Here is a 144179-nt window from a genome sequence, read left to right as displayed (position 1 = left end):
CATGTATCTTTGACTAATATTAGAAAGAAAAATTGTGACATAATCTCTATCGCCGTTTAAAATTGCATTTCGAAAGCGAAACGTTAAAATCTCGAATATTCATAACGCAGCTTCAGTAAAATTTTAAAATATTAACAAATGATTTAATTTTTTTGAACAGTATAAAGATTACTTTCACTGTTGCCAATTTAGCTATTTTCTCGTCAAATCTAGCGATTTTTAATCCCATTTTGCGGGGGAAAATATGATTTAGCTATTAGCGGGAAATCTAGCGATTTTTCTTTAGATTTTAAGGCATTTTTTATTCATTTATATGTTGATAATATCGCTTAAAAGTTGCTACGAATGACGATTTACATATATGTATGTATAAGTATAAAAATATGCATTCAATGTAAATTATTTGAGTTTTAGCTGTGTGTATTATACTTATTTTGAATGTTCTGAAGAACATAATTAGGAGCAAATATTTGTGCGTACAGGTAAAGTTATACGAAAAATTTTAAAAGGGGTATATTTTGTTGTACTCAAAAAACGAATATTTAATTATTCTAGTCTTTTAGTAAATGAGTGATATGATAATAAAATTTACCATAATTCTAAAAATTAGTGAACATTGGAAATAAGTGACGAAAGGATCGATCCATAAAGTCCTAAAAATTTACAACATTTCTAAGGCGTATAGGGCCGCATATCGATATTGCAGATAAACTTCCCACAAAAGGAGTGTATAATAATAATCTTGGGTGCCCCGGTAGGCTAGTTGGTAGTGTGCTAGCCTGTTCGTCTGAGGGTTGTGGGTTCGATTCCCAGCAGAGATCCTGGTCTGCTACACTACAACGGTCGTATGGTTATCGTCACCCTGCTCGGTAAATTAGGTAAGAATATAATTTGTAATTGTATTGTAATGGAAAAATAAATAATACTCTTATGCTGAAAATAAAGGATCGATCCATAAAGGCCAGCATTTCGAAATTCAATTTATCTTTACAACATTTCTAAAGCAATCTGTATAGGGTCGCATATCGAAATTAACCTCAACTTGACATTTTTCCTAACCCAAAGTGAAAATATTTAACATAAAAAAAGATTATCTTATGTGTTTGTTATAAGATGTGTTTGTATCACTATCCCATTCCTACGTATGTATATAGATTTTAGCGATAAATCGCTGACTTTTTAGAATAATATAAAAAATCTGAAAAATTTTGCTATTTGTTTTCAGAATCATATAATAAATATTATTTTGACGATTTATCGCTAAATTTTTCAAAATGTCTTGAATTTAGCTATTTTCTAGCTATTTTTCAGTCGACTTTAGCGATATTTTTGGGAAAAAAGTTGGCAACAGTGATTACTTTGTATAGAAGCGTTTTTGTCCGCTCTTATATAGTATAAAAATGTATGTTCATATGTACTATACCAAATATGTATATTTAATATAGGTATCAAGCTTTTATTTGTCATTAACATTTCTACATTTGTCTCCCACCTTTTTATACAAAACGCGCAAAAAGTGCATGCAATTTCTCATGCGTTCACTTATGACAAATTTATTAGAGTATAAGAATGTATTTAAAACGATTTAAATGGAATACGTACTAAATACATCATGAAATTGTCCCTTCTTCTTGAATAATTTAAAATGTTTTTTGCTAGAAAGAGTACATATCGCAAATAAATTAAAAAATAATGCTTTTATTCGGAAACTGCGAACATTTCGGAATGATCATGATTTTTATTCAATGGTCCTTCGCAGGAGCTTTTATATTATACCCCTAGCAACAAAAAATGCTTCGAAAGTTTGAATACATTTTCGGCATACTTTCAATTTGCGAAGTAATTTTTCACCGCCATAATAGTGTAGTATACATAGAGTTATTCACAATTAAATTAATATTATTACTATTATTATTATTATTATTGTTATTATTATTATTATTATTATTATTATTATTATTATTATTATTATTATTATTATTATTATTATTATTAAATTATAATAATTAATAGTTATTTGCTTTATTTTAAGAAAGCTTTCTACTGCTATAGTTAAACGGGGAACTTTACGCAAAGGATCAGTCTTAGTTAGTGGACTTGCGCATGCTAAAGTTAGAGGCCTATTTGATCATAATGGTAAGCCATTGGATAAAGCAGAACCGGGCACACCTGTAGAAATATTAGGATGGCGAGAATTACCACTTGCTGGAGATTTAATTCTGGAAGTTGACACAGAGGTTTTTTATATAATGTTGTTTTTAGAGTTAATGTGTTTATAATTTTTTTCTTCACTTTCAGAAAAAGGCTCATTCTGTCCTTAGATATCGGACCCACGAAGCTCAAAAAGAAAAAGCTGAACAGAGTCTTGAAGAAATACGTAAAAAAGAAGAAGAACATTTGGAAAAATATCGAGCAGAAAGAGACGCCCGTCGTTTAGCGGGTAGATTCCGTTTGAGACATGGTCCCAGGTCCAAAGAGACTTTACCAGATGACGGTACACCTCGCGTCAGTGTAATAATCAAAGGTGACGTACATGGTTCGGTCGAAGCCATACTTGATGTGTTAGAAACATATAGTGGAAACGATAAATGTCGTTTGGATGTAGTTCATTACGGCGTTGGAAATGTGTCAGAGTCTGATATTGAATTGGCAAAATCTTTCGATGCAATCATTTATGCCTTTTCGGTTGAACCGCCTGCTAAAGTTACTGGTGACGTTTCCATACGAGTTTGTGATATCATATATCGCTTAATTGACGACTTAAAAGAAGAAATCAGCAATAAACTGCCTCCATTAGAAGTAGAAGATATATCGGGAGAAGCAAATGTTTTACAACAGTTTTCTATCACGGAGGGACGAAAAGAAGTACCAGTTGCAGGTTGTCGATGCACAAAAGGTGTATTGAAAAGGGCATACCAATTTCGTTTAATGCGAAATGGAGAAACCATTTATGATGGTAAGAATACAACACATTTTCCAAACAAACATAATATGAATGTCTTTTTTCCATTACAGGACCTCTTGAATCTATGAGACATTTAAAGAATGAAGTAGATTCAATTAAAAAAGACGTTGAATGCGGTATACGCTTAAAAGACACCAACATCATACCTCAGCCTGGTGATATTATAGTTTGTTATTCAACACATACGGAGCCACAAAAGACTGATTGGGATCCAGGCTTTTAATGTTCCTCAAGAATAATACAAATCATTTACATGTAAATAAATACGCAAATAATTCAAAGATTTGTTTTTTGCAAATGAGTTCCAAATTGCAAATACATATAAAAATTATGCTAAAACATGAGTTATGTATTATTGCATTTTACGGGAAGCGAGATAAATATGTGCATACATACATAGTATCTATTCATCTTAAGTGTGACGTTGTGCTAAGCTATTTTACTTTAACCATACAATAAAATCAAAAAAGAATTGATTAATGATTTCTGCTTTACATAGGTCTGCACAGAAATCCTCCTTAAAAAAAAATTTTATAGAACAAACTGAATCTGCGTCGTCGACTGCTTCCTATCACGTCACAATTTCGAGTAATTCACTATTTGGCGAACTTTAATCTCAAACGATATTTTTTTAATAAACTTTAATAGTATTGTACTTACAATATTCAAAAGTATAGGATTACAAATTTTAAAATCCATAGGCAGCTCCATCTGATAGTTATAAGCGTGTAAAGTTCAAAAACTTTGAAAAAATTAAGAAATTTTCGACTTTTTATATAACATTTGTATAATATTTTTGAAGCTTATGAAATATTTGTTCAATACTGTCAATGAGGGTTGGATACACTAGCGAAAATATATGTATGTATAGTTATATGATGAAAAAATTGTATTGCTAATTTTACAAAATTAAACTTTTTTTAAATTTTTTTGCAAAAACATTTATTGGTTTATAAATATAGAAAATTCAAAAATATGATTTAATAATAAGCCTCGTAAATACGCATCTTTTGATGTATGTATGTATGTATGTATGTATGTATGTATGTATGTATGTATGTATGTATGTATGTATGTATGTATGTTATGTATGTATGTATGTATGTATGTATGTATGTATGTATGTATGTCTGTCTGTCTGTATGTCTGTATGTCTGTCTGTCTGTCTGTATGTCTGTATGTCTGTCTGTCTGTGTCTGTATTCTGTCTGTATTTGTCTGTTTGTATGTCTGTCTGTCTGTCTGTCTGTCTGTCTGTCTGTCTGTCTGTCTTCTGTCTGTCTGTCTGTCTGTCTGTCTGTCTGTCTGTCTGTCTGTCTGTCTGTCTGTCTGTCTGTCTGTCTCTGTCTGTCTGTCTGTCTGTCTGTCTGTCTGTCTGTCTGTCTGTCTGTCTGTCTGTCTGTCTGTCTGTCTGTCTGTCTCTGTCTGTCTGTCTGTCGTCTGTCTGTCTGTCTGTCTGTCTGTCTGTCTGTCTGTCTGTCTGTCTGTCTGCTGTCTGTCTGTCTGTCTGTCTGTCTTCTGTCTGTCTGTCTGTCTGTCTGTCTGTCTGTCCGCCGTCTTAACCAGAGGCCTACGGTAGGGCCACACTGCGGGAACTTTTTGAGGATGAAATTAAAGGACTGCTCTCGGCATATCGACATTTTAAATTAAATATCACTCACTAAAACTTAATTTTTAGACTCACACTTCTTCCTGAAATTGGTCAGGCATGCTTGCGAATTTTTGTTGATCTATTTGCCGTAATACATCATGATGTATTACGGCATCATTGATGCATCATTGAATAGAAAAACAAATACAACTTATATACATCCAGACATCCTTATAGTAAATATTACTTGTGTTAGTTGTTGTTGTTTTTGTCAATTTGTCCACATTATAAAATTTTACTTTAAAATTCTAACCAAAAATTGGATTTTTTAAAACACGTTTGCGAAAAAGTAGACATGATCTACTTTGTTACCACACCTGGATTCAGGAGCAATACGTCTATCCCATTCAGCCATTAAAATTTAAAGGAGCGCAAAAAACTTTTTTGCAGACCAGTGTTATTGGTAATACGATCTGTACGTTGTTTTTAAAAGTAAACATACATACATACATATGTATTTTAATTGCTAATTTGTCCACAGAACACAACGTACTTATACTTATACATAATTTTTTTATCTTAAAATTATAGCCCTAAAAAGAAAATAATATTTCCGGTTAAAACATGTAATTTGTTAGTTTTGTCGCTGTCCATTCCTACAGTCTCATAGAGCTGCGACAATTAGAAAGAAATTTATTAAACAAGCATTTAATAAAAATATTAGGATTTATAAATTTGTTAAAAATTATATTATATACATATGTATATTATATTATATACATATGTATATTAAACCATACTGAGACCTTTGTAATTATAAAAAATAGTTTGTACGACGACAAGTATACTGTTACATTCACATATTCGTACTAATACTAGTCACCCTTCACCCACATGCTTGGGATAAAATAAACAAAAACGAGATCATTGTGAGCGGAACTAAGTGTTGATAAGCAGCAGTAACGTATCAAAATCCATTTATTGTTTTGTAGAAAATGAATGAAAAATTTAAATACTTCATTGAAAGTAAAGAATAATTTTATCGTAAAAAATATATTGCAAAAAATGGGTCATTTTTAAATCATAGAAAAAAAAACAAGCAAAATTAATGTTATGTATGTATAAAATTATATAAATGAAATAATGTATTTTCATTTATGGAACTAAATATTTACAGTGCGTTGATAATGCTTTTGGTTAAATACTTCCTTTGGCAAAAAAAATAAAACAAAAATTTATGTCATTAACTAAAACTACGCACATTCATTCAGTATTTCTCTATTAAATAATCTTCAAAACATACATACATAATATGTATGTAATATATACATACTATACATGTACATATATAAATAATTTTTGAGTTATTTTTATTTTTAGAAAATTGTTATCGTCCTAATATGAAAACAAAAACAACTTATTAATTAGGGGTATATATTTTTTGTCGGTATATACAATTTAATTATCTAAATTTTTGTAATAGATTATTTTGACAACTTTTATATAATTTACTTTTTTAAATTTTGCAACAAATTTCTTCTGATAAAAAAGAGGAAATAGTAAACATCGTGTCGATATTCAGCATTTTTTAATAGTTTTTTGATACATTAGGACCTTTGTATATTAGCACATTGAATTAATAAGAACCATTAATGTTATTTTCATAGTTTTTTATGATCAGAGATTATTTTAATAGTTTAAATTATTTTCCAACATTTTTTTGGTATTTCGAACAAAAGTTCGAATGGTTTTAATCCATAGATTATTTTAAAATCTTTGGAACTTAATTTCGAATATTCGAACTTAATATTGTAATGCCTTCGTCAGTCCCTTTAGACTACAGGAACTAGTTTTAATAGACTTAAATCATTAACGAACATAAGTTCAATTTTTCGAAGTTTTTTTATTTTTTTATTATTCAAAGATTATTTTAAAACCATTAAACATGTTTCGAACTTAATTTCGAATTTTCGAACACAATACTATATTGCCACCATTGCAATCATAATTATCAAATTTTAGTCAATTTGAACTACAGGAACAGGTTTAAGTAGACTCAAAACATTTTCGAACATATGTTCGAATTTTCAGATTTTCTTTTTTAGGTTTTCTATTTTTCTAACTTTATTTCGAATTTTCGAACTTAACCCAAATATGTCCAATGACCTATATATAGTACACATAGTTTTTGTTTATAGGATCCGTCACGTTTGTTTAAGTTTCGTTTTTTTTTTGTTCACATACATATTGTGTGATCGCATTTTTTTTATACTAATTTTGAGTTATAGAATTTTTAAATTTGTCATATTGTCATAATGACTAAAATTGGGTAAGTCCGATAAGTGAATATGTGCTGAAAGTAAAATTTTGTACATTTACAAGTAAATTAATACAGATTTTTGCTCAAATTATATTTATAAAGTTATATGCGTCAAAGTTTCATTATTGTGTTTTAGTTTTCTTGTTGTGGCCCCTTTGTCCTATATATAGGACGACTTTAAAAACCACTTTTTTCAATAAATTTTTAAAAATGTATAATTGCATTGTTTTTTATTTCTCATTTGCTTCCAAAATAATATAAAAGTAGCTTTAAAATGATCATGCTCTAGCAATGGGCATATCTGGGTTAACTTCGAACATTCGAACATTATATTATGTATGTGTTCCTCTGGTGTACATACTCATAACTTCCAAATTTCAGCTACGGGAACTGATGCCAATAGCTTTTAAAGTTTTTGTCAGACACTTTTTCTGTCTAATTTTCCATTAAAATACGACATATGTACATAATACCATTTTTAGTGATAGATTTTCAACTTAGTCATATTACTGAAGAAAATCGACATACATATGTAATACCGTTTTGAAAATTCGAGAGAAAATCGACGTGACTTCGACATACATAATAAGGGTGAATATAAAATACATCACGTATGCTGGACAGTTTGCTGCATATTTTGCCATCAAAATCTAATTTTTATGAAATTGAGAGATAGCGACTATTGAATGTAGTCCCTCGATATGAATATACATTTATTTTTCAATTCATTAATATTGTGAATCAAATCGAAATTTTACATTTTTAATTTTCATGTAAACCCTAGGAAAATTATATATTTGGAAAAAATGCAAATAGTAATGTCCCTAATGTAGGTACTCCATATTTACATATGTATGTATGTCGTCTGTGTGTATTTAACCATTCTAAGCGGAAGTTTTATATGTATGTATTTGTTTTTTAGTGGTTAACAAAAAATAATCAAATTGTTTTTTGTGCATAAAAAATTAAATGTTAAACTTACATAGAAGAACGATGGTTAATAAAACTTTATTTTAAATTTTCTCCATTTCATATTAATATTTGTTTGTGTACAAATGTAGAAAAACTAACATTTTCAACAACAAAATCAGAATTATTTCCTTTATAAAGATGATTAGATGCTAATATGTCAGAAATTTTAAATATTGAATTTTAATTTAGAACTGAAATTTACGCAATATTTCAGTTCTATATTAAAATATATGGGCAGTTCCAAAATGTCGCACGCGACAATCGAACACATTTAAAGCGATAAAAATTTAAATATAAATCTTATTTTTATATAATCGCTACAAAAATAGAAGTTGTTTTTTTTTTGGCCAATTGAATCACCGATTTCAGCGAAACCTGAGGTCGTATTTCAATGAGAATAATTTTAAAATGTTGTTAACTAATGTTGCCTTAAAATGGTTATAATTTTACCCAAAAATTATTTATACTTTTTTAACTTAATTTTAATCATGTCCGAACGCTACATTTTCTTCCTTCATATGTATGTTGTTCCTGTTGCTCCTTTGAAAATATATACATACATATGTACATACATATATACAATCGCTTATACAAATACAAAAGATGTAAAAAATTCAGTCGGGCATGGTCGACTGATTAACATAAGCAATTTATTGATTAAAATAACAAGTTGTATTATATGGGAACTAGGATTAAATATGGACCGATCCTCATGTGGTGAGGATTTACATTTATATTAAACTTACGTATACCTAATATGAACAAAATACTAGTGTTTATAAGTGAGTTATGAACTTTTAAGTTATTTGCTGAAAAATTATAGATCTGCCGATTTTTGGACCAATTTTAAATACATATTTTCAACACACTTCGTCTTTAGAACACCATGTATCAAATTTTGTTAAATTATCTTAAAAAATGCGAAAGTTTTTATTTGTTCAGCCTTAGTAGACCTCATGAAAATGCCCATATCCCTACAAACATTAGGAAGATATCTTCCGTAGAAGATATAATAGCAATATTTTTTTTGTTTTTGTAAGATATTTTTTGTTACCAAATTGTTATAATTTTTTTCTGCAAGGGGTTTTCCTTCTAAGCAATAAGTTTCTGATATCCTTATAATATCTTGGGGAAGATCTCTAAGCAATACAAAATTTTTTCAAACTTCAAAATATTTTATAAAATAATTAAAATATAGGAAAAAAACATTAAATCGTTAATATACGCTATAAATAAGGACATAAGTGGACATTTTTCTGTGAAAAAGTAAGTATACATTTTAGCATTATATTTCTTCCAATAATTAACAATTATATAATCATATTTTCCTGTCTTTATTCGAGAAACAAAAACATATCCTGTGAGGAATATCTTTTGGGAGGATGAAAATTTTCAACGGAAATGCATTGCAGCATTAATAATGTAATTGTAATTTTGCAATTAAGTAATTAATAATAAAATGCAATTTTAAAATTGTAAATTAAAAGATATTTTAGTATTTCTCCAAAAAGCGATATCTTATATTTATCGTACAGAAGAATATCAGAAGATATCTTAATTTTCTCTCCTATGTGATTATCTAGCATATCTTTTTTTGACTTCTAGGAGTATTGCATTCGTATTGCTTGGAAGTATCGCCCTGGCCGCACAATCTCTCCCGAAGGGGGTATCTTCCGCAATACGAATATGATTGTTGCCGCAATAAATTTTTTTCCAATCAATACGACTTCGTATCGTTTTCGTATCTTCTTGCTTGTAGGGATGTATATAAAAATATATACATTAGGGTGGTTTTAAAAAATCGATGTTGGATCGATTTTTATTCTGTTAGATTTTAAGATTGCCAAAGTTTGAGCACGATTGAAAGATGTTAATACGTGCCACTGGGGCCTCAAAGTTTTGACAATCTCGATTTTTGGCAGTTTGACGACTTTCCGACCCATATCTCTAGAACGGTTTGACATATTTGCCTGTATAATACTCCAAATTGAAGCAAAAATATGCAAAAAAAAATATGTTAGTAGTACTAAATTTGAGATAATGAAGGCAATGTCCCTAAATCCGTGACTAGAGCGAATTAGAGCGAAGATGGAACCTATTGTGAAAAAACCCATTTTCCTTTCTATATTATCATTTTGGAATGAAAACAATTATGTATTTTATGTATTTAAAAAATCAAGTATAATAAATGTCTCTCATTTTATTCTTATTTAAATTTATTCAAGTGACTGACATAATGTGGTTTTTGCTGCTCGTCCTTCATAAGTAATTGATTGTATTCTGTTATGAGTTAGCTTGACTCCTCGCTCTGCCATGTCGTTCTTTCGAGTTGTTTACCATCCTTTGCTCCTCCTGGTGAAATTTCGGAATGTTAAATAGAAATTCGATGTAATGTTAAATCTCTTGAACAACAGGTAAGTCTTAGTTGTAAATAGGGCTGGGAGACCTTTTTCTAGGAATTTCGGCAGTTGTTTTTTAGTTCGGGTCGCATATTTTTGGAGCACTTCTCATTTTCTTCTGCTTGATTTGTTAAGATTTTTTTAGTCATTTGGATCTTTACGGTGTTTTGCACTGTTTGGTCAAGCAATGCCAGGGCAACAATTTTAGGACTATGATACGTCAGGTGATTTCACATTTTGTTAATTCCTTTTTCTGATATTTTGTAAATGTTTTCGTATTTTAATAGATTTTCAATGAGGTCTAGGTCTTGTTTTGATTTTTCAGTTTCAGTACTATTTGCGTATTTATTGCGTAGAATATAAAATATTATAAACAGTATAGTCTTTAATGTATGATGTATGACACGGGCAAATAGTTTTAGCTGTTCCAGAGATATGGGTTACCAAAATCTCCAAACTTCCCAAAAATCGAAATTTTCAAAACTTTGAGGTCCCAGTGGCACGGCTTAATATCTTCCAAAAACTTTGGCAATCCCAAAATCTGACTGAAAGAAACATTTAAGGGGGGTGCCCCCAAAAAATTAACACATTTTTTTACCATATGAGATAAAACCACCCTAATGTACATACATGGATCAAGGGATAAAAATCCTTTTTGAGATTTTAATGACTTTTACATGTGAATAGAAAATACATATATGGACGTAAATTTGAAAGGGGATTTCAATGTCATATCAAACATTTATGTGCGATTCGAAAAATGTTCTTATATTTCCCCCCATCTAGTTTGTATCTTAAAAAACCCTTATTATTGTTATATTAATGTATTTTACTTATGCATGTATGTATGTATGTGGGCAATTTCGTGTCAAGTGGCCCAACTCAAAAAATCGATTTGGATGAAATTTGCACCAAGTTAGTACAATTCAGCTTTATCGGTCAAGAACTACCGGACTTATAGGGGTCAAAGTTGGACATTTTGATCATATAAGGTTTTATTGAAATGTTCAGCTAATCGCTGTTCACACTGTATGGATCTCGTTAGATCAAACTACTTCTTTCCGCTTTGCGGCTTCTTTCTGCTATCATTAGCAATGTGTTCACCATGTCTACGAATCTTTTCACTGATTCCCAGCAGGTTTTCGATCGAAGCATAACTCCTATTATATTTTCGGGAGTCAGGTTTTCTCCAACACATAACTCCAGTTGTTGTCTCTGTACTATAAAGCGCGGACATTTGAAATAGACGTGCTCCGCAGTTTCATTTTCGTGTGTACACTCAGGACATCTAGGTGAACTATCGTGACCAAATCTGTAGAGGTAACTCCTGTAAGCTCCGTGGCCCGACAAAAACTGTGTCAGGTTATAGTTAATTTCCCCATGATTTCTGTTTATCCAGACGTTGATGTTCTGGATAAGTTTATACGTCCATCTTCCATGTTATGTATTGTCCCACCTTTGTTGCCAACTACGAATAGATCTTTTCCTTTCGGCACTTTTTAAAGTTTTTCTTGGCAGGTTCGGATTGTTTTTGAGCGCATGATATATAACAGAATAGCACCAGAGATGACGCTAGCTGCTTCTAGGGATAGTGTGCGATATCCACTGCATACTCTTAGGCAGCTTCTTCTAAAGAGGGAGATTATGCCTTTCTTTGCAGACATTTTTGTCATATTCTCCCAAACCGGTGCTCCATAAAGGATTATAGAATTCGAGACTCGTGAGAACAATAGTCTTCGACTTTGACGTGGACCTCCAATATTTGGCATTATCCTTGCCAGTGCATTAACTGCCCCGGTTGCCTTTTTGCATGCATATCCCATGTGAGTTTTAAAGTTCAACCGATCATCGATCATCACCCCTAGGTACTTGATAGCTCGAGATGATATTATTGTACTGCTTCCTACTCGAATCGTTAGTGTTTCGACCTTTCTTTTTCTGCTGACAAGAACAGCTTCTGTCTTGTGGTCTGCAAGATTAAGGTTTACTGACTGTAACCAGGATTTTATTATAGTTATAGCCTCGTTTGCGTACAGCTGTACGTCATCAATATGTCTGTCCTGTACTAGTACGGCAACATCGTCTGCAAAACCTACAATGGTTGCCTCATCAGGTAGTTGTAGTCTGAATACACCGTCATACATGATGTTCCACAGTAAAGGACCGAGGACCGATCCATGTGGAACTCCTCCCGTAACATTATATGATTCAAGGCCACGATCGGTTTCATACCATAGTGTTCTATTAGAAAAGTAGTCCATAATAATCTTAATCAGGTAGATAGGAGTATTTATCCTGTGCAGTGCTGCCAAAATAAATTTCCACCCGGCGGAATTAAAAGCATTTTTAATGTCTAAGGTGATAAGAGTGCAATATTTTCTTGCACTACCGTTGCCTTGAATAGCCCTTTTTGCAGTGTTTACTACAAGATTTATAGCATCAAGTGTTGATTTCTCCTTGCGAAAGCCGAACTGTATAGTAGATATGCCACCATTCTCTTCTGCAGCTGTTTCTAATCGTCTGTATATGATTCTCTCTAAACATTTGCCTACTGTATCTAGGAGGCATATTGGCCTATAGGACTGAGGTTCCCATATAGGTTTGCCAGGCTTTGGTATCAGTATTAATTTTTGCATTTTCCACTCGTTGTAAAAAGTTCCATCTATTAGGCATTTCGTGAATATTCTAGCGAATATTTGTGGTCTAGATTGAAGTGCAAGCTTTAGTGCTTTGTTTGGAATAGCGTCTAACCCTGGGGCTTTATTATCACTTATTCTTGAACACAGGTCTAGGATTTCCCTTTCCGATACTTGTACACTGTTTATTGACGTTTCTCCAGGGACAGAATTGTTTTCGACGTAGGTTTCTCCTTCTGGAAATAAGGTTTTAACTATTTTATTAATCAGATCTGGACAGGTGATTTGTGCTGATTTTCTCCCTTTTAGGGCGTGCCATCACTATTTGGTAGGCGCTACCCCATGGGTTTATGTCGTCTTCCATACAAAGCTTTTTAAAACTGTCAGATTTACTCTGGTTTACGGCTTTCTGGAGCTTTTTCCTAGACTGTTGGTATAATTCTGTTTGAAACAGGTGGTCAGGTCTTAATCTACTTCTTTGGTATTTCCTTAAGACATTCTTTTCTAAGAGCAGCAATGTTTTCATTCCACCAGTAGTTTTCTTGTGATCACTGTGTGTGTAGTGTTCACTTACATACCACTCAATGTCCCTAGACAGGCTTGCACTAACAAAGGTTAGGTCAATTATTGAACCATGTATGTATGTATGTATGTATGTATGTATGTATGTATGTATGTATTATGTATGTATGTATGTATGTATGTATGTATGTATTGTATGTATGTATGTATGTATGTATGTATGTATGTATGTATGTATGTCTGTATGTATGTATGTATGTGTATGTAGTTGTATGTATGTATGTATGTATGTATGTATGTCTGTCTGTATGTATGTATGTATGTATGTATGTATGTATGTATGTATGTATGTATGTATGTATGTATGTCTGTCTGTATGTATGTATGTATGTGTATGTATGTATGTTTATGTCTGTGTCTGTATGTTGTCTGTCTGTCTGTCTGTCTGTCTTGTCTGTCTGTCTGTCTGTCTGTCTGTCTGTCTGTCTGTCTGTCTGTCTGTCTGTCTGTCTGTCTGTCTGTCTGTCTGTCTGTTTCCTGTGTCTGTCTGTCTGTATGTCTGTCTGTCTGTCGTCGTCTGTCTGTCTGTCTGTATGTCTGTCTGTCTGTCTGTCTGTCTGTCTGTCTTCTGTCTGTCTGTCTGTCTGTCTGTCTGTCTGTCTGTCTGTCTGTCTGTCTTTTCTGTCTGTCTGTCTGTCTGTCTGTCTGTCTGTCTGTCTGTCTGTCTCTGTCTGTCGTCTGTATGTCTGTCTGTCTGTCTGTCTGTCTGTCTGTCTGTCTGTCTGTCTGTCTGTCTGTCTGTCTGTCTGTTGCTGTCTGTCTGTCTGTCTGTCTGTCTGTCTGTCTGTCTGTCTGTCTGTCTGTCTGTCTGTCTGTCTGTCTGTCTGTCTGTCTGTCTGTCTGTCTGTCTGTCTGTCTGTCTGTCTGTCTGTCGTTGTCTGTCTGTCTGTCTGTCTGTCTGTCTGTCTGTCTGTCTGTCTGTCTGTCGTCTGTCTGTCTGTCTGTCGCTGTCTGTCTGTCTGTCTGTCTGTCTTCTGTCTGTCTGTCTGTCTGTCTGTCTGTCTGTCTGTCTGTCTGTCTGTCTGTCTGTCTGTTGTCTGTCTGTCTGTCTGTCTGTCTGTCTGTCGTCTGTCTGTCTGTCTGTCTGTCTGTCTGTCTGTCTTCTGTCTGTCTGTCTGTCTGTCTGTCTGTCTGTCTGTCTGTGTCTGTCTGTCTGTCTGTCTGTCTGTCTGTCCTGTCTGTCTGTCTGTCTGTCTGTCTGTCTGTCTGTCTGTCTGTCTGTCTGTCTGTCGTTGTCTGTGTCTGTCTGTCTGTCTGTCTGTCTGTCTGTCTGTCTGTCTGTCTGTCTGTCTGTCTGTCTGTCTTCTGTCTGTCTGTGTCTGTCTGTCTGTCTGTCTTTCGTCTGTCTGTCTGTCTGTCTCTCTGCTGTCTGTCTGTCTGTCTGTCTGTCTGTCTGTCTGTCTGTCTGTCTGTCTGTCTGTCTGTCTGTATGTCTGTCTGTTGTCTGTCTGTCTGTTGTCTGTCGGTCTGTCTTCTGTCTGTCTGTCTGTCTGTCTGTCGTCTGTCTGTCTGTCTGTCTGTCTGTCTGTCTGTCTGTTCTGTCTGTCTGTCTGTCTGTTGTCTGTCTGTTGTCTTCTGTATGTCTGGTCGTAGTTGTAGGTATGTCTGTCTGTTGTCTGTATGATGTCTGTCGTTGCTGCTGTATGTCTGTCTGTATGTATGTATGGATGTCTGTATGTATGTAGTCTGTGTGTATGTATGTCGTCTGTATGTATGTCTGTATGTCTGTCTGTATGTCTGTGGTATGTATGTCTGTATGTATGTCTGTATGTATGTCTGTATGTCTGTATGTCTGGTATGTATGTCTGTATGTATGTATGTCTGTATGTATGTATGTCTGTCTGTCTTCTGTCTGTATGTATGTTGTCTGTATGTATGTATGTCTGTATGTATGTATGTCTGTATGTAGGTGTATGTATGTAGGTATGTGTATGTCTGTATGTATGTCTGTATGTATGTCTGTCTGTATGTATGTATGGATGTATGTATGTATGTGTGTGTGTGTGTGTATGTATGTATGTTGTATGTATGTATGTATGTCATGTATGTATGTATGTCTGTATGTATGTATGTATGTATGTATGCATGTATGTATGTGTGTATGTATGTATGTATGAGTATGTATGTATGTATATAGTATGTATGATGTATGTATGTATGTATGTATGTATGTAGTATGTATGTATGTATGTATGCATGTATGTATGTAAAAAATATTTGAATTCATATAATTGTTAAAAAGCAGGTCACATTGACTCTTATACAACTACGGGGTATTTACACATACGCAGACTGCAATATTATCTTCACCTTCCTGTTAATGAATGATAATTAGAAATGTCCAAAGTTTATTTGGTAATTGTGACGCTCAAACAGATTGTCACCGAGTTTTAAAAAATATTCAGTTCATTGTCAAACACTTATTACTACAAGTCCAAGCAATGTCCCCTACTTTGATATATCCCAGCAAAGAAAAAAACAAAGTACTTTCAAAAGAATTACATTTATCACCACTTTAAAAGTAGCACTTCGTGAATTTGTTTACCTTCTGTAGAAGTGGCGTTTAATAACTTCCAAAGAAGCGATAATTATAATTGTTCAGAATCGAAGATATATTTTTCTTCTAAAATTTTTTATGGGTTAGAAAATTTTATTTTTGGGATTATATATATGTGTAACTCCTTTGTTAATGGTAATATTATTTAAGTCGAATTAGTTGTATTTTATATTACTGCAATTTCACTTTCAAATAACATTCAAAAAAGTATGTACATAAAAATTACTTCCCGAGAATGCCATCAGTAGTTGTGAATTTGCAATCAGTAAATTCACTTTTTTCCGATCTTTTGAATGTTCTTTCTTTGCTGGGTATGGTTTATTATTATTTTGAAATTAACTCTTGACGTTGAATGAACCGTAACATTTAATTCACCAATAACTTGGAAACCCATAAATATATTATGTGTAAAAGTGTGTATATGGTTTCATCTTACAGAGAATCCCTACTTAAAGAGCCTTTTAATTTTTTAAATATGTATGTAAGTTTGTGTAATACACATGTTTATAATATAAATACATATGTATTAATGTATGTTTATGTATCCATTACAATAAAAACACTCTGGATCTTCACACCATTTAAAATAATCATCCTTTTTATTGTTATTCTTACAAGTGATGACTCATTATTGTTATTCTTACAAGTGATATTTCACTGACACTGCTTCAGTTAGTTAGTTATTGCAGCATGTTGCATAAACCATATTTTTTGTTTGTTTAATTCTTCCCGAGAAGAAAAGTTTAAACCCATCCTTTAGTATTCCTTTTTGTGCTCGTTTCGTTTTTTATTTGTTTTTTTATATAATTTTTATACAAGTATGAATTTATTATTAATTTTTGAGGCGGGTTTTCCTTTCATTACTCAAGGGTTCAAAATATCAACACATGTGCACGCAATTAGTGAATTTATGTTGCACACTTTTTATTCACTCTCATCAAAGAAGTATTTGCTCTTTCATAATTGTTTTGACAAATCCGACGACTTAATTAGTTATCTACAATTAAGTAAAATGTCCTTTTATGTATTAATAATTCGCATTTCATTATTAAGATTTTCATATATAAATGACTGTCAATGATTCACTATTAATTTGTCAGAATAATATCAAAGTAATATTTTTTGGAATCTAATATGACAAAGAAAAGAAAGATCATTTTTTAGGTCTTTTAAAACCAATGCTAAAAATTTACAGTGCCTTTAGAGTATGTATTTTAAATCACTGTAATAAAATGTACGGGATAAAACAGGCAACTTGGATGATCGAAACTAACCAAACAAGTCAAAACAAAAGAACAAGTGATCGTGTGAATTTTTTGTCTCAACGTGCCGCCAGACTATGTAGATGTTGTTCAGTTAAATACTTGATACTTAGTTGGCAGAATGGATGATCAATGTATGTACATCAGAGATGGTACTTTTAAATTGTTTTTTTTTTATACAACTTAATTCTTTGGATTTTAAAATTAAACAATCACATTTATTTAAATTGTTCTCTGAAAAGTTTCGTAGCTTTTTAAAGCCTTAAATCCTGTAACTTCATAAGAAATATAATTTTGCACATTTTCCGATTTGTTACTTTTTTAAGCATAAATTTTCATTGAATTAACTATTTTCAGAAATGTCTGTTCTCGTACAAAAACCAATTTTGTTATTCCTACAAATCCTTCATTATTAGACAAATTAAGATGCAATTTGGCATAACATTGCTGAAGAATGTAACCAATGTAATTAATTCTGTGCATAAATGAATTAAAAAGTACAACCTTAAAAAATTAATACCCTAAAAACAATTTCTTTGTACAATATTTTAAAACTCTCACTATTTTAGTTTCTAAGATATACAATACACAATTTTTATTTCGTATAAAAGGTACCATGTCCGCTAATGATAATTCGCCCATTTTTCCAAATGTTAATATTTATGTAAAAGTTTCACATGTAAACTTTTCACATGTAAACTTTTAATTTATATGGGAGCCCCAAGCCCCCTATCCGCCAAATTATTACCCAAAATGTTTACATGGATTTTTTCCCCAAATTAGCTATAATTGTTTCCCAGATATACGATTTCTTGTATTTAATTTTATCACACCCCCATAATCCGCCAATTTATTGGACAAATATTTACATGAATGTTGAAAGTTGTTTGTACAAAATAAGAGCATTCTAACTCCAATAATTTCCCCGATATACAATTTTTTGTATTTAATTCATACGGTAGGTACATAGTTTTCCAGATATACTAATTTGGTATTAACTTTATATGAGAGAAAGAAAATTATTAAAATAATTTTATTAAGTTTTTTAACCAAATTGACCTAAAAAATTGATTTTTATTATCAGAACAGTGTTGGCAATAAGGTAGTTCTGTATTATTTTACCACCCAAAAATAGTTATAAATCTAATGTACAAACTAAAAAAAAATACAAACACACATTAATTTATATATGTATGTACGCATATAGATGTAGGCTGGTACAATTTCTATACTGAATTTGCCGTCTCTGAGAGTGTGTATGTATTTATATCTTTAGATAGAAGATTATTGTGTTGTGGCTACATATGCATCGTTTTCTTCAGATGCGGAGCTCTTAAACATTGACATAAACTGGGGAAATTTTATAATTCCATTAAAGCATTTGTTTATTTAACCTTTTCGACCCCGCATTATAATGGCGATATCTAGAAAGAATATAAGCGCATACAGATATAGCCCTAGTCATAGATATTAACTGATACTAACATCAAACTCCTGCTGTCCTGGTTTGTCAGTTATAAGGACATTAGTTTGCAAGCTCCCCAAAAAGGTTTTGTAGCAAATTACACTATGCGACAAAAAAAGTGATACCATTTTTCTGATAGATGGTTCTGAGTTGAACAAGAATCTGTTTTTTAAATTTGCCAAACAGTTCCAAACGGGTAAACCCCGGTTTTCGTACCTTTTAGCATTTATACGTCGGTAATTTAGTTGAATCTTAAACGATTTGAAATTTCTGAACGTATCACAACGGATTAATAAAGAAGAAATTGAGGCCTTTATAATGACATATGTATATTATGTTTAGGAACCTCGAGAATTATGTTTGATCTTAGTTTAGCACCGTTTTGCACATTATTTTTCATACAGGAACCGTACTTATAACACTTGTTTACAACGATTTTGCTCATGATAGATTTATATATGGATTTCTTTGTTTAGGCCGTCGAAGTCCAGAAAAAAATTTTAAAAAATACAAAAAGTTTTTGTAGTAATATGTAAACTTGTCTTATTAATGTATTAGAAAACAATATCTAATAGTGAGTAAAACGCAGCTTTGTTTTTAAAATCCACTAACAATTGAATATGTTATTAATCTTTTTTTTAATATAAAATTATTCAAAAATTCAATTATAAACACTAATATCATAATTAAATTCGCCATAAATAACTTTTATATAAATATAAATTTTCCCCATAAAATATTGTTAGGATCGGTTCATATTTAAACCTTTCTAAACATATTTTTTTAACAATAGATCAATAAACTAGTTTATTGAATAAACATAGTTTTTAATATTTTAATAAAGAGAACGGTTCCTATTTTAAAAATAGCTTCAAACTTGGAAAACGGTGCAAAACTAAAAGTGTTATATTCGGCTGTGCCGAATCTTGTATACCCACCATCAAAACATTGCCGAAAAGGAATGCTTTCTTATAAATAAACTTTGACATTTAAGAATCGATGCTTTTGTTATTATCAAAATAATTTTCTCATTTATTACATCTATGTATAATTTTACCATCAAACATATGTATGTACATATATCGATAGGATCAATTATGGACTGATCCTCCTAAAATTTGGTAGAGAAATTTTTATCAAATTTTGTCGCTGTACTTGTATTTTTAAGGTAGTAAAAAGCGTTAAAGTCCTTTTCTGAGAGGGACCTTATTTGGGGTGAGGTTTGGTCAATTATGGATCGATCCTCGTCAAATTTTCTAGAACGATTTTAGTTTAGGCTAGTAATGAACTTTAAAACCATTTCTGAAGGGGACCTTATATGGGGGGTAGGGTCAATTATGAACCGATCATTTTAAAATTTTACAAAGCAATTTAGGTTCCTATAAAATATGTTCATGTCGAATTTCATCGCTATGCTTCTTTAAGACAGTTATGAGCGTTAAAGTCATTTTCTGAATGGGACCTTATATGGCGGAAGGGTCAATTATGAACCGATCCTTATAAAATTTTACAAAGCGATTTAGGTTTCTATAGAGTATGTTCATGTCGAATTTTATCGCTATATATGCTTCTTTTAGACAGTTATGAGCGTTAAAGTCAGGTATATGCTTCAACTAAAAGTATTTATGCAAAATTTCAGCTCTATAGCTACTTCCGTTTGGACTCTATCGTGTTTTCAACAGACAGGCAGACGGGCATGGCTAGATCATCTTAGAATCTAATAAGGACCCACAATATATATACTTTTATGGGTCTTAAACGAATATATAATATTCGGAATGAAAAAAAACACTATACCCCCATCTTTTCTGATGGTGGGTATAAAAATATGTTTGCTGATAAATGCACACACATTTCTCCAGGTTACTTAAACATTATACATACATATGTACATACATTTCGTAATTCGTTAGGAAATTTTAAATCGGTTAAGATTCAACTATGTTACTGATTTACAAGTGCTTAAAGGTACACAAATCCGGGTTTTTACCCGTATCTCAAAAATAAATTCTTATTTTACTCAATAATACCTATAAGAAAAATAGCAAGTATATTTTTTAATTTAATATAGTGATTCAATTTTATATGTGATTTAGTTTAAGTCCAGATCGTAATAAGTAGACAAATTGATTATTTTTTATAAACAATTATTTTTAGTCAGGATGCATTTTTAAACATCATCAACACATGATATAGCTTAAATTCGAAATCTATTTGCAAACAAACTTAACGAACAATCTTATGAAACATTATTAAAAGTTCATTTTCGGCACCGAAATCAACATTTATGTTGCCAATTGCTATTTAAGCAATTCATGGAATAAAAAGGGATATAGAAATCATAGTAAAATCCATACATGTATATACATTTCTTTTACATACTGAAAATCTTGTATTAGAAAATGATAAGCTTTTGTATTTGTAGCATTTCCGTTTGCTGAAATTTCATACCGATTTCAATGCGACAATTCCTCCGTTTAACGAAAACATGCCTTTTTGTAGAATGTTTCGATAGTGAAGGCTTAGGATCCAAATCTACATTTAACACAACCAAATAAACGAACAAATATAGCGGAAGCGATCATAACTCACATACGATTTTATAGTTACATACATACATATGTACGTATGTACGTACACATCGTGTACAACAAACAAACAAATCCAGTAGCCAGACGATTAAACATTTTCAGTAATTCTAACACACAAACCAACACACTTGTAGATATCAACAGACACACACATAAAATCACAAGCAATTTTGTGTGGTTTTCGTTCTACATTACTGCTGTGATCGTGTTGCATGATGCCTTTTAGGAACGATCGCGAGCTTCTTTTACAGTGCGCATTGGCATATAGGGTCAGTTGCTGACTGGCGCTCTTTCCCAACGGTTGTGTTCGCTCCACGTTCTAAAAAAAAACGATTAATAAACTAAAAATTTACCACAAACCAATTCTAACAAGAATATAACTCGCGATCCTGTGAATTTAATCAAGGATATTAAGCAATAAAACTATTACACTAACAAATACTCAATTTAATAGTATGTCGAATCAAGTGCTATTAGTAAAATAATTAAAAATATATTCATACTCAAAATCATAGCAAAACATATTCAGAATTTAAACATTTAAAAATCCCTAAAAGGGAATTTATAGTGCCATTTGATACTAAATCAAATAAAAAATAATATCTAAAAACAAAATGGATTTATCAAGGCGGTCTCGGTAAGGCTACATTTTAATCAAAATTTTCCCAAAAACAATATTTATGTGATAGTGTGAAAAAGTGTTTTTTTGCATATTTTTATGAAATATTGAATATAAAATTTATCTAGCTGATTGGATATCATACGCATATAAATAATTTAGTTTGATTATTATAAGGATATAAAGCAGAATTAGTTAGACTTCTTATTTTAATACAAATGTTTTTCAAATGTCTATGTTTTACAGTCAAACTAATTGAAATTATATTCCTAATACAAATTTCGAATTGTTTAACCACTTGAGTGTCTCAGATTTAATGTAATGCATTATTGCATAATTACATCTACATTATATATGGATCTTTAACGTATTGTCTTCAACACTTTAAATGTACATAGTATGTGTATGTATGTATATGCATTTGTTTAACTGACTAATTGATTTAAAAATATTTGCTGAACTTTTGTTAACTGAAAATATGAATATATGTATATACTTAGATAGATGTAGATAGATTCATGTGTTGTTATAGAGGTGCCAGTAAAAGAGCGGAAATAAGGAAGATTCATTTGAAACTTGATTTTAATTAAATTAACAAAAATAATATTCAGAAATAACAGTATTACTATTTTTGAAACAATTGTGAGTTACATAAATAAAAACGCAATTTTTAATACAATTACATAGAGTTTTGAAAGTTCAAAGAACGATTTTATTTCTATTGAAGTGGTTATAAATTGTAATAAGCAATTTTAATACGAGTAATTAAGTCAAAAAACTAAAGCATACTACAATAAGTACTTATTTAAAATTTTGTCTTAGGTTATTAAACACTGTTTAATTGTTAAGTAACCTTAGCTTTACGCGTTCACATTGGCAAAATATTCACGTAAAAACTCCACACTATTATTTGTAACTCTTGTTATTTAAATTTAAGTTATATTTTTATAATCAAATTACATATCGCTCATTTACTGCGAGACCGGCATAATTTCGTTTGAATAATATTGTCGGAAAACGTTGGTACTTTTAGGGAACTGAGAACACTTTAAAAAACAATATTTTTCATGTTTCTCCTATTTAGTACATTAACACTACTCACTCAATAAACATTCATGAAGATATCATTTTTAGTTCTGACGTTTAGGTAAAAATTTCTTATCTACACCGAAAATAAGAGACATCAATGAAAACCATATGAAAAACTTTCGAACGACAAAAATTTTGTTCAAAAACCCTAAATTTTGAGTTATGTCAGTTTTGTAGCAATTTAGAAATGTTAAATCTGTGATATTTTCTAAATTTAAACGAGTTTAATTAATTAAAATGATATTTTTGTATCAACAAGAAAAAAGTACTTAAGTTGGAAATAATAATTAATAATTTTATACCTAGTTATGTACCGATTTCTTAAAAAAATTAAACTTCCAGATAAAAGTTTAAAAAAATTACAAACTTAAGGTCTATAGTCTTTTTGGTGATTACAACTTTTTGTCAAATATTTCAACAATGTGGACAAACCAAAAGAAAATAAATAAAAAGAAATAAAATAAAACAAAATGTTTGTGAATTAAAAAAGACTTGAATGTTTGAGTTGTGCGAAAAAAGTGTAAAAAACTGGTGTAATAAAATTTATTCTACTCACTTGTACTTATTATAACTTCTTTCATGCTTTGTAATCAACCCATACACATGTTAATTAATTGTTATTTTTTACTTTTTTATTTTAAAAAATCCGCAATTACTTGACCTAAGTTAACGAACTGAAAGAACATGACAGCAATTTCACGTATAGAGTAAATACTCGTTCATACACATGTATTTTTGAGCAAAAACAAAAATCGGAAAAAGAAAAATAAAATAAAAAGAATTAAAAAAGGTGGAATGGCTAAAAAAGTGTTCTATTATATAATTTTGTTCGTTCGTTCTTTCTCTTGTTTCCATTATTTTGCCGGTGGTTTTTATGGCCACCATAAGTCATGTGTCGACCACATTTATCAAGTTGATCATACAATACAAATAAATGGATTTATGAAGACTCGTACGTAATTGAAAATGTTCTACGTAAAATTTTCTTTAGTTCCACAGTCTTCGAGTGTTTTTCTTTCCAAATATTTTAACAATTGGCAGTGTGAAATAAATAAAAGTCAAGTGAGAATAATTATATGCAAAAAGTTAATACGATCGATTCGGTATTAGTTTCTTGAAAGATAAATAAATACATTGTACATATAAATGAGCAAATCAATAAATCGAATTCATATTTTTTTTCTTCTTCTATATACACCATGCAAATTTAATAATATCGCAAGTTTCTGTTATGGAAAATAATTTGTATTATTAATAATTATTAAAGTTGAACCTTAATCGGGCAATTTAAAAGTATACATACATACACATAAAGTTAAAAAGAATGTTTTCATTCTTAAAACAGTACTCAGTGCATCCTCGTTTTAGTTGACATTAGTTGACATCGAATACATTTTGAATTTAATTTGGCTAAGTAAAAGCAACAAAAATTTAAAAAATCTAATTTTATCAAGAATGCCTTATTAGTGCATTACTATTATAAAAAATGCACAACTTAAGATCCCCATTTTGGTAAATTAAGCGCAAATTGAATCAATAGTTTTGAAGTTCTGTTTTCAGTATTATTAAGTTGAACACTATGAATTAATATATACGTTTTCTACATAAAATAATTACATATGTGAATTAAAGTGCTGCAAAAAAAAACGAATTTTGCCCGTCACCCCTCTAGAATTGTCCTTTGGGTTTACATGCAAAAAATTAGGCTAATAGGATAACGTTAAAAGTTGCCGCCATTTAACATGTCTCACAGCACATGAATTCGAAATGTGACAAAAAAATTACTGCTTTTGGGATATATTAAAAAAATATATATATATTTTATTACTTAAAATATACATAATTACTCGAATGCTAGTTTTTGTCCTTATAAGGTAACAAAACTTGTTCTCAGCTATGGTCAAAAAAGTTAGATTTTTTTCGACGGCCATTTGAAATCTCCAAATTCAAATCTACATTTTTTGTAATATTTTAGAGAATACACAGAGAAAACAGATTCGTTGTTACGACCGAATTTGTTGCCAATCGAATTTGGTCGGTTATGAGAACTGTTATGAAATTCGATAGGCATAACCGTTATTATCGGTTGACACAACTTCAATTATGAGTGAAGACAATTTGTTTTTTGGTTCAAATAAAATTCAAATTAATTTTTTTGTTTAAAATTTATTTTATTGGACGCCAAAAAGTATACTAGAAAAAGGGTACATGAAAAATACAAACGTAATTTTAGGAAATATATTTCCTAAATTCAGAATAAAAATAAAAATACATACATATGTATCTCCTAATGTAGACATATGTAAGTATATGGCGTATGATGTACTGGAGGACAAATCATCGAAGATTTGAAATTGGTAATCATTTTGATGCGTACAGGTTCAAAGAAACTTGATATATAAAAACTGACTGTAAGTAATGCATTTGCAAATCCTCGTAATGGCATTGAATTGCGGTCCTTTTTCTAAAGAAACAATTGTCAAAAGTTAAGTTAAGATGTTGTTTCGGAATGGAACATAGTATTTTTCTTACCTTCGCGGCTTTTAAAATGTTTATTTGCAGAAGCGTGTGAACGTTAGACCTTTTCAAAATATTTGGCAATTAGGGATGCAAAAATAAGTGCGGGCGGCCTCTTATTTTCCGCATTATATTATAATTCGTGCAATATCTTGTTTTATTTTGATTGTTTTAATATTTTGCTTTGAAACTATTTAAATATTATTAAAAATGTCAAATAAAATCAACAAAAATTTCGCTTGTGAGCTCCGAATATAATTTTATAATATCTCTACCAAAATGTTCCATTGTATTTACCAAATTTAGGATTGTAAACATCAAATCATAGTTTTAAAATTCGGTTGTCTCTGCCAATATTTTCAAATAAAATTTTTCAACAACACATTGATTATGTTAACTAAATAAACTTTGGTTCGAATAGTAATTCAATCACATTTATAATTTAATTGTTATAAATACAGAAAAACTATTGTATTCAGCAAATTTTTTTAATTGCAACAAAATAACACTTAGGATTACAAATAAATAATTGCTGTAACTGATTTCCAACCAAACTGTTTTCTGTGTGTACGTATTAATTCATTACTGAGAATTCATTACACTGAGAGTTCCCAAATATTACAAAGTTTGACCTTTGATCTCCACAGTTTATCGATTAAGATTATCCGATTTTAATAAAACTTCGGATATATGTACATATATTTGATTATGTACCTCAGTAAAGAACTAAAACGTATTCTCTAAAATATAACAAAAAAAATCGATTTTTTTTCATTCATACAAGCTTGGATCACTCTAATGTACTCACTATACATATATAACTTACTACTATGTTCACATTTGAAATAACAATTATTAATACTTGAAATAATAAGTACATATTTAAATAAGTCAATTGGACTGACTGATGGCACATACATACATGCTTATGTAAGTACTTTGGTAAAAAGAAAACAATTAAAATGTGGTACTTTTGTTTTAACCATATATTATATACATACATATGTACATATTTATGTATGAATATACAGGAATTTAAATACCAATGATTGTAATGTAAACAAAATAAATATTTTCGGTTTCTTGCTTCATTAATTAAAACATTTCTTTCACTGAAGCACCCATTTTTAGTTTATTACCTAAAAACTATAGTCACTTCAAAGCAAAAAAGTGGTTTTAAGAACTGAAATGAGTCAGTCGTGCGTGTACTCGACGTACTATATAATGTACATACAAATAATATCTTTTTTTAGCTTATTTTGTTATTGCCGTTGTTCATTTTGGAAGATAATCTAAATATTTATATTAAGTTTGTATGGCTAAGCGTTAAAAAGTTAAACAATTTAATTACTTTGATTTGTGAATATGTATGTATGTTTCATTTAAATCTTGAATTTCCTAAGTTTTTGATAAATACTATTTATTCCTAAAAACTAAATACACAATTTTAACAAAATACACTTATTTAAGTTGGATTGTTGACAAATACAGCGGCTGACCAAATTAATATGGAAATATTTTTATTTAAAAAATATTACAATTTTAAAATGATTCCTACACTCTTTCAATGGGCGTTGTTGTCAACGTTTTCATACCTAGTAAATGAATGAAAGAAAAATCTAGTAAAATAAAAGTGCTACATAAAAATATGCTAACATTTTTAATTTTTTTGAATATAATATATATGAAGGGCTTATTCTTGTAACTCGACATGCCACAAAATACAAATATTGAGAAAGACGATTATATATACGGCGTTTCTCAATCATGAACTAGACCATTTGAGAAATTTGGAAGTTGCAACTTACAAAAATGCACATATTTATTATGTTACGAAGAGGCAGACAAGTGCTTTTTAAGTGTCCCCTGTCTCGCTTACAAAGGGGACACTAAAGTGACGATTATCTTCAACCTCGTTTACAAAGAGTACATCCGTGACGAAAGACGAATTAGAGCCAAGCAGTTGGTTAGACATTAGTGGAAATCACTGTCTTTTTCGGATGCATTGACTCTTTGTCGAACTGCAGGGTGGTGTATGTATGTATGTATGTAGGTGCTGCCGCATAACGATGTACATTAGAGCGTCCGGTGAAACAGTTTTTTTGACAATCTGTTGTCGGAGCACCTTTCAAAGACACTGAATGTGCAAAAAAAGTTCTTCAGTTTATCAAGATTCTTTTTAATTTGTATTTACATTTGGATATTCGTATATTTTTCTTTTATTTTTCTGTAATAATGTAAAAATATTATCCTAATGGATACTCTTAAATACACACATACATATGTATGTATATGCATAAGTATGTAAAGGTGTACAGATGGATTTGTGTGTATGTTTATTCCGATCACTTATTATTATTTACATTTTATCTTTTGTGGGAAGTATGTACTTAAATATTTATAAACAAAAACTCTTGGTAGGTTATTAAACACAAATTATGAAATATCTGTTTCTATTAATTTCTACACTTTGTTGTACATCATTTTGATCTTGCAACAGTTCCCGAAAATATTTTTAGATCTTTATTAATTTTATTCATTGACCTCGAACAGCCAATTCACATTGATGGGTATACATACATATAACAATATTTTTTTGTTTGTGTTTCATTTAAAAGATTCACCTGAATTTATCAATCAATTAGTAAGAGGAACTCAATTGATGTGGTTAAAGAGAAATATTTGTATTTTTCTATCTTTAGAAAAAAGTTCTTGATTTAGATATTTTTTTTAATTAATTAATATATTTAAATTTACCTTGAATTTACTTATGTATATGTATACATATATGTACATACAGTGAGGAGCAAAAGTGTAACATGAGGTACAGGCGCAGTTAATCGTCACTCGATAGATTGCGAAGAGACACACAAAAAGTTTAAGTTTGTTTTTTAAGTGTCCATTCTCTCGCTTACAAAGGGGACACTAAAGTGACAATTATCTTCACCCTTCACGAAAGACAAATTAGAGCAAACATGTGGTTTTAATTTTTCAAAATTATTTTAAACCTGTTCCAAGAGGTTATTTCGAATGTAATATAAGTATGTACCCGTACAATTGATGTAGTGGTAACATTATTAGTCCCAAGAATTGTTTTTCAATAAACTGAACTGTATCTGTTTCTACCGGTTCTAAAATCTCCTTAATTTAGAAAATTCTAATTTTTTTCGAAAAATATTAATTTTTTAATTAATTACTCGTAAAAAGCAAAATGCATTCGCAATGTATGTACTATATGTATGTTTCTTAGTGTCTTTTACGAAAAATATGCGTTTTTTTGAAATTGAAAGTTGACAACGCTGCATGCAACGCAACACATTTTAATAGGGCTGTATACATATGAATGTATGAGTGTTGATTCGAAAAAGCTCTTCATGGATACAAGCAATTCAAGAAGTTTGATAAAAACTAAACATACATAAATAAAAACAAAAGGTTTCAAAAACGGGCTAAGGTTAACGACCCAACACGACTTTCAGACACACACATGTCTGATATAAGCGAACCAAAAATCAGGATCGAGAGAATTTTATAATTTGAAACTTTTGTGGTAAATTACTTTTTATAGTTGTTCCCGTTTTTTCATATACTATGTAGATTAGGGTAGTACCTAATTTTTTCCGAAAAAATAAAAACATATAACATTGAAAGCGCCTTTAAAAGATCTTTCAAGATTATACCAAATTGAAGTATATTTCCTTTGTAAGAAAAGTATAAATTCCTCAAAGGTCTTTTCATTTGGATTCAGCTCAGTACTTATTCACGTCAGAATAAACTTTTAAGAAATGGAATCTTAAAGTTAACCAAATTTTAATTTTTGACGGCAATATCAGAAACTTTAATTTTGGGGCTTCCCTAAGTGCATATGCATGTATGACGGACAAGCAGTTTCATAACAAAGACATGTCACATTGTGATCTTATATATTACAATTGGACATTTGACGAACATCATACATACTCACATACAGGTAATACCTACCTTATTTGTTGTATCCTAATTGTTACCAATGAATATTTCGTTGTCAATAAAAATATCCTTATTAGGAAATTTTAGAATAATTTAGATTTTATTAATTTTAAGGTTCAACATTGTAGTAGTTTGGTTGTAGAATAAATATGAAGAAACATCATGTTTCCGTCTTTTTCAGAAGAGTAACCACCTATATAAATTTGTCCAACAAGTAACATTATCGAAACAAATATTCAATGAGGGGCACAAATATTTGATGAAATAAAAATCTACTTTATTTCAATAATAAAAATCTGTTTTTAAAATATATTCCAGCAAAATATGGTGCTTCCTTGGAAGCAAGTTTGGAAAGCAGGGAGCAGTTGTTACTGCTTGCACTTGTTATGAAAGATTACATGCATTTTAAACGCCATTTCTCGCGTAGAGACTCGACTTAAAGAATACAAAATGTGAATATTTCACACTGTTGAAATTATGCTGGTTTTACTGAATTGTCATCAACTCAATTTATTTTTTTCAAAATACATTAGAGGTGCCCAAAAAATATTGATTTTGTGTGGATTGGACTTATTTTGATCATTAGTGTCTAAAACTAACTGGTGTTAAATTTTAGCCCAACCGGATAAGGAGAGCTCGCGCGGGAAATCGATTGAAAAGTGTAAAATTGTAAAAGCTGAAACGTGAGTGAGCCTGTAATGAAAGTAAACAATTTGTGGAAACAAACTGTTTGCAACATATTTAATTGTCATCAACTCAATTTATTTATTTGCTAGCATTTCTAAAACACACGAAGAAATACAAAGAAATTCCCAAATAAGTAAGAGTGTTATATTCGGCTATGTCGAGTCTTATACACCCACCATCAAACCGTATACCGTAAAAGAAATGTTCCCCTATAAACATCAGGGTGATATTTGGAATGGACCTTATATGTATGGGGTAGGGTCAATTATGGACCGATCCTCAAAAAATTCGTTTTTTGCTAGATTTTTGCTCGTAAGAAACGTTCTTATAACGAATTTCACCGCTATGCTCGTATTTTTTATTCAGCGTTAAAGTCATTTTCTGATGGAGTGTAGGGTCCATTATGGACCGATCCTCATAAAATGTGGTACAGAGATTTTAGCTCATAGGAAATTTACTTATGTCGAATTTCATCGGTATACTCATGTTTATCCAGTAATAAGCGTTAAAGTCATTTTCTGAAAGGGACCTAATTTGGGGGGTAGGGTCATAAAATTTGGTAGAGAGATCATATGGTTGATATGAAACTTATTTGTGCCGAATTTCATTGTTATACATTTATTTTTAAAACAGTTATGACTGTTAAATTTATTTTTCGATGGGCCACTTGTATGGGGGCTATGCGAAAACGTGGAGCAATATTGCCCATTTTTAATACCAAACAAACCTTACCTATAGGGAATATTTGTTTAAAATTTTTAATCCTCTAGCTCTTCTGATCGGACTGTATCGTGTTTTCAACAGACAGACGGCCGGACAGACAGTGGGTGTAAAAACTAAATAAAGCTAATTGGAGAGATTTTGAAGAAAAAGAACATACTTATGTATGTGAATGCAAAAAAAGAATGGGAATACAGATATGTTTAGTCATTATACCCTACACCACTTTAGTGGGGAGGGCATATAGGGTTTGTGCTGATGTTTGTAACATACAAAAATATTCATCCTATACCCACCTTAAAGTATACCAATCGGCTTAGAATCGTTTTCTGAGTCGATTTAGCTATGTCTGTCCGTCTGTCTGGCCGGCTGGCTGGCTGGCTGGCAGTCCATGTAAACCTTGTGCGCAAGGTACAGGTTGCAATTTTCAAGATAATTGGATGAAATTTGGCACACACGCTTTTTTTGACCCAAGGACGATGCCTATTGAAAATGAATAAAATCGATCCATTATTTCACCTAGCCCCCATACAACAGAACCCCCAGAAAAGGGCTTCTGAGCTCATAATTATGTTAAATATACCTATATATCGATAAAAAGCGGCACAACTAAGTTTTATACAAACCTTGATGACCTTGCCAAATTTCATAAAGATCGGGCCTCATTTGACCCGAGCTCCCATACAAAGTCCCCTTCATAAAATTACTTGAATATCCAAAATTAACTTATAAACACAAATATCGCGATGAAATTCAGCATAAAAAAATATTATATAAATATATTCACAAAACTTTATCGGGCTTGGTCCATATTTGCCCCTAGCCCCCATATAAAGCCTCTTTCAGAAAATGAGTTTTTCATTCATAAATTGCTTAAATGTATCGAAACAATGAATTATTAAGAAAAATAAATCACATTTAATATTCATAACTGGTTTAGGGTATCATATGGTCGGTCACGCCCGACTATACTTTCTTACTTGTTTTTTAATTCTAAAATACTTTCATGTGTCCATCCAAAAATTCGAATTGTGTTAGAAAAATTTAATTTGTATTTATTTTTGATGTAGAAGACCTATAGTTATTAGAATTTGCACCCGCAAACAACAACAAATGTTCCTCGCATACACAATAAATCCCATTCGATTGTAGCTTAATGTACATATACATAACTTTAATAAAGATCTAAAAAGAGCACTTTACACTCAGTTAATTAGAACCTCAAACTCTTCTTTAACTTTTTTGTCTTCTCATTCACTCCCCTCCATTCTTGTTGCACAAGTAAATGCCTTTGTATGCGATCATTTACATACAAAGGTGGTAAATGAAGCAAATGGAAAAGACACCTTGATCATGGCCTAAACCAAAAAAACTGCCGGTATGTACTGGTCTGCTATACTTACATGTTTGTATATTTATGTGCTTATCCTAATGCTTATGTACATTAAATAAGTACTACATATGTATTTAATAAATTGTACTTTCATACCGAACACAGTATGAAAACCACACGTGCCCTCGTAAAGTGGTGAAATAATAATTTTTTTTTGGATGCTGCTACAATGATGATGGTGCTTGGGTTTTCTTCGTTTTTCTTTTTTTAGTTTCCTATTTATTTTAAACAATTTTAGTTTTTTCTAGGAATTTTATTTAGCGAATTTTTTCATGAAAAACTTGTATAAATTACGTATACTAAACATACTGTGAGTTTTTAGTTTTTGTTTAGCTTAAAATTTCAATATAACATCACATAGGATTGTTATAGTTAATGATTATGATGATAATTATGTTGTTAGTAAGTATTAAATTGTTTTATACATGAAAAACAATCAAACACCCACCCATACAATTTACTTTTGTATCATATTTGTTAGAACTCTAATCTGCAAATTTATTGCATTTAGGAAAATATATTTTTTTAGTTTCTACTTACTAGCTACAATAGTGAGATACATACATACATACATACAAACATACTTTTACTCGAGTATACAAAATTTGTATACATTTTCCGGAGAATAATAAAGACATTTTATATTTCAACACATTGTAGTTTTTCTTACTCAAAAAATTTATCAAATAATAATTTGGATAATACATAAATTGGAATATTTTTGTCTGTTTGTTTGGAAAAGGTTTGGTTCTTATTATTTGTTTCTGGGCAGTTTATAAAAAAAAGAATCGAAACTATTTAAAATGTGTTGCGTCCATAAAAACATTAAATAAATAATAAATAAACTGAAAATCTTTTATGTTAATTTTTATGCTTTTTTCACTGCTTTGTTCTGTTTTGCATTCAAAAGAATTAAAATAAATTTTCCATTAAATAATGGAACATTTTTAAATAATGTTTGCATTAAAAAGTATTGAATGACGTTAAAGTTGAATAAAAGGTATGTATGTATGTATGTATGTATGTATGTATGTATGTATGTATGTATGTATGTATGTATGTATGTATGTATGTATGTATGTATGTATGTATGTATGTATGTATGTAGTATGTATGTATGTATGTATGTATGTATGTATGTATGTATGTATGTAATGTATGTATGTATGTATGTATGTATGTATGTATGTATGTATGTATGTATGTATTCTGTATGTATGTATGTATGTATGTATGTATGTATGTATGTATGTATGTATGTATGTATGTATGTATGTAGTATGTATGTATGTATGTGATATGTATGTATGTATGTATGTATGTATGTATGTATGTATGTATGTATGTATGTATGTATGTATGTATGTATGTATGTATGTATGTATTGTATGTATGTATGTATGTATGTATGTATGTATGTATGTATGTATGTATGTATGTATGTATGTATGTATGTATGTATGTATGTATGTATGTATGTATGTATTTAGTATGTATGTATGTAGTGTATGTATGTAGTATGTATGTATGTATGTTATGTATGTATGTAGTATGTATGTATGTATGTATGTATGTATGTTATGTATGTATGTATGTATGTATGTATGTATGTATGTATGTATGTATGTATGTAGATGTATGTATGTATGTATGTATGTATGTATGTATGTAGTATGTAGTATGTATGTATGTATGTATGTATGTAGTATGTATGTATGTATGTATGTATGTATGTATGTATGTATGTATGTATGTATGTATGTATGTATGTATGATGTATGTATGTATGTATGTATGTATGTATGTAGTATGTATGTATGTATGTATGTATGTATGTATGTATGTATGTATGTATGGTATGTATAGGTATGTATGTATGTATGTATGTATGTATGTATGTATGTAGGATGTATGTATGTATGTATGTATGTATGTATGTATGTAGTATGTATGTATGTGTATGTATGTATGTATGTATGTGTGTATGTATGTATGTATGTATGTATGTATGGTGTATGTATGTATGTATGTATGTATGTATGTATGTATGTATGTATGTATGTATGTATGTATGAGGATATGTCTCCCTTAGAAAATTACTTTAACGCCCTAAAATGTTTTATACCAGTAGAGCACTTAAAGGCGACATTTCTAATTTTATAAAATCTCTTTGTCAAATTTTATGAGTATATAACATTCTAAGAATCACCCTGATGTTTCATATAATAATCAATGTAAGGCCACCTTCCGAAATTCACTCTATCTTACGGAATATGATTTGATGGTAGGTGTACAAGATTAGGTATAGCCGAATATAACACCCTCACTTGTTATAAATCAAAGCAACATTTTAAAGAGGATGGACATTCAATATTCTTAACTTCTGCAAATACAATTGAATATTTGAGAAATAAGCATACAGTGACGAAAGCTAAAATATCAAAATGTGGAAAATTGGTGATGATACATTTTTTTATTGTGATTTTTAGAAGCAGTGAACCAATAATGTCATAGATAATTATTATCATTATTTTATTTGACATTTACACCATTCTTAAATATAATACTAGTATGTACTACTATATAATACTAGTATGTACTACTATACAGGGTTTTATTGAAATGAGTGCAACTTTTCACCTATTGGTACTATCAAAAATTGTCCAAAGGAGTTCAGATAGCTATTTCTTTATTCTTTCAAAAAAAAAAAAAAAAAATTAAAATTTTTTTATTTTTTAATTTTTTTTTTTTTAAATGGACCCTTTTATTTTTTTCAGTTTTTTTTTTGCTTAAAAAAACCTGTATGAACAAAATGTCCAACTTTGACTCCCTCTGACTCCGGCAGTTCTTGACCGATAGAGCTGAAAATGGTACAAATTTCATCCAAATCGGGAGGCATAGTTTTTTAAAGTTGGGTCACTTGACACGAAATTCCCCATATGTATTTTTCACGCTTGGATTTCTCTATCTTTTGGGAAATGATTTTATAAATATTTCCTTGTCTCTGGCCAAAAATATTTTTCCTCTTTCTGTTTTTGGTTCCAAACCCTTTCATGTTATAATCTATAAATAAATGTATGTATATGAGTGTTTATTCTATTGCATCTCCGTATGTGTGTAAGAGCAAGAACTATTAAAATCTAGACATTTTTAGTTATGGGAGGCCCAGAAGTATTTTGTAGTAGTAACAGCAACATTATTTGTTGCATTTGCATGTATGTATGTTTAAGAATGATGGAATGCAAAAGTATTATTGGACTCTTCATTGACCGCAACATACATATACATATATATGTATGTATGTACATATGTACATAGCTTGGAAAGAAGGAATTCTATTTAGAATTAATTCCCTTAAATTTTTAATTCGGTTTAAAATATTTGAATGCTCTATTTTTTAAAAACATTCTCTAAATTTTAATTCTAAAAGCTTTATTCTTTAGCTTTACATTGCATTGAATTCATTCCTAAGAGAATTCATTCTTTAAATGAATGATCTTTCGTATTTGTTTAATTCCTTCTGTTACAAATTAAATGAAAAAAAAAATTAAAGTATTCCACAAAATAAAAAATTTTTAATTGATTTTAATGTTTTTAAAAGTTCTAAATTTATATTAAGTTTATCAATAGACTTTATATTTTTCGCTATATAAAGTAATTATATTAAAACTTAATGTACTGAACACGAGAAAAATAGAAAATATGTTCTTTTAAAGTGTTCTCAGTTCCCTACCGGCGATGGAAAATTTTGATCTCAGGACAATATCTCCACAAAAAATTTTCTGCAATCTTTTAGAAATTGATCTCAAAAATTCCGTAATTTGGAGCTTATCGAGAGAAAAATAATAATGTGTTTGTTAGAGTATTTCTGCTCCGCATAACGATTTTTAGTGCATTATTAGAGGCATATAAATTCCAAAATAATCTAAAAAATTCTTAAATGGATTAAACTAAATGCTAAAATATTTCAATAATTTTGACACCTATTTCGGTAAAAAGCAATATTAATATGCCTCTCAAACCAGCTTAATTATTTAGTGGACCAAAATACTCTAAAACAATTTTACAATTATTTTTGCCTTAATCAGCTCAAAATTACCGAGTTTTTGATATTAATTTTGAAAAGATCGTAGAAATTCTTTTTAATATATTGTACTAAGATCAAAATTTTCAATCGCTGCTGTTGGTTCAAATCATTTAATTTTTTTAAAATCATTAATGATTTTAATAAAATAGTCTGATTTTAATAAAATTTGTTGGGAATATTAGTTTGAATATATGGATTATGACCACCAATTTTTTCCGAATTCTAATCTATCTAAAATTATGGATAGACAGATATGAGCCAGAGAGTGATGCTGTGATAAGGAATGTAACAGAAATTAAATTTGTATCTTTAGCTAATAAATTTGTTATTTGTCGCCATTTTAGAAAAATAATTTTCTGTTCTGAGAGGGTTAACAAAATAATTTGTCTGTGGCGGTATACTGTGTATATTGTTAATTAAAGTTATTTACTTTGTTGTTACCATAAACATCTGATTAATACAATAATAATAAATTAAGAAAGAAATGTTTGTTTTGTGCGTACATTTCTTCAATTGTTGCAACTTTCTGTTGGCACTTGATGTAGGTATGTACATATGCATAGATATTTATGTACAATGTACATATGATGCTTTTTCATCATATCAACTCTTTTTATTATGGCTTCATAAATAAATGCAAGTGCTTCGAATATGAAGCATCATCATCATCACCCGTTCATCGCTTTTTGTTTGTGCGAATTATTGGGCTTCTTTAGACTTTATTGTTGCATCAAGAGCAATGCTGTAGGTCAAGTGTTGTTGATTAAATATTATGCATCAAGTAATTTGTTTATTATGATGGTAGCAATGCCAAGACAGCGTAGATAATTAAAAACAACTAAGTGTAACAATGATAAATAAAAAAAAAAACGAAGCGGAAAAAATAAACCCAGAAAGAAACACATATAAATCCCTTAATAATGATGAGAACTAACGATCCATATTTTAGGCATAGAATAGCAAACGACAAACTGTCGTCAGTTTTACTGAGAATAATAAATACATGTATGTATGTATATGTATATAAAACAGTAATAACAAATAGTAAACAAAATATGAACATATTTACATACAAACCTCTAAATATATGTACATATGAACTACAAATATGTATGTATGTATATATGTTTGTGTGAATGTACGTACACATAATAATATGGCTATAATAGTAGACAAAAAGTCGCCTGACTAGCATATATAAACATCTAAACTGAAAGAATCAACCAAGTACTACCATGTTTTGCCATCATCACCGTCATCATACAGTCTTGCAAATTAATTTGCAGTCAATTTAATGTTTTTGATTCGTGTGAAAAATGGTTGTAAACATACGTCAATGAGTGTAGCAGATATTGGGTGTTGGGTAGCGATTTGGTAATGTGCCAATTTAATTTTGTCACTGCAAGTGACACGCGAGCATAAACGCCAATAGAATAACCTGGTATAACTATGAAATAGTATTGCTGACACATAACATTACGCTTTGACGCCTTGCCCTCAGCAGGCAGTCTACTACAGTCTATATTATTTTACATTCATAAGTATGTACATATATATGTATGTATTTCTTAGTTACTAATCCAAAAACGAATCTTTCGAGAAAAACATCTTTGAATGTTTTATGGTATATTAAAATGATTATTCAGTGAAAATACCAATTTTTGCAACAAATTATTACAAATTTTAAGGAAAATTTATGATTTAAATATTAAGTTTTGAAATAACTCCATCTGTTGGCCGCTGCTGACATTATGATTTGAAATTTGTTTAGCCTCGATTAAAACCTTTTGCCTTATCCTGGCGTACAGTGCCAGAACTAAAATTTGGATTTAATAAATCCAATAGTTTAAAAAATGCTGCTAATAATTTGTTTTTAATGAACAAAAAGCTAATTGAATTTTGATTTGATTTTAATTAATTCTATAAAGATCCAATTTGGGATGATTTAAGTGCAAAATTCTGATATCTTTTAGCTTCAGTGAAAACACAAAATTTAAAAAAATAAAAAATAATATCAATGGCTTCATAGGATTTTTAAACAAAGTTGCATAAAAACAATTTTCTATATTTATTTCAAAATGTATTTTTTTTTTCGTTTCCAAACTCTAAATAAGCGTTATAATTGCCAATAAATAAAATTAATAATAATATTAATATAATACTATATTCCAGGCATATATTACTAATATTACTATATTCTAAAAAAATACTACTTCTCTGGACACTCTAGTGTTCAGAATTTTTAATATTTTCTGTAGAAAAAAGAATATTTTAAAACTAAAAATAAAGTTCTAATAAATGCATTTACACTGAAAAAATCCATGCCTAATATATACGAAAAATATCGTACATTGTACGAATCGTTTGTTGTTTCGCAACAAGAAATTCTTTCGTAATATATACGAAATTGTACGAAATATTTTAGTATAATGCAAAATAATCTTGGAAAAATTAATTTGCATAAATTGAAAAAAGTGAATTTTGAATAAATATGGTCAAATTTACGAAATATTAATTTATGCAAACATTTTTGTTCATTTAAAAAAAAATTTCTAATTTTAGTTCAAAATTATTCTCCACACGAATTTTTATTTATTTTTTATGAAAATAGTTCGTCAATTATATTATACTTTTTCTTAAATTTTATAAAAATGTTGTAGTTTTATTTAATATATATATATAATATATGTACTTAATATCATTATGTTTAATTTCGCTAAAATTTAAGAAAAAAATATTACGAAAGGTTTACGTATTATACACGAAATTTTTGTAAATATGTATTACGAAAATATAAATTACGAAATTTTTTTCGTAAAGTTGAGCATGGATTATTTTCAGTGTAAAAACATATATTTGTAATGTGTACCGTAACAGGTCAGCACTTGAGGAGTATTTTTGTAATTTTATTTTTTAGTTTAAAACTCAAAATTAAAAAAAACATTAAAAAAATAGTTTTTCCTTTTTCGAAAAATGTGTTAATTTTAAAAAATAAAGAAGTCTTTTTATTCAAATAAACATTATTCGATAATAATAATTTTAATTGTTATTTGGAATTGTGTTAGTAATATACATTCAATTAGTATTATACTGTTAAAGTTAAATTGTAAATTTTTTATCTTTTAAATTACGACTTATATATTTACTATAAATTGTCACTTACAGATTACCGCCCTTGATAGGATTCATTCTATTACTTTGTATTCAAACGTCACAGTCAAGATTTGTAAGTATAGAACAATTTAACAAATTAAACTTTAAATTTAAATATATAATGTGTGATCTTTGTTTAAGTTTGGTGAGCGGTTAAAAAGACAAAATGGGGCACATATGTATCTTCCCGCGAGTTCGATAATACCTGGGGGTGAGGGTGATGATTCCACAGAATGGAGTGATTGGAGTTCGCCATCTGAATGTTCGAGATCATGTGGAGGCGGTGTTTCGTTTCAGACAAGAGAATGCTTAAGAACAGCGTAAGATTTTGAGATATATTTAAGGAATAGTAAGTGTTGGAGTTTAATAAATACTTGTTATTTTGTTTAGGCCAAATGGTGCTCCTATATGTAGGGGAGGAAATCGTAAATATTTCTCTTGCAATACGCAAGATTGTCCTGAAGGGGAACCAGATTTTAGAAGTCAACAGTGTTCCCGTTTTAATCATCAGCCATTTGATGGAATTTACTACGAGTGGGTTCCTTACAAAAATGCTCCCAATCCTTGTGAGTTAAATTGCATGCCTAATGGCGAGCGTTTTTACTACAGACACAAGGCTAAAGTTATTGATGGAACACGATGCAATGATAAAGATCTAGACGTATGTGTTGATGGTCAATGTCAACCTGTGGGTTGTGATATGATGCTCGGATCTGATGCGAAAGAGGACATTTGCCGTAAATGTGGAGGTGACGGCACAACATGCCGTACAATTGCAGATAGATTTACTACAAATAATCTAGCTGCAGGCTATAATGATTTGCTGTTGATACCAAGTGGTGCCACGAACATTCGAATACAAGAGACATCACCATCAAACAACTATTTAGCTTGTCGGAACTTAAGTAGTCATTATTATTTGAATGGAAATTTCCGAATAGATTTTCCTAGATCAATGGAATTTGCTGGTTCATGGTGGAACTACCAAAGGAAACCTATGGGCTTTGCCGCACCAGATCAGTTAACTTGTCTTGGCCCCATTAATGAACCAGTTTTTATTGTGATGTTGGTTCAAGACAAAAATGTTAGTATCGAATATGAATACAGCATTCCGCAATCAGTTAGTTCTAATACACCTGATGTTTACACCTGGACCCACATGGAATATGGACCCTGTAGTGCATCCTGCGGTGGTGGAACCCAGACACGTGCAGTCACTTGTAATAACCGACTAAATTTGGAAGAGGTTGACGTAAGCTTTTGTGATGAAAAGGCGAAGCCAGCAGAAAGTCAAGAATGTGGAACGGAACCGTGTGCTCCTCATTGGGTTACTAGTGAATGGGGAAAATGTTCTAAGGGTTGTGGCTCAGACGGCATGCAAAATCGAACTGTTACTTGTGAGCGTACTTCTCCAACAGGAGAAAATACTATTGAAGAAGACTCAGTTTGTTTGGAAGAAGTTGGAAATAAGCCTGCAAATCAGCAAGAGTGCAACCGGGATATTGAGAACTGTCCCAAATACCATTTAGGTCCATGGACACCAGTAAGTACTTACTATAGTTGTCGATTCGTGTTTTATTTTTTATTTTTTTGAACAAAAGTTCATTATAAATTTATTATTCTTCGAGTAATCAAATAATTTAAATCATTTTCTTGAATGATTCCATTCGAACGTCTAATATATTAACATTTCTATTCGAATAATTCGAAAAATTAATATTTTTCATTTTTAGCGAAATATGAGGTCGTATTTCAATGAGACGAATTTTATACTGTTAGTAATTGGTGGTTCTTTAAAGTGGATTTAATTTTACCAAAAAAAACATATTTTTTTTTTAATTTTATTTTAACCACTTTCTCATGCTGCACGGAACATTTTTCATAATCATATGTTTCCAACACTTGAAAGAACTTAAAATGAGTTTTTTTATTTTTATCTGCAAATAAAAATAAAAGAGATTTTTGTAGAAATACTTGAATATATAACTAAATTATAAACTCTAAATCGATATTTGGGTGTCCCGTTGTTAGGTGAATTATTATGCAGATTTGAATCTTTGGAAAGTTTTATATAATTTATAAAAAAAAAAAATTAAAAAAAAAAAAATAATAGAACAAATTATTTAATATAAACTTGTATGACCGCCTCTCAAAAGAATGCGTATTGATTTCGACAATTCAAAAAACTACTTATTTTGTCGTAATATTCCAAACGTAGTATGTGACTGTATTCAACGACCCACAATTAACAAAAAATAACAATTGTTCATTAACCATCGGACATAGCTCTTTCAAAAAATATATGTTTCATTTTATGAATAAGCAAAAAGTATTATGTTATAAACTAGTGTTATTTGTCTTCGATTATTCGAATGAGATCCCTTTTATATTATTTATTTTTTCAGTGTGATAAATTATGTGGCGAAGGCAAGCAAAGGCGAAAAGTTACTTGCTATATTGAAGAAAATGGTCGAAAAAAAGTTTTAAATGATGACGATTGCATTGAAGAAAAGCCAGAAACCGAAAAAATGTGCATGTTGACTCCATGCGAAGGTGTGGATTGGATAATATCGCCTTGGAGTGGTGTAAGTTTAACGTAGATATTTATTTACATACATACATATATATTAAAAAAATATAAAATAAATTTTCAGTGCGATGCTTGTGGACAAACAACAGAAACTCGTACTGCAATTTGCGCTTCCAAATCCGGAAAGGTTTATGATGATGAATTTTGCGCACCTGAAACACCATCTTTGTCCAGGCCTTGTGAATCCAAGAAATGTAAAACTCAATGGTTTACATCCGAATGGAGTAAGTGTTCATCGCCGTGCGGCAAAGGCATTCAGTCACGTGTTGTTTTGTGTGGAGAATTCGATGGTAAAACCATTACCAAAGTAACGGACGATTCTCAATGCGATGAAACTACTAAACCTGAAGCTGAGCAGGAATGTGAAGGTGAAGATAAGGAGTGTCCTGGTCAGTGGTTCACTGGGCCATGGGAATCATGTACTAAGCCTTGTGGGGGAGGCGAGAGGCAGCGCGAGGTCTTATGTTTGTCAAACGGTACAAAATCCAATAACTGTGACGAATCGAAAATAGAGTCGCTATCTGAGAAATGTAATACTCAGGCCTGCACGGAAGATGAGGTCATGCCTGTAGAAAGTACAGATAAGCCGGTTACTGATGAAGAATATGAAGAAGACTGTGAAGAAGAAGAGGACGATGATAACATAAAATATGTAACAGATAAAATGAGTGAAGATTTGAAGATTTCCGATGGTATTGATTTCGATGAAGAATCAACAATGTCATCATTGATAACTGATGATCTAATGTTGAGTGACAGTACTCCTGCAGTTGACACTACAGATGAGGAAATCTCTACCGATACCCCTCTCACTACTGTCGATGGTTCAGGTGACGAGACAGAGGGTACTCAGCTCTCTAGTATTGTTACTGAAGGTAGCGGTGATGGTACAGAAACAACTTCTGAAACTACAGATCGGTCCCAATCAACTGATTCTTCAGAATCAACAGGATCTGATTCTACTGAATCAACAATTTTATCAACGGAAGACTCTACATCCACTGAATTATCTTCATCAACGGAATCTTCATTATCAACTGATTCTTCTCTATCGTCTGAAGCTTCTTCACCATCCGAATCTTCTTCATCAACAATTTCATCAACGGAAGACTCTACATCCACTGAATTTTCTTCATCAACGGAATCTTCATTATCAACAGATTCTTCTCTATCGTCTGAAGCGTCTTTACCAACCGAATCTTCTTCATCAACGGAATCTTCATTATCAACAGATTCTTCTCTATCGTCCGAAGCTTCATCACCAACCGAATCATCTTCATCTACGGAATCCTCCCTTTCAACTGAAACTTCATCATCATCTGATATCGATACGACATCTTCCGATATTTATAGTTCTACTGACGTGTCAGAAAGTACTGATGTAACTGAGATCTCAACAGACTTATCTAAGATAACAGATAGTTCTGATACAACATCGTCAGATTCTACAGATAAATCCACTGTCTCGTTTGCTACTGATAGTTCTGAAACTACAGATATTTCTGAGTCTACAAATATATCTACAGATACATCTGAAACATATTCATCGACAGAACTATCTACCGAATCATCTGGTTCAACCGGTAGTTCTGAATCTTCAAGTTTCAAAGACATATCTGAAACAACTGTTTCTGAAAACATATCATCTTCAGATGCCTCTACGGACTCATCTTCTGCAACAGATACTTCTACTGAATCTTCATCAGCAACAGATGTAACTGATTCCACAGAGACATCTGTATTTACAGATACATCTACAGATGTAACTGATTCCACAGAGACATCTGTATTTACAGATACATCTACAGATACAACTGAATCTACCAAAACAACGGATTCGACATCCTCAGATTCAACGGAATCGTCACTTTCAACCGAAACTATAACATCTACAGATGTAACTGATTCCACAGAGACATCTACATTTACAGATACATCTACAGATACAACTGAATCTACCAAAACAACGGATTTGACATCCTCAGATTCAACGGAATCGTCACTTTCAACCGAAACTATAACAGAAACAACTGAATCTACCGAAACAACGGATTCGATATCCTCAGATTCAACGGAATCGTCACTTTCAACCGAAACTACAACGAAATCATCAGTTTCGACAACAAATATATCTACAGATTCAACAGTTACTGATTCTACAGAGTCTTCTGTAACTATCGAATCTACAGATTCTACAGAGTCTTCACTTTCAACCGAACCCACTACAGAAACATCTGTTTCCACGACAGTCCAATCTACTGGCTCAACAGCATCTGATTCTACTGAATCCTCTGAAACTTCTGAATCTACTGACACCTCTGAAGCTTCTGAATCTACCAATTTCACAGATTCTTCAACCTCAGATATAAGGGATTCTACACTTCAAACGGATACTACAACAGAATCATCTGTTTCTACAACAGATCTATCTACAGATTCAACAGTATTTGCTTCTACTGATTCCTCGGCAGCTACTGAATCTTCGGAAACAACTGATCTTACTTCTTCTACAGACAGCTTTACATCGACAGAACTTTTAGCTTCAACTGAATCTTCTATATCGACATCAATTTCCACTAAGTTATATGAAACCACTGTATCGTCTGAAACATCTTCAACAGATATGTCTACATCCACTGATGTTAACTTATCCTCAGATTCTACAACAGTTTCATCATCCACTGATAGTATAACGGAATTGGAGTCAAGTACAGATGTTTCTGAATCTACAGATACTTCGGAATCAACAGAAGCGTCAAGTACTTTGGGTATATCAGACACAACAGATTTTTCAACAGAAACAATTGGTCAGGAATCGTCCGGAGACACCACTTTGGAAACTGAATCTACAGTTATTTTCGACTCAACTACTGACAGTTCTGGTGATTCTTCACTTTCAACAAATGAATTTACCACAGTCGATATATGGACAACTGAGGAAGATTATGAGAAGAGTACTCCTAACACATTGGAAGCCGCTATTACAAAAGAATCTAAAGCGAAGAAATGTAAAGCCAAAAAGCTTAAGGATTGCAAAAAAACAGAGCATGGGTGCTGTCCAGATGGTAAACATATTGCAAAAGGTCCATTTGATAAAGGTTGTCCTATTGCTAAGACTTGTGCTGAAACCGAATTTGGTTGTTGTCATGATGGTGTGTCTGCTGCTGGTGGTAAAAACTTTGAGGGCTGTCCTCAATCACAATGTGCAGAAACATTATTCGGTTGTTGCCCAGATAAATTTACAGCTGCTGAAGGAGAAGATTTCGAAGGATGTCCAGTACCAACAACATTGCCACCAACCACCACTACTGAAATACCCGAAGAAACTACAGAGCTTATGGAAACTGAAAGTGCTGAAACAGACAGTACTGATGTACCAGAAACAACTGATGTATTTGATACAACAGATATATCTGAAACAACCGATGCAACACTATCTGAAGTTACAGTACAATCTTGTTCATTTAGTGAGTTCGGTTGCTGTCCAGATGGTAAAACTGTTGCTTCTGGCAAAAACTTTGCTGGATGCGAAGATGTTTTTGACCCAAAGAATTGCAGGAATTCACTGTTTGGCTGCTGCAATGACGGACGAACATCAGCTACTGGTCCTGATAATGAAGGATGCCCGGCATGTACATACGAACCATACGGCTGTTGTCCAGACAACGAAACTCCAGCACATGGTCCTCTGGGAGAAGGTTGTTGTTTAAATTCACCGTTTGGTTGCTGCCCTGATAATATTAACAGTGCTCGTGGTCCCAACTTTGAAGATTGTGACTGTCAGTACGCACCGTATGGTTGTTGTCCAGATAAGAAAACTGCTGCCCGTGGTCCTAACAATGAAGGATGTGGATGTGAATCTTCAGAGTTTGGTTGCTGCCCTGATAAGCTCACTCCCGCTCTGGGTCCTAAATTTGAAGGATGTTCCTGCCATACATTACAATTTGGTTGCTGTCCCGATGGTATTACTGTGGCTCAAGGTCCTCATCACTACGGCTGTCATTGTTCTCAAACAGAATTCAAATGTTGTCCAGATGAAAAAACTCCAGCAAAGGGGCCTAATAATGAAGGTTGTACTTGTTTAGAGAGCAAATATGGCTGTTGTCCTGATGGTATTGCCTCTGCTCAAGGTGATAAATTTGAAGGCTGCGAAAATGTTAAAGAACCACCACAGTTGTCCTGCAAATTACCAAAAGAAACTGGTACCTGCGGTAATTTTTCCATTAAATTCTTCTTTGACACTTCATATGGCGCATGTGCTAAATTTTGGTATGGCGGATGTGGAGGCAACGGTAATAGATTCGATTCAGAAAGTGAATGCAAGGAAACCTGTCAAGAATTTAAGGGAAAAGATGCATGTCTCTTACCCAAGAGTCAAGGACCCTGCACAGGATATATTACCAAATGGTACTTTGACTCTGAACGTGGACGATGTGAAGAGTTTAAATATGGTGGATGCTATGGCACAAATAACCGTTTCGACAGTCTGGAAGAGTGTCAATCATTATGTACAGTTAGTGAAAGTATTCGTAAGTATATAAAAGTGTAAAATTTTGTCAAAATATTAAATATTAGTCTCATAACAGCCACTTGTGAACAGCCAATGGATGAAGGACCATGCGAGGGTAGCTTTGAACGGTGGTACTACGATAATGCGACCGATGTATGTCGTCCGTTTAGATATGGCGGCTGCAAGGGTAACAAAAACAATTACCCAACAGAACATGCTTGTAATTACCACTGTCGCCAACCAGGAGTACATAAAGGTTTGATAATTAGTTTTACATTTAGATAATAGATAAGCTTAGTCTAGCATTGGTTATGCCTAATATGGTAATGGTATTAAATAATACAGCTTATTACTATTTATTTCCTTTGGTGGTGGTATGCAATATAATCATAAATATTATCTTTATTATATTTTCCCTCTCCTTATGCACCTTGCTTGCTATTATGCCTGCTATTTTTGTGTACACCTTTCATATTCGTAAAAAAACATGCACGTGTTCCTTGCGCATTCTCCTCATGACTCACAGATTATTGTTCATTACCTAAGAAAACCGGTGATTGCGGCGAAAAACATGCACGTTGGCATTATTCCGAGGCAGATAAGAAATGCATGCCCTTCTATTACACTGGTTGTGGAGGAAATAAAAACAATTTCCCATCTTTGGAATCATGCGAGGATCATTGCCCCAAACAAGTTGGTAAGGTTTTAATATTCCTCTGGAATACACACATTCATTCATACATCATATGAATCAATGCGATCAATGTTGTCGCTTGAAATTCGATGTCCGCACATGTGATGCACTTTTAATTTAGGTATTTAATTTGGTATTTAATATTTTTTTGTATATGTACATATTATTTAGCTAAGGATATATGCGAAATTCCCGCAGAAGTGGGAGAATGCACCAATTATGAACCTATGTGGTACTACGATACTAAAGATCAACGCTGCCGTCAATTTTATTATGGTGGTTGTGGTGGAAACGAAAATAAGTTCACTACAGAGGACGCTTGTAATCAAAGATGTGAAAAGAAACCAGAACCAGAACCTGAACCAGAACATGTACCAGAACCTGAATATAAACCAGAACCAGAAGCTATCCAACCACCAACTGACATCAATGTGTGCGATGAGAAACCAGCTCAAGGAGAGTGTGACAACTACACTATGGTATGGCACTTTGACAAGGAACATTCTGTTTGTCGTCAATTTTATTATGGAGGATGTGGAGGTAATGGAAATAGATTCGAAAGCCAGGCAGATTGCGAAAGACAATGTATTGGTGAGGCACAAGCCGTCCCCGAACCCATTCCAGTCCAGCCTGAAGAGCCGACAGACGACAATGTTTGCTTATTACCACATGATACAGGCGATTGTGATGATTACATGCCATACTGGTACTTCGATTCTACAATTTCTCAATGTTCTTCATTTTACTATGGTGGCTGTGGAGGCAATGGAAATCGTTTTACTTCAGAAGAGGAATGTCTCAAACACTGCAGTGCAGAACCAGGTTTCCAGACCAGATTTGAGCCTGATCTGGAAGCAAGTCCAGAAATTGATGACGCTCGTAAATGTTTCTTGCCAGTTGCAACTGGAAATTGCTTAGACAACCAGGTTCGTTGGTACTATAACAGTGTTGATGGCGTTTGCGATGAATTCGTATACACAGGATGTGGTGGCAATGCTAACAGCTATGCTTCAGAAGATGATTGTGAAAATGAATGCTTCCCCGCTCAGGAGACATGTGTTTTACCACCATTGAGAGGCAATGGTAATGAAAGTATGATCAGATGGCATTTCAATCAAGAAACCGGTAGATGTAGTGAATTCGAGTTTACTGGTCGTCGAGGTAATAGAAACAATTTTGTAACTGAACAGGAATGTATGTCACGTTGTGCAAGTGGCGAACCACCCGCTCCAGTAAGTTATTTTATTATTACTCTTTTGAATTGGAAAAATATATTTATCTGCAATTTTTTAAAATTTAGACTTATTCCGTGTGTGACCAACCTCTGGAGGCTGGTGAATGCGATAACAGTACCACGGCATGGTACTACGATAACGAAAACATGATTTGTGTGGCCTTTACTTATACCGGTTGTGGTGGAAATGGTAATCGCTTCCAATCTCGGGAACAATGTGAACGGCAGTGCGGTGAATTCAAGGGTGTGGGTAAGTTAGATTTCCATTTTTTGTATAATTTCTAAAAGCGGTAAGTAATGTAATTGGGCCTCGCTTAGACGTCTGCAATGAGGAAGTGGCAACCGGACCCTGTCGTCAGTGGCAAACGCGCTATTACTTCAATAAGACTTCCCGAATTTGTGAGCCATTTACTTATGGCGGTTGCCAAGGTACCGGCAATAGGTTTGAAAATCGTGGCGAATGTGAATCAGTGTGTTTAATTGGTCAAGAGCCTACCTTCCCTCATAATAAAGGTACTAGAACAAATTAAAATAATCTACTTTTCCCTACAAGTTAAACCTAATCATTCTATTATGAGTCCAGATATATGTAAACAGGAAGTGGATGTGGGACGTTGTAGAGGTCGTTCGGAGACTCAACGTCGTTGGTATTATGATGATGCTCGTGGCAATTGTATTTCGTTTATCTATTCGGGTTGTGCGGGCAATCAAAATAATTTCCGCTCCTATGAATCTTGTTATGATTTCTGTTCAAGTAAGCCCAGTTGCCTGTATGGGTTTATTTTATTCAGTATAAGCACATTTCGCACATTTTGCACTATACCATTCAAAGCACATGTACAACACACAATATTTTTGCACATTATAGCTTTTGCACTTTATTGAAACCCCTTTATGCCTTTTCTAATTAGATTAAGACCATTTGCACGTTCATAATGTAAATCTGTAAGATGCACGGGTATGGGTATTATAAGTCTGGAAACGGGTTAATTTCTTTACATATCAACTAACATAACTTTATTACACACTCTTAATTTTGAGAATTCTAACCAGTAAATAATTCCTTCTTTAGAACCGGATATTACAAATGAAGTTTTGCCAAATCGCTGCGAATCGTATGAAAATGAATGTAACTCAATGTCTTGTCCTTATGGAGTGCGGCGTATACCAGTTGACGATGATGAATGTCAACGCTGCGAATGTAACAACCCTTGTGCCGATCACGAATGCAATGATGGACAACAGTGTGCGATCGAAGTATCTCCGAACGTACCTGGACAGTTTGTTCCCGTTTGCCGTCTCAACAATAAACCTGGGCTTTGTCCACTACTGAGCGCTGATGACGGTATTTGCGGCCGAGAATGCTATACTGATGCTGATTGTAGGGATGATAACAAATGCTGTAGCAATGGTTGTGGTTTCGTTTGTGTTCGCCCTACTCCACCTACCGTGCGTACAACAGCGCCTACAACAGCAGCTCCTGTGGTTGTATATCCAGGAGAAGTTCGAGCCTCATTAGTTCCAAAGGAAAAACCAGAATTAGACGTTCAAACTCCAATGGGTGGCATTGCTGTCCTTAGATGTTTTGCCACTGGGAATCCAGCCCCTAACGTAACCTGGTCACGTAACAATGTAGTGGTAAGTAGGGTTTTTATTCTTAAACATTTGATTTTAGACATTTGATTTTATATAAATTACATTTAGGTTGACACCAATCAAGGCCGTTACGTCTTGACCTCAAGCGGTGACTTAACAATCGTACAAGTTAGACAGACCGACAGTGGGTCTTATGTTTGTGTAGCGAGTAATGGATTGGGTGAACCTGTCAGACGTGAAGTTGAATTACAAGTTACGGGTTGGTATTATAGTTGTTTAATTATTTAACTTGGTGTTGGTATTTTAATATTAACAAATTTAATTGTGATTTTGTGCATGTTTTTGCTTGATGTTGATGTTATATTAAAACTAACTACTATAGAGCCTGTTAATTTGCCTGCTTATGTATATGGTGATAGAAATGTTACGCAAGTAGTGACATTAAATAGACCTGCTGTAGTTCGTTGTCCTGCCGGAGGTCATCCAGCACCTATGGTACACTGGTGGCGCAATCGTAGTCGTTTACCATTGGTCAGTCAGCGTTATGAATTAGCTCGTGATTATTCATTAACATTCCGTTCGGTCCAACTTTCTGATTTGGGTCCTTATACTTGTGATGCCTGGAATCGTTTAAGTAGACGTCCAGCATCTATTAAAGTGACATTAGTTGCCGTTGGCCCTGCCCGTGCGGTAACCAATGAGGATGCACAATATCTACAATATATTGTGGAACCTCCAAAAGCACCCGTAACTCAGCGGCCATCTTTCCCATATCGTCCCACAAGACCTCCAGCAATTCCACCACCTTATGTACCAGCAAGTAAGTATATATATATTGCACTATTTTTAAGGGCATGATCATAATTATGGGTAGTAGGTTTACATTGTATATTTGTCAATACATACTTCCATAAGGGTAAAATCGAACTTGTTAATAATTAATTATCATTTTCTTTGTGTTTTTGTGATATAGTTCCTGTAAGTGCAGTCGTAGGAATGGATCCCAATAATAATTATACACCCGGGTCCACAATCGCTATGGGATGTTCTGTTCAAGGCTACCCTAAACCGAATGTAACATGGATTAAAGATGGCCTACCACTGTTGCCAAGCGAACGAATCCAAATATCAGTTGGTATGTATATATTTCTTACAAAAAATCTCTTTATTGTTAATAAATCGTTTAAAAATAGTGGTATTAAGATAAATTCGACAAAAACTGAGTTTTATTTTAGTATGTTGATAGAGTGCGTATAAAATATTGGGATTAGTATAATAGGAAATATAATATGGGTTTTAATTACATCTAAATCTCCATATTTTAATTAATTACTTTTTTTTTAAGGTGAACCTTATCGTCTAGTAATTAACAATATCAATATGGCCGACTCTGGTAAATATGGCTGCAAAGCAGCAAATGCCGTTAGTTATTCGATCAGTGAAGAAAGTGTCAATGTTGAATGTAAGTGTTAAGTTATTAAGTATAATTCGATTCAGTATTAAAAATTTTTACTTTTTCCGAATTTAGCAACAATTCCATTAAATCCTGAGTGCATAGACAATGAACATTTCGCCAATTGTAAACTTATCGTAAAGGGACGTTACTGCAAGAATAAATACTATGCCAGATTCTGTTGTAGATCATGTGCTCTGGCTGGTCAGCTTTAACTCAGTATCAACAAAAACGATGATAATAACAATACTGCACATTATTAAACTCCAAGAGTCTAATAGAGGTCTTTCTTAAGAGAAAAGCACAAATTTTGTATTAATTTAAGATTATTTTCCATAAATATTTTAAAAACGTAATAGCATGTATACAAAAACCTCAGGCCATTGTAAGTGTTTAAAAATTTAAATTTTAGTGTATATTTAACAAATTAATTAGAACGAAATTCAAAAAAAAAAAAAAATAAAAGATATTATAGTAAAGCCATGCCAGTTCAATATAACGATTTATATAGAGAAGCTTATAATAAAGAAACGACTTTTTTAATTAACTGTAAGAAATTTTAGTAAATAATTTGTTCCTATTTATTGCCCGAGTCAATAAAGTAAATGGTAACGCCGCTACGACAAAGTATTAATATTTATCCCCTACAAAAACAAAACAATAAATAAAAAAAACAGATTATGATATTAATAAAATAATAATTATAATATGATAATAAGCGAAATTTGTGCATTTAAATATTTTTGTAAATAAAAACAAAATAATAATTGAATTTAACGGTGTATTAATTGTGACTGGCAATATTGTATGTATTTAGTATGTATATGTATATCGATTTTTTTCACATCGTTTTCGGCAATCAGCTGAGATGACATGAACATGCGCTTTGGAAATAACTGGTTTTTATTGTTATTTCCATTTATTTTTTATAAAGTACACAAAATTAATAAAAAAATAAATTACACTGCATACCAATTAATAATTAATTCGAATAAAATATAACTATTTTTTAAATGCAACAATGCCATTCTTAGAAGATAGCGGCATAGAAAGTGAAGATAAGTCATCATTATTGGCAGAAGACCATGATTCGGTAATATATTATTTTTTTAGAATTTAATTTATCTGACTAAACATGTACATACAGAATTACCTTATGAGAAATGATACAGCAGAACATATGGCGGACTTAGAAGTCACATTTAGGGGACCAACTTCAATAATAACTGAGTCACAGGCTTCATCCTATAAAGCAACAAGTTCGTCGCCAACAAAGATAAGCAGTGATCCAGAAGACTCATTGAAACCTCCAAATACTTGTCGGATACTTCAAAGAAAACTAGAACTAAAAGTAGAGAGGGCGAAACGGAACTACAGCCACTATCAGGAAACAAATGTTGGTACTTTCAAATTTAGCAAGTAATTAAATTATTAAGACTTTATTCTCATTCTGACATGCACTGGCAGAAACGGAAATCTCAATCTGCCACCCTGATACCAATTTCTAGACTTTCTATACCGGGAGATTTGGAACAAAAACCTTTAGTCGATTATAAATCTGAAAGGTAAAATTCAAGATTATTAGATCGAATTTATAAAGAAATATTTTTAATTGTTTTATTAAAGTGATGATTGCGAGGAGGTCTCATTCTTCCCAAATGAACATCATAAAGTGCGATCCAAACGACAGGCAGAGCTTTCAGATACATTCAGCATTCAAGAGATGACTATTGATTCGGATTTGGAGTCAAATGACTCCCAGAATTTAGAATTATTAACACCACATTTGAAAAGAAGCTTTCTAGATTACTTAGCGACATGCTTATGCTTTCAGCCGTCAAGTTAATAACTGTTACAATTGTACATGTACATACATATGTCGGTATAAAATTTAAAATATGTAAATATTTAGATAAAATGCAACTCTAAGTAACTTACAAAAAAAAATAATCCGATATGTGATGAAATTCGATCAATTTGAAAGCGTGCGATGAATTTCGATCGAGGAATGTTTTTTATTTTCTTACAAAATACTACACGCATAATAAAATATTTTTTATTTAAAACCCCATTCACAATTGACACAGTCATTTCTAAAAGGGCACGAGTCACAATTTTTTCGAATTTCACTTTTTGGTGCCATTTCATTTATTGGAGGGTTTTATATATTCCCTGTATTCAAATTTTGTTAGCCATGTACAAATGTATGTTTGTATGAAGAAATTCAATTATTTCCCAATATTCAATTCTGTATTTTTGCAAAAGTTGCGAATATTCACCTACCCTTACATATCTGCTATTGTACTTTGGGTTATAAAACTACATTGGGAAAAAATAAAAATACATTTAAAAAGAATTTGGAAACAATGAAGAAATAGCTATCTGAACTTCTTTGAACAATTTTTGCTAGGACCAATAGGTGAAAAGTTACACTCATTTGAATAAAACCATGTATGACGAAAATGTCCAACTTTGATCCCTTCTAAGTCCTTGACTAATAGAGCTGAAAATTTATATCTGGCCTACTATCCAATAGTACTCACCTTTGTGCAAATTTCATCCAAATCGGAAGACATCGATTTTAAAAATTGGTCACTTGATACAAAAATGCCCTTATACTTATGCAATTATCTTTCCAATGATATTTAAAATACAGAAATCGGTTGAAAATTGTAAAAGTTATTACAAATTCTGTTTCAAAAGGGCATAAGTCCAAAAACTTTATCTTGAAATATTTGAACAATATATTTTTATTCAATAAAAACAACTATTACAAAAATTAATTGTGCTTGTATCTAGTACCAACTGTTATGTTTAAATTTTTATGGCCCATAGAATTGTTTACATCAAACATATCGTCATATGAAATCCAAAAAGCGCTAAGTTACAAAAAAATCAAAAAGTTCTAAACCATTTTCAATTGGATTTTTTAAATAATAATAAAAACATCGAACTTTTTTTGATCCTAGTCCCCATATAAGATCCCCTTCAGAAAGCTTTCTTTTTAACTCTCATAAATGCATTAAACCTATTCAGTGTAGCTTTGAAATTCTATATAGACAAAACTTTAATGAACTTAAATTGCTCCACTAATTTTAATGAGTATCGGTCCATATTTGACCATAGCTCCCATATAAAGTACCATTGAAAAAATTACTCTAACGCTTATAACTGTTTTTAAAATACCAATATAGTGATGAAATCCGACATAAACAAGTTTTATGGGACCAAACACTATTTACAACATTTTATGAGGATAGGGCAATGTTTGACCCTACCCCAACGACTTTAAAGCGCACAAGTGGCTTAAAATAGCAGTATAGCGATGCAATTCAACGTTAACAAGTTTTATAGGAACCAAAATTTCTTTAATAACTATTATGACATTCGGTCCATAACTTATGCTATTCTCTATAAAATCCCTCTTAAAGAAAATCATTTTATTGGCAATATTTATTTGTTTTACTTTATTTTAAAAAAGTATTCCATGATTTCTTACTCAATTGAATATTTTACAAACTACCCACTAGGGTGGGTCGGAAAACAAAAGTTGAGTCAGTCACCCCCTACGATTAAAGATATGTTAACAACATTTCCACAAATATAAAAATATTTTTTGCCACGCCTAGAAATACCGCCATTTTTGTTTTTTATATATAACGTCGCCATTTTAAGTCCGATCGTAACATATAATATATCAATATTTATGGCTTGACTGTAGCTATATTTTACTCTTAGACAATTTTTTAATTCGACGTCATAATCTATGCGCGACTTCTGATATCTCGGATCCTTCCGCAAAATTTAAAATTGTGGCAATACTATAACAATGTATATTTATTTATATGAGCTATTAGCTTCTAAAATGCCACTTTTATGCATAAACAGCTATTTTACAGGTATTTAAAAATACCTGTATAGTTCTAACTACTAACAATTAATTTGCTAGGACGAAAACAATTTTTTCAAATTAATTTACAATACAAAAATTTCAGTCTGCCCCCTATCTTAACACAAGAAAGATAATTTCATTCAACATTTAATTTTAATAATTAATAACGAAATCGCGTAGGTATATAAAAACTAAACATTTTATTTTATAAAAATCTATGAAAAATTAAAGAGTTATGCTTTATAAAAATATTTCATGTTTTTACCATACAATTACTTGCATATTTCTTGGTTTTTTTTTTAAACAATTTTCAAAAATGTTTATACAAATTTTTATAAAATGTAATAAATTTATTTAATGATAGATTAACTTTTCTTAAATAGTTATATATTTTAAAAGAAGTTCTTGAAATAAAAACTAATAAAAAAATATTAGTCGGGAATGGCCACCATATGAAACCAGTTATGAGTATATCTAAAATGTGATTTCTTTTTTAATAAGGCATTTGTATTGAAATTTGTCCATTACTTTTTAAGCAATTTATTGATGAAAACTGATGTTCTGAAAGAGCCTATATATGGGAGCTAGGATCAATTATAGACCGATGGTGGATGGATTTCTGTTCATATAGGAGTTAGATATGCAGAATTTCATCATAATGGTAGTGTTTAAGAGGGAAATAACGACAAGCCACAATTAAGAGCTCCGATTTAATCCATTTTCAAACACATTCGTCCTTTGGTAAAATGAAATATTTGAGCCTATTTTCATCAAATTATCTGGAAAATTGCGAGTTGTAGTTTGATTACAAGGTTTACATGGACGGACAGTCGAACGGACATAGCTAAACCACTATATTACTGTAGGTTATATGTATTGATATATGACGTGTTACGATCGGACGTAAAATGGCGGCGTAATATAAATATAAAAAACAAAAAGGGCGGTATTTCTAGGCGTGGCAAAAAAATATTTTTTATATTTTTAGAAATGTTGATGTACAAAATGTTTGATATTTCTTTTTACATGACTAATTAATGCGTTTATAATAGCAAATTTTAAGGACTTTTTAAGCACTTTTTCTTTGTATATTTTTATTGTTTTGAGGACTTAGCACGTTTGCATACCGGAGCAAAAGTACATGTTTAAAGTAAAAATAAGGTAATTTTTTGATTATATATAATATATGGGAAATTCTTTTTTTGTTTTAGATTTTAAGAAATCAGTTTTATGCATTTTCGTTTGTTATGCATTTCGTTCGTATAATAGTTTGAAAATTAAGTAATGACGATTTTTTATTCATAAGACGAAAGAATACGTCCATTAAATTTTGTGGTCGAGAGTATTTCCATGTTGGAGAAATAAACACTTAAAGTCAAAATTTCTCAAAAAACTGATTGAAACCAACTAGTTTTTTCACAATTTTTGCATATTATGAGGGCGGCTTACAAATGAGAAAGTCAATTTTGCTAATGAAGGCGGTATACACTTGACGAATGACTATACTCTATATTTAATTGTTGTGCGAATTATAAGTAAAGAATTACGTGGTCCCAAAGTTTTGAAACCAAATTTATACAATTTTACAACATTTGCAGTTTTTTGGATATAATATTTGCGGCTCTTCGGTTATGTAAAATTTAGAAATGAAAAAAGTAGACACTGTAATTAAGCGTCGTTTGATGTATATCTCCAAAATGTGCTCTAGAAGATATCACTGTGGGAGAAACTTAAATATTGGAAAAATAAACGTGAAAGTTTCATAATACAACCATTTTGAATTTAATGCAATTTAAGAAAAATGCGTTCGTATATATGCGTAAATAAATTAAATAAAACCTTATAATTTTTAATCTACCAAATATAAATGCATAATTTTTTTTAGTTAATGATTGTAAATGAATGTATTAATTCATCATGTTAATTAGTTTATAAAAAATGTGTACTTAGTTTTATAAAAAATATTTTTTGAATAGGTTGAAAAATTAAAAAACGAATTTATCCACGAATATTTAAAATATTTGGGTTAAATTAATTTGAATTTTGGATCCTTCGTTGTGGGTTACATCCACGCTTATGTTTTCAAGTTTTAGGTAAAAATGTAATTTTGTGAATTTTTTAAACTGTTAACTTTAAACCGCAATAACTTTGGTGGCTTTTGCTAAGAGTTATTCACAAGAAGATAATTGTACTTTTAAAATGTTAGAAAATGTCCACACAAAATATCGTTGATGTGCTATTAAAAAAATTTCATAATTTTTTGAACCCCAAAATCTAAATTAAAAAGAGAATTTCCCATATATGTAAACTTTTTCAGAACAAGCAAAAAACCTTCTAAAATGATAAATAAAACAACTATTTTTCCATAGTTAACGTTATTTTTTATTAGCAAATTACTATTTGAAGAAAAAATTTCAGTTTTTTTTTTTTGCTTACGAAGATATGAAACTTACTCCCTTGAGAAATAGTTTCTTCTGAAATCCAAAAGGGCGTAAGTTACATTAAAAAATAGTAAGATTCAACTAAACATTTTTAACTAAATTCAAAACAGTTTTTGTTGCTCAAATAGCCCGAAACTTGACAGGAATAAGGCTTCTCCTTTTTCATAAAGATTTTTAATATTTCTTTGATAAAAATTCGCTAGAAAAGTAAGTTTTGTTTTATTTGATGTCAACTTACAACATTTTACAATTTAGAACACGATCTTTTAGGAATTTGTTGATTGGAAAGTTTAGCAGGAACATGTATTTTGATAGGGTACATCACAATCAATCAAAACGGCGATTTAGATTTTTTTGTAACTTAGAGCTTTTTGAATTTCATATGACTATATGTATAGCAAATATGAGCATATTTCAGCTACAGAAGTGGTTTAAAAATTCAAATTTTCAACAATTAAAATTTTCAATTTAATTTATTTTAAAATAATTATCCAATAAACATCGATTCAAACCTGTGAACATTTTTAAAAATATTCTTAACTAAATAATGTATTTTTCAAATTAAAAAGTTTAGCCTTTGAAATAAAAACGTTTAATAAAAGATAATGTGCGATATTTATTAAATTTTCAAAGTTTTGTTTTAATTGAACTTAGAAAATTTTCTTTAAAAAAATTAATTTTTTCTAAAGCAAGGGAGCGAAAAAAAGCTAAATATAGGAGAAATAATCGGAGATATAAAAGAAAAATGTGTTAAAATGAATATATGAATGTTTTATTTTCAGGTGATGTAAAAAAATATATAAATTTTGCCATAGTTAGCATTGTAATTAGGGCTTGAAAGTGTATGAAAATAATAATAAAGAATACTTTAAATACGCTTGCAAATTTTCAAGCTTACCTCTAGCCATTTTTAAAATTTGAAAAATACGTTTAATTTCAAATGGCCTTTTTGTTTGAAAAGGCCATTTGAAAACAAGAATTTTCAAATTTGTTCTCACAGGCTTTGTATGAAATTTAAATATGTTTTCAAATATATATTTATATCATTTCAATGGTTTTTGCTTATTGGGAAATATTCAATTTCCCAAAAATATTAGAATAAAATACGATAAAAACAGTAAAAAAGTTTATCAAATAATTTAAGAAATGTTTAGCTGCTGGATATCCGCCAATTCCTGAATAAAATTGTTCTTCACATTGTATTAATTGAAGAATTATTAAAAATTTTATGAAAAACTGTAGAAGTTGAATGTTAAATAATACAAATTGAAATATTTCAAAAACTACACAGAAAAAATTAATTTTAAAAAATTTTCAATTAAACGATTAACCGAAATTTTTAAAAGGGTTAAATTCATTTTGTATTTGAATCATAAAAATGTATAATCAAATACGTATTTAACAACAACAAAAATATAAAAAAATAAATTTTTTTTTATACGAAATCAATTATAAGTAGTAATTGAATATACAATTTTTGTTATAGGTTGAACTTCAATAAATAAAATAATTGAAAACGAGGTTTTGGTAATTGAAATAGTTTTTCAGTTTTTTCTGTGTACACTATTTTAAATTATTTACAAGAAAATAAAACAATATTAAATAATTTATAAATTGAAATTAACAAAATAATTTATTTATAATTTAAATTTAATTAATTTGTATTTTTTTAAATATATCCTCAGATATAATTCATAGCTATCCCTCTGAAAATTTTCAGTAAAAAACTCAAAGCACAACTTGCAAAAATCGACACTTGAAATTTTGGCTAAAATGGAACAAGGGCATATATCTATATATTTTTTTGTTGAAAGAAGAAAGAAATAATTTTTCATGTACTTATTATTAACTAAATTGGATAAAACTTGGACAACATCAACATTAGAGACCAGAGTATAATTTGCTAAAGTTTCAAGGACGTCCATAATTATTCTTTTGGATTATTAAAGGATAAAAAATGAAAACACCTTTTTGTTATTTTTATACTTAAAATTTCCTATATTTTTGAGTTATAGTGCTGGACAAATGTCAATCACAGTTATTAGTATTACATTAATGCTTTATAAGGACGAAAAACTTCTTAACTTAAAACTATTAAAAAACTCAAAAATTTTCTTGTTAATATATTTCTATAATTACGGAAATACGCCCATTTTGGTATCCATGTTGAAATTAATATTAAAACAATATTTTTTTACAATCTGTAAATTTGAAGATCTGACATTTTTTACCTTCAACAAATAATAAAATTACAAAAATCGTGCTCTTAAAGCTAAATATAATAATATATAATATAAATTGGATTTTTCAATTTATCTCTTCAGGAATAGATGTAAGTAGATCAATTGAACACTATAATGTAATAAACCGCGATTTGGGCAAAGTGGTCTTTATGCCCTTATTCGCATCAATATGTTGGGAAATATTTGTCATCAATCAATATTAATATGTTTTGCCCGTTTAGTTAAAAATTTACATTATTTAAAAATAATAAGATCTGAATTTGTTTATTGACCTTAATTAAGAATAAAACAAAAATGGTTAAAGTGTTGAGAAAAATATAAAAAATCAAAATTAGACCAATATATTGGGAAATATTTGCCATCAGTTAATTTTGATATATCTTGCCCGATTAGTTAAAAATCGACATTATTAAAAAAATATGATCTGAATTTGTTTAAAGACTTTAATTAAGAATAAAACAAAACTGATTATAGTGTTGAGAAAAATAAAGATAATCGATATTACTATTTGCCATTAATTAATTAACAAAGGGCCAAATATTTCAAAAATACTTCCCAAAATTTTAATTGGTCACAAAAGGGTTAAAACGCGAAAATTTATATAAACCATCACAAATTTATTCATAATAAATTTTCAATGTAAAAAAATATTTTTATAGTTTTGGCCAAACAACATGATAAGCCAGACTACATGTTTTGCTACACTCCAACATTGTGAGTACTATCAAGTGACTGTGCAACTACATTCAAATCGAGTGAGTAAACAATTTGATTATGTTAAAGCAATACAAAATAGATTGTTTGAATCGAATACATACGCAGAAAAATGTTCAGCTTAAATATCATGTTTATACATTTTATGAACTTTTAATATTCTGAATGATAATGGTTTGGGAAAAAAGTCATGTTCGATTCATACAATTTATTACAAATTTCATTCCAGTTATGTAAATATTCTTAAAATATTCTTTGGGTCCAAAACGGGCTTTAGGTCCGTATTCAGAAAGAAGAATGTAAAACAATATTTAAAATTTTGTATGAAAAACACTAGGAAAAACTGAGCAGTTTTCATACAAAATTTTTCTTCTTTCTGAATTCGGGCATAAATCCCGTATAAGGTCCACTTCTGAAAATCACTTAAACGCATATATTTCACTGAATTCAGAAGCTATAGGGATAAAATTCGTCACAAATATGTTTTGTGTACGTACAAATCATTCCACCAAATTTTTTTACGGATCGGTCCATTATTGGTTATAGCTCCCATATAAGGCCCACTTCCGAAAATCACTTAAAGGCACATATTTCATTGTAAAATAAAGTTATCTTGATAAAATTCGACACAAATATGTTTTGTCTAAATATGAATCACACTACGAAATTTTTTCCGTATAGGCCCATAATTGGTCCATAGCTCCCATATAAGGTCCACTTCCGAAAATCACTTAAACGCATATATTTCATAAATTTCTAAAGCTATAAGGAAACGCAAACGGCCCTATCTAATATTTTTTAAATTTTACAGGAGAAGCACAAAACTATTTAAATTGAAAATTTTATTTCTATCAAGGCGATTTATGTATTTGTAGTAAATAAACAAATTGTTTAATAGTGAAATCTATCATTTGTTATGATAGTTTACAATGGCGTATATAAAAATTCATAAATTGGACTTTTTACCTTTGATATTAAAATGTTTTTGTAGATAGGGCCTTTTGTTTTTCGTCAATAAAATCGATAATCATGGTCGGAGGAGTCCAATTTTTGATGTGGACATTTGTTTTGATGCAAGATATTTGAATTAACAATATTGGTTAGTTAGGGCCGTTTGGGTTTCAGGTGTCGATATGTTTTGTGTACATATAAATCATTCTACCACTTTTTTCCCGGATCGGTAAATTATTGGTCATAGCTCCCATATAAGGCCCATTTCCGAAAATCACTTAAATTCACATATTTCATTGTTAAATAAAGTTGTCATGATAAAATTCGACACAAATATGTTTTGTCTTTATATAAATCACTCTACGAAATTTTTTTCCGGATAGGCTCCCATATAAGGTCCACTTACGAAAATCACTTAAACGCATATATTTCTTTGAATAATAAAGATATCGGGATAAAGTACGACTTAAATTTGTTTTTTAAGAATATAAATCATTCTACGGAATTTTTTTCCGTATCGATCCATAAGTTGTCTTAGCTCCCATATAAGGTTTACTGAAAATCACTTAATACAACTTAATTCGTTATTAAATGATTATATCCGGATAAAATTCGACATGAATATGTTCTGTGTATAGATAAATCATTAGGGTAGAAGGGGGACCATATGCCACTTTTTTTGAGGCGGCCTCAAATTAAAACCACAATACATATTCTTAATTTTTTTCTTGGTTCGGAGACTTAGATATGTTGGCTTTAGTTTTATCCCTTTCAATCTTTCCTAAGTCATCCTCATACACATATTTTTTTAACTTTTCCGCACTGACCAAAAACGGCGATACCGCCCAATCCATGGGGTAAATACGCCAAGGGGATGGGGCAGATTTGTCATTAGTAAAATAAGCCAAAAAAATTAAAAAGTAAAAACTTATTTTGCTGTTTTATATTTTAATTCACTAAACAAAGTACATATAATAAACTAGATATTTATTGTTTATTTCACATAACTAAACAAAAAAAATTAAAACAAATTATTAATGATTTTTTCCATATTTTAACAAAATTTTGTTCTACATCACAAGCATTACATATAGTTAGCACAAAAAATTCACACAGTGAAATATTTTCAGCACTTTGAAAAACAATTAATCACGTCTGCCTCCCATCATATCTAAAGTTAATCTTTCAAACTTTCAGGGATGATAGATAATCGATAAACAAAAATAAAATTTGATAATGCGATAAAATCGATTACTCGGTTTTCAAGTTATTCGCTTTGGCAGATGTGCCCCTATAGCGAATGATCCCCCTTCTACCCTATATTAAAATGTTTTCGAACTGACCTATTAATATAAATTTTTCTGGACTTAATTAAAATTAGATTGACATATGCATATCATTACGGAAACAACAAGTTTGCCAAGTTATCTAAAAATTAGATAGTTAAATAGGTTTTAATTAAAAATAGCTTGCTGGTAGAGGGTATTTAAGATTCTGCATAGCCGAATATAGCACTCTAACTTGTTTAATGTAACTGTAAGTAAAACAAAAACTAAAAATAATAATAAAATAATAAAGAACATTTTTAATATTTTAAGTCAAGGCTTCTAGATTATGTTTAAAAATATAAAAATAAAAAAAATCATACAATTTAGGAACTTCTTCTTAAAAAATATTAACTTAAGTCAATGAAAGCAGTTCATAATATTTATGCTAAAACTTTTTTCTGTGCGTTTGGCAACTTTGGTATTCTGCATTTCGATTCGACTCTCCGCCACATAAACAACAACTTACAAAAACATAGGTACGATCGTAACTCAGAATACACACATTCGTAAAGTATTGAAACGAAAAGGTATTTCTTCTTCTTTTTTTACGATTTAGTTTTTTGTTGGAATACCTCTCTTCGATCGTTGCTCAAACGTAATCGGTGAATAACTCCAAAAAAATCGCGATTTAAATTTTAAAATATATATTAATATTTAGTAAAAAAAATCCTACATAGTAATTTTTGATTTCATTTTAAAGCTAAAGATATTCTGCCTTATTTATAACAAATTATATGATTTTAATGTAGTTTAAGCTGCTGAAACCGAATATGATATCTGTTTTTTTCTATCATCCACCATTTTCTCGCAAAATGAGATCGAATATTTTGTTCATATATTACGGACATTTTATATACATAATTATAAAAATATACATATCGGAGGGACTATATTCAATAGTCTCTATCTGTCATTTCCATGAAAATAAGATTTTGATGGCAAAATATTTAGCAAACTATCCCGCATCAGTGACATAAATTTCAAAAGAAAAAAATATTTTTTGGCAATTTTATAGCAAATTTTAAATTTCTCTATCTTAACAAAGGAAAAATTCTGAATGCAAAACTCTCTATCTTATCCAAAAATTGAAATAGAGTTTGAACTATTATTTTGGATAATTTTTTGTTGCAAAACAAGTGTTTTTACTAATTTGGACATGCTGAATACAAATCCGCAAAAATGTTTGAAATCGGTTTAATAGTTATCAAGATATCGCTCATTATGGTACTAATTAGATTAATTTTATTGCCGTGTTTAACCATATAACATTGATTTTGGACCAAAACCTTATAATCTGTTGCTTTTTAAACAATTTGGTTTATATTACTTCATTAAATTGAATAAAATATATTTATTGATATTAAGCTCTATATGATATAAATTTGTGAATAATTTTGCAAATAATGCAAAATTTTAAATTCTTTTTATATAAAGATTTAGAATATGGTCGTAAAAATATATTGTAGAAGAAAAAATTCAAAAATCTTCACGAACTAGCGAAATAAACAGTTTTTTTGCTCTCCTGAAAACTTCTGTTATTTTAGATAGAGACTATTGAATATAGTCCCTCGATATGTATTTACTGTCGTCTGTACAGCAATTCAGTAACTTTTTAACTACAAAATTTTGTCGTTAAATAGTATAATTTCGTAAGTTAACAATAATTGTCGTTATGTGGTATTCTGAATTTTATTTCACCGATTCTTTTTGTTAAACAAAATCATTAGTTAACGAAAAGTATCGGCAATGTAACGACAAATAAAAAGTTCACGTTAATAATTTTATATTTTAAAAATATTTCAATACAAAACTTTTGACATTCTCATATTTTTCCGATATTTGTCGTTAAAATATTCTATGTTCGTTAAAAAGTTACAGAATTGAAAATTCGTTAATGCAACCGATGTTTGTCGTTACTTTACGATATCGGTAGTTAAAATTATAAAATTACAGAATTGCGGTACTGAAGGGTTTTCATTTATGACTGTACCCTAAATAGGGTTTACGCTATCTAAATGAGGATAAAAGCTCACATTTAAGTTAAAACGAATATATTTAATGTAATGACATGGTTTTATTAGAATATTATCCAAATTTTTTAATTTTTTTTAATATTTCTCAGATAAATGTTTTTTGACACAAAAGGATCTGAGGAATTTCTAATAACTTTTAAAATTTTTAACCGATTTTTATGTTTTATATCTTATTGGAACGATATTCGAAAATATATTTCAATTATTTTCTGTTAAAATGCAAAAATATAAATTAGTGGTAAAATTTTTGCAAAAAATACTTTCCTGTCAGTAATCTTATCACCCGAAATTCTTCCAGAATGCATTTAAGTATAAGTTTTACAGAATTATTTTCCTAGTGTATAGTTCAATGTCAAATAGATCAGACAGCCCGTGTTAAAATTATAAAAGGACATGGTATGAGGACACACACCTAATTTCTCTTCTATATTCTAGTAAAATTATTTGATAGAGACTCATTTACTACACACAGAAAACAGATCGATTGGAAATCGGTTACCATGCTAAATATTTAGTTAAATTAATTAAAATTGTATCGCTGTTATTGAAAAACTGTATAATTAACTGATTTTCTATATTCAGTATTAAAAAACAATAATACTAATCGAATTGTGGTTTTAACAATTTCTAAATCAATAATTTGAACTGAAATGTATCGGTTATTAAATTCATTTGTCAATTCAGTAAATGCAGCAGACTTTTATTTTGGATTAAAATGTAAGAACATCAAATATTAGTCGCTACAACCGAAAAACAGTAGAAAGTAAAAAATATTAAGCACTGCAACCAATTATCAATTGAAAAAATTATTTAAAATTTAATTACGGTTAAAGGAACCAAATTCGATGTTCAAAACCGATTAATTGGTAATTATAGTTGACGTTTGCAAAAATAAATAAAATAAAACGAATTTATAATTACAGTGGACGTCCAATAGTACGTACACTCTTTATTACGAATATCCAATAATACGAATGGCAAAATTGTTGCATTGTCTACTCTATAGTACGAATAAAGTCACAATTTTTCTGTTCGATAGTACGAATAACGCATTTTTTATGGGAATTTTGGTTTTATTTACGTATGAATGAAGTTTTTATTATGTTTTTATTTTATTATTTCTGTATCATTCACCTTAAGCTCAGTAATTTTGAAGTTTTTTTTGTATTTATTACAAGTGTTTTGTATTTTTAAAAATCCTATACACACAATTTACTGCATGTATATTTACAAATCAACAATTATTTAGTGTTATTAATTTATTTTATTGGAATTTTGATGACCCAAGAGAAGAAATTAAATTGGATGATAACGCCAATGAGGAAAGTATTTTATTAGTTCCCGACAATAACTCTGCTGAGAACAATATTGAAGCCTCAAAAGCGCTGTTATTGAAAAAGCCGTAAGAATCATTTTACAATGTAATAAACATCGATGTTAAATGATGGATTTTTTAATAAGTAAAATGATATTTATATACATATGTATGTATGTATGAACTGTTAATTTTGAAAGTAGTGTGACTCCACATTCCAAACAATGGGTTTAAGGATAACTATTCTAATTTTTAAGAGAAAATTATAAATTAGAGAATTGTGGTATATTCCATTCAAGTTTCTAATAAATGTTTTATGTAATCTGAACATTTTAATACATTTTAGAACACATATGTAAATTGCAAATTGTCTTTGGCACACATCTTTTTAAAAACATTAAAATTTAATACCTTCTACATATATCTCATTTCAACCATTGGACTCACGATACTTTCAAAATTAACAATTCATATACGTAAATATGTCCCTTTTATGCCTGTTTATGTACAAGAAATTTATTTAAAATAATACACATTTATTATATTTTGTTCCGTTATGTAATTTTTCATGAAAAATAAAACAAAAATAAATAAAATCCAATATTTTATGTGTATTATTTGAATTTAAACATACAAAATGTGTTGTTCAATAATACGAATTTTTCGGTATTACGAAAGGGCCTGACACTATATAATTCGTACTAGTGGACGTCCACTGTAAATAAAAAATATCTAATTACATTTGAGGATAAATTAATGCAGAAATTTCGATAAAAAAAAGGTAATGTTTGGTATATTTTATATCTTATAATCTATTTTGTGTTATTTTTCTATAATTTTTAATAATTTTACAGCAGCGGAAAGGCGTGGAAAGATAGCGTCCCTTTGGAAATGTTGGACAGAATGAAGAGCAAAATCCCTGGTACATAAACGCTATGTTTATTAACATCAAAATCTTAAAACTAAAGGGGAGAAGTTGTTATTTTATATTTAAAAGTTTTGTAAGTTTAAACATATTCATATTTTTGTAAATATTTTAAACAAAATAAAATTTATTTTAAAATACACATAATCCACAAATTGGTTTTCAATAAATAATATTTCAGTTGCAAATACCAATAATTTCAATCCAGATTACCGAATAATAAATAAAAATAGTTGTGTACACCATATATTCAGTAATACTAACCGAATTATACAATAATTACAATCGAATTTTGGGATAGTTGTTAGAACCGACTGAATTCGATTGGAAACAAATTCGGTTATCACAATGAATCTGTTTTCTCTGTGTACAGGAGTTATTAACCAAAACGTAATTTAAAGCGATTTTTGTAATTAAAATCTTATGAAAGGATATCTTCGCCTAAATCTTGAAAAGTCATGGTTTTCGACGTATTCACCCTACACTACTATAGTTTGGAGTGTGTTATGCTTTGTAAAAATTGTTTATAACTACACACAGAAAAAAGATCGATTGAAAATCGATCACAGTTATAATTATTTGTTTACTATAAGAGAAAAATAGTTGTAGTTATTAAAAAACAATACATTCAACATATTTTATATAATTACAACTGAAAAAACATAACTGTGATGGAACTAGGGTTCGCCTAACTAGTAATTCAGTTAATCTAACCAACTTGAGCTTTATAAACGGTTATTTTAATTATATTATTTAGCAAGATCGAATTAAATATATAATTATTTGCTTTAACTGTAAATATCAGTACTTGTAATCAAAATTTTGATTATTAATGCCAAACATTTGTTTTTAGTTATGGTACCAAAATAATTCAATTAAATCTATATAAAGTTCGGTTATCTTGATAAAATAAAGAATAATTCGGTATTTCCAACCGAATTCAATATACATGTGATTAAGTTTACTTGACATTTAAAAAAAATTTAGTACTAAAATAATAAGGAAATAAAAAAGAGCAAAATTTTATAAATAAAATGAAAAATTACAAATAATTGGAAGTTTTGCAGATTTTTACGAACAATTGTAAGTTAATAAAACTATTTCCTTTTAAAATATAGAGAATGAACATTATACGTTTATTTTCAGAACGCTGTGTGCCCATAACTACAATTGATCATCTTAAATTTGAAAACTCCTAATATCAAGATCAGCTCAACTACAAATGTGTGTAAGCTGTGTAGTTTTTAGTGTTATATCATTACTACAATTCTTTTTTTTCATAGAAAAGCCAACGGAAACCTCCTTCCTAGAGAAGGAGGTTTCGGCTGGTGGAAAAAGGCAATCTGCAGCAAAACCCGCCTTTGATACTAAGCTCCTAGCAAGAAGAAGCTTGCTGCTGACAAGAAGCTCCATGGCTCGTGCTGCTGCTAAGTACAATAAAGTTGCTACCAAACCTGGCTCTAAGGTACAAAACGGTTCCACGAAGGCTAAGGCTGTAGCTTTGTTGAAGGCTAAAAAGACTTAGACCGATATTATCAAGAGCGCTTTCATTACCTGTGTACGTAAGACATTAAAATTGGCCCGCAACCCCAATTACCCAAGGAAATATGTATATACCAACCATAAATTGCATCAAATACATCGATGGTTAAAGAAGGCTTATTTTCACCTGCCTGTGATTATGATCTGGTGGACATCGCGAATAAGATTGGCATCATATATGTAAATTGTCAATTCCAAATATTTTATTATGTTTCTTTTCAGTAGAAATGTAGACGTAAACTAAAAACTGTAAGTACGTTCATAAATACATTAGGTTTTGTGAATTAGTAAGATCTGTAACAATATGTAAATATGAAACAAGAAATACTGCAAAGTACGTTTTATTTAAAATATTGCAGTTTCGCGCTATCAATGGATTTATGAACGTACAGTAAGGATTGAATTTAAAATCTAAAAACAAATTATATGTACATGCATATCTACTAGGAAATAAAAAAAATCAAATAAATATAAAACAATACGAGTATTTTTATTGGTTACTAATATTGATAGTTTCGGTCACCGTAACCGAATTGTATTTTAAAATAAGTAATTATGACAACTACTTAATCAATGACTTCAATCGATAATTCGGTGCTAACAACTTACTTGTGTTCTAAAAACATAATTTTAACAAATGAAATATTCGGTAATTGCAACCAATTTATGTGGTAGTTGTTGTAACCGACCAAATTCGATTGGAAACAAATTCTGTTGTGGCAACGAATCTGTTTTCTCTGTGTAACAAAAATGTTAATTCCTCACCTATCTGAGGATGTTCAATCGTCTCAAAAACACTTTCAGATTCGACTTAACGATGTCTGTGTGTTCACTCTATCCCGACTCCACCGTATACAAATAATATAATATGCTGTTTTTATTCATCTCATTCCCACGAACAAATGTAATTTCTCATCTCTTTATGCTAAAAACACATAGACAACAGCTGGCAACACAGCAACATGTCAAAAACTGCTGTTAGCAGTAAATGTCGCCATGAAATCAGCAAAGTGTATATAATAGGATGATCAATTCAGTTTTTCAACCGGTTTTTTCTGCTTTACCAATGTCGGTTTTTTTAATGTTTATTTTTCGAATATCGAATAACCTGTTTTTTTTTAATTTTTAAAAACCGGTTTCAAATATTTTTATTTGCTTTGTATTCAAAGATTATTAAATTTAATAATACAGCCCAGGTTCAGGCACTAAAGAATATTTTTCTAACGCACCTTAGGTTATAATTTTTTTATTTTCCTAATTAATTAAGAAATTTTATTTGTAAAATTTATTGGAATAACTGTTTGATAAAATTTTATCAAATTAAGATTAGGTTCCAATTACAATAATTAATTTGCAGATAAACTATTATGGAAGTGTTGGAATGCCTATGAAAATTGTTTAACCTGGATTTTAGAATAAGCTAGGATTACACAGTTCCTAATGTTTAACAAAGTGTCATACTTTTCTCCAATTTCTTTACATTGAAGAAATATAAATCAGACGACTAGATCTAAAGTTATAATCTTTTAAACTGTTAAAAATCAGTTCGGGTCATGTTTTATTAATCAAATTTAAGCATAAACGTTGATTTTTCAAATTAAACAAGTAGGAAAGTATAGTCGGGCATGGCCGACCATATAATACCCTACACCATGAGTATATTTTAAAAATTTTAATTTTTCACAAAGAAACTTTTATGTTGAATTTTACCTTAATTCCAAAGTATTTAAGCAATTTATTGATAAAAAACAAATTTTCTAAATGAGGCTTTATATAGGAGTATAGGTCAAAGATGGGCCGATCCTCATTAAATTTGGGAAAAGGATATATTGTTAAATAATAGTTAATTATGTTGAGTTTCATTGCGATACAAATGGTTACAAGTCAATTTTAGACGTTCTAAATTTGAAAAATGTCAACCGGTTTTTTTCAAATGTCAACTGTTCGAACCATGGTAAAAATAAAGAAGGTAGTGTCAATCAAATTTTTTTTTTATCAAATAAGGATTTTTGAAGTTTAGTTTTTTTGTAAGCATTATATAAAGCGTTGCCACATTCTTAAAAATGATTTTGATTTTCGAGAAATTTTTACAAAAATGTGTAATTTAAAATTTACAATTTAAATAATAATGTACTATTACGTTATTTTGGAAGTTATTTTTTCAACTCCTAACTATCGCTTTCTTATATGTAATTAAAACACGTGACTATTTTTATTGGTATATTAAGTAATAATTTTTTTCATTTTTTTATTACTATTCAAATATTTTGTATCATTTAAATGGCGGTTTAAAAACCGAATTCGAAAATATGTTCTCCCAATATAAAACCTTTTAACAATTTTTTGTCCAAATTTACATTAGTTTTGTGCAACAAATTTAGCATATAATTTGGGCTACTTGAAGAAGAATTTTCATTAAATGTTAAAAATATTGAATTTAAACGTTCCAAAAGGCTTAAAAAACTTGTGTTTGGTTTGTATAATCCACCCTCTGACAATAAATTTATATACGAATAATTTTCATCTTTTTCTTCCGATGTTCTAAATCCAAATTCGGTAAGACCCATTTTTTAAATTATATAGCCAGCAAAATTTTCCAAACCAACAAATTCTATATCATTTAATTTATAAATATTTTCCAAAAACTGCTCAGTTTCTTGATCTCCTGTAATCTATAAAAATAATTAGATTTATATGTATGTATAAAGTAGGATCAATTAGTATTTTAAAGTTACCTTGTGGTCATTGGCACAGCATTTCTATCCAATCTTACACGTTTTGCATTAACTGAAATATTACTTTTAAGGAAATGGTCGGAGCATACCATTGGCTCTTTTGGCAAATCTTCTTCGGAAATTTTACATATATCTAGCCATTGTTGTCGTTTGTTGGGTAATGTAGGGACTTTAAAAAAATGTATGCTTAAATTTTTGCAAAAATATTTGGCATTTTCGCAGTTGGGGAAAATGCAACTCATTCTTGGTTATTCTTAAAATAATGTTCACAAATTAGCTTTTTAATATTTGAAAATTAAGATCTTCCCTTTAATTCCAATTTAAAAGTAAACGTTTTTATATTTTTCAATATTTTCCAAATGAATGAAAATTATATATTAAATTTTTTCATAAACTTCAAATATATGGGAAAATTTTAAATTAATATGGTATTACTATTTTTTTGAAAACGTCAAAATCCTTAAGCATGTCAGATATAGAATTTTAAAAAATATAGAGAGAATGACACTACCTTCTTTATTTTTACCATGGTTCAAACTATTCGAAAACCGGTTTTTAAAAAATGTCGAATAATCGATCACCCTAGTATATAATGAAGACAGCGACAACACCTGTATACTGCCTGCTGTTGCATATGTATTTATTTATAGCTTTATTCAACTGCTCACTCGCATTACTAAAAACAAAAAAATACATATTTTCGCATTACAGTGGACGTCCAATAGTACGTACACTCTTTATTACGAATATCCAATAATACGAATGGCAAAATTGTTGCATTGTCTACTCTATAGTACGAATAAAGTCACAATTTTTCTGTTCGATAGTACGAATAACGCATTTTTTATGGGAATTTTGGTTTTATTTACGTATGAATGAAGTTTTTATTATGTTTTTATTTTATTATTTCTGTATCATTCACCTTAAGCTCAGTAATTTTGAAGTTTTTTTTGTATTTATTACAAGTGTTTTGTATTTTTAAAAATCCTATACACACAATTTACTGCATGTATATTTACAAATCAACAATTATTTAGTGTTATTAATTTATTTTATTGGAATTTTGATGACCCAAGAGAAGAAATTAAATTGGATGATAACGCCAATGAGGAAAGTATTTTATTAGTTCCCGACAATAACTCTGCTGAGAACAATATTGAAGCCTCAAAAGCGCTGTTATTGAAAAAGCCGTAAGAATCATTTTACAATGTAATAAACATCGATGTTAAATGATGGATTTTTTAATAAGTAAAATGATATTTATATACATATGTATGTATGTATGAACTGTTAATTTTGAAAGTAGTGTGACTCCACATTCCAAACAATGGGTTTAAGGATAACTATTCTAATTTTTAAGAGAAAATTATAAATTAGAGAATTGTGGTATATTCCATTCAAGTTTCTAATAAATGTTTTATGTAATCTGAACATTTTAATACATTTTAGAACACATATGTAAATTGCAAATTGTCTTTGGCACACATCTTTTTAAAAACATTAAAATTTAATACCTTCTACATATATCTCATTTCAACCATTGGACTCACGATACTTTCAAAATTAACAATTCATATACGTAAATATGTCCCTTTTATGCCTGTTTATGTACAAGAAATTTATTTAAAATAATACACATTTATTATATTTTGTTCCGTTATGTAATTTTTCATGAAAAATAAAACAAAAATAAATAAAATCCAATATTTTATGTGTATTATTTGAATTTAAACATACAAAATGTGTTGTTCAATAATACGAATTTTTCGGTATTACGAAAGGGCCTGACACTATATAATTCGTACTAGTGGACGTCCACTGTACTTCACTAAACGCTCCCTTTCCATTTCTCGATTTTAGTGAAATTTTTTAACAATACGTTAATCTTCCGATAGTCACTTAACAAAAAGTTAAATAAGAAAGAAAATTTTTAATTAATATAAAAAGCTAATGAAAATAAAAAGCTTTATGAAAAGTTTTATTCGTGTATTCATATGTACATATTTTTTAATTCTTCGAATTAAATTTATTTTAATTTAAACTATGAAATAAATTAATCAAAGACATTTATTAAGGGACTAAGATAAAATGTCTACCTTTTATGTGAAACCATAATTGCAATAAAGTTTGATTTGGAAAACAATGGAATCAGTCTTTATTTAGCGTCAAGCAAACACCTTGTAAAACCCAATGGCTCAAGTCCTCCGAAGTCACAAGATCAGCTTCAAATACAAGGCCAACTCCCATGGCATTACGTCTGAGAGATGTCGTGTAAACTGGCGCACGGAATGTATTCTAAAAATTTAAATAATGATTTTATGATGTCAATTAAATATTTAAAAATTAAGTATATAATATACATATTTAGACATACTTGTAGTTTAAGTCTGTGAGACTCTATAGGAACTACAGACAATATTGGTAATTCTTCAACTAGAATTTTAGGATGCGAACGATATAGTTGCATTCGCTCTAAATCCCATCGAGCGCCTTCTATATAAAGACCAGTTATGTAGCAGCCCTAAAAATAATCAGAAACCAGTAGTTTTCTTAATTGAATTTTGTAGTACAAAAGCTGTTAAGAAATTTTAAAATGGACAATTTTGAACATGACCCTCTCCAATTTCGATGAAATTCAGTACATACATAATTTGCACAAATAAAAAAAATAATGTTCTCCAATTCAGTTTAAAGTTTAATATCATATGTATTTTTTCTAAACTAGATATCCGATTTCTTAATCTTGATCTCAAATTAATGACTATGACATGGCGTATAGTTTGATGAAGATCTCAAGAAAATTTACTTTTAGTCAAATAATCCATATTTCTATAAAATTAAAAAAAAACTTTAATTTACTTTTTATGAACAATTTATTTTTAAATTTTTTTTTGTTAATCAAAAAAATATTTTATTAATTTTTAGATTTTGTTTAAAAATAAAGATTTTTTTACTTAAAGTCAATTGCCTTCATATTCCTTCATGGTTCCATTCTGATCTAGCCATGTCCGTCCGTTTGTTGAATGGACTATAACACTATAGCTGGAGATGGGAAAAGGGGTAAATACTAGGGTTGTCAATTATTCGCGTTTAAAATTATTCGACATTTTTTAATTTCAGTAGTCGATTAAATATTAAAAATTATTCGATTATCGAACGAATAACGAATAGAAGTTTTTTATCGAATAATTTAATAAAATATAAATAAAACTGCGAGAAAAATATATACCTGGAAAAAGACACTGTTTTTCTGAAAGGTTATTGAAACTTGCCTTGCCGGGTTTCCATACATTAACACACTTATATGTCAGTAACTTAGTTGAATCTCAGCCGATTTTAAATTTCTCAACGTATATAAAAGTGGAAGCTGAGGCCTCTATAATGATATATACGATTTTTAACTAACCTAGAGAAATATGTGTGTGTGTAGTTATCAGCTAACATATTTTTGATTTTAGTCCTGCACCCTTTTCCAAGTTTGCGCATATTTTTACAAACTATTTTATATAAGAACTGTACTTATTTATCAATGTATTTCAAAACTATGCCTATTCTGTGTAAAACGCAATGTTATCGATAGTTTTCTTAATACAAAGTTGATCGAAATCTGATTTTATTAAAGCAATAAAATCGAACCTAAATCTAAGACTTAAAGAACCGATTTAATTTTGAACCATTTTACTTGCAAATATTTTAAAAACAAATGCAGACAATCACTTTTAAAACTGAAAGCATTATATTTTTAACATGAACATTGTAAAATAAAATTTTTTATAAATTGAAAATAATATACGTTTTCTTTTATTAAAACAGATCTTTAGATTTAGTATTTGTTTTACAAAATATTAACGTAATTTTTTGTTTAATACTAATAAAATATTCGTAAAAAGTAACATTAAAATATTATTCGAATATTCGATTAATCGAATTATTCTTTATTCTATATTGGAAATTTTTTATTCTTTCGAAGAAAAGCTAATTTTTTTCCTCGATTAATTGAATAATTTTTAGGGTATATATTAGGGTGACTCCAAAATTGAAGTTGCTGATGTTCCCACCGAAAATGAAAATTTAGTTCATTCTAAGATACCAATTATCAAAATTGTTGTCCTGGCCTCAACATTTGGTGAGCTGGATCAAAGGATAAAAAGGTCCTTTTTAAGGTTTTTCTGATTTATTCATATTTTTGGCAAATAAACCAAATTTAGTCTTTGAAAGACGATTTCAATGACATAACACAATTTTGTATACGACTCCTAAATTATTACGAATGTTGTAATTTTTCGGAAAATTTTTAGAATTTAAAAATTTTTAATTTTTACATTATTTTGCAATGTTTTGGTAGCTTACGTAGGTTTCGATAAATTCAAATAAAATTCGATCTGGTTTGAATTTTGACAAACGGAAAAAACCGTTTCGGTAAATTTTATTGAGGATTATTATGTATTAATTTCAACGAATTGTATTAAATTCAATTGTGTTAAAATATAAAAAATCTGAAATTTTTCTGAAAAATTTTAAAATTTCGATGATTTTGATATGCTATTGAAGCGTTGTCATTCCGTTTGTAATTTCTGCAATTAGATTTCCGACCCTATAAAGTATAACAAGTATATCCTGGGTCCTTAAAGATTGCGGAGTCGATTAACCCATATCCGTCTGTGTGTCTGTTGAAATAAATTTTCTCAAGACCCCATGTATCTTTGGGGTCCAAATCTTAAATAATCCAATCTTCAATTGTTCACCACATACCACCATAAGTGGTATGTCAAGTGGTTAGTTCGGCACTGTACCGTCGAACTGCTGGGCATTGCTTATTGGAAAAAACCGTATGTGTTGGTTTTAATGATTTGTGTATTTTGTTTTTGTTTCGTTTGGCGTTAATTGTTGTTGTTATACCCTTCACCTTCGTGAGAAGGGTATATATAAGTTTGTCATTCCGTTTGTAATTTCTATAATATAATTTTCCGACCCTATAAAGTATATATATTCTGGATCCTTATAGATAGCAGAGTCTCGATTAAGCCATGTCCGTCTGTCTGTCTGTATGTTTGTTGAAATCAGTTTTTAGAGGATATCGGCGAGATCCGAATCTTCAATAATTCTGTGAGACATGCTTTCGGGAAGATCGCTATTTAAAATCAGCAAAATCGGTCCATAAATACCGGAGATGTGAGCAAAAATCCGAAACAACCTCTGAAAATTTCATAAAAAAGACAATTTTGTTCATGCTTTGATATAAGCAACAACAACAACACTGCTTATTCATTGAGTATTTTGTTTCATATGTTTGTGTTTCATTGCCTTTTGTATACATATTGTTTTTGTTTCTTGGTGCATTCAGTTTCGTATGTTTGGATGTCTGTTGGTTTGACTTCCATGTGTATTTGTTTTTTTGTGTGTTTATTTCGTTTAGCGTTGTTGTTCGTTTTGCTACTGCTATAATAATGATATAAACGGAAAAATGAAATAAATTAAAATTTTATAGAATTGATATTTTTTAAATACACTGTGGTGAAGGGTATATAAGATTCAGCACAATATAGCACTCTTACTTGTTTTTTGTTTTGTTATTGCTAAAGTAATGGTAAAGTCAGAAAATGAAATAAATTGAAATTTTATAAAATAATCTTTTTTAACACACTATGGTGAAGGTTATATAAGATTCGACAAAGGCGAATATGGACTACTTTCTTACTTGTTTTTCGAAATCAATCCAATAATGTTTTCTTATTTAAATTAACATAAAATAATATTGTTTTCAATACAATTTCTGTAAATTTGGAAAACATGTAAAATATTTATGTTTTTCTTTTTGACATTTTCTTTTATAAAAGCTCATTCAGAGCTGGAAGTTGTGGTTTTAGTTATTTTATTGGGTTGTGATTAGTTTTTATCAAAAACTAGTTGAAAGTAGTTTTAAATTTGTATGTAAAAATCAAAGTAATTTTGTTAAAGCTTATTTTGAACCATATTTTAAATATGCTCTTAAAATATTCTTTGTGTTCAAAACAATTAAAAAAATTATGTTCGAAAAAATTTTAAAGCTGATAAAACTAGTTCCCTTTGTCCGAACTGGTTGAAATTTGGCAGTGTTATATGAAGTTCATAACAATACCATGTTGTCTATTAATTTCTAAAATTCAAAGATAAATTTGAACAATTTGTTAATTTCTCGAACTTAAAAATTTTTTTGTTTTCACTCGATATTTAACAGAAAAACAAAAGATAATAATAATTCATTAAAGAAATTTAAAAGATATGTTTATACAATAAAAAGTATTAAAAGGTACCAACTGACATGCCCCAATTTCTTTATATTCTTTGGTTATAGATAAAAAAAACAGATTAATTGATTGACTTTTAAACCTGGAGGTATCATATTTTAAACACAAATATTTTAAAATATCTCAAATTTTTACAAATGAAGCATGGAGCAGAATAAGGGCGTATAAACAAACCATTTGGGAAATTTTACAGGATAGCATAAAAACAGCATACAACTTTAAAAATAAATATTTTTGATAAACTTTTAAAATATATCATTAGATATCATTCATAGTTATCCCGTTGAAAATTTTCAGAAAAAATTTCAAATCACAACTTGCAAAAATTGACACTTGAAATTTTGTTAAAATGGAATAAGGGTATATATTAGGGTGGGTTGAAAAAAAAGTTGAGTCAGTCAACTCCTACGATTAAAGATATGTTAATAACATTTCCAAAATTATAAAAAATACTTTTTTGCCACGCCTAGAAATTAGTATGGCTTGACTGTGGCTATTTTCACTTTTTCACGCAATTTTTTAAAACGATGTCATATTCTATGCGCAACTTCTGATATCTCGAATCCTTCCCCAAAATCTAAAATTGTAGCTATACTGGAATAAAGTGCATTTGATTATATGAAATATTAGCTTTTAAAATGCTCACTTTTATATATATAATTAAATGTTCATAATTCTTGTATAATCACAATTTCAGATTTTGGGGAATGATCCGAGATATCAGAAGTCGGGCATAGAACATTACGACTAATTAAAAGCGTTCTTTTGAAGCTAAATATTTTGGCGAAAACTTTGGATTTCTCAATTTATCTCATTAGAAATACATAAATGTAAATAGACCAGATGAACACTATACTGTCGAAAAACGCCCTTATTCGCATCAATGCTTCAAATTATGTGTTACGGAATTTTAACGTAATTTTTATTCAATAATATAATAAAATATTCGCAAAAATAACTTTTTAAATATTATTTGACAAAAATTGTTCGAATTATCCTTTAAATAAAAATTTCTGTCGGACATGACGGACCCACATATGTACATGTTTAAGCCCTTTGTAGATAAATATAAAAAACTGGTACATATTATATAGTGACTAAGTTCAAATCTGCAGAGATGCGGGGTGGGATTTATATTCATATAAAAGTTATTTATGCCATATTTTATGACTCACTTAGGATTTATAAGTGAGTTATGGACGTTTATGTGTTTGTCTGAAATTAAACTTTGTATGGGATCTAGAGGTCCAATCGTTATGAAAATCGATAGTATGGTTTAGGCTTATATTAATTTTAAATCTGCCCATTTTTATGGGACGGTATTATAATTAACAGAATTATGAGCTAAAAAGCAATACTTGTGGGTTCAGTTATAATATGTTGGCTTTTTGTTGAATTTTCTTCAAAAATGCAAAAGTTTTACGGGTCTATGTAACAGCTTTTTCTTTAATTAAATATTATACAAGAAAGCGTTTAATATCCGTCTTTGCCTAATCTTATATATCATTCACCATAGTGAGTTTGAAAAAAGCTGCCCCGAAGTTTTGCTCATAAGTTTATCCATTATTTACGAACACATATTGCTGATTTTAAATAGGAAACTTCTCGAAAGCATGTAAGTATTATATAATTATTGAAGATGTTGATCCCAGAAATATCTGGGGTCTTCAGAAAATGTATTTCAACAGACAGATAGAGAGACAGACGGACATGGCTTAATGGACTCCGCATCTATAAGGATCCAGAATATACCTTATAGGGTCTGAAAATTATAATGTGGGAATTATAAAAGGAATGACAAATATATATGTATGTATATTAGTGCTGATCCAAAAACTTTCAATAAAGGTATGATATCACAATTTCAAAAATATCGAGTGATGCCTAATAATAAAATTGTTAAAAACGTACATACATACGTATGTATATAAGATAATAGGTTCTACCATATTAATACATAAATATGATAATTACCGTAGTTGGTCTTTCTTCAATATCGTCAGGATCGACAAATTTTGTAACGCAGGTATACATCTGGGATTTGTCCAATGGCCATCCATTTTTGCGACAGGCAACCTGTAAAATTGCTATTATGTATTATTATTATTCTCATGTTATATTATTTAAATTTATTCATAGAAAAAAGTATTTATTTTATTCATCTTGTTTTATTTTATAAAAATCTTTTGAATGAGTCGTTAAAAGTAAATTTTGTTTTCATCATATTGGGATATATCTCTAATAATTTTAATTAATTTCCTTAATAAATTACGCAGTCCAACAAATTTAAACTTTCCTAAAGGATAGAAAATATCCCTCAAGATATCTTCAGCTTAAGTCAGGTGAGGATTTTTAATCGCTGGTAAGGAACTGAGGACCGTTCCAAAAAAAAAAAAAAAAACAAAACAAAACAAATTATTTTTGTCGTGTTTAGTAAATTAATATCTATCGATTGAGAGGTATTCCTACATGAGATTCCTAAAAAGGCTGTTCATCGGGAAACTCTAACTTACACACATGATTTCTTTAATTAATTTGTGAAATAAACGAGTATACATACTTGAATCAAAGCTGTTAAATAACTTTGTGGAATGTGTAAACCAGAGAGCCACATTACCAACGGTTCGCCCGACATTGACCAATACTTGAATTGAGTTGCACGCCTCTAACCATAATAATGTGAAGGCAGAAGAAAGTAAAAAATAAAAACGAATTGATGAAAATCTAAGATATATAAAGTTATTGTAATATTTCTTTATATAACTCATGTATATACGATTTTTAGGTTATAAAAAGTTATTCCTCTGTATTCTATGAATAATTCACTGAGAAATTATGAAATTGATAATAAGTTTTCTAAAATCCAAAGAAATAAAATAAGTCCGGAACACTTGTCGGACCTACCTGTAAGTGTTCTAGCCAAGCGCCCAACTGTTTACAAGTGTCCGGAGCTAATTTACGCCAGTCAGCGGGTAGCAAACCATTGAATAATGAGTTAGCAATATTATCCAAAATATTATCCATTCCAATCTCGCCAGCAATAGCCTAAAATAAAACAATGGATGGAGGTTATTAATATATAAATTATATTTAATGAGGTTCCTAATGGGTTATTCCAATGGGTTTTTGTTTTGATCGGTTAATAATTAAATAACTTATAATTAACTGATTTATTGATCTGTGAAAAGGGTACCAAATGAAATAACTTCCCATGAAGAATATGAAATAACTCCCAGTTCCTCTAAAAATTATGTTTAAAAATGAAAGTGTAAAATGAAATTGTTGGAATTCTACAAATTTAAGTACCAAAAAATGCGAAATAGGTCCATGGAACAAATCCCAAAAAATAATTCTCTAATGATTAATTCCTATAGAATGCTCAAATCCTTCTGAATGAATTAATTTTGTTTGCATTCAATCTGTTACAAATTGAATTCAAATAAATTTCAATTCATCTTGATTTTTTCATTCCCTCTGAATGATAAAGATTTAGTTTGAATTCAATCTATGTATTACAAATTGAATTAAAACATTTTTCAACCATTCAATTTGAAATAGATTGAATGAAAGTTTAGTTTTATAATTTAAAAACATTCTGTATATTAAAAATTTAATTACAAATTGTTTCTTTCATTCAATTTGTAATAAAAGGAATTAAACAAATAAGAATGATCATACAATTGAATTCGTTGATCTTAGGAATTAATTCAATGGCAATGAAAACCCAATGAATTAGAATTTAAATTGAACGAATGATATGAAAGAATGGTATTCCAAATAGAATTCATTCTTTCCAGGCTATGAACTTAAGTCACTATGCTCATGGGCATCAAGACATTTTTTAACGTGGAATTATGAACTTAAAAGTATCACAATGTTCATTTATGCACATTTTGTAAAAATTGGAACTTATTTCAATCTCGTTGGGAGTTATTTAATTTTGTGGTAATAATTTTTCAAACTTAGCTAGATAATGCATTTTGAATTTCCTTAAGTGCCTTGGACAGCCGCCCTTCGGCCGGGCGCAAGAATTTTAAACTCTGGGGTATCTCGAACATTTTATTAAGGATTTGGGGGTTATTTCACTTGGAAATTTTTCATTGGAAGTTATTTTATAAAAAAAATAATTCGTCATGGTAAATATTTCATATATTTTGGTAATTGTTTCATTAGGAGCTATTTTTTGGGACTTACATTTTTAGAATTCCAAATTTCCCAATTGTTGGGAATTATTTCATTTTATACTTTAGACGTTATTTCATTTTTAAGGCTAATTTTTAGAGGAATTGGAAGTTGTTTCATTTTCTTCATGGGAGTTATTTCATTTAGGAGCTATTTCGCTGTACCTGTTCATAAGCATAATGACCAAAAGGCGTCCCCAAAACAAAAGTGAAATAACTACCTAAAAATTTGTTCATAAAGCAACAACAACGAAATTTGGGGATTTATTTCACTTTTTGGGGCATTATTTCACATTTAAAATGAGGAGTTATTTCATTACGAATAATTCTTCAAAATTCAAAAATGAAATAAAACCCTAAAAATATTTTTGGGGAGTTAATTCATTATATTACTTTTATCAAACGAAATAAAAATATATATGCGTGATAGCCATAGGGTTTCTCCTCTGGGGTACATTGGACACCGGCTTCGCTAAGAAAACACTCTCCGTGTATCAAGAGCTTTCGGCTTTAGGCGGGCTATTTAGGAAATCTTTACTAAGCGAATCCTTGTGGTCGGCCAAAGACCGGCTATTTAGAAAATGTTTATTAAGCGAAGCCGTTGTTGGATATACCATAGAGTAGTAAGTTCTTGAAGGAAATCTTTATTAAGCGATTAAACTGAAATGTATTAAACTTTGAAGCCCAACTCTATTTTTTTAATATTACTAAAACCGACTTGTTCTCCAGATGTCGAATTTTTAAATGGGAACTTATGTCATTTTAAAATTGGGAATTTGTTTCAAATGAAATTAATCTCCAAAAATAGGCCAGCTTTTTTGGAAATCTTAGGAAAGCGAAGCTGGTATTGGACATATTATAAAGTGGTAAATCCTTGCCCCGGCCGTAGGCCGTCTATTTAGAAAATATTTATTAAGCGAAGCCGTTGTTGGACATACCATAGAAAAGAAAATGGCTACGCCAGGCCGTAGACCGGCTATTTAGGAAATCATTATTAAGCGATTAAACTGAAATGTATTAAACATTGGAGCTCCATTCAAATGTATGCGCGACCTATTTTTTATAATATACTTTTTATTTTTTTAATCTCCAGATGGGAACTTATTTCATTTTAAAATTAGGAATTTGTTTCATATGAAATTTGGCATAGGTTAGTTTTATGTACCTATGTACCTCTCATATTACTCCTCATACAGAAAAATAAGTTTATTGTCAAAAGATTTAACAATGATGGCAATAAGTTAAAATTCGTCAAAAATAATTTCATTTAAGAAAATAATCGACCTAACCCGAAAATTAGCTTATGCTTACTATATATGAATAGAGATAGTGAAAATTATAGTAATGCGAATGCTAAATTTCAAGTTGAATTTGAATTTGTTTTAAAATTAAAAAATTAATAAAAGTGAAAAATAAATATTTTAAAATAATTGAATATTTTTCCCTATTGGACCTAATTGGGTTATTAAGAAGTGGGCGTGCCTGTAGGCGAATTTGTCTAATTTTTAGTACATTTCTTCTTTAATATGTAAGAAATCACTATGCCGAAAATCGGTCTTATAGTTTTTGAATAATTAATTTTGGCCACCTTAATTTAAAAATCGCTTAGCGCAGACGATATTTTCGGTAACTTGTATTCCATAACTAATTATGCTAAGAAGCTATACGCCAATTTTCACTTAGCTGTCTAAAATTTCCCAGATTGTTCATTTTCCTGGGATAAGATAAGAGATATTAGTGCAGACATATAGTTAAACTAGTTCAATAAAATTAACAAACACATATACTAAGAGCACAACATTTATATCAGACGTGGAGAAAATGCATTGAGGAATCATTTGCCATCAAAAATTTACTTTGGCCCAAGATTGAGTGCACAAATGATCAAAAATTTAGATTTTGGCTCAAATTTATTCGCTATTTCCGCCACCTATGGACAAATGCTTAAAATCGTTACTGCGACACTTTTAAGTGTTTTTTTTTTCTTCTTTATCACAATGTGAGTCTTTGGCTATTAATACGTATATATTTATGTATGTATAGTATATATATATACACACATATACATACATACATATATGTATACATACATAATATTATGCATATCTATTAAATATGTTCGAATGACATCAATGTTTATTAGTGCGCCAAAGAATTCAAGTCATATTTTATTGCAAGAATTTGTTTGTATAAACACAAGAAAAATGAAAAACTACAGATATTACAATTTCAAACTGCTAAATATTTACAATATTATATTCAAATTTAACTGACAATTTGCCAACATAATAATTCATGTTACTCATACGCCCTAAAAGCAGTCAGGCAAAGTTTCTTTAATTTGCAAAATACGAAGTTTTTTGTTGCTTAGTTAAAAATAACTAAAAATAAATACATTATCTACATCTACATCTATATATATAAAATTCTAACGTTACTGACTGACTGACTGACTGACTGACTGACTGACTGATTCACTGACTGATTCATCATCGCACAGCCTAAACGGTTGAAGCTAAAGAGCTGAAATTTGGACAGGAGGTTGTTCTCCCGCCAAATAGATCCACTAAGACGGGATTTTTGGAAATTCGAATGTTTAGGGGGTAAAAAAGGGTAAAAACGGGTAAATTCGGTAACCTTATATCTCCTAAACTAGAAAAGATACAAAAACAGTTTAAAGCTTATCGCCGTTCATTTAAAAAATAAACGGACAGGTGTCTGGTACTTTTTTAAAATTCGGCCCCTTTAGGGAATAAACGGGTAAAAACTGTATTTTGGTACTTTTTTCGCACCCCATGTATCTTTTAAACCAGTGCACATTCAAAAAATATTTTTGACTTTAGTACTTTTTGGATATTCGGACGTTTAAGGGGTTAAAATTGTACCTATTTTTGGTACTTTTTTCATAAAACATTGTTTTTGGTTTATTAACTTATACATATGAATACATAATAACAGGCTCCCACTACGATGTTGCAACTTTTTGGAATAGAATTTTTATTTCGTTAATGGGGAGGAAAAAAGTACCAAAAGGGGTAAAAACGGGAAATTTGATTTTATTCAACCACAATGATCCAATTTAGATAAAATTTTTAAATTTAGAAACACTAAATATCCTAATGGGGTGTTATTTGGAACCCCGGTATCAAGTGATATTTTTTGGTACTTTTCATTCTCCAACTGGTCCTTTTTGAGTTTTCTATGATATTGAAATAGAAACATAAAATTAATAATAAAGGGACTTTTCGCTACTTTTTCGTTCTACACAGGTACTTCTTTAAATTAAACCTAGAAACATGAAATTAAGCATGTAGAGCTCGGAGTAAATGAGAATCTATAAAATGGGACTTTTTGGTACTTTTTCGTTCTTCAAAAGGTACTTTTTGAATTTTCTATAAAATTTAACCTAGAAACATGAAATTAAGCATGTAGAGCCCTTAGTAAATGAGAATCTATAAAAGGGGACTTTTTGGTACTTTTTCGTCGTTCGACTGATACTTTTTGAGTTTTCTATAAAATTTAACCTAGAAACATGAAATTAAGCATGTAGAGCCCGGAGTAAATGAGAATCTATAAAAGGGGACTTTTTGGAACTTTTTCGTCTTTCGACTGGTACTTTTTGAGTTTTCTATAAAATTTAACCTAGAAACATGAATTTAAGCATGTAGAGCCCAGAGTAAATGAGAATCTATAATAGGGGACTTTTTGGTACTTTTTCGTCCTTCGACTGGTACTTTTTGAATTTTCTATAAAATTTAACCTAGAAACATGGAATTAAGCATGCGGAGGCCTTAGTTAATGAGAATCTATAAAAGGGGACTTTTTGGTACTTTTTCGTCCTTCGACTGGTACTTTTTGAGTTTTCTATAAAATTTAACCTAGAAATATAAAATTAAGAATGTAGAGCCCTTAGTAAATGAGAATCTATAAAAGGGGACTTTTTGGTACTTTTTCGTCCTTCGACTGGTACTTTTTGAGTTTTCTATAAAATTTAACCTAGAAACATGAATTTAAGCATGTAGAGCCCAGAGTAAATGAGAATCTATAAAAGGGGACTTTTTGGTACTTTTTCGTCCTTCGACTGGTACTTTTTGAGTTTTCTATAAAATTTAACATAGAAACATAAAATTAAGCATGTAGAGCCCTTATTAAATGAGAATCTATAAAAGGGGTCTATTTGGTACTTTTTCGTCTTTTTGAATTTTCTATAATATTGATCCTAGAAGCATGAAATTAAGCATGTAGAGCCTGGAGTAAATGAGAATCTATAAAAGGGGACTTTTTGGTACTTTTTCGTCTTTCGACTGGTACTTTTTGAATTTTCTATAATATTGATCCTAGAAGCATGAAATTAAGCATGTAGAGCCTGAAGTAAATGAGAATCTATAAAAGGGGACTTTTTGGTCCTTCGACTGGTACTTTTTGAGTTTTCTATTAAATTGAACCTAGAAACATGAAAATAAGCATTTAGAGCCCGTAGTAAATGAGAATCTATAAAAGGGGACTTATTGGTACTTTTTCGTTCTTCAAAAGGTACTTTATGAATTTTCTATAATATTGAAAATAGAAACATGAAAGTATGCATGTAGAGCCTGGATTAAGTGAGAATCTATAAAAGGGGACTTTTTGGTACTTTTTTGTTCTTCAAAAGGTACTTTTTGAATTTTCTGTAATATTGAACCTAGAAACATGAAATTAAACATGTAGAGCCCGAATTAAGTGAGGACCTATAAAAGTGGACTTTTTGGTACTTTTTTCGTTCTTCAAAAGGTACTTTTTGAATTTTCTATAATATTGATCCTAGAAGCATGAAATTAAGCATGTAGAGCCTGGAGTAAATGAGAATCTATAAAAGGGGACTTTTTGGTACTTTTTCGTTCTTCAAAAGGTACTTTTTGAATTTTCTATAATATTGATCCTAGAAGCATGAAATTAAGCATATAGAGCCTGGAGTAAATGAGAATCTATAAGAGGGGACTTTTTGGTACTTTTTCGTTCTTCAAAAGGTACTTTTTGAATTTTCTATAATATTGAACCTAGAAACATGAAATTAAGCAAGTACAGCCAAGATTAAGTGATAACCTATAAAAGGGGACTTTTCGGCACTTTTTCGTTCTTCAAAAGGTACTTTTTGAATTTTCTATAATATTGAACCTAGAAACATGAAATTAAGTACGTAGAGCCCGGAGTAAGTGAGAACATATAAAAGAGGACTTTTTGGTAATTTTTCGTTCTTCAAAAGGTACTTTTTGTGTTTTTTATAACATGAAATTAACCATGTGGAGCCCGGAGTTAATGAGAATCTATAAAAGGGGACCCTTTGGTAATTTTTCGTTCTTCAACTGGTACTTTTTTAATTTTCTATAATATTGAACTTAGGAACATGAAATTAAATAAAAGAGGTCTTTTGTTACTTTTTCGTACTTCATTGGTACTTTTTGAGTTTTCTAAAATATTGAATATATAAACATAAATTTAAATAGGGGACTTTTTGATATTGCAGATATATATACATTTACAATAATATTTATTTTATTTCATTACGATGAGGGTAGCGAAGAACACTGGGTATAGCTAGTCCTACCATATATATGGTATAAAAATGGAATGTCTGAAAGAAACTATAGTCTGCTTTTTATTTTAAAATTTCTAGTAAGCAAAGTGCCACGCCCACATACAAGATAAAATCTTATAAAGAAAATCTCTTTCTTAAAACAAATGTTTTATCTTAATATAGCGGTATTGAAACAATTTTTTAAAATAAACTAGTTTTTATACCCTTCACCTTCGTGAGAAGGGTATATACAGTGAATCAACTAAGTTTTTTGCCTACCTTTTTTTAAGAGAATTTTGTTTTTTGTTCATAAATAAAATTCAAAAAAACAGGTAAAAAGTAAATTTATGTTTTCCAATTGAAAATAGAGATTGTGAAGAATGGGAAAACCAAGAAAAAATATTAAAATAAAAATTTTGGTGCATTTGTTGTTGCATTTTATTATTTTTCATCAGAATTTGCACGTCAATAAAGTAATTTGCATATTGAAATTTCCAGTTAATTTCGTTGGGTTTTTCAAATTATTTTTTAATTGCTTTTTGGAATTTATTGTTTAATTGTTAAAAGGACACGTGTTAAGTATTTTTCAATTGTAATTTTCAAAAATCATATCCTTATTGTGTGAAACTGTGTAGTTATTTGTGTTAAAAATGTTTAAAGGGAAATAATGAGGCAATTCCAATATAAAAAATTAGTTTAGATTTTTAGAACAAGTATAAATAAATGAAATTCAATTATGAGATGTTTAATCAATCATTAAAAAATATAAAATATAGAAATTGATGAAATAACACAAAGAATTATTAAAAAAAGCCCTCATTTATCATCTCCAAAGTCCATATACGAACTTAAAAGAACACTATGTTTAAATTTAGACCTATAGAGACTATGTTTAAATTTAGACCTAAAATTTTACATAGGCAAATTACTTAATTGATTCACTGTATAAGTTTGTCATTCCGTTTGTAATTTCTATAATATAAATTTCCGACCCCATAAAGTATATATATTCTGGATCCTTATAGGTAGCGGAGTTGATTAAGCTATGTCCGTCTGTCTGTCTGTCCGTCTGTGTGTTTGTTGAAATCAGTTTTTAGAGGACCCCAGATATCGGCGAGATCCGAATCTTCAATAATTCTGTTAGACATGCTTTCGAGAAGATCGCTATTTAAAATCAGCAAAATCGGTCCGTAAATACCGGAAATATGAGCAAAAATCCGAGACAACCTCTGAAAATTTCATAAAAAGACAATTTTTTTCATGCTTTGATATAAGCAACAACAACAACACTGCTTATTCATTGAGTATTTCGTTTCATATGTTTGGATGGCTGTGTGTTTCATTGCCTTGTGTATTGTTTTTGTTTCTTGGTGCATTCAGTTTCGTATGTTTGGATGTCTGTTGTCTTCTTTGCGTTGTGTATTTTGTTTTTGCTTTTTTGTGAGTATTACGTTTCGTATGTTTCATTGCCTTGTGTATATTGTTTTTGTTTTTTGGTCTATTCAGTTTCGTATGTTTGGATCTCTGTTGGTTTCATTGCGTTGTGTATTTTGTTTTTGTTTTTTTGTGTATTTCGTTTCGTATGTTTGGATGTCTGTTGGTTTTACTGTCTTGTGTATTTTGTTTTTGTGTGTGTTTATTTCGTTTAGCGTTGTTGTTGTTCGTTTTGCTATTGCTATAATAATGATATAAACTAGGGATGCCAATCCCGAAATCCCGATCCCGAAAATCCCGGGATTTTTCGGGATTAGAAAATCCCGAATCCCGGGATTTGCAAAATAAATCCCGGGATTTTTTCGGGATTAGGATATCCCGAATCCCGGGATTTTTCAAAATGAATCCCGGGATTTATTACTAAAAAATTTTTTTAAATTCTTTTTTGAGCCATAATTTCATTCAATTCGCTTCAAAATTACGATCTTTGTTTATTTTTGACTTATTCAGCACAGCTATTCTTGTACATTTTGAACCTTTTATTTTTTAAAGTGGTATGATACCAAATATAGTACATACAAATTTATTTTTTCATTTCGTCGTAGACCCAAAAAGTATACACATTCTTTGTCTATAGTAGATATAAATTTGGACCAAAATTAACACAAAAAATCCTAAAAGCACCTCCTCTGAAAACCAATTTGATGCTAATATTAATGTATTGACCAATCAGCAATTTAATGAGATTCATTTTTAAAATAGAATCGATTTGAATCTACAAAAATAATACAAAAATTGTGTAATATTCAATTTCTGCGGCTTTTCATACAAATTATCATATTTTTTAAATTGATTCTCTTAAATGGAAAGTATTTTGTTGTCTGCGTAGTATTTTGAAATAATAAACCATTCCTCGATTGAAATTAATCATACCTTTTCAAATCTATTGATTTCAAATTGTTCGAATTCCATCACATACCGGAATATTTGTTTATTTTATTTCGGCACAGTCAAATATAAAATAAATTTTTAAATGATATCTAGAATGTTTTGCTTTACAACCCAGCAAAAAAAGAACTTCCAAAGAAGCGAAAAAGAAGTAGAATTTACTCCATGGAAGTACTGAAAAATAACTGAAGAAGTGATGATTTTAACACAGGCTTGTCATAGGAGGGATGTCCTTTTTATTTGATTCCAAATTTACTACTTCTGAAGTCATTCTCAAGAAGTAATTTTTATGATCCTTTTTTGCAAGTTATTCGAAAGTGAAATTGTATTATTATAGAATGCAACTAATTTGCCTTAAATAATTTTAAAACTATAAAGGGTAATAGATACATGTAATAAAACAGAAGCCGAAAAGTAAAATGTTTTATCTCCCAAGAATGTAAGAACAAAAAAATATCTTCAGCTTTGAAAAAATATAATTATTTTCCAATCTTCGGAAGTCTTTAAACATCACTTCCTCAGAAGGTTAAAAAATTCACTTAGTGCTACTTTTAAAGTGGTGATAAATGGTATTCTTTTGGAAGTACTTCGTTTTAATTTTGCTGGAATGCTTTCTATAAATCTGAGTGATAACAGTAAAGGTAAATTAAATTGTTCTGAATGTAGATAACATGTTTCAAAGAAAAGGTTCATTTATGATCTAACCTGATATTCGAAGGATTGAACGTTATATTTATTATAACCTATTGGTCCTACACCCACCTTAAAGTATACCGATCGAATCAGAATCGCTTTCTGAGTCGTCGTTTGACATTAGCCCCCATTAAAAAATATCTTAAACGTCCAAAAATTTACTTATAACCATTAGTATCGCGATGACATTCAGCATAACTAACCTTTATATAAAATTACATGCCTCTTCCCAAATGTTTGAGGATCGGCCCATATTTGACCCTAGCTCCCATATAAAGCCTCTTTTAGAAATTTAGTTTTTCATCAATAAATTGCTTAAATACATCGGAATTAAGGTAAAATTCAACAAATTTTTTATGAAAAATAAATAATTTATCTTCTGTCGATTAATTTTCACAAGATTAAACAATTTTCTTCACAAACATGAAGATTTCAGATTTTCATGTATAAAATAATTAAATTTATGTAATCCCAAAATCCCGTAAAATCCCGAAATCCCGAAAAATCCCGGGATCCCGAAAAATCCCGGGATCCCGAAAAATCCCGGGATCCCGAAATATCCCGGGATCCCGGGATTGCAATTTTCAAAATCCCGAATCCCGGGATTTGTAAAAGCCAGTCCCGTTTGGCATCCCTAATATAAACGGCAAAATTAAATAAATTAAAATTTTATAGAATTTTTATTTTTTAAATACACTGTGGTGAAGGGTATATATGATTCGGCACAGCCGTTATTCATATAATTTGAGTTCTCGATTATTTGTAAGTCAATTATAAATGTAAAATGTGATATGGGCTGAGGTCAAATGTGGTCTGATCCACATTGAATTTGATAGGGGTTATATAATAAACAATACTTTTTCAGGCTTATACTAGTTTAGTTCATTTATCGCTTAAATATAATTTTTAAGAATGTTTTGTGTATTATAGTCATTTTCTGACAGAGATTGTTATATGAAAACTAGAGTCAAAATTGGACTAAACTTAACAAAACATTACAGTATGATTCTTGGTCACTTAAAGCAGACTTTTGTTAAATATGTTCACTATTATTTCATAGTAAACGTACTTTCTAGCAATCAAACATTTTCCGGATTTTCCAGGAGATTAGATGTAATTATGAACCGATATTAGCCCTTTCCAATAAGGTTTGTATTTATGACAAATAGAACATATGTTATATGTATACCAAATTCAGTATAATTATATTATTAAAGCCCCCTTCACACGAGCACACAAGTAATATGATCTGTCAAAATTTTGTGTAGAAGAGAACGGATGGGATCGTCTAAACGCAATATGTAATGAAACCATCACACATTGAGAGAAAATACGGATGGAAAATTTGACAGTCGTATGGCTCTCTTCATTTTTTGAAATGATTCAAAAAACAAGCAAGTCGCATTAGATCAGGGATGTATTTTTATGTAAAAACATACAAAAAAAGTGAAACAGCTGTTCCATCTTACTTTGTTATTGTTTTATACCAATCGTGTAAACACAAAAAATATAAATCATAAGACTTTTATTCTCTTTTTTGTCATACGGATGAAATTTCATTTTACTTTTTCATTAGACTTGTCGTACGTAAAGTGTGACCGTGTGAATGGCCCTTAATTGCTTTCAAGCTATACACACTAAACCATTGTTAGGCCTTTTTGGTTTTAGAAAATTCGTATTTAAAAAGACGTATCCCACACAACTTACAGAAACAGCTGAAAAAATATTTATTCGTCCAAAAATAAATGTATCATTTTTTTAGATGCTACTATGAAAAAATCATATTTATAATCACTATAGTTTTCGTTTTATTCAGTTTTTTATCTCTCCTGTTAAGTTTTGAAAAGTGTTGTTACGCCCTTTTGCATTTCAGGTGACGATATGTATGTACATAGTTTAATCGAATTAATTTCATAGTATTTTCTTCTGTTATGTTTTTGAACCAAAGAAAATTATCAGACTATTGCAATAATAATCGGGTTTTCTTTTTGGAGGAAAGTATCCTAATTTTCAAAGTACCACTCTAGGGGGTTTTTCCTTTTTTGAATTTCGGGTAGTGCGTATCAGATTAAAGACATTTGTTACAAAGCTCTAGTATAAGAATATATAAGATAGATCGGATAATGTTTAGCCGTGCTACACCAGCTCAGATGTTTTAAATATGGGCAATTTTGTGTCAAGTGAGCCAACTCAAAAAACCGATTTGGATGAAATTCAACTTTAAGAATACGTACCATCATACTAACCTCAGACTTCTTCATTTTGAGGAGGCTTCTCGTCCTGCTCTCGTTAGGGTCACACCATAGGATCTTTGTGGTTCTTGTGGTTCTACCCACGGTTTCATTATTCCAAGAGGCCTTATGGGTTTTTCTCACCCATAATTTTAATTCTGCCCTCGTTGAGTCAAATGTTTGCCGACTACTCCCTGGTACCCATATGATGTGAACCTTACCTCTGGGAGAGTATTCGGTTAGTGCTTCTTTACAAATACGGTTTTACATTTAACTTTATCATCTGATATCGACCTACTTGCCTTCTGGCTGTCGGTAAATAAGTTAAGCCCTGTAGGCGCCATATTAATTCTAATCCAATTCACGCATTCCGTTATTGCTCGGACTTCTGCCTGGCTAGTATTGTGATCAGGTAAGGTGGTATATTTCTGTTTCTGGGTCTTCAATATAAAAACCCAGGCCCACTTTGTCCCCCAATTTAGAGCCATCCGTGTAGCAACGGATTCCTACTGGTATTTGCTCTAAAGTTCCGCTTGACCAAGACATTCTATCTGGGATCAGCGTTTCAAAGTTTTTGCCTCTGGTATGCGATCGCGCACGTCCGATGATTGTGTATATCCTTCTAATGTGTCCAGTATACATTGATGATGTGTCCTATAACCGCTTTTGGTCAGTTCGCCTAAAGTTATGAGCCGTTCGGCTGTAAGTGCCGCCTCATATCTTATATATGTTTCAATGGGTGGAATATCTAGCATTGTTCCTAGAGCCTTGGTTGACGTAGTGCTCATGGCTACACTTATACCCAAGCAGCATGTACGCTGAACTACCTGTGGTAGTTTGATATTACACATTTTTTCCAAAGTTTTGAAGCATAACTTAGGATTGGTCTAATTACACTTTTATAGAGCCAATGTGTCATAGTTGGACTAAGACCCCATTTCATGCCTATGGTTCTTCTACATAGCGCTCAGCACCGATGTGCCTTGTTAATCCTTTCCTCTCCTTACCTCCATCTTAATTTCCGGTCAAGTATTACACTTAAGTACGTAATTTTGTCTGTTACAGGTATCTTCTTGTCCAGGAAGCAGGATTCAATATACTCAGAAATTTGTGTCTTTCTTGTGAAAAGACATATTCTAATAATTCTATTGTTTCAATAAAAAATTACACTATGATACAAAAGTGAAGAAAATAAAATACAGGTGTTCTCATATACCAATTACATTTCGTTATAGTCCATAGAGTACGAATAAATTTTTAGTTTTCTCCTATCACTTCGTTAACTAACTTTTTAAGAGCAAAAAATGCGAAAAAAAGTAATTTTTTAAGTTTTAATTTTGAAAAATCATAAGTTTGGTAGTTTTCAACCGATTTTTAAATCTGATATTTTTCTTTAAGGATACAAGTGTTACATTTTAATCCAAGAAGAGAAATATAAAATTTTATAGTCAAATATCTGAGTTACGGTCGTTTAAGTATAAAAACTCACACTTTTTTTTAACAATTTTTAATTTTCAACAAGATCTACTTTGGGCATGAGACAGTAAGTTCATCTTTTATTACCTTCGTAAAGAATAACATTAAGGAAGGTTTCCAAAACTTGTCATTTCATAAAAATTTATGAAAAACTGGATGGGTTATGCTAAGTTTTCTAATAGCATGTTCCTCGAATTTTTTCATTTTTCCATAATAATTTTCCAAAAAATGTTTATAAATATTTTTTAAACTTGTTACAAAAAAAAAATATCTCTTTTTCACATCTTTTACTTTTAAAAAGTAACTAAACGAAGTGATCGAGAAAAACTAAAAAAATATTCGTACTTTATGGACTTCAACGAAATGAAATTGGTATATGAGAACCCCTGCATTTTTTTCGCGTATCACTGAGTTATTTGTACTTTTTTAATAATACTCACTCGATAGTTTTTATTTAAACATTTCGAAAATTTAATTTTTAGTTTTTATGATTCATATATTATTTTAAGAGCATAAAACATTTTTCGAACATAACTTCGAATATTTGGACATAATATTGTCACTAGATGTACGCATAACTACTAAATTTCAGCAAATTCGGAAGACAATCACAGCGTTAAAGACATTTCACAAATTTACTATTAATCTCTGTTCAATAAGTAATACCTAACAATTATTGTCTCTTGTATTTTCAATTATAAATTATAAACATATATATGATTATAAATTAATATACATAAATTATTAAAATGTTTCATGTCTCAGGTTTTACTATCACATGAATAACCCCATAATATAGATACTTGCCTTTCTGAGTAATTCAAGAGTTTTTTTAATTCTTAAAACCAATAAGTTAAAACGATCTAATTCTTGAAGAAGTACGACACCAGTTGGTGTTAAACTCATTTGAATTTGCTTTTTCACACGCCATGTTTCAAACGCTGTTGGTAATTTGTCCAATATATCTGATGCAACGTTGTCAATAAATTCGTCACGGGTTATGCCTCCAGAAGTATCGCCTGTTAAGAAATATACAAATTTAATGGGATAAAATGTTTTATTGTAACATACATACATACATACATACATACATACATACATACATACATACATACATACATACATACATACATACATACATACATACATACATACATACATACATACATACATACATACATACATACATACATACATACATACATACATACATACATATATACATACATACATACATACATACATACATACATACATACATGCATGCATGTATGCATTTTTTCTCTATGGGGTTTTCCTTCCAAGCAAAATATTTTTTTGCAGGATTATATACATAAGACTTCCAGCCTATATATATTGCAAAATTGTAAAAGTTTTTAAAATTAAAAAAGTGTGTCACTAACTAATTTTTTCACTTTCTTTTTATTTTTTGTCAATAGCTTTAATATAGCTTAGCAATAGCAATAGCTTTTGTATATTCGTTATTGTACTAACTAAAGACGCTTAGGAGATAAAGTCTTTGAAAGCTTATCCGTGTAACATCGCTTTACGTATTAGAACTTGGTTGTTGACATTTGTCACCAGGTTTTTCCAATTTTGAATTTTTTAAATTTTTTTAACTTAATCAAATACAGAAATTGAGATAGCAGTGGTTAACGGATGTAATTAGATGTTGTGGTACAACAGCCACAAAAGTTTAAAACTTGAACGTAATTCTTTTAAAATATCAGTTTCGAAATTTATATTCGAAAATTATTTGAATTATTGCTTAAATTAAGTTTTTTGTTATTTTCAAATATACAATCGGAGGAGGAGCATGCAAAAATATTCGAATGCAAAAATTTTGCAAAATTATATTTTTTTTATTTTTGTGGTATTATATGTATATCATACAAGGATTTATGCAAACATTTAACATAACATCATAAATGTATATAAAATGTCCTTGTAAGCTATTAAGATGTTACTTTTACCTAACCACATTTTGCCAAAGCACATCATGGATGATGCTCAAAATTCGTCAAATTTCTTAATACTTTAATGTAAAACTGGGGCGCGTCAAGAAAATAAAGTAATTGTTGGTTTTGTGGGCCAAATAAAATGTACCTAGCTTCAAAAAGCATCACTCTATAAATATTTAATTCCTTTAAATTATAATTTTTAATTGCATTCCCTTATAAATCAACCTCGTAGAAGTTTTTTCTTAAATTTTACTAATTCGCGATTTTTCAAAAACTATAACCAATTTAAAAAAATACTGAAATTAAATTTCTTACTGTGTATTTTTAAAATTTCTTAAAAAAATCTTCTTATTTTTACAATTATGTTTATTTTTTTTTTTTTTAAATATAACATATTCTAATATAATTTAGGTGAAACCGCTATAATTTTTGCGCCCCTCGATCGAAATGATTAACGCGAACGGATTCATCACGTGTTAGGGCCTGTTTATATTCACACAAAATTTTTTTTTGATTTTTTTAACTCTAAAATTAAAAAAACTTTGATAATTGCTCATATGTATCTGATATACGTAGGGGAAGATCTTAAAGCAATATTTTTTTTTTCAAGCTAAACAAAAACAAAATATTTTATAAAAAAATTTAAATATTAGAAACAAATTGTAAATCATTAATATACACACACAGAAAAAACTGAAAAACGATTTCAATTACCAAAACCTCGTTTTGAATTATTTTATTTATTGAAGTTCAACCTATAACAAAAATTGTATATTCAATTACTACTTATAATTGATTTCGTATAAAAAATTTTTGGTTTTTTTATATTTTTGTTGTAGTTAAATACGTATTTGATTACACATTTTTATGATTCAAATACAAAATGAATTGAACCCTTTTAAAATTTTCGATTAATCGTTTAATTGAAAATTTTTTAAAATTAAGTTTTTCTGTGCAGAAAAAACTGAAAAACGATTTCAATTACCAAAACCTCGTTTTCAATTATTTTATTTTTTGAAGTTCAACCTATAACAAAAATTGTATATTCAATTATTACTTATAATTGATTTCGTACACAAAATTTTTATTTTTTTCTATTTTTGTTGTTGTTAAATACGTATTTGATTATACATTTTTATGAATCAAATACAAAATGAATTGAACCCTTTTAAAATTTTTGATTAATCGTTTAATTGAAAAATGTTTAAAATTAATTTTTTCTGTGTACGCTATAAATAAAAAATTAAGTGGAAATTTTTCTTTGACGTAGTAAGTATTTATACAATAATTAACAATTATATCCATGTTTTCCAATCTTTATTGAAGAAAACAAAACATTTGCTGTGAGGAATATATTTTGGGAGGGTGGATATTTTTCAGCGGAAAAGCATTGCAGCATTAAGAATGTAATTATAATTTTTCAAACATGTAATTGTAATTTTTCATTAAATTTTAATTAATAATATAATGCATTTTTTGAATTGTAAATTTAAAGATATTTTAATATTTCTCAATAAAGATAATCAAGCGATATCTTATATTTATCGTCCAGAAGAATATCACAAGATATCTTAATTTTTTCTCATATGTGATTATCTAGGAATTGCTTTCGTATTGCTTAGAAGTTTCGTTTCTATCGCACAAATATGCTTGTTCCGAATTACTAATTTTATTTTAACTGTTAGTAAACCTCTTTACCTCTTGCCTCTTGCGGTTCCATTTGCAACTGTTTTTCACACACACAGAAAGAAAATAGCTTATTTGTAAGTACTTATATAAGTGCGAGAGTGGTAAGTACTTGCCTCCAATGTCATCACTGTGTTTAAATAATGAGTAAAAATGCTAATGAAGCGGCTTTTTTAGCTTTTTATCTCATTACTTTACAATGTGAGTTTTTGCTGGGTACATATATTATCTTTATCCTAAAACGCGACCTTAGTAGTTTTTTTACGTACTATTACTAAAAATAGTAAAAAATCTAAATATTTTGTAATTTACCGTTTTTTGATGGTGTCCATTTTTCAGCTAAAGTAGCGTTTGCATGAAAAATTTATAAAATATTAAGTACATATAGTACATACATATGTTTATGCATATCTAAAACAAATTATCTACAAATATGTAGTTAAAAATATACATAAATTATTCTTCATATTATTTAATTGTCTTTGCATTTAAAATAGTTTTTTACTAAATTCTGTATATTTTCGCATATTTTGTGTACAAAATTAATACTGGAAGCAATAAGAAAGATGTGAGTTTTAGTGGTTGGTGCGACTGCTGAAATATTCGTGGAGTATATTATTTACATATTTTTTAAAAGTATTTAAATATTCCTGGGCGGTAATGTAAAGTACTTTTGGTGCTGTCATTTGTGTTGTTGCTGCATACATAAATGCATATGTACATACATACATATATATGTATACATTAGGGTGGCCTCGTTTCAATGAAGAAAAAATAAGGTACTTACTTTCCCACTAAAAACGATAGCTTGCTTTATTCTAATATAAAGGATAAAAAGTCTGTTTTTAAGGTTTTTCTCATTTTTTTCATAGTTCACGCTAAAGAATGATATGAAATATTTCCAGCACTAAAATGTATTATTCGTCATTGAAAGCGCATTTCACAAAATTCCCTATCGTAACTTTGCGTGATATAAATATTGAAAAATCCTTAAATAAAGAGCTTTTTTCCACCAAATATTGACACCAGGACAAAAATTTTGATAAATGGCATCTTAAAATGAACCAAGATTTTCTCCATACAAACGGGCCACCCTAATGTGCATACATACATATGTATGTCCAGATTAAACAGAGTTACCATATAAATATTTAAAATATATTTTTTATCTTTACCATGATACAACCATAGAAAGGTAGAATCAGTAGGGAGAGTTGTCAATTCTCTGCCTTGTTAAGTCAGACAAAAAATAACTAAAAACAGAAAAACTTAAAAATCTTCAAATGAAAACCACGAAAAATACCATGAAATGATTCTTGAACGGCACACGCAAACAGCATTCCACACTTCTGTATCTTATTGGTTTTACAATATTTTTGATTCAAATTATTCAATTTTATTATCTTAACAAAAAATTTCCAATAATTTTTATTTGATGTTTTTCTTTATATTTTTTAATTTTCTTTTCTGTGACAATTCAAGGCATGTAAAATTGAGAACGTACTTTTCTACTGATTCTACCTTATTATTGTTTTATTATGATCTGTACTACATATACAAATTTGTTAATCTTCACATAATATTTAATTATTTTCCAACTCGAATATACAAATATTTTGGAATATGTATCTACTCAAAATTTCAGACCAAAAACAATTATAAATCCTTATTTAGGAATGAAGTCCTCTCCCATGGCTACACTGTAAGTGATATTAAGTGCAGGAACGAATGGATGAATATATGAACGTCTGTAGTGCTTTGTATAATTGTAGTGTTTGTGTGCAATTGTAGTTGATGGTGGCGTTGGAATAAAAATGTGCAATAAAGTTAATTGCAAAACCACAACTAATTAATTAAATTTAATTCAATTGAATTTTAAAAATAAAATATGTATGAATTTGAACTTGTTTTTTTTTAGTATTTTTTTTTTCTTTTTTATATTTTTTAGGTATTTTAATTTATGTATGTTGTTGAATTTGCTAATGGGTGGCTAATAAGTATATACATAGTTACAAATTAAATAATATTACAGTAAAATATGCATTTAGCATACGAAAAACTACAAGAATAGTATATATTTATAGGTTTGAATTATTGTGAGTACATATTAAATGGATTATACATATTAAAAAGCCATTCGGTTTTCTGATGACAGGTTACCAGATACGTTAATAAGCTTTAATTGCACTTACCAGTTTGAGGTTGTAATTCAATGAGAGAATTCCATATACTACGTGTAGCTTGAGTGTAATATCCGATTTCTGCGTTTGGGTGTAAACCAAAGACATCTGGTTTATTTACTAAGGGCAATTTATCGATATGTGCTATAACAATTTGAAATTCGTTATATAAAATCGAAATACATTTTTATTATATTCTTAGTCAAACCGATAAAATCTTCCTTTAATATGACGTCTTCGCTTGGAAGGCAATAGTCCGTATTATCATCCTTATAGAAGTGAAATGGTTGAAATGAATCGAAAAGGAAATCTCCCATGTACTCATTCATGTAAGTTCGAGTAATACGTCGATCGAAATCGTCTATAACACGCCCGCCATACATGACCTTTTTTGATGACATATTCAGTACTAGACCAACAAAACGATGTAATTTTGCACTTACCTCTCCAATCAAGTATTTTAGACTGTTCCACGGCACGTTACCGTCTTTGATTCGGTTTAAATATGTTTGCAATATTTCCAAGCATACATTGAAATCGGATTCATTGAAATCGTAACAAATGTTCCAACCCAATTTATCGTATTTTCTTCTTTCCTAAATAGGACAAAATAAATTTCAAATATGTAGCTGACATTATTGTATGGAAACAGAAAAATAAAATGGATATTGTTTAATTTAGTAAATGACAACGAAAGCATATTTATTATTCCGACTATATTTTCAAATAATTGCTGCATTATGTTTAAAGGAATTCTATACATACATATGTACATAAAAATGCATCCCTGATCTATATAGAAAAAAAAATAATTCAATAAATGCAGCAATTTGTTAAAGCTAGTTTACATGAGCAAACAAGTAATATGATCTGTCAAAATTTTATGCAGAAGAGTAGGGATAGGCTCGTCTAAACGTAATATGTAATTAAACCATCACAAATTTAGAGAAAATACGAATGGAAAATTTGACGGTCGTATGGCTCTCTTCATTTTTTTAAATGATTCAAAAAAAAAAAAAAAAAAAAACAAGCAAGTAGCATTAGATCAGGGATGCATTTTTATGTTTCATCTTACTTTGTTATTGTTTTAATAGTATAAATATACAAACAATATACATATGTAAATCATAGGACTTTTATTCTATCGGTTTATTCGTTATTTGAAATTTGACAATTTTCATTTATTCGGACGATTAATCGTTAAAAATTGATCGATGATTGATAATAATTATAATTATAAAAAATGGAGTATGCAGAATTGCTCTAAATGGACTCTAGTTTGTTTATTTTTTCAATAAAAATATTTTTGGAAAAAATACCTTTATGCCTAAAAAAAAAATACTTTTTTGGTTTGAGTTCAGTACCATTTCAAAGTTTCCATTTTCCATGCCTGATTTCAGTCCTGATGCTAAATTATTCAATAGTTTTTGCAGAACCTGTTTTTACAATCTTGGTAATTCTTTCTGGGGTTGTTATAACATTGTTGGCGAATATTATATTAATAAATTACATTAATAGTTTTTTGTTAAATATTGATGTCTTTTTTGTAAAAAAGATTTAGCCAATGTTTTTGGCTTTTTTTATATTTGTTATCCATTTTTTGGGATGATTTTAGCCATTTTTGGTCACCAAGAGTTGGAACGCCATTCAAACCACCTCTTTAAAATTTCAGATCATTCCTTTGCTTCGTACAAAAAAAAAAGAAAACCCTTAAAAAAGGACCTGAGATAAAACCTTTTATCCTTTAACTCAGCTTAAAAAATATTGAAGTAATCTTTAATTTTCATTGGGAAATCAATACTTCATTTATTCTACAAACTAACTGTGTCACCCTAATAATGTGTAGCAATTATAGGTATGAAAATAAGAAAATGCAGAGTTAGAAAAAAATTAAATTATACTAACTTGAACTACACCATGGAAAAAAGCCAAGACGTAGACTAATGGCAAAAATGCTCGATGTGTACAGCTTTCTAGACGTTCTTGACGAAGTTTAAAGAATGTTGAACGAAGATTCAATTTTAAACCATTTGGGGGTTCTGTTACAACTAAAATAAAAAACGAAATATAAATAAATAATTTTCTTACAAAAATTCTTAGATTAATTAAAAAGTAATTAATTGCAACATAATCTTTATCAGTGGAAAGCAAGGTTTTGAATAGTAGGATATTTAACATAATTATAAACTCAAAATCTTTATTCCGGGGTTAAAGTTGTGAAATTGGGGGCCAGGTACAATAATGGACCAATTTCAATCATTTAAAATAGGATTCCTTATTTCTATAGCATGCTTACACAGACGGACGTACATAGAAGGCCATATAGACTCAGAAAGTCATTCTGTGGCGACTGGTACAGTTTAATGTATCAGTTAAAATATCATTGTTGAAAACAACTAAAGATATGCCAAATGATCTTTAAACAAAATGTATAAAAAATGTATTTTAATTCTCTACATACATATGTACCTTAGAGTGTCCCGAGGAACAGCCTTCTTAAGAATTTCAAGTAGAAATACCACTCAATCGATGCGTATTAATGCACTGAATATGAAAAAAATAAAAATAATGATTTTTTTGGAATGGTCCTCAGTTCCCTACCAGCGACTGAAAATCCCGACCTCAGTGTAATTTTTGAAAAAAAAATATTTTTGATTTTTTCAAAATTGGTTTCAAAAACTCCGTAATTTTAAGGTGATTACGGGAAAAATAATTTTAAAATTTTTGTATAATATTTTTGTTCCACAAACTGATTTTTAGTGAGTTCGTTGTTTTCGCTTTTTATCGAAATCGGTGTCAAAATTGTCGTAATTTATACATCCTATTCGAAAAGATAGCAGAAATTTTTTTTGAATATGTTGTACTGAGATCAAGGTTTTCAATCGCAGGTAGGGAACTGAGGACCTTGGACAAAATTCGGATGTACTAAAAAATTATGTTCCATATATAACTTGTATTGTGACAAATTTTGGGTCTTATAACTTTCGCGTTCGAAAGTTTTTAATCAGAAAATTTATAAAAAATCTAAGGAATTATACTTTTTGCACCATTTTACTAAACAAAAAACATACACTTTGGTGCATTATATTAAATTGCGAAATTAAGCTCAATCTTCTTCCTATAAAATCAATGATTAAAGGATGATTTTAAATTTATTTTGCAGTTTCTGCTCTGGAAAAAATTACACTCAAAATCAATGGTTTTATCCGCAGATATGCAGATGATGGAGTTGGAATTTTTTAAAAATTATTACAATCATGATCACTGATACAAAAACCTTTTAAAAAAGCATGATATCACAAAAACGAGAAACATTTTGTTTATTGAAACGATGCCTAATATACATACATATACACCCTCTCTCTCTTAAATAGGTTCACTCTTTTGTTTACATTCAAATAATTTTTTTATTAAAAATGATAGACTAATTAGCGAGGCAAGAATTTTTTGTCTTTTCACCTATTGATCCTAACAAAAATTTCCAAAGTATTTTAGATAGCTATTTCTTTACTGTTTACAAAATTTGTTTTAATTCTTTGTAATTTATTTTTTTTTAATTTAAATTTTTTAATAATTTTTTTTAATTGTAAAAATATGTATGTAATACAAAAAAACACAATTTGTGTTCGAAAAATTAAAAAAAATATGCAAAATATGCTATAAAAATGTTATAAATATACAAAATATATGCAATTTATGCATTTATAACAAAATATGCAAAAATATGCTACAAAAATCGATGTTACAAATTCTTTGATTCGAAAAGAAAACTAGTTGAAAGTTATTTTGAGTAACTGATTACAAAAATGCATTTGCATACAATTAGTTTTGTATGCAAATAAATAATTATTAAAATTTTAAATAATTATTAAAATTTTAAATATTAATAATTATTAAAATTTCAAATATTACATTACTAGAAAGATAAAAATTAGTGCAATATTTAATATTTTTTTAAAATACTATATTTTTGAATAAGACTATGCTGAATGATATTATTTTTATTGATATAAATTTGCAAAAATATAGATTTGGTACAATCTGATTAAAAAATTATACTTTTAAATGCTGGTTTGTACAATTTGAAAATTGTATTTGCCATTCCTGTCACATACTGATTCATTTATTTAAATCAGTGTAGGAAATTTTTTAATCATCATTTATGTATGTTAAAAATTAAATAAATAAAAATTAATAAAATAAATTAAATTATAATTACCTTTTAAAGACTTTTGCAATATGCCAATTGGAAAACTGTCACTAGCATCAGTTGTAATCCATAACCGAAAGTCCGGATGTGGTGAATCTACTTTCTCCAAATATTTTTCCAATTGCCGTACAAAACTAATTAACAAATGACCGTTTTGTAACATTAGCCACATTCCTTGTCGAATAGATTTATCTAATAAATTCATGGCGGCCTGAAAAATATATTTAATTAATAGTGTGTATTTTTGTTGTTTGTATTGTGGCTTTAAGGACGAGAAAAAAGAGAATAGAAAAACCGGTCAACCGGTTTAGGGAATCTTAGCTTATTCTAAAATCCCTTCGCATTTTAAAAGTTCAGGTAATTCTCATGGACAATGCAACACTTCCAATAACTTTCAACCCCTAATATAATATAATCTTAAGATACTTATAATATACATATAACCTTATTAATCTCGAATGGTTTTTACAACTAAAAGCTTCTTTAAAAAAAATTGTAAAACTTTGTCGGACTGTGTTATTATTCACTTCAAAATTTAAGTATCTGTTGAATACAAAGCAAATAAAAGTATTCGAAAACGTGATTTTCAAACCGGGTTATTCGATATTCGATTCAAATTATTTAAGTAAAAATCATTTTATAACTGCTATTCTGAGTGATTTGTTTTTATAAACAAAAATAAATCACAATTTAATCACTTTGGTTATGTGGCCGATTTATTTTACGTTTCGTGTTTAAAACACACCGTAAATTCTAATTTACAATTGAGTGTGAGCCAAATGGTAGCAAAGTTATATGGTGGACTAAAATTTTTACATTTTGCTGTGCCAAACGATATCTTTTCATCTATAAAAATTGTCACTGATTAAACCCGATTATATATATAAAAAAAGTTTTTTAATGTCTTTCAAGAATTTTATTAATCTCTCTCTTTTTTAATATTTCTAATTATATTTTAAAATAATTTATTTTCATTTGTCCAAAATTTATATAGCCATTGAGTTAGTAACATTTTATTCACCTCATAACTAGCTTTAATTGTATGCGGATTTTTTCTGAATTTTGAGCATTTACACACGAAAATTGAAGAAATCTAACTAAAGAATCATTCAAGTCTACATGAATCATTTTTGTACGTTTATACCAGTATCAGTGTGAATCTAATAAACTTTATGATGATGTTTCAGTGCAAGAGAAGTGAAGTTTATTTAATGTAAATTGAGTTTCTGTTGTAGGCTCAATCATCCACACACACATTGCATAAATATCGAACCGAATGAAAAATATTGGATTGAAAGTTCGTGACTGAATTGATAGTTGATTATCATTGGATTTACTGTAATACTTAAACAGATACTACGTACTTGTGCGTACCTTGCAGTACGACGAACTAGTTCGTCAACGGTGATTTTTTGAATTTTCAACGCACTAACAATGTTATTTACTGGTGAATATAACATGGGGATGTCATTGCGTGGGCAATTGATATCCTATGCATAATTTGTTGCCATTAATATCACTAGTTCAACATAGAATTTATATACAAATGGACACTTTCAACATTATATGTAGTCAGAAATTTGCCATGCAGCCACTTTAAGCACTACCTGTGACTACTAAAGTGACATCTTCTAAAGATTTATTTTCATAAACATCATGAGACAATTTATCAAACGTGAACTATAATGTTGAAATGCAGTGAACGTTTCGACAAAATATCGACCAATTTCTTTGCCAGAGGTAACTAGTTACTTGGATATGCGGTATTATAACTAGTGAAACGTGTCACCTTTCGTACTGTAGGGTAAATATAGAAACTCTAAACATGGTACAACAATAAATATGTTGGTATGACGAGGAAAAGCTCGTCGGTGTTATTGCAGATATGTATGTGTATGTAGTAGTTGATTCATGTTATGAGCAAGATGTTTAGTTTTGTTTCTTCTTCAATTGACATGGTGTACAATTGTTGGAGGGATGAATGTTTTGTTCTTTAGGTTTAATGAATGTGTGAATGGTTGGCAGTTAGATTTCCCCTAGTTTTGTTTATTTGTATGTATGTATGTTGTACTCGGGTTGTTTATCTATTGTTTATTTGCTTTGCAGCAGAAAATTGACACAATAGGCGACGTGCGTTGTCCATGTTTTTTTGTAAATATGTAGAACATTTATGTGTGTTTGTTTGGATGTTAATGAGTTTGGAAATAAACTGGCTATACTCAATAAAATAAAACTTCTAACAAAAAGACAATATTATTTGTGTTACTTACCTTTTCCTGTCCTTGTCCCAATGATATGTGGCAAAAGTTACCCAAACCACCGCCAACTTGTTCCGCCAATTTCATCAAATCATTTGTTGGATCCGAACCGGCACTTAATATGAAGCATACTGGAATAAAGCATGTTGTTTGTTCGTATATGGCGGCAAAACTTACAACGGGTGGCATTATAAAGAACTCATCCATGGTGTCGACAATATACTGATTTATCGAACGGAAAATTCGATCGATACGGAAACAACGTAAAAACATTAACTTCTGCAGAAAGAAACAATAAACACTTGTTTATTTTATTTTCATGCCATGGGAATGATGTTAATATAGTAGTGATAATGATGTTAATATAATAGTTTTTTTTATTGATGATTTACTTGCCTGGAAGGGATTGCAACTTATGTTGAATTCGCCCGGACATGGTACTTCTTCAGGATTTTCTAAATCATACCACTATAGATTATTAAAAGAAATGATTAGCATGAAATGTATATATTTATAATAAATAATAATCCTTGCAAATTACCTCTTTCCATTCTTTTGTAAATTTTAGGACATGATCGGGCAAAGTTTCAAACGGGTCTGGAAAGTCTGCAGCTAACCTTAATATATCTTCCCAATTTTTTTCCGATAGCCACTTTGCAGGACAAGTTCGATCACTTTTAGTTAATAGTACTGATCCTTTTATAAAGAAGTCTAATTCCGCTTGACTTAAGATACTATCTCTCAAAGCAAGTTTTGTTGCAATTTGAAAAGAAAATAATAGTTTATGTTTTTCAAATATACCGGTACAACCATAGCAATATATGTTCTCTGTCAAAGTTTTAATAATATTATTTAAACGTTTTGCCAGGACCGTATCGGGTACAGATTTCCGCAGCGAGAACGTAAACACATCTAGATATGCAGCTAACGCGTACTGATACATTGCGTTGACAGTAGACATGTCAGAGAGCGCAAAAAATAGGACAGCTCCTCTTTTCGCGGCTGGTCTGTAACCATCTCGTAGTTTCTCAATATCTCTTTGTGTTTCGGCTGAAAGTTTCAATTGTTCTAATACAATGGCTGCTTTGGATTTTGTGTTTTCAAGAGTTTCAATTAATTCAACATTATCCAACATGTTGCCTGTAGATGTTGCCAATTCTCTGAGCAGAGAATCTTCCAATTGCTGCAGCAACTGCTTATTTTCACTTGTTTGGGCTATTAATGTTTCTCTTTGCGCTTCTAAGTCAGGTCTCTCCGCTCTTACAACAACGCTGAGAAGTTGATCCTCCAGGCCTGTTTGGGTAACGGTATAATTAATAACCATCGCCTTGGCATAGACTGCTGGATCAAATTTTGGATTAGAAAACTTTGTTGTCAAATAAAGTCTAAAGTTCGGATCGTAGTCGACATCTTTGTCACCCAATATTAAAAATTTTCGTCCGCTGGCAAACTGTATATTCTTTTGTAAAACATTGTCTATAACTGGGTCAATATAGTCGTCCACATCTTCAAATAACACTGGAATACCATACATAATAGACATTTCTAGTTGTTTAAGAAAGTCGCTGTCGTTGAATGATAAGATTTTTAAATTATTTTTTTGTTCCTTTTTCTTTATCCATGTCCATGCTTGCAATTGGGGATCAATACACAGGGGAAATCGAGAAGACCTAACAGTCAATATTCCATTCTGAACCGAAAGATCGTCTGGTGGTAGTCCCTCTGATGACCATGTTGAGATCTCTACGTCAGTGGTAAGATTTTGGTCAATACGAAACGGAATTTGAATGGGAATTTCATTGTATTTAATGTCCTCCAACCAGTCATCAAACAACATGGTTTTGCGATATTCCCATGAAAACGCACCCGTATATGCTAAGAATGAGGCACATAAAAGACATTGGCCCACTATTACAACCAATTGACGGCCATAATTATCGAAATCAATGCTCCAACGCAATCGTTCTGAGCTCAAACCGCTTATCAATTTGTCGGATGCAATCTGAGCAGAAATAAAAAATCAGTTGTTAAGCTAGATTGTCTATATATTAAAAATTTTGTTAGTGACTAACATAGAACACTGACATACCAATCTTCGTTCGGCTTGCTGCATCATTTCCGTCAACGCTTTCATCTGCTTCATGGATTCAGCATATCTGTAGTTTAGTGAATCTAGTTGTGCTTCTAGCTTCGTAATTTCATTGTTTAAATGATTCAACAATTTTATTTGTTGCTCCTGCTCTTGAACCAAAAAGTCGACTCGTTCTTTTTTAGGTTTTACTTCTTTGTAAACCTCATAGAATCCAATGACGGCTCTTACAAACTTTAAAAGACCAGCACCGGCAACAGAAATTTTTTCCATTTCATCAAGATTTTGGGATTTCATATGATTACGGCACTGGTTAATCTGTTTTCCTGTCAGTGCTTCACAATCCATTTCCATCAAACTTTTAAGAAAGCTGACATCCGACATCATTCCCTTTGCCGATTTCCAGTTGATTTCTTTCATGCCCTTTAATATTGCAACACACTCACATACTACTTGCACTTGAGGCGGTGGTGTAGCAAAAGATCTAATTTCAGTAATTTGTGCTTTATCTAGTTCAGAAAGAGCTCTTCGAGCTTCGTCTAAAGCCGGCAGAGCATCAGCCAAAACTATCTCTGCTTCCTCCTTTTCGACTGCAATTTGTTTTCCCTTTATTTCAACTTCTACAGACTTCTCAGATGCTTCTGTCTTTTTAATATTTGCTTTCGTAGTAGCATCTTCAATTTCTACCAGCATTTGTTCACATTCTTCCGAAGCTCTTGCCACATTATGCTTTTGTTCGGTCACAATAATTCGCAGTTCGTCAATTTGCTTTGAAGCTTCGTCGATTTTATGAATGCCTTCCTTTAGACGATCTCGCTGTGTCGAAATGAACGTATTTTTTTCCTCTATGAAGTGAAAAGAAAGATTTTGTTTTTTAAAGTTTTGAAAAGGGCCCCATTACTCTAACCTAAAAGTTTCAAGTATGTATTGATATAATCCAAATAGTGTTTAGGTGTAACGTAATTATTACGTCTTAATTTCTGTAAATAGTCCTTGGAATAGAGGTGCATTGTACTGTGTACATAAACAACGTGTTTTATTATGCTTTCACGGTGAATAGAAGGAATCTGCAAACGATATATATTAAGTTTGATAATAAAATTTCTATTTTTTTTTTATAAGAAAATAATTTTACTAAAGCGTGTTCGGTAAGAAATAACTTTGCTACGGCAGATAAAGCCTGTTCCGGCCACGGAAACACCCAATCAATGTACGTACTCCCAATTAGTCCAGGGAAATTGCGACATCGATTGCGCAGTGCATCACCAGCAGGTGACATACACATTACAACATGCATATTCTGAGCACATGTTGCTAAGAAATAAGACCACACTGAGTCCCTTAAATATCAAAGATTCAACACTTAATGAAAAATTTTTGAGAAAATATTATTAAATTACTTCGATGCTAAATATCCACTTTCTTCTGCTGCTGTACGACATCCACTGACGATACCATCCTTCTCTTCATCAGTAAAAAGAGCTGGTACCAGACCAACTGTCAAAACATTATTAATTAACTCTAAAAAGCCTTCCTCAACAATCTTTTGGAATAAAAAATTTTAACATTTTATAAGTTAGTTTATGTAAGAAGTTTTTGCACTCACTTGTGCAGCCGTAAACAGAAATACGGTTTTTTTACATTCTACTCCAGCCATTGTATAGAGAACTTTAAGATCATCACGGAAAGATTGTTCATTGTAGCCTCTGGCAACAGTTATTTCATAAACTTCGCATTCAGCAGTAAACGCCGAAAGTCTAGTTATACATTTCTTGCCACTACCACCAACACCCACAAGCAGAACATGTCCTCGATGCATCCTTAATGTCCGATGCACTCTAGTCAAATGCTCTAAGCAATCTTCAAAAAGGACTAGTGCCATTTTACCTTTACGTTCTTGATATTCTTCAAGAATCTTAGAAAAAATTAATTTACTCTTTTAAATTCTATAAATATCAAAGTAGATTTCATATATTACCTCATTAAACAAATGATATACGGCTTCATAATCTAGAAGATCTTCATAAAATCTGGGTTCGGATTCGTTTGCGGCATTTCTGAAATCACCAAATAAACAAGGATCCCTCATTACATGATCTGTCAATGTTACAATAGTTCTTTCATCTTGTTCAAAGTCGACAGCTCCATATTGTTCTAAATTGGCAGCCTCTATATTGAATAATATGATATATATACATATTTTATTTAATCTTAATCAATACAATCAAAACATGCAAATCAATCATAGCAGAGATGGAAAGTTAAGGTTTTTAATATGACAAGTTATATAAATAAGATATAAAGGTGGTTTGGGTGCAATACTTTTAAAGAGTTATTTATAGTTAAAATTGTATTTTAAATTCCAATCAAAAAGTTCATTTATCCAAAAAATGAATTTTCCATCTCTGATTCATTCCATCATCGTTTACCTTCTGCTACTGTTTTTGGATCAACAAATCCATTTTCCACCTCAAAATCAGGACTGAACGTTTCTCTTATCTCATTCTCCACTTGGCGTCTCATCATTTCCAAATCCTTAAAAAACAAATGGTAATAAAAAGTGACTTCAAAATACAAAGAACAAAATAAAAAATTTAATTTTGTCTTTGGTTTAACTAACAACCGTTGGTGGTTTCAGACACAAGTTAAATTTCAAAATCTTCTTGGCTGAAGGTGCATGCGTCTTTGTTGCTATACTCCAACCAACATACTATAGATGAGAACAAGAACTATTAAGTTGTAAACGTAATTGATTGTAATTTTTAAGCAATTGCTGCCAATCACTTAAGTCATCATTAATTCTATTTTGTAAATTGTAAAGGTGTGGTTTTGTCTATACAACGAACATATTTGTGCCCATATATAAATACATAAATTTAAACGCGTCTAATGTTGTCGATGCCAATTCTTCGTTTTTTAGATTTTAAATATGTTTCTTAAATTTATAAATAAATTATATATAATTTATATACATACTAGCTATACCCAGTGTGCTTTGCTACCCTAAAAACAATATAAATATCTCTATTAGTTTCCCAATTATACGAAGTTTTATTTTAATGGACATCGGAGATACCGTAGCCCCAATTGTTAGACTGAAATATGGATAATGGTACTTCCCATGTTCACATGAATGACATAATTCTTCGTGCAAAATTTGAGGATTCTAGATCAAAATATTCACTTCGATGTCAGAGTTGTTAGCACAAAATTTTCGTGCCAAATTTAAACATTTTATCTGTAATAGTTTTCCAGATAAACTATTTTTTGCATTTTATTCATATGGGAGGTGCCACGCCACCTATTTCTAGTTCCCTCATTTTTTGTCCTAAGTATTCATTTCGATACTAAAGCGGGTCCGAAAAATTTAGATGACTCCAGCTGTTATATTTTATCAGGTAATTTAAGGTTTTCTTTATATGGGAGGGGCCATGCCCATTTTATACCCATATGTTCATGTGGATGTCAATGTTGTCCATACAAAATTTAAGGGTTCTAGCTATTGCAGTTTCTGAGATATGTCAAAAAATTTTAAAATAAAAAGTAGCCTATAGTTCCTTCCAGACATACAGGAAGACAATGTGAAAAATTCAGGAAAATCGGTCAGGCCGTTAAGCTGCCTATAAAGTCCAAACATACAAACACAAACTCATTTTATATATATATATATATATATATATATATATATATATATATATATATATATATATATATAGATGTATGTATGTTAGACCGGCTCACTCTGTATGGAAAAAACGTGTTTTTGTTACCCCTCTCAAAATTTACCGCGCTTTGTTTTATGATGATTCCCAAAATATTTTAAGTCTAGCGATGGCCGTTCGTGAGCTGGACCAAATTTAAAAAAGGTACTTTTGCATTATTTTTTTAAAAATTTAGTTTTGTTTTGAAACAATATATTCAATATGAGGTATTGTTTGAAAGGGGTTTTAAAGCCGCGTCCAATGATGTATTAATCATAAAAAACCTTCTCATAATTGTCATATTCTAAAAAATTTAAAATTTTTAGGTTTTTCACTAATATAAAACAATTTTCCAAATTTTGCACACCACTATGCAAAAAAAAACTTTCAAATGATACCACATATTGTATATTTTGTTTAAGAAAAAACTGTAAAAATAACTAAAAAGAGACTTTTTGGTAACCAGTCCATCTCACGAACGGCCATCGATAGACTAAAAATATTTTGGGAACCATCATAAAACAAAACAAAGATTTTTTGGAGCTGGGTAAAATATTGAATTGAACATGAAAAATCGTGTCCTTCATAGGATATTTTCTTGAATACTGTCCAGCTCACGAACGGACAACACTAAACCCAAAATAATTTGGGTAACATCATATTACATAACAGCGAATATTTTGAGGGGGGTCTAATGTATGTACATAATAGAATTGGAGTTTCTCCATATCTGTATTTTTAATGCAAAAACCACCGGTATTTTTAATACAAAAACCACCTGTAATTTTAATACAAAAACCACCTATTTGTGATATTAATAAATTTCAATAGTAATCAGGTATGTGATGAAATTCATTCCTAGAATAGAATATTTAATATTAAGTTTTTGCAGTTTCTCATACAATTCTGTTGTCTGTATACTATTTTGCAAGAAAATAATAAAACATTCTTCTATCAAAACTCATAACACCTGTTCAGATCGCTCGAATTCCATCACATACCGGATTTTTAATATATATTCATGATCTTAATTGGTCTTGTCAATAATGTTTCTCTTACCTTCTCCGATATTAGGCGGTCACAAATAATTCGAGTAAACTCATTGCGCCATACACGTACCAAATCACGGAGAGTTTTAAAATAATTGGAGTGTATAAGTAGCATACCAGCAAAAATTCGAGACAAATCTTTCAAATTAAATATGTAGTGGAATTTCGATGGAGTAGGTGGTAATTCCACAATTACAATCTAAATAAAAGAAAATTAGGAATAGAATATTAACTTATTATACACAGCGTCAATTAGATAAGGATTCCTCAATTACCCTTAAAAAAGTAAAGAAATCAATCTATATCTATACCTACATCTACATTTATATCTATATCTATATCTTTAAGGTTCGTGAAAAAGTCACGTCATTTTATTGAAAAAATAATTTGGAACAGAATTAACACATCTTCCAATATGCCTTTAAAATTGGTGGTAACTGCATTGTTATTTGGTGAGTTTGGCAACTTCTATGAAAAATGATGTCAAAGGAGAAGTTCGTTAAAAATTTTCCTTTATTACCTCAAAATTTTATTTTAATTGCCATTGGAAGTTGTAATTATACTAGGGTCTCATCACTGTTTCGGAAACAACTGACAGGTTAAGAAAGCTCCAAGACATCTCAAAAACTCTCAGAACCTTAAAACCTCATTCCAATTGATTATATTATATACTTAGAAGTTGCTTTTTTCTTTTTTGACAAATATGTAAAAATCTACGAGTTCACCTGGCTATTTCGATAAAAGCTTTTTTATTGTAATTTGGAATATTTATTGATTGTTTTTCAACTTGTAGAACTATAAAATTGCTTACTGATTTCTTTATATAAAACATTGTATGTGATGTGACGTGATATGACAAAAGTTTCTCATGGGGAAATTTGCAATATTATTGAAATTATTAGTCCACAGAGTTTTTGAAATCGGACAAATATTTCGACTATTTAATAACATTGTAATTAAAAATAGCACTCGAATAAGAACTTTTAATTAATTTAATTTTGACATACACAAACGTTCAAACTATTTTTTTAATTGGTCTATGATTAGCCATATGTTGCATCTATACAAAGCAAACATTTGATATACCCAAAAAAATGTATATATTAACTCTAAATATCACCATCCAAACCATTACAAACACACACAAAACTTTTAAATGTACAACAATCATATTACTGACCCTTCTAATGATAATACAAAAACAAATATATTTTGTTTTTACAGATTTAAAATAAAATGAAACTTCAACAACAATTTGAAAAAATTCAAGGAAAAACGTAAATTTTCATTTTGTTTCTGTTTTTATTTGAAATTTGTTTCTATTCTAATTTTTTTCTTTGTTTAAATAAAACTCAAATAAAACGAAAAAATCCAATCGTTTTATATATACATCAAATCCTAGGCCTATATCGGGCCTGTTGTGCGCTCCTTAACCAGTGCCTCAGGTGGGAATCGAACCCACCACCTCCGGTCTACCAGACTAAAACACTAACCTACCGGAGGCCGAATTTGCGTCTTACAGATCTTTATCTTTTCAGTTTTGTCTAAGATAACAATTGTTCCAACAAATATTTTCCGATAAAAGTATATTTAAATATTACACTTTAAAATAATAAAAACTATAAAATGAAAATGCTACTAAAGGTGAAAATATTATTGAAACCTTCGTTGGGGTCTTTAATTTAATAAAATTTTAATTTTTTCAAATCGTTAATGGTACGTACATATGTGGTTAATAAAATGCCCTCACAAATTTTACTCTTTCTGAAACTTTTTTTCAAAAATATATTTTACAGTTTCGCGCAAACAGTTCTACCATATCTTCATTTTTCACACCCCAATCGATATACAAATAGACATTAGTGGAAATGACTGTCATTATCGTATGTATTGCTGGGTAACGAACGGCATTCAAGCATATAATATTTATTAAAGTATTTTTTCTGACTCCTTTACAATTTCTTCTTTGAAACACTTGAGATGTCATAGACTTTTGAAAGTCGTTCCATTCATTATTTTATATAGTAAGAACAAAATATATAGTCGTACTATTTATGGCGTGTAATCGAAAAACATTTAAAAATATAAAATGAAGAAAATAGACTTTACCCAGCAAAAAAAAGAACTTCCAAAGAAGCGAAAAATAAGTAGAATTTACTCCATGGAAGTACTGAAAAAGACCTGAAGAAGTGATGATTTTAACACAGGCTTGCCATAGGAGGGATGTCCTTTTTATTTGATTCCAAATTCACTACTTCTGAAGTCATTCTTATGACGTAATTTTTATGCTCTTTTTTTGGAAGTTACTCGGAACTGAAATTGTATTATTATGGAATACAATTAATTTGACTTAAATAATATTAAAATTAATAAGGGTAATAGATACATTTAAAACAGAAGCACAAAAATAAATTTCTAATCACACAAAAATGTAAGAACAAAAAAATATCTTCAGCATTGAAGAAATAGAATTATTTTCGCTCCTTCGGAAGTCATTAAACATCACTTTCACAGAAGTAAAAAAATCACTTATTGCTACTTTTGAAGTGGTGATAAATGTTATTCTTTTGGAAGTACTTTGCTTTATTTTTGCTGGGTTATTCTATATTCTACTCTAAAATTATTTTTCCAATGCATTTTCCTTTTTGTTCGCTTTCGTGAAATTCATACTTGAAGTGTAAGAGATTTGTTTATATACTTATCGTCACCTAAAACGCAAACGGTCCTAATTAACCAAAAATTTAAAATCGATTTTATTGTTGATTATAATCAAAACAAATGTCCATACAAATGTCCTTATATAAAAATGTCCATATATAAAAAATTATCATAGCGATTGACAGTTTTCATTATTAAACAATTTGTTTATTTATACAAATAAATCGCGTTGATAGAAACAAACTTTTCAATTTAAATAGTTTTTTGCTTCTCTTGTAAAATTTTACAAATATTAGATAGGGCCGTTTGCGTTTTAGTTGACGTTATGTATATGTATACATATGTATATTTTTATGTTTCCTATGAGAAAGATATACTTTTATTTGGCTTTGAATAACTTTCTATTGTAAGATAAACGATTTGGCAAAGATTATGAAAAATTGATGCGATTTGCATATGCAAATCGTTTGCCATAAATTTTCTACTCAACTCAACAACAACAAGAATAAATGGCGAAAATACAATTTCTTTTACATGATCATAATAAAATTACTAAATATGCACTCTACAAGGGTTAACTAAACGCTTCATACGTTTAATTTACATTATTTTTTGTACTATTTTCCAAAATGGCCTCTTTTTTTTTTGTTGATCAAAAGAAAGCTTAAGAGCTTTTTGGCATGTACCCAAAGTATGTAATTATTTTTTAGGTTCATGACTAAAAAAACACCTAAAATAATTACCAAAATAAAAATTTCAAAATATTTAATTTAAACTAACCCCCAATATCTCAATGTCTGGTTATATTTTATCGTAAGGTTAAATTGACAGTTTTCATACAAAAATTATTTTAACCGGCAGAATATCTACCGGTTAAACGATAACCGGAGTTGGTGTTAACGGGGGTAAGAGAAATAAATACAAATTTAACAATAACAATTAATAAGGGTTTTCATTAGTTTATTCGACTTGTTTCATGAAACCCCTGTTTATTACAATATTTGAAAACATTTTAAAGCAATGTGAAGCGAAATTAAAAAATAAAAAAGAAATTATTTAAACCAAAAATTATAAAAAATAAGTGTAATATGTGAATATTCAATTCCATACATTAATGCCAGTAATTTCAATAAATAGATATCTACGAGTGTAATTACCTAGTAGATATCTTTACCGAATCGGTAAATTTAATTTAATATTCTTAAAACTAATCTTACCTATGTATATATTCATGTCTATTATTTACAAAATTATTTCTATAAAAGTAAGAATTTATTAATTTTTTATAAAAATTATTTTCTTTCTTCTGAAATATTAGGAAAGGGAAACAATAAAAGTGGTTGAAATTTGCCTGTACGGTGAAATCTATGTATATTTCTGTATAAGATCAGTGCTGTTGCCGAAAAACACACTGAACATTGGAAAGGGGTTAGTGTCAAATGAATAAGATATATAATAAATAAAGGAGTACCAAGAATCAATGTGTTGGATGTTTGAATGGTGATGGATGTACGGTATCTTATACAAGTAACACCATTGAATTCCCCTTCCATGTCAGGGTATTTTCATGGTTTACTCTGTTCATACCAGACTTATTACAGTGTGGTCACTGTGAGTACCGATTTTCGTTGTTGCTTATTTATTAAAGCATGCAAAAAATGTTCCTTTTTTTGATGAAATTTTTAGAGGTTGTCTCGGATTTTTGCTTTTATCTCCGTTATTTATGGACGGATTTTGCTGATTTTAAATGGGAAACTTCTCGACAGCATGTCTGACAGAATTATTGAAGATTTGGATCCCTGAGGTCTTCAGAAAACTGATTTCAACAGACAGACGGACGACTTAATCGACTTCGCTATCTATAAGGATTCAGACGGATATGGCTTAATCGACTCCGCTATCTATAAGGATTCAAATTATATATACTTCATGGGGTCGGAAAATTATATTTTGGAAATTACAAACGGAATGACGAATGGGAAGGGTATAAAAATTAAATTTGAATTAATAACAAATAAAATTGGCGATTTATTAAACAAGGTTTATTGGAGTCTCAAAAAATACATCATTTTATTAACTGTAAAGATATTAAAAATTGAAATATATGTAATAGAATCTTAAAATGAATTTTTTCAAAGTTATGTGTATAAATGACGGGAAAAAACTAAAAAAAGAAAATAATTATTTTGAAAAATGCAAGGTAAAATTTTTGGAGATTTTAACCCTCATTTTCGCAGAGTAAAGTTTACGAATTTGGTAAATTTAATAAAAATTTCTTGCTGCATTAAAAGTAAATATGTGTTTTACACTTTTATTTAATTTTCGTCCAAAACGGATGACATCTATCGCAAGTATGTATAATTTATAAAACACACTGGAATCATTCAAGAAAAATCACGTAAACCCGGACATGTGGTCCTTTTGACACCAACACCGTCCTCAATAAAATGCTTGGATCATAACAACTAATAACAAATGATATCTTCAAAATATTAAAATATTATTAAAATCAGATTTATACAGTGCAATGTAAGTGAGTAAATTAAAAGAATTTGAGTTAGGTGTAACAATAACACCAACGTCCGCATACGAACGTATGCTATAGTTAAAGGTTAATACTCTATTCGACTATGATATGCCAACTTGCGTATTTGAAAAAATGTCAATAGTTAGGTATATCCCTAATACACATTAGAAAAAAAACTAAAATAGAAATACATGAGAAGTCCAGTTGGTTCACATGACTTGAAATCCTGCATATATGGAAGTTGTATGATTCTACATATTTTCGCATTTTAATTAAAAAGTTATTTTAACTTTGACACTTATGTACATTAGTGAGGCTCCAAGATGAATGTTGCTGATGTTCTCACCGAAAATAAAAATTTAGTTAATTTTAAGATTTCTCAAATTTTTTGTCCTGACGTCAATATTTGGGAAGCTGAATCAAATGATAAAAAGCTCCTTTATTTAGTATCATATGAAAGGTCTTTGAAAGACGATTTCAATGACGTAACACAATTTTGTATATGACTTAAAAATTATTACAAAAGTTGTAATTTTTCGAAAAATTTTTAGTTTTTTAGATTTTTTTTCATAGAATTATTTAATGTAATTAATTGAAATTATTACATTAAAAACCATACATTAATTCACCGAAATGGTTTATTCTGTATTTCGAAATTCGATATGCTTTGTATTCTATTATTTTAAACTCAATTTTCTCCCAGGTATTCTGTTAGTTATATTTATCTAACATACTTAATATGTACATCATCATAGGCGTAATTTCATTAGCTTTTCAATTGTATATAACACTTTATGGTTTCAGTTTAACTAAAATATTAACACAATTTACCCTAAACAGCCACTTACATATTTATATTTATTTATTTTTTTTTTCTGTATAGAAACAATACATTTTAATGTTCGGATTTAAATGTTCGCAAATTTCAACTTTTAACAGAGATGCTGACAAAATCTCAGTACTTTTTAAGATTTCCCTTAATTTGTTGTTTTGGAAAGTGAACTTTAAAAATAAAATATTCATAACATATCGTCGTTGCTCCGACAAAAACAGTCATGTGAAATTTTTCAAAAATGTTTTTATTTTACTATTTATTGCCTTTATTGGCCATACATCCACCCACCAAGTCCTAAGGGGATATCTTTATTTGTTCAGAAATTATCTTAGTATATGATCATATAAAGTACAAGTTTTACGAACAAAATCAGTTATGTGTTATAAAATATTCAAATTTTAAAATATTTTGCTCCAAAATGCTTGAAACAAAATCGGTTATGTGTAGCTTTTATTAAATATTTAATTATAGATCAGAAATGGTGAATCATTCTGGATTATATTTACAACACAATTGTAGCTAGTGGGCCCGAAACATATAACTTCAAATGTAGTTCGCAAAATTACAAAATATAACAGTTTTTTTGCTCTCCCGAAAACTTAAAAAAAAAACACATAACTGTTTCTGTCGAATCAACGACGATATGTATGTACATATGTATGTTTTTTGTACTTTTAACGTTATAGAAAACAAACCTTAAACAGTCGCAGTGTCATCTGGACGATTATATCAGCCATGGGTATTAGTTTTGGATTGAATGTTTCACCATATTGGAGATGACCCTTAAAAATTGATATGTAAATTTGAAGTAGTGATTCATCATTAGGAAAAACAATATTGTAAACGGAGAACATTGATATGAACCGAGGATCAACGTCATTACGTCCACCACCGGCACAACCCATGGCCCCGTAGAATGTTAAATCTTTGAACTTCTTCCAATTTAAATCCTTTTCACGATCGTACATTCCACCGCGTTCAAAGAAAAGCTTTAACAATGCTATTGGCTGTTGGGTTCCATAACTGCAAATATAAATAAATACGAGTTTTTAAATAAGCGAGCGAATTGGTTATACAGTACTTTTCGCTTATAGTCACAACCCTTAATAGCACACAAATTGAGGACTATATCGCTAAAGTGATTATAAACAAGATTTTTTGTTTACAATCAGAGACTGAAAATAACGGGTCCACTTTGTTTTTATAAGGTTAGTTGCTGTGATCATCATTTATAATTGTGTTTTTGCAGTTTATCACTGAGAGAAACCTTTATGATAGATTTTTTTGATAAGTAGTTGAGAGAAACCGAAAAGAAAAACAAAATAACTCGCTACAATTGATCTTTATTTTGTAATCATTTTTTAAAAGGTCTGCTTATGATTTTAATTTTTAAAAGCAAAACAATAAATCGCAAATGTAAATACAATATTAGGACACACATACTTTCTTCAGAAATCATAGCAAACAACAACAATATACTCTCCCACTCTCATATAAGCAAGAGAAAAAAGGAATACAAAAACCAAGTGCCCAGCAGGCCTGCCAGATTTGCCGATTTATCGGCATTTTGCCGATATTTTACCTTCCAAATTGGAAAGTGCCGATTTCCCGATTTTTGCTTCAAAAATGCCGATTTTTTACCCAATCTAACAAATTAACGAATTTATTATAACTTTACATAAGCAAAAATTACATGGAGCTTTTAAAACAATTGGGAAAGGAAAATTTACAGTACGGTAGAACACAATTTGCTCCATCACCAATGTCAATTGGATCGATTATGAAAAGGAAACACAATTTATGTATGAAAATCCTGAATAGGTTCTAAAAGTCTGATCTAAGGGTGCTAAAATTTTAAAATTTTTAAGAAATTTTTTATGGTTTGAAAATAAATTTACACATTTTTGTGGAAAAGTTAAAAAATCTGGAGAAAATTTCCCATTATAAAAATGTACTCAGCAAAATCTTTACCTATCCGGTTTTGCACTAATTTTCTGTGTTTATTAGTCTATTCTATTTGATCGTGCAATTTGGAATGGTTTTAACAAAAATTTAAAAACCAATATTTTTTCAAAAAACTTCTAATATTGACTAGGATTAGAACCATTAACTAATTCCACATTAGACACATGCTTTAGACAATTGGTTACAAATCCTATTGTAAAAATGAATTAATATTGTTGATAACGATCACTCACTGTCAAGTAATGTATGAAATAACTACATCACTCATAACCAAAATTTGCAAATTTTTTACAGGGTAAATGTATAGTAATCCACAAATAATTATGCATTTACATTTTTCTGTAAAAGTGACACAAATTCTAATAGATTTTATTCCAGTAAACCAAAGTTTCGGTGTACCCTTACAAAGAGTTCTTTTATTAGACCTATTCTGAATAAAAATTCCTTGAGTTATGCATGTATGTAAAAAAATATTGTGATTTTTGAATTTATTTGTGTTATGTTTCTTTGGTACAAAATAGTGTTTCTTTCAATTGTCGATTTATTGCCGATTTTTAAAACGTAAGTGCCGATAAATGCTGATTTTTTGGGAAAAAATTGCCGATATTTCTACAAATTTATCTGGCAGCCCTGGTGCCCAGCCAAAAACATATGTATGTAGCAAAACAAAAGTAGTAAGGGTTATACTAAACCAATTAAGTAAAAATCATTTTATAACTGTTATTCTGAGTGATTTATTTAAAAAAACAAAAATAAATCACAATTCAATCACTTTGTTTGCACTTTTAACAACAATTTTTGTTAATATGACCTTGTCCACACTAGGAAACTTTTGTTGAGAAACTTTTTCTTAATTCTCTTTTGAAGTTTCCTTAATGTCCACACATGAAAACTTTTGTTTCAGAAACTACGTAGTAATTGCATTGATTTGTTGTTGTACGAATGAGAAGAATAATAAAACAAAACAAGTTTCCGAGTACAGGAAACTCCGTACCGCGAGAGAGATGAATGATATTCTTTCTCTTTCTCAAAATCAAAAGTTTCCCAAAAAAAGTTTCCTAGTGTGGACCGGCAGTATGCAATCTCAAAGTTAAATTTTTATTGGAATAAATTTCTTCATTTTTTAAAACTTCAAATTTATTTAAAATTTATTTTGTATATTAACAAGATGTACATATACATAGTAAACGAGCAGAAATGCCATGAGTTTTCCTACTTAAATGGTGTAAATATTATTGGACTTATTGGGTTGACTTATATCACGTAAAAAAAACATTTCATAAAATTATAAAATAACGCGTATTATTACAAGAAATTTTTGTTTTGGATGGTAAAAACGTATTATAAAACATTGTCTTTTTGTGCATGACTTTATTGATTTAGCACTTTTTGAATATTGTGTGAATATAAAAAATTTTAAATTCATGTTTATTAAAGAAATAAATATAATTATTATTAATTCATTACATTAAAAAAACATTGTTTATATTATTTAAACAAATCATTAATTTTAGTCTGTTTTATCTTCTATTTTTTCACATTAAAAATTTGAACTTATATCTTGCTTTAAGCTAAAATGTCGCAAAATACTTATCTACTGCATTTAAAATTTCTTTAATCGAAAATCGTTTTTATTCAACAAAAAGTTCTTCATTTGGATCGTTACTAGTTAATTTACGATAATTTTTGAGAAGAAAAATTTGTGTGGCAATATCGTGAAGTTTTTTTTTAATAGCCAGGGATAGATAGCATATAGAATGTAAAAAGTGCTTATATGAAAAAATGGACTATAAAGTAATCTTTTTATATGAAATTGATCGACAGAGACATTTTAATCTAATAAAATTAACAATAGTTGTGTTTTGTTGCTATCAATGAGTGTTAACGCTTAAAGTTAGCAACAAAACGAACATTACCTGACTTGGCATCACTCCACAGAAGAAATCTGCCAAATCTTGAAATTATTTACATTTTCTTAAAAAAGGTTTTTTTATTTGATATTTTTTTTGATTTAAATTTTATTTTAAAATATTTTTTTATTGTTTGACATAAACACATTAATATTTGTATTTTTATTTTTGAATTGGTAGCACTTTTATCGACGTTAAAATTAACTTGTATAATTTTACACGTTAACTCCTAACGTTTATAAATTTTAAATTTATATGAAATTGCCTTTGAACGTTAGCAACAAAACACAACTAATATAACTAATGTGACTATAACAGTGATGTTGTTTCCCAAAGTTTGAATTTTTTTAACTTTTAAAAAATCGTTTCTCTATTAAAGAAGGGGAACTTTTGTTGAAAAGTGCAATTTATAGACACAATTTTGTTATCAACATAGTGCGGACGGACTTGGCTAGATCATCTTAGAATATAATATGAACCCACATTCTCTTAAGTTCAAACTCAAAAAAGATAAATTTAATATAAGCTATATTGTATACTTACTCGTCAACTTGTGGCATATTCATATCATCAATGAAGCAAGCAATTTTCTTTCCCATTGGTGGACCAAATGTGTCTTTTGTACGTTTTTCAACAGCAGCCTCCAGGGTACGTTGGATATCCATTGATGAGGTTCTCGATGAAAAATTAATATTCAAAATAATCTGGATAAGAAGTAAGACATATATATAATAATTAATAATTTCATAATATAAAAAATTCTCGTTAATGATGATTCTATAAGCTCAATACTCCACCGAAAGAGAGAAAGTATTTAGTTTACTAACATTAACGTCTTTGTTGAGATTTCTAAGATATTGAGATATGATTGCAGTTTTCGATGTTCCAGCTTCACCCACCAACAATACAGGCCGTTTAATCTGTGTAGTGAAGATAAATGAGCGTTAATTTTACGGGGCATGGGAAAGTAATGCTTACATAACTATTAAGGTTTAAAATGCTGACAGTTCGTGTACTGTCCACCGTAGGCACTAAAATTTCGCTAAATTTCGTATTTGGATCATGGACATATCGGGGTACAACCCATTCCCAAGCCATCCAACATGAAGTTTCACGGTTATAAAAATATTCGTAAAGTGTCGGTTTACAGGTTGGTAACTGCCCTCCAGATGCCGGTTTATCTTTAGCATCTTGTACACAGGGAAACCCCGAAATACGTTTTATGAACTCATCAAATACAATTTGATCATGCTCAACTAAACAAGCACCCAGTGATGAGTAAATGCATTGTATAAAGCAACATTCAAGTGTATCAGTATCGTATTGAACAGGAGGTGGCGCCCCAAATGACAAATCATCTTGTTTTTCAAAAGATGGCAATAAAGCATCATACATATTGCAGAATTGTACAACCATATTCAGTTCGGTTTGCATAATGACAGTCTTTAGTGGATTTCCTTGGGACGTACCATCTAATCCTTCATGTATAAATGCAATCGCCTGTGATATCAACTTCTCAAACATGTCCTACAATGTTTGTAAAATAACATGATTAAATTTGTGTATTTTATTTATTATACTTACCTGTAACAGTTCTCTCTGCGATTCTGGTCTTGTTAAAATCCACCGTTGCCAGTATGGACTGTATCGTAAATTTTTGGGATCTACAAACACCATCCCGGCTCTAGATACTGTAGCAGGCGATGCATAATTTAAGTTGCCAACCTATGATATCAATATACATACATATGTGCATAAATATATTAGATATAATATTGCGAAAATTTCCTGTATACTACATCTGCCCCCTTTTTACGGTATACGCATAATTGGGACGAACGACGAATTTCGTAAAGCACGACGTATACGTATACAAAATTGAATAGCTGTCTTTTGTTTACCTCATTGTGTTTGTTTTAAAATAAAAATGTTTGCGAAGTGAATTATTTCGATATTACGTAAAAATGTAGATGCTTTTAACTATTTTTAATTCTAGTTTTAATTCTAATTTGAAACTAAATTTTGTGAAGATATTGAGGATTTAAAAATTCACATATTTGTTTTTTAACATTTATTTACTGGGAAAGTAAATGAACAGATCTATCACAAGCACACAAAAAACGAGTAAAATTTAAAATAACACACACTGTGATACAAAAGTGAAGAAAAATAAAATGCAGGGGTTCTCACGTACCAATTCCATTTCTTTTCAGTCCATAGGTACGAATATATTTTTAGTTTTCCCTATCTCTTTGTTAACTTACTTTTTAAAGCAAAATATGTGAAAAAAGAGCAAATAAAAATAGCTCTTTTTCACACCTTTTGCTCTTAAAAACTTACTATATGAAGTGATCGTTAAAAATTAAAAGTATATTCGTACTTTTATATAACGAAATGGAATCGGTATTGAGAACCCCTGCATTTTTCGGGGTATAACTGTGTAATAAGTCGTTTTTGCTACATATTTGTGAAAAAACCGCCTATAACTTTGTTATTTGTTGCTCGATATTATTACTAAACCTTGTGGAAACGATAATTTATTCCAAAAGATAAGATTTGATCGAAATGTTCCGAAAATTTAATGGTACAATTTTTGAAGAAATTAAAAAAATCACATTATTTATCCAATTTTACACTTTTCAATCGATTTCCGGGAGGGTTCCCGTTATTCGGTTCGGCTAAAATTTAACACCAGTTAGTTTTAGACACTACTGAATAAAATAATAAAAGAATAAGACCCATCCAAATAAAATCAATATTTTTTGGGCACCTCTAATGTACATATATATTCGAATATTCCTGATGACGAATATTCGAAATTCGTTGTGCGTCCCAATTGTGCGTATACTATTAATATATTGTCATATCAAATCATATAAATTCAAAAGTGGAACAAGTTTATTCAGGCTATTTTAGTTAACTGTAATGTAATGCAATGCTTAAAATCGATCAATTTTGTCTTTAAGGATTTTAAAATTATTAAATTTAAAAAACTAAACTTAATTATGGTATACGCACAATTGGGACGAACGACCAATTTCGTCCAATACAACGAATGGCTTGACAATGATTCGTTGCGTATATTCGTCGACTGAAACACAATAAATCATTCCGTATTGCGAATTGCTTTAAAATGTCTTCTTTTTTCGGAATTTTCGCCGCACTTCCCGTAATGTAAAATCACAACAAATAATATTTTCAACACCTTTTTAACAAACTATGTACATGAAATTAATAAAAATTTATTAATTTTCAAATGATTTTTTGTTTACATACTGATTGGTGTGACCATATATCTAAAACAAAAAATATTTTATTTGAAAAATTTTTTAATATTTTTTTTTATTTTCATATTGAATGAAAATTATATTAAAAAAAATCGCGTTAAGTTAGTTTATATACCATAAACATAAAAACATGCACAACTTAAGACAAAAAAAAACTTAATTTACAAAAAAATCTAAAACGAAATGTAAGAGGGTCACTCAACTCCAATTTATTCGTCGTTTGTCTGCGTATGAAATAGAAATAAACCTATATCGCACAGTTCGTTACGTATGACGAATTTCGTCATACGCACGATTGTACGTATTTTCATATACTTTAGTGCGTTCTATATCTGAGGACGAAAATTCGTTCCGAAAAATTCGTCGTTCGTCCCAATTGTGCGTATAGCATTAGGTTTCTGTTATAAGCATTAAATTATTGAATTATTAATGAGCAAAAAACCTTATAAAATGATAAATAATCAAAAAATGTTCAACATTTTCTCAAGCTAAGCTTATTTTTTTATTAACAAATTTGAAAAAAAAAATTCCAAATTTTTGTTTTACTGACGGAGATATGAAACTTAAACCCTTGATAATTAGTTTTTTCTGAAAGGGCGTTAAGTTACATTAAGAAATAGTAAAGTTCAACATTTGTAACTAAATTTAAAGCAAAACACAAAGTAATTTTGCAGGCATGAATGATGATTCTTTGTTTTCAAAAAAAAAAAAAAAAAGATTTTCGAAAATTGGATTTTTTGTTAGAAAAAGTTCTAAAACTGTTAAAATAATCTTTAAATCACAAGGATTCGTTAAAATTGCAATTTTTATTTTATATGATGCTAACTTACGACATTTTACAATTTCGAAGTTAATAATTCAAAAGAATTTTAAAATGTTTACGATTTTTAAGGTAATTTTAGAACATAATATTTTCGAATTTCGTTAATAAGGGCTTTGGTTTTAATTGTAGGAGTGTAAAATTTAGCAGGAACATGTATTTTACATCATTATCAATAAAAAAAATCGATTTTATTTTTTTTTTTTTTAACTTAGGGCTATTTGGATTTCATATGACGATACATAGGTTTTAAATAGTGGGAAAAATCCTTATAAACTAGTAAAATAGAATATAAGTCTCTAAAATTTTTCTTGATTCCTCTAATGAACAACAAAATTGCGATGTTACATATTGCATTGAAGACTATCGGTTGTATTCATAAAAAGTTAATTTAGGTTTATTAAACATTATTAAGCAAAATCCACGAAGATGGTATTCATAAACGTCAAATAGCTTAAAATACTTTCAATAAACCAATGACAAATAGAAAAAATTTATTGTACGCTCGACCCTACTTTAAGCCAACAATAAGTTGAATTCTTACAAATTTTGTCTCTGATTAAGCTTTTTTCATTAATTTTAGGTTGAAGACGAAAACTAATCATGTTTTATTCTGAAATGAAATCTAAAAATTATAATTTTAACGTTTACAAATTTGTAAATAAAATTCCAGATAAATTTTAAAAGTTTCTATTTAGGTGAAAAAACTAAAATCTAGGCATTATTGGATTAATAGATGAATATTTGACAGTATTCCAGTTGGTTAATACTATTTTTGGCAATTTGGAAATGCCCGCCTGTCAATCAAATCATGGCCACAATCATTTTATTTGTCTTTTTCATAGTTTATTCGCTAAATATAAAGCCATGAAGTAATTAAGAGTGTAAATTATATTGATTAGTGTTCTATCAATGCAAAATATCTTCTCCGGCAATAAAATGTAGTCTTTAATCAAAGAAATTTATCAGTATTTGCAAAAATTTATTAAAAATTGCTATAAAAATAAGTAAAAATAACAAAATGTGCATAGTGATGTTTATTTTGTCACAAAATATTCGTTATTCGAATACTTTTAATTATAATTAAAAATATATATGTTATATTCATTCATCTGAACTAAAAATATATTTATTGTAGCCATGTATACATTTATTTTTCTTAAAAGTTCGTTCTTATTTTCAAAAATGTGTTATAACCAAAAATATAAAATTAAGAAAACCGACTCAACGAATATTTTATCCTAATTGTTCGGAACACTAACACAGAAAATGACAGCCAAATTGTACAGTGCTGCCAAGTTAAACAATAAACAGCACAATAGTTAATGTAGGTTTATTATTTGTTTATGAATACCACAATTTTAATAATGGTTTTTAAGTCTAAAGTGTACTTTAACTATTGTGTGATTTAAATCTAAAATAAGCATTTTTTATGAATACAACTGTATGATTACAGATTTATATTTTCTATTCGAACTTACTTCAAACAAGAGTGCACAGTAGTTTTCCAATCTAATACGTTCACCATTTGCTAATGTCAGCAGCTTATTATCATCCATAACTGAGTTCATGTTTTCAATCCAAAGCGCATCAACATCTCCATCAAAACAGACATAGCGGCGTTCCTTTGGGGATACATTAAAATGATTGCATTACTTTCCTTTTTTTCCTCTTTATTTTTTTTTTCAATTTCACGTTTTTATTTTTAAACACACTGATGATGTATTACTTAGTGATATGTATTGTTGCTAAATATGTACTTAATTTATGAAATGTTAAGATATATATTTACATAAATATACATATTATATAAACTGATTTCGAATAATTCTCTGCAAATAATGTATAATTATTATTTCCAATTTAACAATTTCCCCCGCTTATATTTTATTGACCCCTAAATCTGCTGATGCTTGTGAGAGGAGCTTCCTTTTGTTATTTAACAAATAAATGAGTGAACATAAATGAGGCACTGAAAAAATTATGATTATGCATCAATATTATTACACTAATGCACTTTGACTTTGTAATTGTGGGCGGTGATCTTTTTTTACCGTGAACACATTCATACGTCACCTTACTCATTAGAGTGTACAGAAAAACAATTTTTTTGTAATCTGATATAGGCACACCTCTCAAACGTTCAAATTATTGTACTGAATACAGGAAAAATAAAAACAACTTGGATCTCAAATTCTCCAAAAAAAAAAAAAAAAATAATCATAAGACCTTAATTAGATAAGTTTTGAGAACCTTTCGATAAAATTGAATAAACTTTTTTTTTAAGAAAGTTGTTGATAAGGATTTTCAATTTTCATCAGCGCGCTGCCCCGTGGAACACTATTTCTTCAAAATAGTGTTCCACGGGGCACCCTATTACCTATGCATGATATAGACACAATAGGGTATGTATATGTTTTTTTAAATCGTTCGAAGGGTGGCAGTAGTATGCTTATCAAAATAGATAAATTGTAAAATTGATGTCAATGTTGTTTTTTTATCTGTTGTTGCACTCCGATGTCTATTGGGATTTTGTCTGTATGGTTTTACAGTTTATGTAAGCTTGGATTTTAGATAAGAGGAAAAAGAAAAAAATACAATTCTCTCTTGGGATCTTAATGTTAAAGGTTTTAACGCACAGTGAATCGTATATTACACGTATACGTGTAAATATATAATAGTTGGTTGATAGTGTTGTCATGGTGATGATGGTCTATACACCTGAATGATTTTTACTTGTAGATATGGGAATACATGTAGTTGGTTTAGAATTTATTAGTTAAACTATTCCTTCAAACATTTTCTATTGCGGAAGTTACCCGTGTAAAACGCCAGCGATATTGCAGATGTATACGAATTCTTTTCACTGGACGGGAAGAACTGATGCCGAGCTAGCTGACTTCTAATAGTAACGCCAAACACTCTTCTAGATGTCACTAGGAAGTAACGTCTTGGAGTGACTTCCTAGTATTAACTAGAAGTATCCCTACTTATATTCTAGAAGATGAGGTTTCTGTTCTTCTAGTTATACATTCGCAAGGCATGGGGGGGGGGAGGGGTAATGATTACACAAAGTAGTTAATTACAATTGTAATTGAAGTTTTGCCAATTACAATTACTTGTAATTGTAATGCTTCAATACAATTGCTTCAAATGGAATTGTAATTGGTTGTTGTTCATTACACATTACAAGTAATTGTAATTGGCCTTGTAATTAATTAATTTGTGTAATTACAAGTACTTGTAATTGTAAATTCTTCAACAAATAATTGTAATTGGCAAAACTTCAATTACAATTACATATAATTGGTAATGCTTCAATTACAATTGCTTCAAATAAAATTGTAATTGAATATGTAGTACACAAAAAGATAACAATTCGGACACAATGTATTTTGTTATTGTAAATTTCATTTTATAAAATTGCGTCCTCACATGACAATCGTTTAGAAGTCTTTTTTAAGTGACGTCTGAGGTGATCCGCAATAGTATTGTCTTATAAATGTTTGAAGGGATGTTTATAATACATAGATAAACCAAGTGACAGAACCTTCACTTTCTACATTGTCCTCATTTGTCTAAACTAAATATGTTGAAGGTTTTTTTTTGAACTGGGATTAACATTGTTTAGCAAAACATTATAACCACTTCTATTTGAATTTTCAACAAAAAAGTGGTTAAACATAAACATATTTTAAGATAGATCTCCCAAAAGTTTTAAAATTGGTTTAAAAAAGTTTTCAAAAAACTGAAGTTGGAGTTTCGAAACTTTTAGGACCATAGTTGAGAATAGGTTTACGTTATCTTATAGAGACAGAAACTCATGCCCGAGTAATAATAGATATGTATTGTTTTATTGGAATAGTTTAAAAAAAATTGTTTATTTTTGTCCCATTACGAATTCTAGTGCTGAAAGACCGGTAAATGGCATGGGGAATATTAAAATACAGAAGTTTTTTTAAATACATACATCATGTTCAAGTGGTCTATTCATTTCTCGAAAAATGTTTGAGAATAAACCGTCAACCCAATCGCGCGTATTTGGATCCAGATAACCATACAATTCTATGACGGAACATGCCTGTAAATGCAATAATAAAATACTTAATAAATTGTTATGAAAAATCCTCAGAACATACAAAAAACTTATTAAGAGTTTTAAAATGTGCCTCCGTAGTAAGTGATGCTTTTTAGGATAATTGGAAAAGGAATTTACAAACTAACTAACTAACTAACTAACTAACTAACTAACTAACTAACTAACTAACTAACTAACTAACTAACTAACTAACTAACTAACTAACTAACTAACTAACTAACTAACTAACTAACTAACTAACTAACTAACTAACTAACTAACTAACTAACTAACTACTAACTAACTAACTAACTAACTAACTAACTAACTAACTAACTAACTAACTAACTAACTAACTAACTAACTAACTAACTACTAACTACTAACTAACTAACTAACTAACTACTAACTAACTAACTAACTAACTAACTAACTAACTAACTAACTAACTAACTAACTAACTAACTAACTAACTAACTAACTAACTAACTAACTAACTAACTAACTAACTAACTAACTAACTAACTAACTAACTAACTAACTAACTAACTAACTAACTAACTAACTAACTAACTAACTAACTAGCTAGCTAACTAAATAACTAATTAACTAACTAGTAACTAACTAACTAACTGACTACCTAACTAACTTTTAGCTTTTCTGTGTTATTTCAAAAATTAAATTAACGTTTTCATTTTCATTACGGTTTTAGAGGTAAACTCTACAACTTGCCAATAATCCAAACCTCTATAATTCGAATTTATTTTTCTATTCTCTCCAATTACAGTTATGTAAATAAAAACACTACTATTATTTACACAATCTGCTAAATTATTTTAATTCCTATTGTTTTTCACATCTAACAAATAATATTAACACATCCTAAAATGCATAAAAAAACAAAGATAAAATCCGGTCATTCTTGAGTTCTCCCCTACATGTAGGCTTCTCCACCTACAATATACCATGCTCTATTTACCTTAGGGTTAAGTGTAATGCATTTTGTTGGGAGACCCATAAAGGTTTGGGCCTTAATTAGTGTATTTATGACAACTGTTTTGCCACCACCTGTTGGGCCAACAATCATAGTGGAATGTCGGGTCATCATTGTTTCATACATCTGAACCACTTTGTCTTCCTGTAACACAAAAAAAAAAAAGAAAGTAGACATGAACTGAGTAAAAAAATTGTTGAAAATGTTTGAAGAAAAAATAATAATATGGACACACAATTACAAGTGTTAAAAGCAGAAGCAATTAACACAAAGGGACAACTCTCACAACACAACAGATTGGTTGCAAAACAAAAATAAAAGAAGATTTCATGGGAGAAATGGGACGTTGGTGTTAAAATGTTAAAAGATCAAGTACATTTATAAAATGGAAATGTTTTATCTTCAGATTTTATGGATGTGTTTATGATTCTTTGAGGTGTAGGTGATGTTGTATTGTTATTGTTTATTCAAAAGAAGAGATGATATTTTTAGTTTATTTTTGATGTTTTTTTTTTAATGATGCACTACATGAAATTATGTACATTAATATTTTGTCCTTTAAGTTTCTTCGTTAGTTTTTTAGTTTTTTTTTTCATTTTTTCCTTTCCTTTTAAAGTACAATTTAGAATGTGTCAAAGTGTCTACGCCTGTGATGCACAAAAAGGATTTCCATTTTTTTCTTTCGCATTGTACTAGTGTTGTTATTGTTGCTGTTTTAAATTTATCGTAAAATGTCAGGGATAATAATTGCAAGATTATGACATTGTTGTTAACAGCACCAACATTACAGGACGACAACTACTACATCTGCATCGATTGCAAATACTCATCACAAAAATGTGTTTATATGAAGAATTGTGTACCAGTAGTTCGACAAAGAGTCAATGCACACGTAAGAGACAGTCGTTTACACTAAATAAAAATAAAAGTTAATTTCGGAAGGTGATCCACTATATGGAAAATAAATAATAATATCTTAGGAGTTAAAGGGGGCCTAAATTAATTATGGAGCTACCTCACTACCAAGTAGCCGGTATTAACTCTATTACTGCCTATAACTCTATAATGCATAATTAACATATTTATGACTGTATTCTGGGGAACGCTTGTATAGGGGCTATACGAACACATAGACCGATTTCGCTATGTCCGTCTGTCTGTGTAAAACACTCTCACATTAAAACTAAGCAAAGGAAATCAACCAAATTCACCCAAAATATTTATTAATATCCTAAGCAGTTTGCAGTATTATCAGCAAAATCGGTTCACAACGTAAAAAGTTATGAGTAAAACTTTCAGACTACCTCGAAAAAAATTACGTTTTTTTTAACATTCTTTTGAAGTTTTCTCAGAAACTACCAAAGATATTTCGATGAATTTTGTCACACATTAATTTTTTATGCCTGTGATCAATTATGTTCAAGATCTTTACAATCGCTCGAATATTTCCCATAGCCCCCATACAAACGTATATATTCCCGGAAATTAGTTTATCGTTAATAACTCCCTCAAATATATCGGTATCAACACAAAATTTTGTACATGCAAATATAATATGAACAGATATCATACATTCAACGTAGATCTCAGTCGGTCCACAATTGGTCATAGCTCCCATATAAGGTCCACTTCCGAAAATCACCTAAACGTACATATTTCATTGATGAATATAGCTATTGTGATAAAATTCGAGTTAAATATGTTTTGTGTACATACAAATCAATCTACCAAATTTTTTACGGATCGGTCTATTATTGGTCATAGCTCCCATATAAGGCCCACTTCCGAAAATCATTTAAAAGCTCATATTTCATTGTCAAATAAAGCTATCTTGAAAAATTCGTCACAAATATGTTTAGTCTACATATGAATCACTCTACGAAATTTTTTCCGGATAGGCCCATTATTCGTCATAGCTCCCATATAAGGCCCACTTCCGAAAATCACTTAAAAACACATATTTCATTGTCAACTAAAGCTATCGTGATAAAATTCGACAAAAATATGTTTTGCGTACATTCAAATCATTCCACAAAATTTTTTACGGATCGGTCCAATATTGGTCATATATCCCATATAAAGCCCACTTCCGAAAATCACTTAAAAGCACATTGTCAAATAAAGCTATCTTGATAAAATTCGACACAAATATGTTTTGTCTTTATATGAGTCGCTCTACGAATTTTTTTCCGGATAGGCTCATAATTGGTCATAACTCCCATATAAAGTCCACTTCCGAAAATCACTTAAACGCATATATTTCATTAAATTCTAAAACTATAAGGATAAAATTCGACTTGAATATATTTTGTGTGCATATAAATCATTCTACCACTTTTTTCCCGGATTGGTCCATTATTGGTCATAGCATAGGGACTTATATGGCCCACTTCCGAAAAAGACTTAAACGCACATATTTAATTGTTAAATAAAGTTATCTAGATAAAATTCGGCACAAATATGTTTTATCTTTATATGAATCACTCTTCCAAAATTTTCCGGATTGGTCCATATATATTAATAGCTGCTATATAAGGTCCACTTCAAAAAAATTACTTAAGCGCACATATTTCATTATCAAATAAAGATATCTTGATAAAATTCGACAAAAATATGTTTTTTGTAGCTCGTATACATATAAAGCACTTCCGAAAATCACCTAAACGCACATATTTCATTAATTAGTAAATCTATTATAGTAAAATTCGAATTGAATTTTTTTTGGCATATAAATCATTATACGAAATTTTTTCCTTATCGGTCGATAATTGGTCACAATTCCCATATAAGGACCATTTCCGAAAATTACTCAAATGCACATTGACAATCAAAGTTATCGGGATAAAATTCGACATAAATGTGTATTTTGTATATATAAATCATTCTACGGAATTAATATACATTTTTCTCGACCTTATTAAAATTAGTTTGACATATGCATTAATGTTAGTACCCTCAATACGGAAACAAAAATGTTGCCAAGTTATCTGAAAATTAGATATTTAAATGAGTTTTAATAAAAAGTAGCTTGCTGGTGGAGGGTATTTAAGATTGGGCATAGCCGAATATAGTACTCTAACTTGTTTAGAGATAAACTTCTACGTATGAATTATGTAACCCGACTGCAATAGCTGTCCATTAGACTAGCTACTTGGGCACACTTGACTCTCTCTTAAGACACGTCAACAGCTAGCAAAGTAACTCGTAAAAGAGCTAGTAATGTGACTGACTGCCGAGAACCCATTTGAACATTACCGTCCACTGACTAGCTTTTTACTTTCTCTTTGTAGGCTATAGAGTGACGATTTTCATCCTCATAGGACAAGCCCATGTTAAAATGGTTAGTCCCTGTGTGGTCAGGTGGCTAGAGGCCACCATAAGTGGGAGGTAAAGAGGTTAGTTTGGCACTATCCTGCCGAACTGCTGGGGTATGTACATATGTCTGCAAGGAAAAAACAATAAGCAGAAATATAAAATGTTCCATTTCAATGCCGGAAAGACTTAGAAAAATGTTTCTATGTAATATTGGTGCAAGTAGTTGGTACTACTGTACTTTTTGCTGCTTTTGTTGTAATTGTTGAGATGAACATTGTGTTGTCCATTTCTTGAAAGAAAACAGCAGGAAAAATAACAACAAGCTAAACATCGATGATATAGGAAAATTGGTTTTTCTTTTAAATATTCTTTAACAAGAATAGTTTTTTGGTTAAAATGAATTTAAAAAGTAAATCTCACCTGATCTGCCAATAGAATGAATCCGTCGTTCACAAGACAATGGCGTACAGCTGCATTAAAATCTGGATAACCAACTCGAGGACAATCGATACCCGGAAATAAATCCTGATAATTTTTGTTTACCAATGCATGAATATTGTAAAACAAATATTTTTGTGAATAAAATATGCCATTTTTAAGCTATTAAACGATAGTACTGGTATTTTTTCTTACCTTAATAAGTCCTAAAAATAATGGTACATCCTCAAAAACAAATTTTGGAAAATTCATGTCTCGAAGAACTCGCATTAATACGACAGCCTCAGGCAAATCGTTGGATTGACGTTTCATTACACCAGCCATGCGCAAAACCGAATTTAAAGAGCGTAAACCCCAATCGTAATGGCACTGTTTAGATAACTGTTCCTGGGCGAGAGCATATAAAACAGTCATCTTCTTTGCCAAAATCTAGAATAAATATAGATCAGTTTACGGTTTAATTTATGAAATTCTGTGCTACAAATTCAGTATTTACCTTGGCCGTTAGAAATCCATCAGAGAACAACGATATTAAACAAATTAATTCCAAATCTGGCTTTATACATGTTACTGGTCTGAAAAGAGCTTTAACGGACTCGGGTAATTCTGTGCGACCCGCATATCCAGGATTCATTGTAACAAATATACCAACTTTACGGTCAATTTTGATTTCACAACCTTCAAACTGAATACACAGAAAAAATTATTGGCAGTTTATTTTTAATAAACTTCTTTAATATTTATAAAAACTATTTTATATTTGTCTTAATTATCTCGTTATTAAACCCCTTAGTTTAAAAATATCATTAAGTTTTTAATTGATTCAATAAATTTTTTAATTGACTGAAAACATTTTTTTATATTTAATTTTAATATTCTTTTTTTTTTTTTTTTTGTTTTCTAAAATTAAATTTCAACTTTCAAAAAGACACAGAAAAACGCAAAAAAAACACGTGAACTTAATTTTCGGTCGTAGTATCTAGTGGCATACTCCGTTTTGAAAAATTGTGTAAAAATCGGGACACATTGCATTTTAAAGTTTAAACTGTTTCTGTGGTGATTTTCATATTCATATTTTAAAACGCAATATCTCCCGATTTCGAACCAACTTTTCAAAATGGATTCCACTGCCACTAGATTCTACGACACAAAATTAAGCTAAGCTGTCTGTCTAGCTCTGTTTCTTTTTGACATACTTACAGTGTAATGAATAATATTTTATTAATAAATCACTTTATTTGTTTTAACGTGACAACAATGTGATATATTTGTAAATGTTCAACACACTGTTAAGGGTAAGATACTTCATTAAAATTTTTTAGTATTCAATTACTTTGATTGTTTCAATCATTAACATAATGCATTTCTTAATAAATTTCTTCCAACTATTTAATTATTTGATTAATAAATTAATTAAAAGTTAAATTATTCAAAATCGATATCAAAATCGTTTTTTCTTTCATTGTAACAATTAGTAAATCAATAAAGTATACCATTGAACTATATCAATATATATTTTCTAGTTATCACACATTGAAACAATCACGAAATTCGATGGACTAGATCCAATTTTGCAAGGTTGCTTTAAGAATCTAATTTAATTTTTAAATATTTTGTTTATATAGGGCAATACCATAAATTTCCAATACTCACAACAAATCTTTGTAATTTTCGTATTAAAGCATTACGAATGGTCTGAAGTTGTGTTGAAATTACACTCAATACTGAAATGTCAATGCGATTAAACTCATCAAAACAGCCCCATGCTCCACATTGCGCAAGTCCGGATAAAATTGTACCCACTGCATGGAAATCCATTCCTTCACCACAATTTGTTACAACACATAGAAGAGCCATAGCTTTGGCTAAATCTTTAGTTGTTTCAGTTTTGCCAGTACCAGCTGGACCAGCAGGAGCGCCGCCCAAATTCATAAGTAAAGCCTGTGTTATGGTCAAGTAAATACGATCGGTGAGGGGTGTAATAACCAGGCGGGAATTCAAGCCCAAATATTCATAGCCATAATCGAATCGTCCAGAGCATTGAATAACAAATAAATTGTCATAAAGCTTTAACCAATAGAACCTCAGTTGGCTCTCCCAACTAAATTCGCCTACATCCAGAACATTATCTCTAACAAATGCCTCAATAATATCTCTAGCATGAACATCTATAGTTGCAATAGTTTTGAATTTTTTCCGATCATTAGAGCTAAGATCTGATCGCACTTTCAATACTAGTTCGTCCATTTGGTAATTTTGTTTGTTCAAAAAGTCCTTCATGGCTCTTAGGTTTCCAAAGTTTTTAGCTTGATTAAATACTTCTTCTACTTCTGCCGTCCACCACACCTGACTAGCCACCAGTCCAACCATGCTTTGATATTTCATCAGCCAATCAGGTCTAATTGCAAAAAAAAAAAATCAAGAAATACATTGAAATATATTGTAGTTTGCACAAGTATAATGTTTAAATATTAAATGAATCAATTTTATGCCATGAAATATATAGTATGTTATATAAGTGATTTCATTACATTTTATGATGAAAAAACTGTATCTTGTTAAAAAATTATACACAGATACACATCTACACACTCGAGTTTATAGTGTTAATAAAAACCACTGTGGTGGCCAGCAATGTACTCAACAATATCCTCGTTAGTATATGCATGGATCTACGTATATATATTCATACATATTTATATGTATGTAAGTATATTAGGGACGTCTCAAAATGGATGTTGTCGATGTTCCCGAAGAGAATAAAAATTTAATTTATGCTAGGTTACTGTTTCTCAAAAATTTTCTTCTGGCTTTAATATTTGAGAAACTGAATCAAAGTCCCCTTTTTTCACTATATTGTTTTTTTTTTCAAAGAACAATAGGCTAGTCGTATACGCTGAATTACCATTATGTTTTTGGATATTAAAGTTTTTCATTAGCTTCCCATTACTTTAAACCTAAAGAGAGCAATTGGATTCATTTACTTATTACTCGGCGTAACTCAAAATACGAGTTTTTTGAACTAAGTGTATGTATTTTATTTAAATTTTTCAAAACCTATTTTTCCTTGATGTGTTACCGATTTAATGTACATATACATATGTATCGAAATACACAAAATTTTATAAACTTTTCATTCATATGCATTACTTTAGGATTTTGGAGGATTCAATCTAGAATTTGAAATTCTAGAAAACAGTTTTGGTAAAATTAAATGAGGTTGTAATAAGTATTATTTTACCGAAAAATTATAAATTTTTTTATAATAAATTTCTAAAATTTTTTGGACATGGGCCTCTCAAAGAAATTTGACATAATATTAATATTATAGTCATTCCTTAGATAAGTAATTGGAAAACCCTCAAAAGGGTCTTTCTAATTCTTTGGACCAGCTAACCAAATATTACCTCAACACAAAATTTTTGAGAATCGGTAGAATGAACTAAATTTTTATGTTTGATGGGAACATTAGTACCGTATTTTTTGTCCATAAAAACGGGTCTATCCTAATGTATATGCCTTTGTACATCCATGTGTATGGAAGTATGTGTGTATATGTTTCATCATAATCATCATCGTCATGATTGTTATTATTGCCAACGACAGTGTTATATTGGTCTTGCGGTTAATCGATGGCAATAAAAAGATAAATCGCTTATAACGACAAAATTATTCATTGTAAGCCATAATAACAAAAAGTTGTTGCAACAACATCAGTATTAAAAGTATCAGCAGTATTGGCAGATAACAACAACTACAACAAGAACAGCCGCCACCACACTTAATGTTTTCAGCATAATTTACAATCATACACAGATTTATGACGTAGTAGATACATATGTATGTACATTAGAGTCATTTTTGGAGAGGCAAAATACCACAGCACTACTTTATAGACAATACTGTCCTGATATTATAAATCTATTTTTGTAACCAATCTGGTGAAAAGACTTCCAGCACCGAAAGCAAATTTTTGAAATGCTTTTGTTCGTAATTTTTCTAAAATTATTTTAATTATATTTTTAATTATATAAAATATTTAATACTATCGCGATTAAATAGAAAATCCATAACAATGTTTTAAATAACAACTTTCTCTTTAAGAAAGTGTAAAAATGCAAAAGTGTTGCAAAAATAATTGTTGTTCGTTCTCGTATAGAAAAAAAATATTTATACAAAACTTCACAGCGTTTGGTGTGGGAACTTTTTTCACGATCGCGACCTTCGTGCAGTACAAGGTCATGCTATCGTATTTTTGATATTAGCAGAAATTGAAAAAAAGTTATGAACCTATTGTATATATGTATACAGAAATGGAGTACATGATTAATTTAGGTAATCCCAAAACTACACCCCTGTGAACATTATTGAAGTACAGTACATGATCCTATAGTTGTAGTAGTCCTATGTATTGCAGGTTAATTTTTTGAAAATAGCATGGTCCATGTAGATAAGACAATGTTGTTAAAGATAAAATGGATCTTGTACACAAATATTTGTATCCAAACAGGTACAAAACATTTATATCCAATGACAATCAACAAAGTTATTGACAATTTCCTAAGCCATTTTTGAATTCAGAACACTCATTCGTTCTGACTTCAATATTTTAACAAATTTAAAATTTGTAATTAACAGAGATGGGGGTAGTGCACTAATTTTTAACTATCACTAATAATTAGTGGTAGTTCAAAATTATTCACTACTTTTATTTAAGTTAAGTGATGAATTGAAAAATATAAGCCTCACTCAACAATAGTGATAGTGATATTTAAAATGTTTAACTAAAAATATTTTAAAAATAGTTAAAATATTTGTTTTTACAGCCTAGTGAAATATTTTTTCTACACTAAATTATTAGTTCAAAAAATATTCCTGCACTATTTTTTTTTATTTACAAAGTTTCCAAGCTATTGCTTAATAAAAATATCCAGTAGTCACATCATTTTGGCAACGCGGCTGAAGTGGCAATCGAGATACATAATCGACCTATTAATTTATTTCTACGAGGATAGTCCACCATTCCGTTAAAAGAAAATAATCGTTCTACTGGAACAGTTTTGGAATTCAGGTTCAGTTTTGGAATTAATTTCTTTTTAAAGCATGAAATGTTTTTGGAGTAACTGCTTCTGTAGGGTCCATTATAGTGTCATCTCTATCAAAATCTGTATTTTCCATATTAATAGATGTATCTTTTAAAAAAATTAGTCATTTATTGTCGCATAAATTCTTTAATTTTCATTTAAGAAAATTATTGCAGCCTTTTGTTAGTGATTGTTCAAATTTTTAACTATTTGAGTGTAGTGCTTTTTTCTACACTATCGCTCAATTGAGTTATAGTTAAAAAAATAAAATTATCACTAAAAAATATTAATGCTAAAAATATAAGTTTCACTACCACTAAGAGCGGGTTTTTGAGATGGCAATCAAATACCAATTATAAGATTAAATAAATTTAATTTTATGTTAATCCCCTGTGATATTTTTGAGTACAAGATTAAACTTCGCAGTGTTGCCATACAAAACAACAGAAAACGTCACTGTTTGTTATCAAAACAATGCATATTTTATAAAAAAGAAGTAGATCATTGTAAATTTAATATGAAAATTAATGAAAACTTAAAGTAAAAGCAAAAAATGTACTTTGAAGTGTTCATAATTTATACTAATCAATAAATAGAATATTTTAATGTTTATATAAAAATTGTATTAATTTTACATCAGCTGTTTACACTTTTGCATTTCGTGCTTAAGTTTAAACCACCTCCATTGGGCGCTTAAACTTGCAAACAAAATTAACTAATTGAGTACTCAAAAACATCTTTCGAGGATTAATTTTAATTTAATCGCTAATCTTTCACCTAAAGATTGGCCCTAAGCTGATGCAAATTAGTGAAAATATTTAGTGCTAGTGAAATATTGATTTAACTAAATATTTAGGACACTACCTCCATCTCTGGTAATTAAGTTAAAAATGTTATTTAAAATATATGTAAATAAATATGTATACTTGTATAATATTTCAATATTTTTTGCATACCTTGATATTTCGAGGTCTGTTCCGTAATCGTAAATAGCTTTTTTAGACAAATAACGATTCGAGCGGCGCATTTCATCCAATACATCGTTCATCCAATTTTCTACACGACCCTGGATTCGAACTACAAATAAACAGGAAACATATGAATGTATGTATGTATGTATGTATGTATGTATGTATGTATGTATGTATGTATGTATGTATGTATGTATGTATGTATGTATGTATGTATGTATGTATGTATGTATGTATGTATGTATGTATGTATGTATGTATGTATGTATGTATGTATGTATGTATGTATGTATGTATGTATGTATGTATGTATGTATGTATGTATGTATGTATGTATGTATGCGCTATATATTACAGCCTTCATGAAGGAGTTAAATAATACATATCTTAAAAAAATACAAAAATACCATCAAAAACTAAAATATTAGCTCCGTTTTATAATATACATATATATACATATATATATATATATATACATTTATGTGCCTCCAACAAAAAAATTTTCATAAAATAATTATTTTAAATAAGGTTTACTTTTATAAATTTTCAGAACATTAAATTCATTTTTTCAATCCTGAGTTACTGCATTAAGCCCCCGACTACTCTATCTATAAGGAGTCAGAATATATCGCCCTACAGGATTGGCATAATCCAAAAAGTCGTTTCAAGAAAAATGGATATGAATATTTAATGACATTTAACTATTTTTTTAATAACTTTTAAACAAATCAAGGGATTTTAAAAATCCAGATTCAGATAGTTGAGGTTAATATGTTTCTCATCTAATTTAAAATTAAATTTTTAGTTGTCTAATATTCACGAAAACGTTGTTTTTAGTTTTTACGTTTACAAAAAATCGATTTCACATCGAAAATAATAGACATAGTTGAAATTTGATGAATCTATATGAAAGATTTTAGTATGTCGCATGTTTTGTAGACCTCAGTTCAAGAAACCCGAATTTTGAATTATGCCAGTCTTATAGCGATATGTAGGTACATATATTGTAGAAATTACAAGCGCAATTTTTACTAACGATACACTTAAAACTTATTTCATTTTTAATTTTAAAGTTTAATACATGAAAGAGTATATTTTTAGTTGTTAAAAACTATGAAATTGAAAAATCCCTACAATTTGACAATAGTAAAAAATCTTTCCCTTTTTCCCTACACGTGAAATTTTTGAAAAAAATCCCTACAAAAAGGGAAAAATCCCTACACTTGGCATCACTGCCTTCATTAGTCATACATCCACTCACCAAATCCTGTGAAGATATCTTTATTTGTTTAGAAATTATCATGGTATTTGATCATATAAAGTATAAGTTTTACAAAAGAAATGGCGAATCATTCTGGAATATATTTACAAATGGGCCTAGGTTCGCACGAAACATATAACATCAAATGAAATTCGGTTAAATGACGTATGAGAGCGTGAATGACGAATAATTGCATTGTGTTAACGGAGTAATAGACTACACCAGCCGGCTTGGAAAACATGCATCTTCCATTTGCACACACACAAACATTGTTCGTTCAAGCACATATTTTTTTTCATATTTTTGAATTTGGGATAATTTTATAAAAA

The 144179-nt window shown here is 29.8% G+C and overlaps 4 protein-coding genes across 11 annotated transcripts in view; 3 read left to right on the top strand and 1 right to left on the bottom strand.

Annotated features, from left to right (window-relative positions):
* LOC119609743 (translation initiation factor IF-2, mitochondrial) overlaps positions 1–3246 on the top strand; it is a 10462-nt gene extending 7216 nt beyond the window's left edge. Inside the window, exons 3-5 of the mRNA XM_037964644.1 lie at positions 2033–2237; positions 2299–2956; positions 3016–3246. Of these exons, the coding sequence (XP_037820572.1) occupies positions 2033–2237; positions 2299–2956; positions 3016–3188 (1036 nt within the window). The 3' untranslated portion in view covers positions 3189–3246. The remainder of the gene's footprint in view (positions 1–2032; positions 2238–2298; positions 2957–3015) is intronic.
* An 18380-nt stretch (positions 3247–21626) lies between these two features.
* On the top strand, positions 21627–52270 carry LOC119609741 (papilin). Of its 6 annotated transcripts, XM_037964637.1 has the most exons (19): positions 21627–21976; positions 39586–39646; positions 39715–39893; positions 39964–41116; positions 41979–42158; positions 42228–43951; positions 44087–46692; positions 46750–46929; positions 47200–47370; positions 47539–48599; positions 48668–48851; positions 48920–49114; positions 49185–49355; positions 49674–50239; positions 50306–50456; positions 50580–51017; positions 51171–51332; positions 51543–51659; positions 51726–52270. In XM_037964637.1, the coding sequence occupies exons 1-19, from the start codon at positions 21954–21956 to the stop codon at positions 51863–51865; spliced, it is 9462 nt and encodes a 3153-aa protein (XP_037820565.1). In that variant the 5' UTR covers positions 21627–21953; the 3' UTR covers positions 51866–52270. The 6 variants fall into 6 exon arrangements, with proteins under 6 accessions (XP_037820565.1, XP_037820564.1, XP_037820566.1 ...); XM_037964636.1 differs by having other exon boundaries at positions 42228–46692; XM_037964638.1 differs by lacking the exon at positions 47200–47370 and having other exon boundaries at positions 42228–46692.
* A 249-nt stretch (positions 52271–52519) lies between these two features.
* On the top strand, positions 52520–53721 carry LOC119609742. Its single transcript, XM_037964643.1, has 4 exons — positions 52520–52743; positions 52798–53046; positions 53118–53215; positions 53277–53721. The coding sequence occupies exons 1-4, from the start codon at positions 52672–52674 to the stop codon at positions 53494–53496; spliced, it is 639 nt and encodes a 212-aa protein (XP_037820571.1). The 5' UTR covers positions 52520–52671; the 3' UTR covers positions 53497–53721.
* Positions 53722–73818: 20097 nt separating this feature from the next.
* On the bottom strand, positions 73819–142668 carry LOC119609744 (dynein heavy chain 10, axonemal). Of its 3 annotated transcripts, none has more exons than XM_037964645.1 (34): positions 142575–142668; positions 138188–138932; positions 137031–137219; positions 136730–136963; positions 136517–136621; positions 132767–132925; positions 131680–131790; positions 129191–129334; positions 125187–125327; positions 124581–125129; positions 124430–124522; positions 124146–124306; positions 120423–120750; positions 113718–113906; positions 111387–111492; positions 110936–111126; positions 110564–110872; positions 110358–110500; positions 110093–110297; positions 109865–110024; positions 108958–109802; positions 107410–108870; positions 107265–107336; positions 106881–107147; positions 104620–104821; positions 102306–102448; positions 100844–100996; positions 100609–100786; positions 100413–100544; positions 95381–95592; positions 80961–81101; positions 80031–80132; positions 74144–74290; positions 73819–74064 (listed from the first exon to the last, which is right to left on the bottom strand). In XM_037964645.1, the coding sequence occupies exons 1-34, from the start codon at positions 142664–142666 to the stop codon at positions 73918–73920; spliced, it is 8556 nt and encodes a 2851-aa protein (XP_037820573.1). In that variant the 5' UTR covers positions 142667–142668; the 3' UTR covers positions 73819–73917. The 3 variants fall into 3 exon arrangements, with proteins under 3 accessions (XP_037820573.1, XP_037820574.1, XP_037820575.1); XM_037964646.1 differs by lacking the exon at positions 113718–113906 and adding an exon at positions 80617–80721; XM_037964647.1 differs by lacking the exons at positions 73819–74064; positions 74144–74290 and adding exons at positions 77166–77208; positions 80617–80721.
* Positions 142669–144179: the final 1511 nt, after the last annotated feature.

This window comes from Lucilia sericata, unplaced genomic scaffold (assembly GCF_015586225.1).
Source record: "Lucilia sericata isolate MDLA Ls3-8-SP2 unplaced genomic scaffold, ASM1558622v1 Contig001052F_arrow, whole genome shotgun sequence".
NCBI classification, from domain to species: domain Eukaryota; kingdom Metazoa; phylum Arthropoda; class Insecta; order Diptera; family Calliphoridae; genus Lucilia; species Lucilia sericata.
Note: the sequence above shows the minus strand (reverse complement) of the source record. Positions and strands in the feature narration are given on the sequence as shown.

Bases quoted from the DNA above. Each gene is read 5' to 3' on its own strand.
- LOC119609741 (XM_037964636.1), top strand. From the start codon at position 21,954: ATGGATTTATCAAGGCGGTCTCG. The intron at 39,894-39,963 runs GTAAGATTTTGA...TATTTTGTTTAG, and splicing joins AGAGAATGCTTAAGAACAGC to GCCAAATGGTGCTCCTATAT. The intron at 42,159-42,227 runs GTAAGTTTAACG...ATAAATTTTCAG, and splicing joins TAATATCGCCTTGGAGTGGT to TGCGATGCTTGTGGACAAAC.
- LOC119609742 (XM_037964643.1), top strand. From the start codon at position 52,672: ATGCCATTCTTAGAAGATAGCGGCATAGAAAGTGAAGATAAGTCATCA. The intron at 52,744-52,797 runs GTAATATATTAT...ATGTACATACAG, and splicing joins TGGCAGAAGACCATGATTCG to AATTACCTTATGAGAAATGA. The intron at 53,216-53,276 runs GTAAAATTCAAG...GTTTTATTAAAG, and splicing joins GTCGATTATAAATCTGAAAG to TGATGATTGCGAGGAGGTCT.
- LOC119609744 (XM_037964645.1), bottom strand. From the start codon at position 142,666: ATGAACGATGTATTGGATGAAATGCGCCGCTCGAATCGTTATTTGTCT. The intron at 124,523-124,580 runs GTAAGCATTACT...TTCACTACACAG, and splicing joins TTTTAAACCTTAATAGTTAT to ATTAAACGGCCTGTATTGTT. The intron at 100,545-100,608 runs GTTTGACTAAGA...AAATTGTTATAG, and splicing joins ATTAAAGGAAGATTTTATCG to CACATATCGATAAATTGCCC.